Here is a 144,179-nt window from a genome sequence, read left to right on the forward strand (position 1 = left end):
GGCACCCGCTCAATCACAGCGCTTAACTGGACCTGCGACAACTTTTACTTTGAAGGCGAAGGATCTTAATAGTTTAAGTATATCTCAGCAAGTAGTTGGCAAGTGTTTGCAGACCAGTCAGCATTCTCTGTGCAAACTATGAACAAGTCTGGCAATCTGCTTGCAACCACAAGGAGGTTTTCATTGCAGCAGTGTATAAATCTTTGTGACCAAGCTCACCTTGTGACTGCCAGCAACCTTCAATTCAATTCAATTCAATTCAATTCAATTCAATTCAATTCAATTCAATTCAATTCAATTCAATTCAATTTTATTTATATAGCTCCAAATCACAACAACAGTCGCCACAAGGTGCTTTATATTGTACAGTAGATTCTATAATAATAGATACAGAGAAAAACCCAACAATCATATGACCCCCTATGAGCAAGCACTTTGGCGACAGTGGGAAGGAAAAACTCCCTTTTAACAGGAAGAAACCTCCAGCAGAACCAGGCTCAGGGAGGGGCGGGACCATCTGCTGTGACCAGTTGGGGTGATCGAAGGAAAACGGGATAAAGACATGCTGTGGACGAGAGCCAGAGATTAATAACAGATATGATTCGATGCAGAGAGGTCTGTTAACACATAGTGAGTGAGAAAGGTGACTGGAAAGGAAAAACTCAATGCATCATGGGAATCCCCCAGCCTACGTCTATTGTAGCATAACTAAGGGAGGATTCAGGGTCACCTGGTCCAGCCATAACTATATGCTTCAGTCACCAAAGACTCAGGGACTACGTATTTTTCCCCAGTAGTAGCCTAGGGGTTACTTTCCAGTCTCTCTGCATGTGTGACTGGGGCTTCAGCACCCAATTTCACTGAAAATGCCATCGATGTCTAGCAGTCACCCAGTCAGACAGGCTAGATGGTCCTCTAGCCTGTCTGACTGGGGCCTTAAGTAATCGGTTTAATCGCAGGTGATCCATCCATCCATCCATCCAGCCTTCCACTGTTCACATAATACTTCTTATTCAAAACCACACCACATGAACTGCTTGGTAATATGAAGTCAAAAGCCAAGGGTGAAAGTAAGTAGGCTTTATCTTCTGGATACTATGAATCTGTGTTTAAAATTTGATAGCAATTTCTCATCTTGCTGAGATCTTTAGTTATGGAACAAAGTGGTGGATCAGGTGACTGACCTACTGAGAATGTAAATGATGTGGACCTACCATGGCAAATGTGACCATCAAGCATGTATTAGAGATAGACATGAATGCCATAGAAGCCATAGAATACACACACACACACACACACACACACACACACACACACACACACATATATGTGTGTGTGTGTTTAGTTAGTACAGTACATGTGAGTTTTATGTCGAAGGACAATGTTTTTTGGACAATCAATTTTTTTTTACTTTATCACATTTGTTAAGCTTTATTGAGAAATGTTAATAAGAATTTATTTATTAAGAAATTCCAAGAGTCCTGAAACTGCCATTATAGGGATTAGCAACATGCTCAGTTCACCATAGAATGAAGCGAAACACCATAAAGATAAAGTTCCCATAAAGGGAATTTGATGCAAGAAAAAGCGGCCGAGCCACTGACTGGAGTCTTTGAACTTTACATTTTAAAGTGTATCATAACTATACAGACATCATGCAAAATACAGACAGAAGAGCGAGTAATGCAGTGTTGGTTTCTAATGAAGCAAACTGTTTTCAAAGTAAATTTATGAATATATAAATATGCATCACATGTTCATTTTGTAACGATAATTGCTACATCCCTGATTTTGTGATTCCCTAATAGATTCAAATGCTGGAATCAGAAATATTATATAAAGAGCCAGAGAAAGATCAAAGATAGCCGATAAAAAGCTATAACGTCTGATGCATGTACAGTATGCAGCTGGGAACTGGGAAAAACAAATTCAGACGTTTAACATCTCTCCAATGATCCCAAATTTTCAAAACATCTTCGCTGTTTAACATGTTTAGCATTCTAACTTCAAAAATCCCGTAGCGCCTCTCATATTGGCTGCGAGGCTTCAAGCAAAAACCGTATTGATCGCAAAGTGAGAGGACTTGCAGAAGATAAATAAAAGGGAAAAAGAAAGGAGATGAGAGAAGAGAATAAGGAGATATATATGGCAAGAGAAAGAGAGGAAAAAGAGAGACAGAGACAGGCCAAATAAACCAGGGGCAATATCTTCAGTATCTGGGGCTCTGTTCTGCAAGGAACACAAGCAGAGGGAGGGAGGGAAAAAAAGAGGAGAAAAGAGGAGGAGAGCAAAAACATCTTAGAGAGTGTGTACAAAGGGAATGAAAACACACGCACACCCGAAGGCTGGGGTCACAGTCAGAATGCTAGAGAGGTGCAGCAGACCCAGCGGCTACGCAGGAACACCTCGCTCTGCCTTTAATATACCCTGCCCACCGCGCAGATTTCAAAACAGATAGTCAAAAACAAAAATCAACGCCCCCAAACACACACACACACCTCTCAAACACAGCCTCCACCGTGTACATAAACTCTGCAGCCCCCATGCAGATGTTGTGTAGTCTTGTTAGGTCGAGCTCACAGGGTGGGAATGGGTAAATTCAACAACAATGCCAGCCACTGGGGAATTGCAGAGCAGACTCACACATACATACACTAAACTCTCTCTCTCTCTTTGCACATCACAGTCTCCCTATCTCGATCTCTCATGTGCACGCACGCAGAGTGAGAGAAGGGTGAAGAGAAATGAAAGGTAAGCTTTTCTTACCGTTTCATGCATAATTCTGCCTTACAGCGCCAAACACTGCGATGAGTTTTCGTAGCGCAGATATTTCTTTCTCCTTTTCGCCTCTGTTTTTGCCTGTTGTATGTGTGCGTTTGTGCACGTGTACTTTAAGGCCAAAAGTTGCCATCATGATAAAATAGTTAAGTTGGTTTGGGCAGCAGCTTGTTTTCAATCAGGGCATTTATGAGGGGTTGAATCATTTATGCGCCCAGCGTCCCGGGCGTATGACAGATCCCTTGGAAACACAAATTATCATGTTGACTTGCAACAAACACTGTGTAATTACATCATGGCCTGTCGAGAGGCATTAAGGAATCTTCACCCTATCTCCAAAGTAATGAGACACTAATGCAGCTACGTATGACACAGTCATTGGCAGTTAAAAGATTCACCCAAATATGCTGCCACTGAATAATTATAAAACATCACAGTTTTACAGGTTATCACATCAGAGTGTCTCTAGCATGTCGCTTCAATTTCAATAAAGGACTCAGTAATAGATTCACCATCAGGGACAAATGTCTCTGTGGCCCGCTGCTATATATCTGGCGTGCCCCTGTGTATCAGACCTGCCTCTGATTTCATTTATACATTTCTATTCTTGGGTGAGGAGTAAAAGTGTAGGTCCCATTTGAAATCCAGCAGCTCCTGCCATGTAAAAGAGCCAGAAATGGGACAGTTCTCCTGCATGTGTTAGCTCTCCACTTGATCCATCAGGCATCTATCTATTCACAGAGGCCTCTTTAGGAGCAGACCGCTCAGGGCTGTTTGCCTTCGCGATGTAAGTGTGAGAGAAATTGGGAGGGCCGTAGCCCTTAATGGTGTTGCCCCTCCCCACCCACCCCCAGCCTCCTATCCTTAAATCTGCAGGGAATAAAGAGTGCTGTTAAACCAAACTGGAAGACAAATGGTTTTGTTCAATGGGAAGCCGCCTCCATAAATCCCCACTTAATGCAGTGGAGGAAGGCTGAAGCAGAAACAGGTGAATTCGCCGCAGTGAGGGAAGCCATTCATTACCTCTCTGGAGAAGGGGAGAACAGGCAAAGAAAGGGCCAGGTAGATGGACAGACGGGTGGACAAGTGGAGAAAGATGAAACGAGGGGAGAGAAACGAGGGGAGAGAAACGAGGGGAGAGAAACTCAGCGCTTTTCTAATCTTTCCAGGCCTAGATTTAAACAAAACTGGGAAAAAAGGACAGTCGGTGGATCTTTTATGTGATTGATTTTAGTTGACTAAGGATATAATCAGTGTGATTTAACCCAGTCTACAGATTGGAAATGCTTTTCATCTGGAGAGAGTCAAACATTTCATCAGATTCCACTCAACACCCTAGCTTAGTGATGATAAATAGAATGATTATTGTAATATCAGTAAAGTACCTAATGTGCATCTTTTACATATCTTTTGAAAACACGTGGACGTTTACACTTTGATGTTAAATACTGTTAAGCAAAAGCCAGAAAAGTCATTAGCTACAATATGAAAGCACCTGTGCTTCCATGAGCGTTCAAAAATCTAAATAATGAGCCTTGACAGAAACACTTAGGCTGTATGATAACAGTGGTCTAGAACAGATTTTGAGTCACTGAATGTTGCCAAAGAGCTAAAAGTGATTTCTGTTCAATAATGTAATATCTGGGTGCACGGCCTTGAAAAGGAGATGTTCTGTGAGAGATGAGGTGAGGATAAGACAGGACGAGAGGCTCTGAAGGGCGAGATAAGTGAAGGGGAAAGGAAAGGTAGCATGGGTGGCAGGGCGTAGGAGAAACAGTGGCACGGGAAAGAGGACTGGAGTTTTGGAGTGAGCAGTAAGTGAGTTATATTTAAACCATTAGGCAGCTTATTCGCTCAGTACAAATGCAAATGAACCGGCATTATCATCACGGCCTCTTCCCTGGAAATCGACTCCCTCTGTAATACCTCAGCAGAAGTGGACCGGTCGTGAACCCTCCTCCTCTGCAGTGCCAGCTAGCCCTCAAATGGCCTACATAGACAGCTAGATGCACACACGCAGAGTCATGCGCGCGCACACACACATGTAGAGTACCCCTCCTCTCCCAGGCACCCACCCAAATCAGAGATCAAAGGCTGGATTTGTAAAGCTAATGGCTGCTGTGCTGCAGCCAGGGACAGGGAATGAGAGGAGAGAGAAAGAGAGGGAAAGAGGGCAAAACAGACAGCAACAGCGGAGGCAGAGTGACACAGACGCGCCGAGGAAGAAAATGTCTTTGTGTTTCGAGCATGTGAAATTACGAAGCACCATGTGGACAGCCACCGCAAATGCCACTATTTAAAAATAAGGCGACGCAGAATATAGTGGGAGGTATCTCCAAAAACACCTTAGACAAACGCCACAGTGAGGCATTCACACTTTAACTTTTCGCTGGGTACAGTTTTACTTTTAGGCAAAGGGATGAGAAACACATCCACAGATGGTGACTATCTCTCGCTCATCACTGTGTGGGATTGTGGAATTGATGGTGTTGAAACAGACCTTTCTCTTTGTCTCACACATGGCGCAAGTGCTGCTGCTATTCCCACAGTGCACTGAGGGGCCATTGAGATAAATGGCATGAATACAAGAAAAGGAGTGAAAAAAAAGAAGAAAGGAAAGGAGGAAAAATGCGTCTTCGCCTTACAGAAAGAGAAATCTCAAGCATTCAGTCTGCCAGTTTGCATTGTCCCAACATTTATAATGCTTTAAGCTTGTCAGTAGTGCTCTGTCACTCCCACTCGTTACATTGAAATCCTCGCTGTCACGAAAAAAACAAGAACGGGGGGGGGGGGGGAGGGAAAAAAAAGACCCAACAGAAAACAAAACCGTTTCATCACGTGCAATGATTTTGTGATGACAGAAACATATTGAGGAGCATATTTCACAGCTAAATTTAAAACTCCTCAGCATGTATACCGAATCTCATATTCTTGTATATTAACAGCTCAATTCTTGCCTGTTTCCAGTTCGCTCAATTAGGAGCCATTTTGGTGGCGAGCGGCTGGCTGACAGTGATGAGAGAAGAAAAGTAGCTCTTGCATACATTAGCAGTGGAACCAGGCCAAAATGCTAGATTTCTCCTGATGACACCAACACTGTGACTTCATTATCATGACAATAAACAAGCGAAATGAGCAAAAATAAAAGTGTCAGAGCAGCAAAATTGCGCTAGTGGCTGGTTAGAGCCTCCACTATGATGTCAATACCTTATTCAATGTGCTAATCAAGACAGCTGGTGATTCTCAATGGAGATGGTTTCGTTTCTATTTTTGACAGTGAACAAACAGTGAATTTCAAATCTTTTTGTTGTTGTTGTTGTTGTTTTTTAAACCACTTTTATGGCATAAGCAGTCCTCTAAGTTTCCCCTGCGATGAAGATAGCCTTTGAGATTTAGCGTCACCCCCACCTTCTTTCTCCTCACTCATCCTTGAGACTCCATCAGTCATCATGATGGGGTGCTGAGGCCCCTCCATATCCCCGTGAGAGAGAGGATGCGGAAGAGCATGATGTAGAGGGATGAGGGCCAAAGCCAGAGCTCTTTGTCAGGTGACAAAAGCTTTCCAACACAACAATAGCTATCAGTCACTCCCCGAGCCTGTCGGATTATTCGGATCACTATACACTGGTGTGTGTAGGTGTCTGTTTAAGGGTTGTGGGGGTTGGGGGGAATGGGGGTTTAGAGGTAACGGGAGGGGGTAGGTATTGTAAGAAAAGCTGGTCATGGTCGCGCTTCACCCCTCTAACATTAACTATCAGTAGCAGATCGCTAACGTTTTGCTTACATACCAGATGGTTTGTAAAGCAGCGGGGTACCGTAGGAGCTCAAGCCTGGAGGTTCGTGGTGTTACATGCTTACATATTTGAATTTATAGATATTTCTGGGGCTAGGATGCTCAATTGGACAGCTAACAATCAGTCAGTATGACATGCAACAAATTTACCAGAAATGAGACTAGGAAATTTTGGAAATAAATGTAGCACTGGAAAAAAATACACATATGGAAATAGAAAAAAATATGAAAAATGAAAATAATCTGTAATTGCTTCTACATTCATTAGATTCTTCAGAAATGTGGTAGTTTATTGTTATCATTGGTAAAAACAAGGAGGCTGGGTGAGAGTGAGGTATTGACAGTGACCTCCAGCTCCACTCTCTCTCAGGTCAAAGTTCAGGGTGAGGCTGATGCTAAAGGACCTGATGAGCAGGAGTCTGAGAGGAGGGCTGGGCACCCGATAAAAAAAAAAAAAAAATCAATGCATGGCTGGTGGTGGGTCTCCTTCTCAATCAGCCTCCGTGACAGCTACTCCAGATGGCCACTGGGCAGGTTGGCTGTCAGGCCATCAGTGTCATCATTACCCATAAGGCACAGCACGGTCAAAAGGTCAAGGGGTGGGATCTGTAGATTTGTCACCCTGCAACACCAGGGAGGCTCCAAATATTTGTACCATTGTCAATGTGTGTGATTTCTTTTTATTGTCAGTGATATAATCCACAATATCCAAAATAGTGGATCAGGCAGGAGTAATTAATAATGGCAAAAATTTAGATATAATTTTAATGTGGAACAATATAAATGCTAGAACGGATCCAGCCTTAGCAACATGTGTTTTTCTTTTGTTTTCATGCCATAGTTTATACAATGCATAGTACTGTGGAGACTAGAGTTGGATGCTCAGTCACTTCCAGGAATAACAATCTGAGGGTGTGCATGGCTGCTGGGGGGTCTCTGTGTGCCTTTGAACAGTAGATGAACTCTGTAAACTCAGCAGCACCACTGCCCTGGTCACAGGGTCATTGCAGGGTCAGGGGTCACAGAAAGGGCTTCCGTCTGAACTTTAGCACTGTGGCCCTCTGATAACCTTGTTGTAGTGTGAGGAAGCATGGCGTAACAGAAAGTAAAAGGATAGTATTAGCACCTTTAAATTAAAGTGATATTAGCTTTAGCCATCTTTGTTCCTGAGGCTAGCTCTTTTAGTCAAGTCCACTTATTTCCAGTGTTGTTGGCATCATGGAATATATTCCCTGACAACTACATTATAAGAGTCACACAACTTCTATGTTTTTCCTTTAAACTGATAACTAGGTTAGCTTAGCTTGCCTGATTCTCCCCAAAGGTAGCAAATGTGGCTACCAGCATGTCTGCGGCTCACTAGTCAACACAGATGCATAGGCCCTGTTTGTTTAGTGATCACACAAACTTAAGCTCCAAAAACATCTTGGTTGGAAATGTCTGGTTTTACAGGGAGGGAATTTTCTTTTCTTGTACTCTTTGGAAATCAGTGGCTACTAAAATCAGCCTTCTATTTAAGCTAATATTTACTCTCACAAAGCAAATTAAGTCCATACCCTGTCAGGTTTTTTCATTAGGCACGTTAGTCTCAAAAGAACCAGCTCTAAATCTGAGAAGGCTGTTTATTTTGTTTATTTTTGATAGGCAATATGTAACAATAACTGTATCTTCAGCAGGGCTGCAGTGCCACTTGAAAGCACTCTGTGTCCTAGTAGCACAAAGCCATATTCTTCTGAAGCGGTGAAATTATGCTTTTAGCACTGCGCGTGGAGTTAATATTCAGTAATATACATGTTATGATATTAAAAGGCACTATGAATGAAGGCAACGTTGAAGTACCACCTTTGACAGACAGCCATAATAATATATGTTCAGTTTCCTTTGCTGGCTTCCGCTGATTAAACACAATGAGAGATCAACAGCATGTTTTTATGATTGCTGTCTGTTTACTGCCTTGCCTGGTCAAAGCCTCAGAGTGTGTAGTATGTAAACATTATGTGCTGTCTTTCACGCACACACACCACATGCCTGTATGGGAAAACAGCAGTCGTGTAGGAGGGACTGCAGTTGCAGTATGTCTGATGAAGCCACAGTGTGACACGACCCTCTAAACAACAGATGCAGCCGCGCACACACACTCTGCCAAGTCCCATGCACGATGGAGCACACTTGTATCCACGCGGACTGCGAGAAGACAGAAACCATATCCGCATACATCCACATAAAAATACATGCACTAAACGTGACCTTGCCCTGACAGTGGCATCCACCTACGCTACAATCTGTGTGACAGCAGAAAGCAAAAAGAGATGAGATGCCCATTTTTCTTGAAGTGGCATTTCTTTTTTGGATTTCTTCCTGTTACTAGTATTCTGATGTGTCAGAAATACGATGTGTTGCACCTGGCAGAAATCTAGCTCTTGCTAACTATCAGCAAAGAAGCTGAAAACGAGGATACACATAAAGAAGAAGTAGATGTGTCGGGTGATAAAGCCGCTAACTCCAGGTGAAAGAAGTAACCCTTTATTCCAACCCTTTAGACCCCTCACCAACAACCTATGGAAATGTGAATGTTTTGATAGAAGTGTCCAAAGGTAAGTGCAAGAGTATGACGAACAGTGGAATTTATCCAAATATCAGTGTAGTTCTCTGCTATCCCGAACTCATATCCTGCATTTACAATCTTCAGGCCCCGAATCTTTATAGGCTTTCTGAGAACCTGTGGAGAAAAAAAAGGAAGAAGAAGAAGAAGAAGGGGAGGAGAGGGGGCCAACAAGAAAACCTAAAGGCTGTTGAACTACATTTGTCTCTCAGACAGCACCTACAGTCTGCTCTGCCAGCTAGGAAAACAAGGAAGGAGCAACCAGACGGAGGGGGGGCTGTTGTATTATCCTCCTCACAGAGGGGTGGGGGGGGTGGTAGGTGGAGGGGAGTTGCTCTGCCATGTTATTGAAATCTCCAAGTCCTGAAGCACTCTGCTGTACTTCTCATTAACCGGTGCAACGTTTGCCGGGGTGTCTCTTTCCTCTTTAATAATAAAACAACGCTCCCCTCTTTTCTGCCGACTTAAAGGATTTCCTAATTTAATCAACACGGGCAGGAACAATAACAACAAAAGCATCAACAATGGTAACATGGCCTCCAGTGTCTTGTTGTACTTTTGCATAGCAGGGAACACGCTTGGATGCGGGGGGAAAAGTCATGTGCGCGAACGCGAACGTTTGAGCTTCCTGCCTGGCGGAGGATGGAGGGAGAGCTGCAGAGGGGCTGACATTTAGTTCAGTTTCTTCTCGATGTGCTCATAACGCGGCTGCCAATCCGTTAGCAGGCTAATTGATTAACGCGAGGTGAAACGAATACTGTGTTTTGTCTGAGCGCACATTTACTCCACATGATGGTTTTGAACTGCGGAGACAGAGACACAACCCAGGTCTGCTGACCTCTTGATCACCCTCTCATAGTCCAGCTGGCCTCTCTTTCACCCCTGACCTCTAGATCACCCCAGATAGCAACCTGAGAGGCTGTGGTCATTTCCCTCTCCTTGGTTGAGAACAGTTTCATTCTGCAAGTCAGGACCTCTTATCAAACCGGAGTAGATCAGATATTTAAAGATAATGAAAAAAATTTGTGTTTGTATTGTTTATTTTTTTCAGAATTATTGTAACAATTTAATTTTAGCTATAGAAATACATAGATTCAGTGTAAAAATAATACATTTCAAAAACTAAAGATTTTATTTTTCAGGAAAAAGTGAAAAACTTTAAACTCATGTGAGTTGACTGCAACTAACTTGCACGGCAAGCTTAAGTTAAAATCTGACTCATATCCAGTTTACTTTACTGTGCCGGAATATTTAACCGGTACAATTGTTTACACCAGACTTACAATTCTCAGTGAAAATAACTTTTCTAAGTGCTACTTCAGTACTCTTCTGGTTCACATGTTGTACTCACTTAAATTAGCAGCATCCTGCTACAGATAGCACAGTCGCAGAGCGAGTTATTGTCTGAAGAGAGAGGCTGCATATTTCAGCAGTAGTTGAAAATCATCTGTTTTTGTCTCCCAGTCAGGTATAACATGTTACATGCAGGAATTCAGGGAAACAATGAGGAAAAGGTAGAATTTTGTGCACAATATGCAATTGCTCCATCATATTTGAAATGCAGACTGGCTCTTTTGGTGAGAGACTAGTGGGAGTTGGAGGTGCACTGCAATGGCTTCTGGGAGTAGAAAACAAACAGTGCTGTCAAAACAAATGCTTTAATGCCTGCGGAGGCTGTCCTGCACTCTGCAGTTAGCAAGACTGGTCCATACCAGCCGACTTAATAGGCTAATATGGATGAGAGATTTTTTTTTTTTTCTGTGGTGCTTTTGTAAGCTGAACTTTACATCAAAGACCCATGATTAATTACTGATAAGGGGTTAATAAAACATTAATGCTTTTTGTAATTAACTACGTCTCTGAGATACAGACAGCCCCTCTTGCCACCGCCACTTCTCTCCTCACTCACCCCCAGCTATGTCTTGTCTTCATCTTTTTATGTCACATTCTGCTGCATCGTGCCATCTCGCGTTTTTTTTTTTTTTCTGAGGTTGAAGTGAAATCATTAAAATAGAGTATAGGATGGGCCAGAAGGGAACAAACACAGCCCCAGATTTGTTTATCCTGCTCCAGAGGAGGATGGGGTGGCGGGTTTTTAATTAAGAGCTTTTGAATATTAATTTCGAAGGGTGATGGAGGCTCCAACAAGGTCAAGATAAAAAACAAGAGCTTCATGACGCTCACTTTCTCAAGAACTGAGCCTCCAGAAAACAAAAGACTCTCATTAGCTGTCTCGAACAGGCCAGGGAGCGGGTTCAGACAAAAAGTAACGTTGCGTCATCTGCAGGGAGATTCTCACTGTTTTCTTCCACCTGAGTCCAGCGGAAAAAAAACAAACTTAATTACTGGAACAAAAACTATTGAGTTATGAAGTGTTTTGCATATAGCATTGGATCTTGTTGACATAATGGGATGTCTTCTGAAACAAGCTTGTCAAAGATTGACAAAAAAAGGCAAAATATGATTGTAACAGTTTCTTTCTTTCTTTGTCTAAAGTAAATATTATCTTTGGGCATTTTTAGCTTTTAAAATTAACAGGAAATGAAGTAGAGATTAGGGTGTGGGTGTGGGAGGTGAATGGGACATATGAAATGGTCTTGGGTATGGTCAGGCCTCTGCAGGCTTTTGCCGTATAGGGCGAAACCCAGTTAGCTTAATAGGTTTGAAGTATTCAGTCTAAATTGTAATTTTGTGATGGCTATGTTGCATGTAGGCTTTGTTGTGGGTTTCTAGTGTGCTCTCTGGTGTTTGTGTGGTTAAAAACAGCGTAAGAGTTTTGCCAGTGATAGAAACACGGTGATTAATCACATCTACCTGGTATCCATTTTCAGTGTGCTTGTTAAAATCAAAAATACAGCAGCATTCCTGAAACCATGAGGTCCTGGGGATTTGAGAATTTCAGCACAGCTGATGCCTTCTCATAATCCAAGAAAGAAACAGTGCAGTGGGATACCTGGGTGAGGAAATTCAGATAAAGGAGGCATGAGGCATGGTGTTCTTATAGGTACAAAATGTTCAATTCACATTAATAAAGTGTTTAAGGAGACACTGAAAAAAACAGTATAAGGGCAGCAGAATATTTACAAGATTTGCACATTAAGAAGCTGATATAAAATACTGTAGGTACACGGCACCATAACTAACTGTGGTTACTTCAGTACTCTACTGTAATTTTACAGGTAGGCCACATTTGTTACAAGGTATTAAGCTTTGGATTTAAAATACTTCAATTTTTTAGTGCATGCCCGGGTGTAAAAGGGCCTCATTTTTTATTTCTAAGTTTGATTATGAAATCAGAAAATTATAGTTTCCTGTTTTGAATCCCTCAGCATGGATGTTTTCAAAGTTTAAATACAAAAAAAGTAACAGATCAAAATGTGTTATTGGAGTTATGCAGCTGAGTTCCTTTTTTTTGACATATATACTCATGTCAGAAGCCTCTTGAGATGACTGACTGATCAGGGTCTGTAATAATCTCAGTGATTGCCGAGCGGCACACATTTGATAATTTCAGGAATTTGTATGTTTTCCTATTTATGTGTTTGCCCGCTGTACTATCTCTCTTGTGCATTGAGAGAGTACATTGTCCTCAGGGGCCATCATACCATTCCGATTCTAATGAATTTGTTATTTACATTAAAAATTGGTATTTTTAATGAGACTAAGAATTTAAAAGGAGGAAAAGGACTCAAGATAGAAATGGTGTGAGGGCCTTCCTCACTACGCTAACCAATACACCCTGGCAGTTAAAATACACACACACACATGCACAAATATTTGATGCACATATACGTGCATGCACACATGGACACAAATAGAAAGGTTGCACACGTAGCTTTCTCTATCTCCCAAACACCCACACCTATACACAGTGGATGAGACAGCGGGAATGTGTGGTTAATATTTAACAAGCAGGAACAGAAATAGATGGGCTTGTGTGTTCAGAGCTGAATAGGTTTCTGCAGAGTGGCCTCTGTGGCACATGAAACATTTAATACACTCCAAACAGTAAATCATAGGAAATAGAAAAGTTTACATCATGATAGACTTGTAAAAGAGCCTCTGCTGGGCTGCATGTGACTTCCCTTTTTTCTTATATTTGATTAAAACAAAAAAAAAGAAAGTTGTTACTCAGATTTTATTCTAATAAAAAATGCACCGGGCCTCATTAAGAGCTGGCTGAAAGCATTTTCAAAATTACCAGCAGCTGATAATCATGCAAACGGTACCAATAATAAATGGTCGCTACTTTCGCTTTCATGCAAAGGAAAGGCGAATAATTAGTGCCTGTTATCGATTAGGCGGTCATCAGCAACAATTTGAACTTGTCATGTCACCGGGTCTGCTAAGTGTAAAGATCACGTTGCCTCAAAGTGAAACAAAAACATCTGGTCTATGAGTTTGTGAGCGCGTGTTGTTTTTGCTTTTCTCTGCCTTTTTGGAGCCTGCACATGTGCTACCTGTGTGAATGATAAATCTGTTCCCTCTCATAATCTATGTGATTCAAAATGTGATATATGTGAGCATGAACTTTGAATTATGACCCAAACCGTGGATCGTAAATCTCTCCTCCCAAACTCTCTCTGAGTATACACTCTTAGACTCTTTGGTTTGGTCCACTCATAAATCTCTCCAAACTGGAGCGGAGGTACACGCTCTTTCTTTCTTACTTTCCAGCGCTCTCCCTCACACAAGTTGGAGATTTCCGATTGGACAAAACAAACGTGGAGAGGTCGGCTGATTGTTGCAAAGACAAATATGGAGGATTCAGAACAGAATAAAGGAGATCATTTCGATAGCCTGCCATTAAGATCTTTTGATATATAAAAATATATATAAAAATGTAAAAGGCACTATACTTGTCTCACTGTATAGTCACAACATATTCATGCAATAGGGCAGAAACAGAATAGCAGGCACTTTGAACTTGGTGTAAGATAACAATGGTCTTAGCCAAAAACCTCCCACAGCTTCCAGGCTGACCACTGATTCGGAGACTGGAGCCTCGAGGGTGTTTTCCAGACGGTGTTTTCTCTCTCTGTCTCATTTGTGCCACAGCCAAAGTGGATTTCAGGAGAATCACAGCATCAGCAGTCGAAACCTGAGTGGTGAGAGGACAAAAGAGTCGTCTGCTATTGTTACCCCGGCTCTCAATAATTTGCAAGTTAGCATGAGGTACGATATCACAAAACAAACGCCCTCAAACAGAGGGGAAAAAAATATATTGCCATCTCGGCATTCCTTCTGTCACCTGTGAAGAGAAACACCTGTGATGCGCAAGAGTCAGTGCATGGTGGTGGGATTATTATGTAGTAAATATTCAGAGGCTGCTTCTTCTATTAGTTTATACCCATACTGTGCAGCCTGTGGGCGTTGGTGAAGAGCAACACTGTAAATCTATACACACACGGGTGGGGTTACCTTTCGGCTTCATTTTGAGACGTGACTGAGTCGTGTCCAGTCCATCCAGTTCCTTCAGAGCAGATTGATTTACATGTTTGAAACTCAATTCCTCAATTCCTTACACAAATATAAAGCTATCTTTATGCTATGCGCTCATCATTTACCTACATATGTTAATTGTATTATAGTCAAACATACTTAAATAACATGAAAATAATGTTTTTGATTTGGAGTCAGTTTGGTATCTATTCAAATGGACTGAATACAGATTTACACTGTAGGGTCAACATTTGGTTTTTTTTGGTTTTTTACTAATTAACAGATTAATTTTATATTTTGAGCCACCATGTTTCATAGGAAGTTTCTTCCTGGTGAAGCAGAAAACAAGCCAGCTCATTGGGCAAAACCATGTCCTGCTGTGTCATGGGGGAATCTGGTTTTAGCTGGTTTTGTTTGTGTAGGCTTTCTTCACTCCCTTGTGTGTCATTCCCACGTATGTACTTTAGTTAATTTGAGTATTACTATATTTTATAAGCACAGTCGTTAACTTCATCTTTCATCTTCTTTCCTTTGTATTTTTTAGGTAAAATACATTTTTAAAAATCTTGTTTCCTCAGAACCTAACTTCTTGCTCCATAAAACCTAGAGTATCTGCTATGCAGACAAATTACACCCATGAAAGCAATACTGTACACTGCATCACTGATTTAATGGGCATTAATCTGAAAGCAGCATATCTAAACTGGATGAGCTGACCTAATTTTAAACCAAGTCAAATGTAAAGGTTATTCTATATAATCTTTTCAATATATAGTTTGCAGCAAAAAAAAACAGAAGAACAAGAAGTCAAGTAAAGTTCAAGTACTTTAAAAACTGTTGTTAAGTGAAGTATTTTAGTAAATGTTTCTAGCTATGTTTCAGAATTCTAAATAAGGCCTATTAAAGAGGAGTGTTCGATCTAAAAGTGCAAATGTATGTATTTATTGACTGCGTGATAATAATATTTCACCAGTTCGTCCCCAGAAATGCAGGCCTGGTGATTTAAAAAAGAAATCAGACACAGCTTGCATTTAGTGAACTGATGCACCTGATATGGTTCATTATGATTGTCATTTCCACTTCTGCTCCTACTGGTGCCGCTGCAGTCGTTTTGCTGCCGGTAACGGCGCTATATGGAGTAATTAGCGCGAGTGTGTTGCGGTGGGTTTACGGGACGCAGCGTTGTCGCCTCCATTACGGCTGACATTCATCGCTCATCAGTCCACTCACAGATGATGATGATCAACATACGGCGCATCATCGCTGCTAATGAGATGCGCTTTGCTGATGAAAGCCATTCGTCGAATTTCAAGCGTAAAAAATAGAGGCAGAGAGGAAGAAGAAAGAGAGACAGGAGGAAAAAAACACATACACAGGAAGGCACATTCAGACAGCTCTCATCTTTCAATCTAATGGTGTTAACTAAGATTCATTAACCACCAGCCATCTTTGTCCTGCAGGAATCTTGGAAGTGTGTTTGTGTGTTTGTCTGTTCTCTGTTTCTCTTCCACATACACTCTGCCTTATGTGGCATGTGGTCATGTGTGTGTGTTTGCGTGTGTGTGTTTATGTGCGTGTGTGTTTATTTAAGTGGCCATGGGAATCTGTACAAAAATTTGTCTGTTTCAAAGAGAAGGTTCACTTCATGCCATTATCCATAGTAAAAATAAATTCACAAATGATTTGCTCCTGGAAATGTGGCCATGTGTGTGTGTGTGTGTGTGTGTATGTGTGTGTGTGTGCGTGTGTGTCGTAGTGGGTGTGTGTGGGTGTTGTCTGTGCAGAAGGGGTGCTCATCATCTCCTGGAAGGATTGATATGAACATTCTGTCACTCACGGGCAGCACAGATGGCTAATTTCCGGAAAAGAGCAGATTTGAGCCAGGTTTTAAAGAGAAAAAAAATAAAAATGGCACTTTTTCAAAGTGCATGTGTGCCTGTGTGCGAGTTTGGGAGAGGCAGAGTCAGTGTGTGTGAGTGCCTATAATGTAGCGGGGGTTCAGTCAGGCTTGACCACTGACAGATAAAAGCTTTGTGTTGTTGAGCTGCCAGCCCAACATGGCTGCCTGTCAGAGTGTGAGTGAGTGGTGTGTGTGTATGAATGTGTGTGTGTATCTGTATGTATGTATGCGTGTGCGTGTGTGTGTGTCTGTGCGCTCAGTGAAACCTCCAATGTGATCTAGGCGCCCACAGCTGTGGAGCTCTTCCAAAGTGCTAACATTTAGACAAACAATCCCTGCTCCACATCCATCGGAGAAAAAAAGAGAGAGAGAAAGAAATCCAGATAACGTCACTTCAATACCCATTTAACACTCGCTTCTCTCGCCACCAAACATTGGCTATGGTTTTGTGGAAGAATGAAGGAAAGGCTGTGACGGGATTACAGCGCTGTTTACTGTAAATAACCAATTTAATGACCGCTGGCAAGCGTCAGACAACAGGCCAGAGGCTCAAAGAGAGAGACAGAAATACAAATGTGAGTCATCTGGTTGACTCCCCATTAGACCAACGCAGCGAAGGTACTTTGGAGCCATGCTCACGTGATGCCATGAAATAAAATAGTCCAGCAAAACAAGCACATTTACATAAGAAGAGCTTCCTCCTTAGGCAAAGAGTGTTTGAGCTGGACTGAGTGACTGGCAATGCCATGACCTCAAGTGGGACAAGATTGGGAAACAATATACTGTCTATGTGTACACACCCCAGAGCACTGCTTAAAAAAATATATATAGGGACATGATTTGTGCATGTGCATCCACGTTTCAAAACGCATGTGTAACTGTCACTGTTTAGATCACATTTAAACAAAAGAAACTGGCATTTTTCAGTGTGTATATGCAGGTGGGCACATTTGTTCATTCAACCAAACACCGGCACCACCTTATTTTAAATAGATTGACGTGTTTAGGTTTTTTGTGTGCGTGAATGTGTGCGTGTGTGAGAAAGCAGTTTGTTTGACTGGGCATGCAGTGAATCTGTGTGTTTGTCTGCGCTAAGCGGATGAGGGACCCGGTGAGCAACGCTAAAACATCTAACTCCTTGTCCTTGCCCTTGTCAACATGGCGCCGTCCGTTATCCCTCACCTAGCAGACAAAGACACTTCTTAGAGGAGGGATCATCAGTTGCCTTTGCAACTCTGCAGATTCACTCCATAAATCCTAATTACCCTTCCCAAGCACCCCCCCCCCACCCACCCCATATCCTTTCCCCACTCCACAAATAAATGGTCAGAAAGTGTAAAACATCTGCTGTGTGGATCATCTCAGTGGCTGCAAAGGTAAATCATCCTCGTCTGTTTCTATTATAAAGGCAGCACAGTCAAGGGACTTCAGCTCAACTGAATGTGGAGCATCACTTCACTGACTCTGTTTCACTGTGTCAATTGACTTTTCATTCAGTTAAGCCATGAAGTGATGTCTGTTGCTATTTTCTATGTTGTTGACAATTTAAAGTAAAGCAGTGGTCATAAGGCAAAACTAAGGGTGTCAAATAATGACAATATTACTGGTCCAAAAACCAATATTTAACCTCCTAGGACCTGGCGTCCACATATGTGGACATCACGTTTTGGGTTAATTAGACCAAAATATTTAATCTTGCTGTACAAGGGCCTGATATCCACTTACAAGGACACTATACTGTTCTATCAAAATTTTAAATGAATATCCTCATATGTGGCTCTCATTTTTCTTAGAAACAAAAATTTGGTAAAAAAAAAAAAATCTGGTAATTCTTTGTTTTTACATTCATGAGGTCCCAGTCAGACCAAATATCAAAGAGAAATTAACAATGCATGCCATGGAAGAGTTCGGGTCTTAGGAGGTTAATACCATATCTGTGTAATATCATATCATTTAAATGTATAGCTATGAGATATATATTTAGATATAAACTTGCGAAATTATAGGCAAAGAGGCTATAGGCAGGAATTGCTTTAGTATGAGATGCCTCAGGTTTAAGGATTTCTTCATTATTACAAGTAAATCTTCACTAGTTGTCAATACATCACTCTATTTTTGCTTTTCCAAAGGAAAATACTTAATTGTGTACAGACAAGCACAAAACTACACTTGTTTTATAGTCCACATACTAAGTCATTGTATCCATGGAAACCTTACACTTTGTGTTCTTTGTAAAAGTTCTACGTCTGTTCACAGCGGCGACATTCAATGAAACATTCTAAAAAGACTTAAATTGAAATTTGAGCTAACAGTGGTTATTTTAAATCAAGTATAACTCCATTATGTCAAGTGTGGTGATGATCCACAACAGGCTTAAAAAACATATAATTATCACAGACTGTATCATGTAATTGCAAGATAGGGTCCTGTTTCTTTGTCTTTTGTTAAGGCAGCAGTCTTCCATTATTTAGAATGTAGACTATTATAAAGTTTAAATAGCATCAAATGCCATGAAACCAGTGATAGACGTTAATAGCATCGTCCCAATGCATGTCACAAGCAAAAAGGGACCACAATCCCTAAGAAGATGCCTTTCAGTAAAACAAATTGGTCTTATACTGCAAGTAACCCTTTATGAACAGGTTGTGTTTGCCTTAGTCACATGTCATGCTGAGGTGAAGCACCTCTCTTTTTCCATAATACAGCCATTGATAAAAACAGCATTACAGCCAGAACTTAAAATGTCCTTTTAGTCTTAGTACGTTGCTGTGACATTTCATAAATATAATTGCACTGATTGTTTACTAGGTGATAGGCACTTTTGAAATGAGGGCGTCAACCAAAGACTTTGACATCACTACTCATTTGTGAAACTTGATTAAGGCAATAAATCCATACAAACAGACTTCTTTTTGCGTAGGTTTAAAGGACCCTTTATACCCAGAGGCTACATCCATCTTTTTTATACAACACAACTATACATGACCAAATCTTAGAGGATATAATCCGCCAAATATGGGAGGTTATGTAAAGTGTTGCTTTCACTACTTGATCGTGGTAAACCATGTGTAAAATTCTTTGCTTGTGTTCCCTAAAGTGAAGGTCCCTCATTATTAGATTGAAAAGTACAGTAAGTCATGGATCGACTGTGCATAAGTGTTGAGTCAGCCCTCATTTTGTTAATATTTTGCAATTAAACTTGGAAATACGTGCAAAAATATGTACAGTATGTAAGGCAAACACAGAGCTTGAAAGTCAATATTTGGTATGACCGCTTCTTCTCCTTCTTCATCAACATAACCTGAACTCTTTAGGCATCTTTCTTAGAATTTATTTTAGTTTCAGGTCTCCAGGCTTCTTGAAGGACATTCATAGCTATTCTTTGGATGTTGGCTACCTTTTGTTGTGTTCTCTGTTAAGGTGATTTTAAGGTGTTTTTTTGCTGCCTGTTGACCAACAACCAGAGTTGACTTTGTTTTAAATGTTTTAAATATATACATAACTTGAGCTCTTTCCCTTGATGGTACGTTTTTGTGTTCATAACTCCATCAATTTTGAAAAGATCCCCACACCACTGGCTGAAATGCAGCCCCAAACCACGACAGAGCCTCCACTGTTTAAATAAAAATGTCACATTTGAATTCATCGCTGCGTAACATCTGCTTCCACTGATTTTCCGTCTAATTCTTGTGTAATCTGGAATACCTCAGCCTTTTCTCCGTGTTTTCCCTGTGAAAGAATGGCTTCTTGACAGCCACCCTTTCACTCAGACTGTTTCTGATGAGTATAGGACCAGATGCATCTCTTAGGCCCTGCATCAGATTTTTGTTGGATGTCTTTCATATTTCATAAGGATATGACTTTTAGATATTGCTTATCTGCTGTAGAGAGCTTTACAGGCCTCCTAATTCTTTTGTTGTCTTCCACTTGTTCAGTTTCCTCAAATTTCTGAGGACACACTGCACACCATGCTGAGATATACCTAATTTTGGCTAATATTTTTTTGTTGATGCAAAATTCTATTTAGGGTGTCAGACTGTGTTATCTTCGGCATTTTGTACAGTACTGTATGCAAGGTGTCAAAAGCTATAACAATAGGTAGATGACTTTACAAACTTTACAGTACAGGAGGCCTTACAGCACGAAACGGGAAGACCAGGCTGTTTGCTAGAGAGAAGAAATTGGCGACGTTTTAAGCGCTTGAACAATACCAGATTGTTGAGGAAATGGAAAGGTTAATGGCAAAAAAACCACAAAGGAGAAACTAAAAAATGCAGACTGAAAAAATAAATAACTAAAATAAACTTTGGCATTAGCAATACCACTGGCATGATACAGAGGCAATAGGATTCATCTCATTTACACTAATTATGGGACTTTTAGCTTTGACAACTGCGCCAGTTTATTTCTGTTTGGTATTAAACAAGTAGACTCGCCCAGGCCTGTTGGTATTGACATTGTATTGTTGTTTACTTGTGTAAAAAAAAAAAACAGATGGCCTTAACATATTTGATATTGGGGGAAGGGGCGTGGGTGGGCAGCAGGTTCATGCTAGTTTAGTTTTGTGTGTGTTTCTTGAGCAGGCGTGTGGTATTTTATTTGCCCTCGTCCTTTTCTGCCTGTCTCTTCTCCCCTTCTCCCTCCTTCTCGGCTCTCCTCAGCCTCCAGCCAGCCTTGCCACAGACAGGAGGTCAGGCCATGCCACTCCGCTCTGCCTGCTGTGAGCGCTGGGTCACTGAGCCAGATAACACCACCAACTGTTCAATATTTGAAGAAATCAAGCATTCTGTTTGTTTGAAATTTTGCTATTTGTTCATATTCTTTCCACCTCCCCCGATAAATCTTGCAGTTTATGCAAAACAGAAGAGAAGCTCAAGGGTGAAAAGTAGCAAATTAAAGCTTTGGGAAAGCTGTAAAGCAATAACTCTTATTGTAGCATGTGCATTTAACCTATAAGATAAATGTATAGTGTAATGCCTGTACTTTCTACATCTAATGTAGAATACCATTTCAGTTTTAAATCTTGTTAGAGTTGTGATGAATCATTTAAGTTATTTTCTAAACCCATTTGTTCATCTATCTAAAATAAATAAAAGTCAGCCATGTGCAAAGAGTTTGTTCAAAATATCCTCTAACTTCTACCTTACTCATTTTAAATGCACCTCTTGATTTTTACAGCAGTGTGAGGCATTCAGTTGAGCAACAATGTTTCCACTCGAGAGGGACATTTTGGCACTTCTTTTCAGTGTTTATCATGAATATTCAAAACTGTGATGCATTCCAAGACTGACACACCAGACATGCAGATTAGTGGAGAAATATGCTACTCCGCGGTCAGGGTGGTAAAAAATTGAAGCCGGATAATGTGAATGTTTATGTTTCCTCTTTGGTCACCTACAGCGAGTGAAAGCAACCAATTTCAAAATAGAATGCGACTGTAGTGAGGGTGTTGTGTAAAACGGTGCTGTTTAAAATTGGAGTGCTCTCATGTGCACCCGAGCCACGCAGTTTTCTCCACAATAAAAAGGTGATTTATTTAGTATTTGGAGGACTGTCAGGCCAAGCAAAAGATTTCACAGGGTCTAATTTAATCTTGAATTGCTTAGCTCCATACACCATTCAAAGTCAAGAAAGGGGCACCCGCTTTATTTTTCACAGCACAAGAATTGCAGACATGCCATTCCACATAACCGGGAAGTTGTGCATAAGCAAACCGATATGCACATTAACGAGTGCCAATATGCAAGGATGTGGCAACGCGCGCAGAGTAGCAATAGCTTATCTCCTACGCAGCCTGATTTTGTGTTAAAATAAAGAACAACGGTTTAAACACCAGAGGTCAACTGAGGTCACTGATTCAGATGGAACTGGAAATATTTTTTAACAACATTTGAAGAGAATAAGGAAATCGTCTGAAAAACCATCAGCTTTTAAAGTCACGTGTGTAACTTTACAACAGTTTTTCTTTCTATTGGTCACTATGTAGCAGTCTGTAGGCCACAGGAAGCGTTTTCTTAATGGGTTAACAGTCTTAATTGCTTCTTCAAGGTCTTATTTAATGCAGTGTGTGTGTGTGTGATGTGATGTGATGTGTGTAATGTGTAAATATATGTGTGTCACTATTTTCTACTATATGCTCCACTTGTACGCTCTACTCGCTGCTCGCTTCTTAGCTGTTAAAGGCTAGCAAGCAGTTGATCATAGTTTTCCTTTTATTTAGTGGGGAGCACACATACTGCTGGAAACAAAGATGGAAGAGGTAGAAATGAATCAAAACTATAAATATGTGGGCTGTGAAATTAATGTGCCAAAACACAATAAAAACTGTTAAATTCTACTGCCGTTCTAGCCGATCTGCGAGGCTGTACGCATGCACAGCAAAGCTTTGAGTGAAACGGTAATGCCACGCTCACAGTGAGCAAATTTCAAAGTAGCGAAATGCATGTCTTATTGAGCGTTGACTTTATTAGAGAGCGCACAGAAATAGTCTAACAACTGTTTGAGGGATAAGCGCCAATACTTCATGCACAAAATTTTAAAGTAATCTTAACAATCCAAAGCGAAAGCCCAGCCCTGGCGGGTTATTCTTCGTGATCAGTCAGTATGTTTCAGGTTAATGTGCAGGGTTTACTCCTCACTGTCAGACGATTTCAAGTCACCCTCGGCTTCATATGGCAGCTTCTCTCTCTGCAGGTTCTCTCTGCCTGTCTTACTTACTCTCTCTTTCCATAATGTCCTCTCCAGACACCAGTACACTTGAAGGGTTTAAGGTAATTGCACTCAGGGCTTCATCTTAGCGCTGCTCTCTCACATGTGGAATCATTATCCAGGCTAACAATTACAGCCTGCTCTAGTAATTGATCAGAAAACTGTCTCAGGGAGGTTAAAAGGTATTAAATATCACCACTTTCTTAATTTACTGCGCCTGTCAAATAAAAAAGGAGGAAAGAGGAGTGAAAATGAGAGTCTTCAGCCTTTTCCCTCTCTCAGCTTAAATAATGACCCCCAATTAGAGTTCTTCTCTGTTACTATGCACTGCTCTAATGCAGGTCTGTTGGCCCTGTGGCTAATCTTGTGTACACAGGGTCATGAAGATTTTAATTTATCGTCTTGGCATTGTGCATGTGTGTGCGTGCGTGTGTGTCTGCTTGCTTCTGTGTCTTTGTGTACGTGTGGATGTATTTGCATGTGCAGCATGTCTACGCGCATGCATTTTATTTGTGTGTTTTCTCTTATTTTTCAACTTTACTTTCACCAAATCACCAATTCTAATGAGTTGCCACTGGCAATTATTGCCCACTTTAGCTGTGACCCTACAAGATGAGGGGGTCAGAGTGTGCTACTTTGTGCTTTTGTATGCATCAAAATGGGGAGGGGAAATTATCAAAATGTGCAAAAATAAACACAAGATGTTCATTGTGTCCTAAGTGGTCCGTTATGTGCACAAATCTGCCTTTGTATGCTATTATCGCACCTCTTTGTACTTTCATTACGAAAAAAAAAAAGATTTCTTTGATGTTAAAGCAAGAGTATAAAACGCATCAGATGCTGTTTAGTGATTATTGCATTTATTATTCTACCTCCTTCCTTATTACATTACAACAAATTTCTGTTTTTGTGTCACACGTATAAACACTATACTGAATAAAATCCAGCCGTGTTCAAGGATTTGGTGACTTTTGCCCTTTGTAGACAGTTTGGTCAAGAAGAAGTAAGAAGTAGAGAAACGCACAGACTAATACATATTCAAACACACCCTTAAAAAACGACCACGGTGTTCTTGTGTGTGTCTGCTGATTCCTTGTTTTTTTATTAAACATCTATTAAACAATCAGCCCTAACCCATCTCCCTCTGTTCCTCTCTCTCCCCTGGTAAGGATAGCTGACAATGATAGGCAGACAGAGCGAGGTGGAGGAGGTGATGGGAGGAAGATGAGGGGAGGAATGGAGGGATAGAGGGTAACAGCAGGGGACAGCAGGGCTAGCAGGGTGAGCGACGCTCGGTGCCTCTCAAATCAGGTCCATTTTTTCATTAGCTCATATCCTTGCCAGGCTTTACAGCTGGCTGATCAGCAATCAGTGGCCGTTTGTTTCAATCAGGCAGCGACTCCACTGTTACAGACAGGGCCAGATTACCGAGAGAAAGAACAGGGGAGGAATGAAGAAGGGAGGAGAGGATGAGGAAGGTGAAGGCAGGGGGAAAAGGAAGCACTCGTCTTTACCTCGCCATCAGTGTGATGAAAGGGGTGAAGCAGGGGACATGCAAATACAAAACGCACAAAATGGAGAGCAAGGCAGTTGCAAATATAAGGTTTTAAACAATGGAGTCAGCTGTACTGAACATGCTCCCCATCAGTGCAAGGACAATAGAACGAGGCTAATTTTATTTCAGTGTTGCCACTTGTGTGCTGGAAAAGTTAAGGGAGAAAAAAGGAAAATCTGAATGATTGGTACACTGCAAAAGGTATCTCTTTTAACAAGTCATTTCAGGAAAGTCTTTTGTTTTGGGGTCTTTTTTGTAAAACAAGTGAAAAGAACCTGTCATCTAGCAAGATAGAGTTGGTTGTTTTGCTTTTTTTTTTTCTCCAAAGGAGTAAAGTAATCTGCATATTTTTCTCCTTCTTTCAAGATATTGTGGCGTGTTTATAGCAAAAAAACAACGACAAGTGAGACTGCTAGAGTAACAAAAGAAATCAGCTCACCCTGGCTGCCCAAATTACTTTCCTGTTGCCTTCCTGTTTGAAGAAGAAGAGAAATAAGACTTTAAGATCAGATATGAGATTAAAAGCCTTGATGAGAGTGAGTGCTTTTTTTTTTTTGCTGTGAGGGGAAGTATGAGGAAATAAAGAGAATTGAGAATAATATCTATCTCATTCCTCTTCCAGTCATCCAGCCAGCCTCTCAGCCTTTCAGTGCTGAAAGGACAGAGTGAAAAAAGATGAGAATGAGGGATGATTTAAGGAGGAAAGCCAGCACCGTGCCCAGGGAGGCCTTGTGCCTACTGAGCGTGCCCAATGAGTGGCGGAGACTGAGGCGTGTTGGATCTATAAGCAAAGTATTTATCCTGCCAGAGACCCTGAGAGATTAGCCTCCGCAATGGTGATTTATACTGACACACAGCCATCCTTTACCTTATACTACTCTCTCTCTTTCTCTCTCTCTCCCTCTCTCTCTCTCTCTCTCTCACTCTCTCTCTCTCTCTCTCTCTCTCTTTCCCTCGCTCTCTTCATTCCCTGTGGATTGTGTCTGTCAGTGGGCCCTGATGCCCAGTTAGCCTCCAGCTATGATATTTGATCATAGTAACTACTGACTCTGTCACCTCCATTTCTTTTCGGCTCAGATACATTATATATAAGGCTGCTGAGACATGGATGTATAGCGGAGAGGGCAGGAATCATATGGAGATGGATTAAAACAAGTTTGATGAATAGAGCATCTTCAGCATTAGACGGCTTGGATGCATGTTTATTTAGCTTCTTGACAACCTGGTTGTCTCTCTATATGAACAAGACAGGATGGAATACATCACAGTAATCAAATTTATTAGATTCTATTAAATTGTAGTTATATAAAACCAAGACTGGTCAATTATGGAATACAATGTTAGACGTAGAGGTATAGGTAAGATCTGCTTTGATTTATTTGTAGTCTTAAAGTCAGAGTCTGTGCTATTCTTTGGCCTGAAGCTGCCAAAACTGTTTTATGTATTTTGAGGCCTTGTCACACCACTTAACAGAATTTAGAAGCAGCAAAATCAGTTCATTTAAGTGGAGCTGCTGCAGTTGCTGGATTCTCTCATAACATGTAAACCTTAACATATTTTTCAGGACTAACCTGTCATGAAGTCTGACATAGAAATTGGCAACACTGAGTAATAGCATGCTAACTTGTCAATGCTGCCCTCTGAGGAGACTGAGAGCCAGAATGTAAGAAAAGCAGGCAACTTATAGCACATTAGCTACATTTTATAATCCCCCTTGTGGCTACTGAACTAATTTGGAATGTAAGTTATTCTTTATTTGCTTTTTTCTTCTGTAACTTTAATATAAATTATGAACAATTATAATGTAGGCAACACAGAACCAAGAAAATAAGCTGACTTGCATCAGCCAGGGCTTTAGCTAGCTGTCTACCATGAAAAAGACAAAGTGTTTCATAAAGTAGACAGCATGGTAAATGTACTGCAAGCCTCTATAATTATTTTTTATGTAGAGGCTCATTAAAGTTAGTGTGTGTAAAATTTTTTCGTTAGAGGTCAGTAGATTGCAGATTGAATTCTGTTTTCTTTCTCCTCCCAGTTTAAATGCATAATCCTAGGTGTAGGGGCCACTGTAGGACGAACATATTTTAGTCAGGCAGTAGAAATCAAAAACATTACATTTAGACTGTATCCAATAACAGCTGTGGCCAGCCAGCGTGTTTCTGCAACTGTTTCAGAGCCACCCTGAAGTTCTTACCTATCTGAGTAGGTCTACTGTCTCTGTGCACTGTGAATTTGTTAATAGGTGAGATGTATAGCACATGCTGTACTTTTCTATGGGTACAACTGCTGTTTTTGCTACTGTTAGCCTTAGGGTTGCCAACCGTCCCTTAAAAAACGGAATCGTCCCGTATTTAGAAACAAAAGTACACGTCCCGTATTGAGCTAATAAGGGACGCACTTTGTCCCGTAATACAGTGAGAATCAAAAGTAGTCTATAAATGTTAATGGAATTAACGCTTTGTTTGAAAGCATAATTCCCAGCCCCTCTCCTGCTTTGTGACCAATGAGCTGACAGCACACTTATGACAATTCAGATTACCGCTCATCTCATTGGTCGAGGAAAGGTCACTTGCGGAGAAAATACCGGAAGACAACAGATGACCACAACAAGAAGCATGGCCAACAGGGAAACAAACGCCGACACTGCGGTGCAAGTCTCGGACGACAGTACACCTAAAGCTGGGCAAACACTGTGCGATTTTTTCAGTCACGTTATTCAGCTCCTGCTCAAACTGCACGATTGACTCGCAGGGGTTAGAAGTTGGTAGGTCACGATGCAGGTCTCACACTATACCGCCCGATGCTCTGATGCGACCTGAGTGCTCACACTGTGCCTCCATAACATGAAGGTTATAACAGAAAATCTGTCGCTCTCCCTGTCTTTCACTCACACAGACACACCACCATCAACTTTGCTAAATTGCTAATGAAAAACATTGATCAGGCTGTGAATGAGCAGCGATGTAAATCCAACTATTTTCACGGTTGTTGTGGTCGTGATAATTTTGTGATGCCACATCGAAAAGGCTCGGATGAGCTTTCCAAAGTTCTACAAGTTGTGCCTCCATCGCTTGTGTCCAGATCACACGCTGCACAGCCGTGCTGCAACGTCTTTTTCACCGACGTTTACGTGTTTGCGCGTGAGCAGTGTGAGCGGCTCACGAGCGATTGATGATCGGGAGCTGCTCGAGGTGTTAATCGCTTCTCGTTACCCCACGTATACTACACGATGCACGATGAAGGCCAAAATTGGGCCGATCACCAAATCGGTCGCACGACTCAAAAATCGTCTCAAAATATGCCAAAAATCGCACAGTGTGAGCCCAGCATTAGAGCAGCAATGTTTGTTCGCTCAGAGAAAGGAAAAAAAAGGCTGCAAAAGCACAGGGAGGAATGGGAAAAGGGAAACACCTGGCTGGAAAAGGTCACCATAACACCTATAAAGCGCACTGCACTGTGTGCCGGCGCACTTTTTCCATAGGCATGCTTCTAATGGTGGGCACATGAAGAACATGAGGGGCGTGAAAGCTCGGGGAACCCTTAACCAATTTTTTGTCCACCAGGCCACGGCAGAAGCAGATATGGTATGTAAACACTGGTTTGTTTTTTAAACCCTCTGGTTAAGGTTAATATGGGCATGTGCAGTGAATATCAGCGCTATGTGGCCAGAAGTGTGATAATATAATTTATTTTGTGTAATAAACAACTGCAAGGATAGATGATTACAACAAATAGATGACTAATACATAAAAGTAATACATAGATGAATAATGATGATGAGTTAAGATGCGTAATCATGGGAACAAGCGGGTTTACAAACAGGAGCAGCTGATTAGCTTTAGAAAAGCTGAAATAATACCTCAACTGAAGCCAATTGTACTAAATGCACTAAATGTGCACAGTTACAAGAATATTTTTCGTTCTATTGCTTTCTATTAATTTATATAATTTTAAGTTAAGCAGGACAGAGTTCTTTTAAAGAAAGATTTACTTATATTCTCAAAAGTTAAGCATGACAGGCTTCTGTTTAAGAAAGAGACCTGTTTTACTGTGTTAATGTTGTCATTTTGAGCTAAAAATAAATGGCTAAATGATCATTTGTTTCCCATATGGTCATATCACAAAGAATATGCATCTGCTTAAATCAAATTCAAGTCAAATGGTTAAAAAATAATTTCACACACACAAAAAAGAGCTACCACACTGGGAAGGGTGAAGACAACTAGGTTGCCCGGCCCTGGCCATGAGGTGTCCCTTATTTATTTTTCAGGGAGTTGGCAACCCTAGTTAGCCTCCATTAGCTGCTGTTTGCTGATGATAGTGAAACCATCTTTGCTACTGTTAGCCTCTTTGGCTGCTGTTAGCTGCAGTTAGTGAGAGCATCTTTAAAGTGAATTTAACTTTATCAGGCTCTGACACTAAGTAAATAAACTCTGTGTGAGAATACAACCAAAATGTTTATCAGTGGTAAAGTGTGATTTTTTTGCAACACATGAGCCTAAAATTAGCTGCCTTAATGTTAGCTTGAAACCAGCTTGTATTGTTGTTTAGCTGGCTCTTGTGAGCTATCTGAAGATGGGAGATGAGGCGTCAGGTGAGGAGGAAGGGAGTGATATTAGGTGTTGGTGACATTGTCAGTGTTGCCAACTCCTCAGTAAGGAAAATCGTATTGGCTGTCCTAAAAGTTGCTAAATTACATCATCACATAATTTGCATAATTGATCATGCTTGCTGTAGGAGAGAGAAATAACATCATGGAAGAGATATAAACTGAGTAAAAACTGAGTATTTCTTTTAGCAATTATATATTTTTTAATGTCACAATTCAAACCCACCTCCTTTATCTGGGCTTGGGATCGGCAAAAGTGACCTGAAATAGGCACTCTGGCAAAGTCACTGTTTTTTTTGTGTGCGTGTCTTTATGTAGTTTTAAACCTTGTAATCCACAAAAAGCAACAGTCAATGAAGAACTGACTGAGTTACAGTCAGGGCGGGAGCAACGGCTTCGCTCATGCACAGTTCATTTGCAGTTTGGGCGTGTAGGGGTGAACATCTCCTGCTCTGACAGCAGCTGGGGGCGACTGCTGCGTGAGGACTAGCCGCCACCTGTGAGCTCTTTGGCACGGGCGAGGTGCCCACAGCAGCACCCACTGCTTGTTGAGAGCAACAGTGATACATGCTTTTACATCAAAAAGTCGTCATAAGTATCCAATAACACCAGCAAAAATTGCTAGATTTTTTTGCTAGTGGCTTTTAAGAAAAAAGTGGCTAAGGGGGTCTGAAAACTCACTAATCATAGCGACTAAGTCATTAAGTTAGCAACACTGGGCGCTCCTTTACCGATGATAACGCTTAGGGTTGATCGTTCATATCTTGAGTCTAAAGGTGGAGACACAAATCTAAATGTTTCTCTCCAGCATTTGCATGCCTACAACTTCCCTTATTCTCTGCCTTTGTTATTTTGTGTTACCAGTCATTAGCCTCATTCGTAAAATCCACTGCATTCAAATATTGTGGGGGAGCATTGCGCTTTCCCCAAACCGCAAACCCTAATAAACGTATTGATTATAAGGTTATGAAAACCCATCAGTTTGTCAACAGGGTTATTACGCTTGAATCTATGGATATTTGTGCATACAATATTCTTTTTTGCTCTTAAATAGCCTAAAAATTACTGAGTGCACCTTTTTGGAATTTAACTGTTCCAAAACTAATGTGGAATAATTATACGAAAACTTATGAAACAAAACCCTTCACCGGACAGTGATCTACAATTGGTAAAATGTTAGTTCATAATCAAATCAGCGAAGGTTTTAGCCACAATTACTAATAATATTTAATTATGTTGTAAATATATAATGAAAGGCAGCACATTAATCAGTTCATTTCTGGGTAGTACAGCCAATATAATAGATGTATGCAAAACCAGTATGAGTGATGGTATATGTCAGATTGTGCTGGACATCTGAAAGAGTCGCTACACTCAACAGTTTCCTTTCAGATTTACAGTCTGTTGTCAGGTTTTATATTATTAACAATGTGTTACACTTAAATCATGAATAACAGTCAGTGGGATGTGAAGATTGTGTGAGGCTCTATTTACACCCATTGTAGACCCCCAACCCTCGCGTTGCAGCTGCAGTTCAGCAAGCTCAGACAAATACAGTGTGACAGCTAAAATCAGTAGACAAGTTGGCACATTATGCTAATTATGAGATGTCATTACATCTTAAATGGGAATGGCTGGTGGGCTTAGAAAGAGGAACGAGGGCATCGTCAGTAGCCCCATCGACACAAACTCGATCCATTTTTCCCCACACCCCAACAATCAACCCTGTCCTCCAACTCATTCTCTCTCTAACATCTCACCCTTGGCACCAGCACCCTAAAGTCCCTAAATGTCTAATCTGACCCAGTGTGACAAACACAGCGAGGCTGTAATGTATCATTTCAGTGCGCGACTTCGACTGGTAACGATGGATGTTATTGAGAGAGAGCATGTCATTGGCAGATTCTTGGCTGGACGTAATTAGATAAATACGCTCATATTGAAAGCTGTGCACACATAGAAACTTATATACAGGGTGAGCCATTTATATGGATACACTGTAATAACATGCGAATGGTTGGTGATATTAAAGTCCTGTTTGTGGCACATTAGTATATGTGAGGGGGCAAACTCCTCAAGATGGGTCGTGACCATAGTGGCCATTTAGAAGTCGGCCATCTTGGATACAACTTTTATTTTTTCAATAGGAAGAGGGCCATGTGACACATCAAACGTATTGGTAATGTCACAAGAATAACAATGGTGTGCTTGGTTTCAACGTAACTTTATTCTTTCATGAGTTATTTACAAGTTTCTGACCACTTATAAAATGTGTTCAATGTGCTGCCCATTGTGTTGGATTGTCAATGCAACCCTCTTCTCCCCCTCTTCACACACTGATAGCAACACCGCAGGAGAAATGCCAGCACAGGCATCCAGTATCCGTAGTTTCAGGTGCTGCACATCTCGTATCTTCACACCATAGACAATTGCCTTCAGATGACCCCAAAGATAAAAGTCTAAGGGGGTCAGATCGGGAGACCTTGGGGCCATTCAACTGGCCCACGATGACCAATCCACTTTCCAGGAAACTGTTCATCTAGGAATGCTCGGACCTGGCACCTATAATGTGGTGGTGTACCATCTTACTGGAAAAATTTAGGGAACGTACCAGCTTCAGTGCATAAAGAGGGAAACACATCATCATGTAGCAATTTCAAATATCCAGTGGCCTTGAGGTTTCCATTGATGAAGAATGGACCCACTATCGTTGTACCCCATATACCACACCAAACCATCACTTTTGTTGGTCCAGCAGTCTTGGAGGGATCCATCCAATGTGGGTTAGTGTCAGACTGATAGCGGTGGTTTTCTTTGTTAACTTCACCATTCACATAAAAGTTTGCCTCATCACTGAACAAAATCTTCAGCATTCCAGTTTTAGCTTTGACCATTCTGCAAATTCTGTGCCCCGATCTGGGTCATCCTCGTTGAGATGCTGCAGTAGCTGGAGTTTGTAAGTGTGCCATTTGTGAGTAGCTAATATCCACCGAAAGGATGTTTGACTAATGCCACTCTCCAGTGACATGCGGCGAGTGCTACGCTGTGGGCTCTTGCTGAATGAAGCTAGGACAGCCACTGACGTTTCTTCATTAGTGACAGTTTTCTTGAGTCCACATTTTGGCAAATCCAACAGTGAACCAGTTTCACGAAAATTAGCAAGCAGTTTGCTGACTGTAGCATGGGAGATGGGTGGTCTCGTAGGGTGTCTTGCATTGAAATCTGCTGCAATGACCCGGTTACTGCGTTCACCAGATATCAACACAATTTCGATCCGCTCCTCACGTGTTAAACTCTTCGACATGTCAATGGCTGTGAACAAAGACAAACTTGTAAATAACTCATGAAAGAATAAAGTTACGTTGAAACCAAGCACACCATCGTTTTTCTTGTGACATTACCAATACGTTTGATGTGTCACATGGCCCTCTTCCTATTGAAAAAACAAAAGTTGTATCCAAGATGGCCAATTTCTAAATGGCCACCATGGTCACCACCCATCTTGAGGAGTTTGCCCCCTCACATATACTAATGTGCCACAAACAGGACTTTAATATTACCAACCATTCCCATTTTATTACGGTGTATCCATATAAATGGCCCACCCTGTAGATAAAGCAGATGCTGTAGATGCAGCATTACTTAACTGCTGACTGTGGAGGCTGTTTTAACATTGTGCGCAGGACTCCATGTTCTTCTCGCCATAAGATTAGATAAGATACTTTACTTAGCCTGACTGATTGCATCACATGATAAGGCATGTGGACCTAAACATTTAATAGACACAGATATCATGTGATCATATGAGTTTTCAATGGTCATTTTATCTCTTTGTGAAAGTAGGATTGTCTCTGAGGTCTCCGCAAATGACCTGTCACATTATCTATGTAACAAAACACACAGATATACACACAATTATTATGACTTAGATATATCTTCATGCCTAACTAATCATACTGTGAATTTAAGCATATTTCAATGGCCGTATTAGTGTATAAACTACTATGGGTGTTGATTGTATTATTTCTGTGTCACTGAGCCAATCGAGACAATATCTGATATTTTCTCTCAAAGTGCCAGCAGGTAAAATGGGTAATCAGTAAAAGCAAAAGCAGTCTCACAGACACATGCACACAGACTTGCATGTTCACATACAGGCAGAGCATTCATCTCTCAGTAATCTAACCACAGGGATCCCTCACAGTTATGGCCCCAAATAGCAGGAGCTGTCAATATGGACAAGGTTAGTGAACCCAGGGTCATAACAAGCCAGACCCCTACCCACCACACACCGACACACTTCATCCACATAATATGACACTGCCTGGGCTGCATATTACCTAACTTTGATTACATACATGAACATCATGAATTTAATTCGGAATATCAAAAAAAAGAGTGTGCACTGTACATGCCTTAATATATCTCAGCCTGGTACTAATTGAATTTTATTCATTATACTCCAGGCTCCACAAATGTTTGAGGCCCAACATGGCAAATAATTAAGCATTCATTTTTAGTGACATAATATTATATGGATGATATCACAAGGCCTCTGTCAGGGGGATTGTATTGATAAACTCAATAAGCTCATCTGGAGTAAAAATCGGAACGTATAGACAAAGTGCGCGCCTGTCAGTGTTTTTCTCTGCTCATAATTTAGATTAAATTAGAGTTAAATAAAAAAAAACGTCAAAAGAAGAGGAATCATCAAGCCGATAATAGGATTATTGTTTGTTGTTTGTTTGTTATGGATGGCGGATTAAAAAGAAAACCAGGGTTAAACGCAGGGAAGATTAGCACAGCCTGCGTAGTTATCGCCCTGCCGTTTCATAAAATTAGCAAACGCAACAGACTGAGAGCTCATTTGCATGAGGAGATAACGCTGGCATTGTTGTACGAGTGTTGCTGCTAATTAGAGGTTGTGCGAATACTGTTATGATGAATTAAACCCTTCATCATTAACACTGAGAAAACTCGCAAATGATTGGACAGAGGGGGGAATAGCTGAAAAGCGAGCTTGAAAGAGTATTTACAGGGTGTCAACTTGACTGACACCCCCTCCCCCCAAAAAGAGAGTCTAGGGAGGGGCAGCTTTCTCTTTCGAATGTTATCAAAGTCACTAAAGCCCCAGATTGAAATATTATGGGGTTTAATAATCTTGGGGTGGGAGGTTGGGGGGTGACCTGCTTCTGTGCAATGGCTTGTGCGTGTCTGGACTGCCTTCTGGATTTAGCTAGGACATGTCTGCGTGCGTGTGTGTGTTTGTGTGTGTGTGCGTGAGCTCATTTGTGAGTGTTTGTGATGTGTGTGTGCTTTCCTGTACCATACTGCATGTGTGTTTGCCTTATCTAAAGTGGTTAATTAAATAGCAGAGTGGAATTGTCATTTAGTTTTAATTATGTGCCATAAATGAGGAGAGCAGCCGACTCGCGCTCCTTCTCTCTATGAACTGGTCCTTCAAAAACATCAGTGAATAAAACCTAATATATGGTTCAGTTGGAAGTTATGCAATCTGACGAGAGTCGGCGAGAGGAGTGGAGAGTGGGGATGGTGGGTGGAAGTCGGGGGGGGGGGGGGGGGGGGGGGGAGTAAAAAGGGAGATGGTGCTAATTAAAGTCAGCTCTCTGTCAGTTCTGGTGGATAAACACTTCAAGAAGCTTTGCAGATAGACGAGAGATGCCTTTGTGTCAGGGAAATCTCTCTTACGTGGAAACGTACTCCGAAAAGGGTGACATTCCCCAGGGAGAAAGCGTCTGATAAGGACCTTGTATTAGTTTAATAAAAAATACAACCAAAAAACCCCAAAAAGGGCCAAAGTCATAAAGATATGCCCTTCGTCTAGTTTGTATAGCCAGCAACAATAAACCCCACAATACATTTCATTGATTACACTATTTGCATTGATTTGATCAGCTCCATGATATCTTAGCCACATATTGGTTCTTTTTTCTAAAAGTAATAATTTGCATGTAGTTTATATAAAACTACGTTTCCTAATCGTTTTCTGAACATGTGTTCTGAAGGCCTTTGTAGGCACTACAACTGATAATGACATGAACAATTTTAGCCTTTCTTGCTCACAGTTATTTTCTGTATTGACTGAACAAGCTTATCTTTTAAGAGACGGCCTTCATGCTTTGTACAGCATCTTGCCTGCTTTTCCAAAGGATTCACTGCACCGGTCCAAAATAGATTGATTATCTATTCATTGTTGTAATGCTTGGCAGTTGGTGTTTGACTCCACATTCTATTAGATTTCTTCTGTTTTGATTCTCCTTAGTTACAATGAATCAGAAAAGGAAAAATTACCTAGAGAATGCATGCTGAAAGGCAACAGCATTAGTCATGAGTGCACTACCATGAACGTTCATCTCTTATAGTTATGACCGCACTTAGATTTGGATGATCCAACCAGATGTTCATTGTTAGGCTCAATGTAAAGACTAGTCTTAACAAAGACAGACTTGAGATATATAAGTGTATACTCCTGTGTATTTGTCTGTCTAAACCAGTTGGTACAACCGGCCTCAGAAATCAGACTCAGCAGTTGAAATGGGCCTGATACCCTTTTCAACTGTTTCACTCACTGAAGACACACTTAAGCAGTCAGAGCTGTGTACATCGGATTTTGAATGGGAACATCATCTTATCTAAGGAACTACCCCACAACTATCGAAATGCAGTGAGAGGAATATTGATGTATCTCCTAACACTCATACAACTCTTGTACTGAATTACAGTGAGTAGTATGAAAATGTCACTTGCTAGGAATTGGTTTCGGCAAAACAAAGCAGAATAACCCGTCAGGTGTTAACAACACAGTAAGAGAACTAACACAGCTGAAATACTGCAGTGAAACTATATCAGGCTGTTGCTTGCTTAGAATAGGGAAGAAAAAAAACCTTGTTGACATGATTGTTGAATGTTACTATACAAATGAATTTGTTAATATTTTACAAGTGCAACAGATAGAGAGACTGGAACATTTGTTCTGCTGTGTTTTGGTCACTGGCAGCAATGTGCAGCAGTTGGGTCATAGCAACCAATCAAAGCTGCTCAACTCATTGCACCACCTCAAGTGTTACCAAATATTTTTTTTTTCAAATGTCAAAAATTTCCATTCACATACCATGTTAGGTTAATGGCACAGTAACCTCTTTCAGATTGCCAGATGTTGAGCCCGTTCTCATTTGTCTGCTTTGGTTTGCTCGTGTTATTGCATTACTTCCTGGTCAGCAGACGCAGCCGGGAACTCAGTTCTTGTAGATGTTGGTTGAGGGTTGAAATTCGAGGCGCCTGCTTCTCCAAAGGACCCCCAGTGCCTGCAGGCAAAGCTGACCCCATCACCGTTCTCCTCCAACTGTCTGTGGTGCCGATCCTCGCTTCAGGCTACAAACTTACAAGGGGGGAATGCATGTTTGGAGGAGAGAAGGGGGAGTACAAGGCTGCATAGGGCAAAGGCTTAATTTGCCTGTTTTGTCACTAAATTTAAATAGGAAGATGCTGGGAAGTGTAATATTTTACAATGTGATTAATCCCTCTCTGTCATGGCATACAAGGGGCTAATGGGAAATAATGGGGTGAGGGAGTCGGGGTGGATGAGTTGTGGGGGACCAGTTGACTGGTGATTTGCTTGGATATTTGCCTCTTCCATGCAGTCAAATCAGCCTCCATTTAGAACATGAAAAAGTGTGTTTAATTTGTGATTCAAACAAAGTACTTTGAACACATTGTTTTATAGAATCCATTGAAGATATCTGGATTTTTATGATTTTTAAAACAGGTACTTTAAGCATCAGTTTTATACTATTCCATGGTATCCATATTATTTAATTTAGATTACCTTAATAATTTCAGATAACTCAGGTACTGGGTGGTAAGGGGTGTGTGTGTGTGTGTGGGGGGGGGGGGGGGGGGGGTATTCATTAAAGCTACTTGCAAGCTACTTGCATACATTTTTTAATTACTACTATAAAATTAATATTCTTGCGGGCACTGTGAAAGGAAGTGATAGAAAACAAAGGAGTATTTGGAAAGAGTTTTTTTTTTTTTTTTTTTGCAAAACAACACCACATTTTTCTTTGAGTGACAGCCAGCAGTATTTTCAAGGCTTTCCTTCCTAGTGAAGCCCGGGCGACAAACTGCACATCACAAGCCGGCCAAGATGGCATCCATCGCACAGCCCTGCCACTGATCTCACCGCCATCGGCCGCCAATCAGACTCATCACATGGCTGCCTTCTGCTTGCTGACAGCAGCCAGGGCCAGAAAAGTTAACTCTTGCTCCACCAAACTGGACAAAAAATCTAGTGGAATGACTGGGCCTTTCTCTGTGTCTTTTTTCCTCTTTGTTTGTGGTCAGATTATATCTGCACAAACCAGGATTGAACCACAGCAAGCGATCACTCTCTCCAGGATCCACCTCAGCCTCCTCACTGTCACTGGGACAGCAGAGCAGCAATTTTTTTGCTTTTTTGTTTTTTTCTTCTTCTTCTTTCTGCTCTTTTTTTGCAGCTAGACCAGCCTTATCATCTCAGTTTGCATACACAACACTGTGGTAAATTATCGTGTGAATGTGCATAGTGAACATTTCTAACTTAATTGGGAATATTGAATAGCAGATAATTAGATATTTGATGTGACACGTGGCGTCTAATGGGCTTGATGCAGTGGTCTCATGTTGTTCCCATAGCGAGAGGGATTTTTGATGTGTTGTCAGGCTCCAGTGTAAAAATAACTGAAGTGACAGCAGTGACTTGGTTGTCAGTGTTGTCGAGGCTGGTGCGGATTTTCACAGCCATGGGTCCTGTGTATGTGTGTGTGTGAGTGTATACGCCTGTGTATATGCGTGTGTGCGTGCGTGTGTGTGTGCTTGCATGCACTTGTATACTTGTGTGTGTGTTTGTGCACTGCAATGTTGTGGGTGACAGTGCTGATCGCTGTGTGATGACAGCCTATCATTGTCGCTGTGCAAGAGTGAGAGTGGCAGGGGGGCCTTTTTGGCATGTGATTTCTCCACGCCTTCATCTCTGTCTATGGCACTCCGAGCTTGGCTTAACAAAGGAGAAGCAGGGTGGCGAGGTAGAGGGGGAGTACTCGGTGCTGGATGTCGGAGGCTGGGTGGGGCTAGCCGTTGAGACACTGTGATAGTAGCTGCAGTCACATGGTGTCACTTCCACCCACGGTTCAGGAACAGGAAGCAGAATTCACAGAATCTGTAGGGCAAAAAAGTCACCATGGCAACCAGCTCCTTTTAAACTTTGAAGCAGTGAAAACATGGCTAACTATCAGTCACATTTAACATGCTTGAGTAATTTCGATTGTTGCAGGTTTGTCAAGTTCACTTGCCATTTGCTAGCCATCTTGTTAAAGCCTCCAAGCAGTTACTTCGGTTTAGCAAGACCAAACCTTTTTTTCTAAATGAATTGTAAGAAAGCCATTGCTTTCATTTCTTTTATGACTGGGACATAAAAACTCATGTATAGAATTAGCAGCCAAATCTAATGAAAAATGTTAAATTCTTTGATTGCCTGCACCAAGGAGGTTATGTTTTTGGTAGCATTTGCGTACATGTGTGTCATTTTTCTGTCTGTAAACACAATAAGTCAAAAAGGTTTGACTGGAAAAATTTTGTTGGGGTGTAAAGTGGGGTCATGTTAATAATCCATTAAAATTTGGCCTTTATCCACCAAAGTTTTCAGGGCCAAATCAATGATTTATTATTTGAAAATTGAAGGGGAAAAAAACCTTAGAACTTAGAAACCATGATTGTGGTGTGCATTATCAGCATATAGAAAGTACCATACAAAGATTTAAAATGGCACGTCACATTTGACCTCTGACCCCTCCTTCAAGGTCAGTATATTGATTTAAAGGTCAAAGTGATAATAATAATACTCTACAGAGCTGTTTAAAACTATTTTTCTTACTGTCATTGTTTATTGTCTACATACAGATATATATAGGGAATAATATAAGTAAATTATACATTTACATCCAGATGTTATGTCACATCCGACCTGTGACCTTTTACTTTTCACAGCTGCCCTTCAAGTTGATCCCAAATGTGTTATGTCTTTAAAAAAAAAGTAATGTCAACAAAAAGAGAACAAGCTGCCTAGTTAGTTAGAAACACTGTAGTATAATATTATATAATGATATAATATATAGAATATAATCTATTATTATCTACTTCTACATAACATTTGTATACTCAAAGTAAACATCTGTCATGCTACCCTTATCTGATTTTTAACCTTTTAAAACCGGTCAGAGCGGGCACGCTCCGTTTTGCGAAACTACTTTTAAATCCCGGTAGTACTGCAACCAGGTGAGCTAGCGCAACAATTTTTTTTGCATATGAAACCGGAGGAGTTGTACTTACATCTTATGCCATCAGCTTGTCCTAGGTCACAGTTTCCTTCCACATATAGCTTTGCAAAAATTGCATAAAAAGCGCTTGCAGGAACAAAAACATAATATTCCAGAAACACGCTTTGCCGATCCGATCAGCTGTTTGGAACATTTCCTACGTTGGAATAGACGTCAGCGCGAACTATTGCATGTCCGCTATGACCTGCCCGAAACCGGAAGTGACGTCATTTTTGCGGAAATGTCGTTTTTTACCATCAGGGCCTCATGAGCCTATACTGGTGTTTTTAAAAGTTATGTTTGACTTTATGACTTTCTGTGTCGTTTCTGGGATGCTTAGGACTAATATTGCACTGCTGGAAATAGTTTATTTTGATGCATGTGCTGCTTTTTTGCAAATTTGCACTATAATATTTATTTTCGTTTTTCCTGCAGTGAATAAAAATTGGTGTATTTCAAAAATAAAACTATGAAGACAGTCAAAATAAATTCCCTGTGGTGGGAAACTAGTTTGTGTAACTTTTTTGTATTTACAGTTTTGAGGGATAAGCCTCTTAAATTTCTCTAACTAGAAATATATGTTAAAAAAACAAAAACGATTTTCAATTTTTTTGTAGTTTATTGCACTTTTTTGCAATTTATGTAATTACTATGCACTTAATACATACATATTATTAAAATTTAGGCTGTAATGGTTGTATTGATGTATAGCAACTTGAAATGCTCCCAAAAATGGCACCACAACATGTAAAAATATAATATAAGCTCTGGCGGACTTGGTTCTATGGTAGGTCTTAAAGGGTTAATGAACAGCAAACTTAAAAAGCTTTTAGAAATTACAAAGAAAATAAATTGAATACATGCAAACTACAATACTATTCCCTTAAAAGTAAATACTGCCCAGAGAGTGAATGGCCTTGGTGAAGGTTTGCAACCCTTGGAGTTTTTCTTGTGGTAAGGTGTGTTAGGTGTGTGTCGGAAAGTAAAGACCCTAATATATTAGAACGAAATCCCAACAATCACATGAGACCTATGAGCAAGGATTTTGTGACGGTAGGAAGGAAAAACTTCCTTTTTAACAGAAAAAAACATCCGTCAGAACCAGGCTCAGGGAGGGCTGTCCATCTGCCATGGCCAGTTGGATGTGAGGGGAGGTAGAATCGAGCAGAGAGAGGCAAAGACTACTACAGAAGCATAGTGTTTCGTAGCACAATCTCTGGCTCATCCCAACAAATACCGTGCTAGTTCATATACAGAAAGTCAGTAATTGAGTACTTACACTGCGAAAATGATCAGATATCAGTGTCAAATCTACAAGACTGGCTTGTATGTTTCCTGGTTCAGCTTTTGTAAGCAGATGATTGGCTATTACAACATCCATCTCACAAAACAACCCCACAGATTTCTATCTGGGATTCTTTGAGTACCATGTCCCTTATAACAGCTCTGGTTTTACTTTGTACTGGTTTTGTAAAAGGAAGCAGAAAAAAAAATTATCCAATCTGACAACATCAAAAAGTTTCCTGTGAAAGGAGTCATTTCATTTTCTGGTTAGATTTTTGATAAGGGGAAGGGCTTTTGTAATAACTTGCCTTAAGTCATCAGGGGCGAAATTTCAAGGAGACAGATCACATGATTGTTTCTGTCTAAGGCTGCTTTGGAAATGCTCCAAAAAGCCTCTTTCTTTCCTAGTTATTACCTTATTTATATATGAAAAGTTAAACCAAAGTAGGATTCATAATGGAAATATTTCCTCTTTAAGATCTAGGAACAAAAGCTCCCAGTGAGGTTGGCCTTGGCATACTTTGAAACTAGTCCAGTTCATTGCACATACAGTCCACGCACACACAATGGCTGAAGTAAATTATCTCGATGAAATGAAAATGAAATGACAGGCTGTCCATTAAGTCAACACCCAGGAATTCCAGCTTCCTATCTTAGTAGCACTAAGGTTATGTGTGACTATTAACTAGACTGTCTGCCCATCTCACCTGGAGACTTCTTCATGGGGAAAGAAGTGAGTAGTAGCTCACAAGGACTTAGTGTTTGCTGATTGTCTGTCCTGATCATTGTTTTCATATTAACAGTAAACTCAAAATATAAAAGTTATGTATTTATATATACATAAAGTGTATTCACCTGCTTCAGTGTCTGTGTATTTTCGGGTTGAATTTAGAGTCGCCTCCCTGAGTTATTTATGCCAGATTAACTGTGACAAAGATTGTCATTTATTCTTTTATCAGCAAAGAAGACAAACTTTTCAGATGCGTCAGAGACAAGCCACCGCATGTTGTACACTCTGAGGAGCATGAGAAACGTGCGCTTCGTAAGTGTGGAGGCAGTTAACCTTTAATAAACAGATGGACAACTCCAACTGGTGCTGTGAAATTAAAAGGCTTGAAATAACAACAGTACGATTACATGCAAGCTGCCTACAATGCCAGTCTGTTTCTTTTTCCCTTAATTTTACTTTTGTTCCTTCAAACTGATACCAAAGTGGTCAGGGCTCGTCTTATTTAGGGCTCCAGGCCACTAGAAACTCTTAGGTGGTCCTCCACAAAATTACCTAGTGCAGTCAAGGGGGTTCACATGACATAACCTCAGCAAATAGTGGTAATCATTAATAAAAAAAAACCCTGCACATTAACAGCAATTGATCAGTGCTTTACACGACAGTGTTGTGCTCGCTCGGATTGAAATTTTACTCATAAACTAGTACTCATTTATGGTTGACACATGGAATCAGATGGAACAACCACAGTATTTATGCCAAGCAAAAACTCACACACAGCAACAGATACGCCTCTCTTGTTTCTCCCTTCTTTCATCTTTGCAACCCCCCCCCCCCCAAAAAAAAAACAAAAACCCTGCTGGCAACCTCTGGCTACAAAAACTTGAACCAATAATGTTAATGGGGGATCACATGGGAGCAGCGATTGAGCTGGGTGTGGGGTTTGCAGGGGAAACTGCTTCCAAGCAAACACATTGTAGTCCTTTAAAGAAAGGGGAAGAATGTGCAACACATGCCCCTGAGCTTCAAATCCTCTGGGAAGTGATCAGTTTATACAAGTCTTGGAAACATGATTTAGTCTTTTACAGGACACAAAAAAATCTCCATTAAAAATCTATATAAAAAGTGTTCATTGCAGGGTTTCCAGACTGAAAAAAATCCCATGCCACACTGGAAATATTTCTGTGGTCACACTTTCTTTGAAGCAATATTAACAAAAACATATTGACAAGTTGTGGTCAGGGGAGAAACCACCATCAGGGCAGGAGAGGTTGGATCTTCTGTGTCCTGTCCTGTCTCAGTATATATATCTTGTCCTGTGCAATAAAGATCTTGCATTAAATGGATATCGAGCTGTCTTACTGTGTTTTTGTATTCAGCACAAGCAAACTTTTATTCCGTTGGCACCGCATTTATCTGCTCGAGGAACAACAGCAGCTTTGTACACATTGCCCAGTTTGTGGCCTATAAAAAGCCTACGGCTAATTTTCCAAATTCCATCCACTCCAATAGAACAACCTCCTGATTAACAGTATGGATATCTCTGCTTTTCCTTCACTGCTAGTCATATACATATTTGTGTGTGTGTGTGTGTGTGTGTGTGTGTGTGTGTGTGTGTGTGTGTGTGTGTGTGTGTGTGTGTGTGTGTGTGTGTGTGTGTGTGTGTGTATGTGCGTAATTATTCCATTTTAACTGTTTTTTGTGTGGGGGTTTAAGAAAAGAGTATTTTTTAGGACTGAAAGCCGATTTGTAATGCAAATGGTCATATAATGATCATGTATACTACAGTCAGACAGGGCCACATTTACAACTTCGATATTTTTCAAGCTCTTTGTCTTTGACCCCCAAATATTTAAATTTAGTGTGATTAGAAGAGTGTAAGTTTCTTTTGCATATGAGTTCACGTACATGGTGAAAGATTATTTTTTATTGTCCTGTGGAGGAAATGGCCTTCAACTTTATTACCAGATGAGGTCTTTATATTGGTCATTGGGATACATTTGACAAAGTCGTCTCTTTTTTAACACCCAATGAAAACTTTTTTTTTCTTTCTGTAGTATCTCTCCATGGCAACCACAGTGTGAGGAAGGTTTGGAAACGAGCTAGCTCGGCTTAAGCAGAGAGCACTGGTTAAAACTGTTGTGTGTTTTTTTTTAATAACCCACAGCTGACACACATGTATGCAAAGACACAAAAAGAAAATTTACGGCTTGCATTTTTAAATCTCAACCATCATTTGGTTACACTGACAAGTAAAGATTACCGAGATTGTTTCCTTACATGGTGAAGGAATTTAAACACTCCAATTCTCGTCTCCCGCTGGAAGATAGCCTGTGGGTTACATGGCAACTGTCTTAACCTAACTGAAGTGAATATATCCCATTGACCACCAGCTTCAGTCTGGTAATACCACTGGACAGGTGACCTGCAGGCCTATAACATGTCTCAACCCTCATTCATGCCTGCCTGGGATGAGGCCTGTCCAGAAAGAGGCCTCGAGGGCCTACTGTATCTCACGGTCATGTCTAATCTGGTTACCGCAGCAACAGCAGGGATTAGGAGTGTGATAAGGGAGGGGCTCCTCTAACGAGTCTGGTCATATGCATAATTCATGTAAACGAGCCAGGCTAGGAGGAAAGCATATATAGAACACACACACACACACACTTAGACATATACACATGTAATTAACCACTATCTCATGGATATCTCCTTGCAGTGTTGATGTACATGCAACACATTAAGTCTACATATTCGAGGTAAATCATAATGAAGCCGTATTTGCTGCAGAATTTGAAATGAGATTAATTAAACTTTTCTTTCATTGCACTGCTCGGCTTTAAAGGAAAATACAAACACACCTACATGTTCACCCTGAAATGCTTTATTGAGTCAGTGAAGCAAAAATTATGTGAGGCTGATGAGATGTGGTGTCATCCGTGCTTTAACAACACGCTGCAGCTGAAGCCCGGAAAACAATCACATCCAACGGTGTGACACGGGGTCATTTCAACAATATTAGTCATTTTCACTCACGAGCAGATGTCTTAAGGGACGAGATTATGGCTGTGATTTCACTGTGACTCAACATTCATATCACTAAAGTGCGAATGTGCTTGTGTGTGTTTGTGTGCGACAAAGAAAGAAAGAGATAGTCGGGGTGTCTGCATTAGTGAATTTGAATGCACTTGTTTATGTATATGTTGCTTCTCAGTGGACATGACAAATGTGTCGCCCCCTTCAGTGTGAGCTACAACGAGAGGCCGCCTTCCACCGCCCCTCACAAGCAAGCACACTAACACACAAACACACGCATACACTCTGCCACCTCTTCGCCCTCGCTCTTCTCCTCGTGCCCCACTCCCCCACACCCCACCTGCATAATAAACCCCCGCACCCTCACCCCCACACCCCCCTTCTGTCTTTCCTGCCAGAGCGCCCATGTCCAAACCAAACACAACAGATCAACAACTCGACATGCAGATCGTGTCACGGGATAAATTATGCGCAGCGTGTCAGCCTCATACGTGGGCTCTTGGCTGGCTGTCCGTGACATGTGTCAGGGTGCCCCTGCGTCTCTGCTGCACAACGCTAATGACGGGATGTCGGGTTAGCCTCCGATGCACCCCACCCCTCCGCCTGCCCCCAACCACCTTCTACCCCTTCAACCACTCCCCTACCACCAGCACCCACCCCCACCACCCACTCATCACCAGCGATGAGACAGTGTGTCACCTCTGTGAGGGTGGAAGTTAAAAAAAAAAATGTTTTGGTCCAGTGTTTTATCAATGTGGATTTTTGGTTAAAAAGCAGTGAAAGTAAGTGTTTAATGTGTTTGGATTCGTGTAGAGTCCACGGATATCGAGAAATATTATAAAATAGTCAACCATCATAAACTGACACAATAAACAATAATAAATAAACAATAAAAATCATAATCGACAGAGAGGCTTTTGTCCTTTGTTGTTATTAAGTGGTGTGCAGCACTAAACCAAATGCCAAGTGTTGGTATCAGTTCTGTACATCCTTTGATATACACAGCATGACATGCAAGACCTTTTTAAAACAATTTACCGGTCTCCCCTTCCTCCCCACCCCCGTCCTCATCCTCTCCCCTCCTCTCAAATCTCTACCTTCTCTTGGTGCATTTTTTATTTATGCCCTTTTTTTGTGGTCTTTGTATGCAAATCCTGTCTGACTTGTCTGAATTATGTGTGTCTGTCCGGGAGCTTCTGTGATTCGGAGTGACTGAGGATTGCACACACGGTGATTGCATCCACTGGGCCCACTCTGAGCCTTGCATAAGTAATTGAGATGTCAGTATGTGTTCTCATATTCCCACAACAAAACTGTAGGAAAACATGCACTGTTGAAGGTCATTTGAATAATTCCTTAATGGAAGGAAGGCCTTGTTTTTCAGGATGCATGAAAAAGCAAATGTCAATGATCAAAATCAAGCAGCATCATATCTCATGGAGGCAGCACTGATTCCTGGAGCACTTCACCCTCCATCTCCCTTTCTTTCCTCTCTGAAAAGATAGATAAGGGATAAGTGTCTTTGTGCATATCAAGCACAGCACAAGCCACTGTTTCTCAAGGGTCTTTTTGAAACACAAATTGGTTTTGAGACATTTTCTATGTTGACCTCTTTGATTTGAAATAGGAAACGACAGGAACATGGTAGTTCTCGTGCTAAAAAAAAGAAAAGAAAAACCCTGAGAGGTCAGTGATTAAATCATACATACACACAATGGATGAGGGGAAATATGTCATTAATCTTTCATATATAGATTATTATCACAGCTATAGACAAGTCCCCAGGTGAACAGCCAAACACGGATAGTTATTAGCTGCTACATGGAGAAGGTGTGCATAGAAAAACACGTACCGGGCACAGGGCATGTTTATATCCTAGGGATTAACAATTCAAATGCATATTTTATGGAAAGATACATGCCTTTTAACGTACACCTTAATGAAACTGAAAACGGCAGAGACTTACAACAAAACAGACCCGCTCCTGACCAAAAAAGGCAGGAAAAAATTGACACAGTGAGAACAGAATGGATAGGTATCGTATCTTGTTTTGTAAAACCACATCCTTCATCCACCAAGCTGGAGGAAACATTTCACCACCACCCCCGCCCATGCTTTGTGTTTTGTCCGGGCTTGTGATGGATGAAGGGCCTGGCGACACACACCTGCAGATCTCATCCACCACCAAATCATAACTAAAGGCTTGGCAGACTGAGATGATCTCCTACATCCGTTAGCCTGCTACTGTCAAACAACATCATTCTCTAAAGACAACTCTGTCACATCAACCCTCCCACCGCAAAATAAACCCACCTTGATGAAAGACTGCTGCATGTCCATCAAAGAAAAAAAAAATGTGTGCACAGATACACTGCTACTCAAACCAGCTGGGGTATTGCACATGAGCAGCAGTGTAGCATGTGAGCTTTAATGAATAAAATCAACACATTTTAATACATTTACAATCTTATTAGTGAGCTATGAACGATATGAGGAAGGTTACAGGTGAAAAGTTAAACAGTAATAATAATAATAGACATTTCAAAGTGTCTCAAAATACAAAGTGAAAGTTGCTCCAAGAGCTGACTGACAAAAATATGACTTAAGGTTCTTAAATCCGTGTAACAGTTGCCTCACATTTTACAATGAGAAGCCTAGCAACAAAAATGAATCAAGTCCACGAAGTGACTTAGATGAACATAAAAATAGACGGAGGCAGGTATCCTCAGCTAAACGTGAATACTGATAACTTCTTCCCGAATGCAATTTCCACAATGAAGCCTCTTATCAGGATCCGAACAGATTTCTCCGACTTTAGTTTCTGATCCCGTACAAAGGCTCTCAGTCGTTGTTGCTTTGTTTGCTGATTCTCTGTCAGACATTGTTTGTTTGGTTTGAGGTATTTTGGAAGGGTATTAAACCATACGTCAGAGTTGTGTGCAAAAAGTTAGAGGTTTTGCACACTGCAGACGTACGCCGGGATCCTCAGCGGGAGCTTTGTCTTTGTTTCGTGGTTGACGATGAACTCCGCGTCGCTATCACACACAAAACCTGGAACGACGACCAGGAACATGCGAAGCTGTTCAAAAGGACTTGTCAGGGAAAACCACAGGTGTTGTTTCCGCTGAGCATGCGCACATATTGAAGTAATAACACGCCTCGGAACTTTAGAGGTGAACCTCTGAGAAGAGATCAAACGGCACGAGCGCTTAGATCAACAAACCCTGTCTCATTCAGCTTCATTTCTCTGTGAGCCCTAACCCTAGTGTGACACCTCTCTATGACTGCCTTTAACAGATAACAGTGTGCTCTATGCAATGTACTGGATAAGAGTGTAAAGCTGAGTACACATTCCCATGCTATCCCATATATACATTCTGTATATATATATATATATATATATATATATATACACACACACACACACACACATACATATATATATATATATATATCTATATATATATATATATATATATATATATATATGTATGTATGTGTGTGTGTGTGTGTGTGTGTAGGTTAATACTCCCTCCCCATGTTCCCACCAGCCCAGGTAATTTTGTTATTCTGTTTGCGCCCTCTGTCTACACCCACCCCTGTCTGCTGTACATAATGGTCCAAGCCCTGGGAGGAAGCAGGCATTTACTTATACAAAACCTTGAGGAAATCCCTACCAATCCTCAGGGCTCACGTTCAGGAGCGCCCAAAACACAAAGGCTATGCAAATCTGCCCAGCCTGCGTTTATCTACCCTCGGTTTCCGTTTGCACCGCGGGAACCAGCATTGTGCTGTGCGTGGCGATTATCGCATGTAATTTACATAGAATACGCACAGGAAACAGTGCACTGATCTCTAACAAAGCAAGAAAGAGTCTCTATCGGCTCAGGAGCTATCTGACGGTGCAGCAAAATTACAGGTTTAGCTGTGGGGTATTAAACCTACAAGGTGTTTTTTATTTCTGGTGTGCAGGGAACACTATCTCCTCCAAATGTTGCTTGTTTATCTGCCTTGTTTGTTTTATAACCCAACTCTAGCAGTCCCCTCTCTGAGAAAGCTGCATCTTCAGCCAGGGCTAATCTGCCCTCTGCCTGTGTTTCCTTTGTCACTGAATCCATGTATCAACACAGCGAGGTGCAGTCAGATTTAGGAGGTGTGTAATTGCACAAAGACACTCGTGCTAATATAGCTGGGAGACTGAGTATGTGTGACTGACTCAGCTGACACAAGACATGTTGTGAGTGTGAGGAATGGAAGTCATAACACTGCAGCATGGCTTCATCCATACAAAGGCTGGTACTGTAAGTACTCTATCAGAAACCTGAGACATGAGGGCGAAATGAGAGATCGGATTCCTGATGCAGACGCTTCACCTGCGGGACTGCCCGGAGAAGAAAACCCCAAAGCTTGTTGATACCTTTGGCTGGGGGTCACACAGAGGTCGTGGCCCCTAATAAATCTCCTTTCAGCTTTCACACCGGCTGAATACTGAGGCAGTTCTATAAATTTAATAAAGCTGGATGTGAAACATAACAAAAGTCAACTGCACGCACACACACACATACAAAAACAAAACAAAACTAAAACACAAAACTGATGACACAGAAGCTGTGTGATTTGTCCAAAACAGTAATTACGAAATATCTGAAAATGATCAGTAAAGTGGAACGAGAAACTGCAACAACTTCCACTATATCTGACTAACAATTTAAAAAACACACACAAAAAAGCCTGTATCCAGTGATAAGTGACACTTCATCAAAAAAAAATACAGTTGGACAAATCAACCAAAAAATGTGTACATGTGCTAAAATAGTAGCATTTATTGCACACATGTATTCAATTTGGTTGTGATTAATGTGACACAGGCCGCAGATTCACCCATAGCGTCTCAAGAATCACATAAAATGTATTATTCAGTTTTGATTATAGGCTCCCTATTGCCCCCTTTTTTTTTTTAAACTTAAGCAGAACAGACAGCCATCTGATTTTGCTCCAAGAAGACACGCAAAAAATACACTGCCGTCATTAATACAACACTGATTCTTTCAGAACGTCCCTCCGAAGGCCAGTCACAAGCCTAGCATGGGTTTCTTACTGTACAATAGGCACCCTTACAGGCTTATCATCCCCGTCATCTTCATCATTATAATCATTGGTGGTATGATGCGGCTCAGTCATCAGTTGTAAGTATGACACCAGTGACTTTTATTTTGTCTAACAATTTGGGAAAAACATAAAAGCAGGCCTGTTACAGAACACAGAATATGTACCAGCAGCGAGACGTTTCGAATCTCACCTCCAGTTTGCTAAGAATAGCCCCTAGAGGAAATCCTGTTACACTGGGTTAGGATTTGACATGGGTGTACACACTTGACTTTGCTCGAGAGCAAATTCTACAAAGCCGAGTTTTTACATTTTGAGTTTGGTGCACCGCCATGACAAAAGAACACACAACCACAAAAATCTGACTGTTAACAACTGCTTTGGGGTTTATTTTACAATTCAGAGAGAGAGAGAGAGAGAGAGAGAGAGAGAGAGAGAGAGAAAAGAAAAATGAAACAAACTAATCGGTGCTAAAAAGTCGTGGTTTTTTTTCTTTCTTTACAATATTGTCGATAAAACATTGAAATGTATAGTCATTGTGCATCGCTTATTTATTTTCCACACCATTTCATGCATCAAGTTGGATGCAAGTAATAATTAAAATCATTTCTGTAAACCAAGCCAAAGAAGCTAAATTTGTATTTTTCTTTAAAAAAAAGGTCATTTCGTAGCTCTACAGCATATATCTATGTACACCATCTGTTTTTATTTTTTAGCTTTTTCTTTTTGTATATAAAAATGACAATATAAAAGTTCAAGAATGCACACACCTTAAGATACAAACAATTTTGAGCCGTTTTTCAAATGGTAAGATATGTCTCATGGAGTACTGACATTTCACTGGTAATCATTTACACGTGACGGACTGTTCTCTTTACAGCTGAATAAAGCGACACAGTTTAGAAAGAGAAAAGTTGTAACAAACCATACACCTGGAAAATTGCTATGAGGTGATACTTCACAACAAGGAAAAAGTTTCTGCAGCAAACTTGCATACCGATGGCCGTTCATTTCCACTGATTAACTCAGAACCAGAAGCAGCATTTCACTTTTTCCAAATGTTCATGTGATCTTTTTTTTCCCTCTTTTTTACACTGACAGATTTATGAGCAGGCCATTCATCATCAAAAACATTGCCGTGACAGAAACCCAAGAAGGAAAGAGGGGCGGGGTGGGGGTGGGGTGATAATCCTTGATCTTTTAAAATCTGATTTTGACAAATGCAAGATATTTCAAAACATGTTCTCTTTACAAATTCAACTGTCTAAGGTGCTACTTCAGTCTTTCGGGGTATTCTTTCATTCTTTTGGTGTATACATTGAATTTTCCACCTTCTTCATATCAAGTAATATACAGTTATCTTTTCCACCAATTCTGTCCACTCGCCACTTTTACCGTTGAAGCAGTAGTTGTATTTTTGCCATGAAAAGATTAAAATATCGTGTTTAACCTTGATTCACTAAAATACATGCACAGATCAGACAAATAGCATATAAATATATTACAAAATAAGTGTAAAAAAGCTTGGCAAAACAAAAACAAATTGACATGAAAAGACATGGTCCAGTCAGGCAGTTATCACAAAAAAAAAATTAATAATAATAAGACTTGATTTTTATTTTTATTTTTCTGGCGGCTCAGTTCGGCCCAGTGCAGTAACTGTGAACAACGTCATTTTTAGTGCAATGAAAATCGAGTCAGTTCCACAGCTGTCAGTCTTTACTCTCAGCTCGAGACATTGTTTAAACCTTCTCCATTTTGTCTAGCTTCTCCAGTTTCTCCAAAGCGGTGACAAACACCAGGTGGTCCTCTGGAGACTTGCCATGGGTCTTGCTGAGGTGCAGTTTGACTGCGTGTTTGCTGACGAATGTCCGATTGCAAAGTCTGCACTGGTACACGGAGCCTGTGTCGTCCTCTGGCGTGGTCAAGGCTGACAGGGGGCTGCCGAATATCATTTTGTCTGTGATCACCTTCGAGGCAGCCTGCTGCTCCCGTAGGTGCTCAGCTGACAGTTTGGACAGGTCCTTCAAGCTGAAGCCCAGGTGAGACTCCAGGTGGCTGATGTAGGAGGAGGGAGTCCTGAACTGAGAGGCACAGTCACCACAGAGGAACACGGGCTGGCACGAGTCCATGTTCTTGAGAAACTTGGTGCCCCCAGTTCGTCTCAGCTGGTACTTGACATTAGCCAGCCAGTGGGATATGGTAGTCATGGAGAGGCCCGTGAATTTACAGATGTGGACCCTTTCCTGAGGGCCCAGGTCGGTCATGGCGTAGCGGCCCTCTGGGGTCTCCCTCAGGCTAGACGCAAACTGTGCCTGCAGAATGAGGAGATGCTGGGGATTCCAGTTTGACTGTCTCCCTTTCCTCTTCTGCACTGGGGAGAGGTCCTCGAGGGCATCCTCAAACGCGCTGCCATCAGCGTCCGACTTCTCTGAGATGGAGGAGGGAGTTGAAGATTTGGGCGTAAGTCTCCCGGTGAGGTTCTTTACCATGTCTGAAATGTCCATCAGAGCGTTCTCTCTCAGGGGTGAGGAGACTGTGTCAGGGAGGGAAATAAGGGGTTTGTTACCATTTACGCTACTGTTGGTCAAAAGTGCACTGCTGCTTTTGTTGTTGTTGTTGTTGTTGCTATTAGTGGCGGACTTATTTTTACTCAGGTCTATGGGCTGGTCATTATTTTCATACAGCTGGTAGTGGTTGACGGGCTCAGCTGGCTTGCCCTGAGGAGTTGGGTTGAAAGCTGGCTTTTCCATCATGCTGTTGCTGATTTTGTAAAGCATAGACAGTGGATCTGCTGCGGGACTTACTGGTTTTGAGGCTTTCCCCAGGTGTGTGTTCATGATTGATTGGAGTGCGCTAAGAGGGTTGATGAAAGGACTTTCAGGTGAGTGATCGGTGATGATGGCAAGACTGTTTCCGTTAGTTACTGGGGATTGGCACGTCTCAGAACCATTCTTTGAATGGTTGCTGTGGCTATCTACTAGGCTCTCTTTGGGCTCCTTCTTGCAGATAAGCTCTGAATCTACACTGCCCGGGCTGCTACTTCTCATACCAGATGGTTTACCTACAGAAAAGTCATTTGGAGATGCCAAATGCTCTCGCTGTTCTCTCAGTGCAGGGGAAGGGGATTTTCCCAGCGATGGTTGTCGGCATCGTTCCAGGCTCACCATCTTCTCCTCCTTTTCTTTCTTCACAGTGGCAGCTTTTCCTGTCACTTTCTCCACGAGCTCCTCCATGGCGGTGACATTGCTCCTTAGGGGAGTAGGAGAGGAAGGGCTCCGAGGTGAGTGGATGACTGAGTTGGGGTCGCTCACAAGACTTCGTAGACCACTGTTAAACATTGGCTGCATCTGAACACTCTGAACAGTCGGGGGTAGAACAGTAGCTGAGCTTTTCACGGCACCCTGCAGCTGGTAGGCCGCATGAATGCTAGGGTAGCCACCCCAGGTGGGTGTGCCTGTCTGAGCCTTGCTGATAGCACTAGATACTGTGTTCTCAAGGGATTTGAGAATATCTAAACCCTCTTTAGGGGTCTCCTCCAGGTCTTCTTCTCTAAGGTATTTATACGAGGTGGTGTCAGTCTCAGATTTCTCACCTGAGTCGTCTTTCTCTTCCTTGATTTTTTTCTCCACTTGCTCGCCTCCTTCGACTTTTTCATCCTCACCCGCTTCCCTCTTTTCCTCTGAGCCAGAGGATAGTGCAGGAGACACTGGCTGGGACTTAACCATACTGGGAACAGGGAGTCTGGTGGTGGTTGGCGGTAATGGGATAGACTGAATCTTTTCTTCCACCACTGGATCAAAGACTAGCTGCTTGCCCTTTTTGGAAGCAGAATTTGTGACCTTCAAAAAGTGACCTGTAACCATCATGTGGGCAGTCAGCTGCTGCAATGTATCATGGGAGCTCCCGCACTCCATGCATTTTAGAATCTGTGCTTTGCGAGCTTCAAACTGCCATGTGTAGCTGGCACCATTCTGGTAGCCATAGCGGTTGTTTGGCGTAACATAGGGGTTAGCTGCAGCTTTTGTGTCTTTGCCAGCATCCCCAAGAGAGACACTGCCACCACCACTACCAGCATGGATAGAGTCTGGGGAGCATGGAGAGACTATAGCATCTTGGATAGCACGTTTTTTAGCTGAAGTGGGCACCAGTTTAGTGGCCAAGGCTGGCACTGGTTCTTTGAGAGGCACTTTCTGGTAATGCTTGGTCTTGATCATATGAACGCTGAGATCTTGTAGAGATTCAAATGAGTGGCCACAGTACATGCATTTCAGAACTTTCTGGGCGTCCTCTTTCCCCTCCATTTCCATCAAGGAACGCTTACGTGGTTTGGACCAGCGCTTTCCCTGATCTTCCTCTTTGTCTTTGTTGTCATCTCGATAGTGGCCCGTCTCATTCATGTGGACCGTCAAACCCACCAGTGTGTCATAGGCAGCACTGCAGTCTTTGCAGCGGAACTTGCTCGCACCAGTAAAAACAGAGCCATACAGCTTGTTGTTCTGTCGGTAGAGCTGCACTGTGCTGAAGAGGCTAGGCTCTGGTAAAAGGTGATAGGGGGTCTGCTGAAGTGTTTTGGCAAGTGCTGCCTGATGCCAGTCATAGGCTACACCACTACCATTACTGGCAGCAGCACTGCTGCTCCCACTGCTGCTGGTTGCACTGTGGCTGCTAACAGAGCTAGCTGCTGTGCCATTTGTACTGCCACTTGCGCTCCCTGTGTGGTTGACAGTGGTGCTGGAGGTCTTGCCGTTATGGTGACTGCTAGCCATGTTGACCCCACTGCTCTTATTTATGGTTGTAGTTGTGGCCACAGAGGCAGTAGAGGCAGGCTCTGGACTAGTGAGGGCACTGTTGACACTGCCAGCTGCAGCAGGCTTAGATTTCATGATGTCCATTGTGATGCTAGACCAAGAGGCATCTGAGATGAGGTTTGCATAGACGGCCTTCATCTGTGCCAGGCTGTCCTGGAAAGAGAGGCCGTTGTTGGGACGGAAGGGAAAAGCTGAGCCCTCCCTCTCCTGACCATCCCTGGAAGAGGTGCTCTTGAAGTCTGCAAGTCGGTCGCTAGCATCACTAAGCGGAGACCCGTATCCAGCGTCAGGGTTAGTGCCATTGCTGAGTGGGGAGTCTCTGTAGCTAGGTGGTCGGCCCCCATCCACGTCTTCTTCTTCCTCGTTGCAGAGGAACTCAGTGTCCTGGCCGTCTAATGAGAGGCCGTCATCTTGCAGGTGCTCTTCCTCATCGTGAGCAGCTGCCTTAAGCTCGTCCTCGGGCATGTACGCTGGAGTACAGAGAGACAGCAAGAGAGGGGAGATAAAAATGGAGGGGGGGGGGGGAGGGGGAGAAGAAAAGAGGTCAGCTCAGTGAAATTAAAGATTTACAGCACACTAACAGGACCACTGTCAAAATAACATGGAATGAATGCTCAATGGTGGGAAATGCAGGCTTTTATTCTCACCCAATGTGAGTGTGCGTATATGTCTGCATGCATGCATGACTTTGTGTGTACTTTGCACACATGTGTCTCTGAAAGCCAGTGGTGAAAAAAACCTCCAAGGGAAAAATAAATCACTGAGCTTCTGACAGTTGTCCTTTTCCTTCCCAACTATCTATTCCTCCACACATGCCTCATGTTCCCCAGGAAATGACTGGCTGTTTGGCCTTGTTAGCCAGCTGCATGCTTACATGTTCAGCTCCCTCCCTTCTCTTTCTTTCTCACTTTTCCAAGCCTGTACTGCATCTCACTCATCTAGTCCATGAAGCCTAGCTCCTCTCCCATTCAAGTTATTCGACTGGAGAGGGACAGAAGAAAAAAATTACCACTTTGGAGATATCACAGTTTTCCTAACCCACTCCAATTAGCTGACGGTCACTGTGCTACTATGCAGGAACTGGAAAAACAATGCTCTCTGGTTTGAGAGCGATACAAATGCAACCAGTTTATATATTTGCACTCCAGCTGTTCGATGATCCACAACAACACGGACAATGTCTTAAAAAGACAAATTAAAACAGGAAGGCAAACACTTGATTAAAGAAAAAAAGCCAAGCGGAAACAGAACTAAGATGTAACAGGTTTCAAGGAGAAAAAAAAACGTAAAAACAAACGAGATTGAAAGACAGACTACGTGCATTTGGAGGCGTGCATTTTTGTGAGTGTGTGTGTGCATGCAAAGAAAGGCACAGTAAGCATTAGCAAGCTGCGCAGACAGGAGATGGTTAGGGGGAGAATAAGTGAATGAGTAGAAGACGTGGGAGAGAAAGAAAAAGTGAGCAGGAGGCGGTGGGTTTGTTAGGTGGGGAGAGGCGGAATGAGAGGGGAAAAAAGGGAGAAAGAAGAGGGTGAGTGAGGCAGGGAGACAGGAGAGACGGCCCCCTAGCTTCTTCCTTTATCTCCTTCCTGCATGGTGAGATGTGTGTCCTACATGCCAGTATCAGTCTCTCCCGATGAAACAGATGTGCTGTCAACTTCAAACGGCACGCTAACCTGTCATATCATAATCTAAGTGGACATAATACCTGATATATATACACTGGCACCATTTACTGCTGCCTGAGAGGAGATGGGTGGAGGGTGGTGGGTGGCGGCGGGGAGGAGGTGAGCAGCTGCACCATCAACTGTGAGTATGTGATGATGTGCATGTGCGTACGTGTGAGTGCCTCCGTAAGTGCCTGTTTGCGATTGCGACTCCGCACGCATGCTCACCTTCCGTGCCCATGTGTGTACTTTATGCATTTTTCCCCCCCCACTCGTACACATTTGCTCTTACAGCGCGAACCTGAACCCACCGACCATAATATTGCCTATAAGTCTGAGTTCGCTGTGTGCTACTGATACACCCTTCTCCAAATGAGCAACATACTCCCCTAACGCCTGACAGGATTTCTGTGAAATGAGAGCACTACAGGAGAACCTGGCTGCGCTTCAATCCCACTGACAGACTGAGACCGAGACAGTTTCTAAAACTCCTGAAAATCCCTAACACAGCAGATTAGCATTATGTGCTGTACTCTCTACAACACATCTGCAGAGTGTCTTCTGCTACAGTGCCTTCCCTCTCACTAACCCGCTTCCAAAAGAGGAGGCTATCAATACATATCAGCCTTTTTAATATACAAAGCATCCTGCAGAACGGCTATCCATTCTTCTCAAGCACACAGGAACGGCGCAAGCATACAGTAGGAATTACCTATGTGAATCACTCACATCAGCTGCAGCCAAAAAAAACAGCTAGCTGGCATTGTTCAATAAGTAGACACGCAGATACACAGACAGCAGGAATGAGAAGCAGCAGATCAGAAATATCCCTGGGTGAGTGACAAAACACAGACTGCAGCAGGGAGGGGCTTCGAACGATGAGCAGGTCGCCAGGGAACCCTTTGACGATCCCTGTCAATCAATTCCTGTCCTGCCATGTTGTCATGGAAACAACAAAGAGGGAGATATCAAAAGCCCACAGACAAAAGACTGGCAGAGACAGACATCTGTAAAAATCACAGGCAGCAAGTGGACGGCTTCGCAAGCCATAAACGTACAACGTTCGTGATGAAACTTGAGTCTGAAATAAATGATCTCTCCATCTGTTTTGAGATGCTGCATGAATTCTGACAGGATGCTAAAACCCAACAAATATTAGAAGCTACGCATCAACTCAATCACCCGCAACTTGAAGAAGTGCGATTGTGACTGGCGGCCAGATTAAGCCCCTTCTCTTCTCCTGGATGCACATATGCAGAGCAACACCAGCAGCAAGGGGCGGGCCCGGGAAGGGCTGGCGTGCCGTCCCTGGCGGTTTGGTTTGCCGAGTGGGTGATGGCTGTGAGCAGGGCCATCTGCACGGGCGCCAAAGCGCCTGTCACTTTTGCTCGGGGACGTGCCGCCATCAAGGAGACAGGCGGCAGTGCGGCCAGGATAGGACTGCAGACTCACTGTCACAAGCAGCAGCAATCAAGCCCGCCACCAGCCACGCCAGATCACCAGCAACAACAACAACAGCAACAACACGGGGAAAGGAAGCAAGACTTATCCACCCAGTGTCTCTGATCTCCTGGTACCTGCTCAGAGGGTTAATGTAGCGCTAACAAAAAGGCTTATAAAATTTGTAAAGTAGCAAAATGGGTTTGTAGAAGCCCCTTTAAGTGTTGTAAAGAGCTCTTTGAAAAATGCATAATGCACAAATAGATTGACATACACACTTAATAGAGCTGTAATGCATGCATTATCAAAGGTTTTCATGTCTCTGGTTACCAAATACACTTTGGAACACAGACCCTTATTTGATTAGAGATAAGAGCTTTAAAAGAGCTCAAGTATGTGTTTTGTTCCCATCTGCCTCATTTATTATTATTCATATTTAAATGAGATAGTTCCTGAAGGACTACCCAACTAATGCACCCATGAAGCACCCTTGATTCTAACTTCTGCCTAATATGTAAAGATTGCAGAGCGCCGTGCGCCATTACAGATGTTTGCTATCGCAATCCGTGATCAAGTTTGTGCGTTTAACGCGAGCACTCAGGGACCACACCAGAAACGAGTCTGTGCAGTGCCCTGTTATGTTTGATATCATGTTTTCTGATGAAAAGTCTGCGGTGAACGCCCTGCCTGCTGCCTCAACACAACACTGGGCCTCACAGCGAGACAGAGCGATGGACCTATGTACAGATCATCTCTTAAACATTTTCTCCGTCTACACGCAGCGTAACTTTTTGTGTGTGTGTGTGTGTGTGTGTGTGTGTGCATGACTTTTGTAAATGATAGCAAATGAAATACAACCAGCGGGATACGTCAGCTTTTTTGGCGAGGAGCAGAGCAGAAACATATCACTCCTTTTCAAAACTTTGCATCTTTCTCCGCCCTACCCATTTTTTCCTTTTTTTTGCTTTCTCCTTTTTCTTTGCTGCGAGTCTGCTGGTTGTTAAATCAATAAAACTCTCTGTCAGGCTCGCAGAGCTTCACCATTTGGCCGCTGTCAAAGCCAAACAAACCAGATAAGAAAGGCAGAAAGGCGATGAAACGAGCGAGAGAGAGGCAGAGGGGGGGGCAAGAAGGGGATGAAACCAGTCAGCCTCCCCTCGCCACCACCTCCGTTTCACCAGCAATCCCTCCTTCTATTTATTTACACACATTTCTTTATTTATTTGATGTGAGTTTGGGAAGAGGGGGCAATCACGGCAGTCATTTGCGGCACTAATGTCCAATCATGGGGCCCTTCACTCATGTGATTTAGGCAGTGCAGGAGTGGGGTTCGCGGCGCAGAATGGTGCGAGGAGGGTGTAGAAGGCGGCGGTGAGGTGGGGGGCAGAGGCCGTTTAGGCCGGCCCCTAATAGGAAACTGGCAGTCTTATTCCTTCCCCAGATTCTGTTTGTCACCCCGCTCTCCATTACGTGCCTCCCAAGCCTGATGGCTTTGGACAGGAGCTGATCAAAAAGCCATCGCTTGACCTACACGCCGTGGCAGAACGAGACTCACGTCCTGCGCAGGGAGAGGAGAAGATGAGACAGAAGAGGAGAAGGAGGGGTGTATGTCAGTGCGTGGTGCAGAGCTGGAGAAAGAGGGAGGGTGATAGCTCTCGGACCGGGACAAGAGGGCTGTAAATAAAATGACATTATTATTTCCTCTGTCCCTTCATGTAGAAAAGCCAATTATGGTAATGCTGCTGCCAGCGTGTCAGAGGGAATGCTGGGATGTGCTTCCTGTGAAGCGGCTAACATGAGAGCAATGCCCTGATCAGGAACACAGGCCTCAGTTTGACAAGATACTGAACAGATAGGAAGAACAAGAAATAGCAAGGGACAAGGGAGAGAGAAAGCGAGAGGGGTAAGGCCTTGTTTGCTTAATAGATAAATATTAATACACCTGGATGGATTGAGGACCTATAGTCATCTATTCACTTTCAAATAGTTCACTTTCAACGAGGTGTAGAAAGTAACAAAATAAACACCAGTGAGGAGGTGTGTCATACAGAATCTTATTAAGTTCAGCTTGGTGATGTGAAAATGATAGAGATGCCTGAGAGAAGTTATCGACCCCAAAAGTTCATGAATTATATTCTGTCACACCTCAAAATTTGACGAGATGAATTATGCAAAGGCGACGGTGAAAGAGCCGGATATTGAGGGTGAAGGCGATCATTTACTTTAGAAGCTAATTCGTTCTCATCTCATCTCAGGCTTCTCCACGGTATCCCGTTCTTAAAAATTCCTCCCGCGCTTGATAGGGGTTCTCTCCTTAAAATAATTCCTCAGCTACCTTTCTCCTTTAACTCTCATCCATTAGCCCTTCTTTCTCTTTTTCTCCCACCCTCCTCCTCTTCCTCCTCCCCTCTCCGGCTTTGCTCACACGCCCACATGGGCCCCTCCCAAGCGGAATAATGGGAGCATATGGCCTAGGCAGCACCTACAGGGCCTTAAATAACTGCTGCAGCATTCCAGCTCGCTGTACCAATTTATCTCTCTCCCCCCCCCTCCCCCCCCTTCCTCTTTGCACCCCATTTCAAAACACTTCTAGCTTGAGTTGAGCTCAGCAGACAGCAGCGGATGGGACATGTTGTTCTTCAGACACATAGCAACATAATGGACTGACACAGAAAGTGGTGTAAAAGTGATTAAGCGTCGTGCGCACGGTACTGGTGTTGAAATCCAGTTTTATTGGCAGATATTCACTGGCCTTCTTAGCGATCATTTTGCACCGGCAAATACCTCAAGTCGTGTTGCGTTACGGTGAGCTAGTAGCATTATTTAAACTCACTGCAGTGATGCTTTAGATGGTGTTGTGTGTTGAGTGAGCTGAGTGTATTCATATCAATGCTGGACCTTTATTTGCCAGTCTGTCCGTTTAAGTTCTTGGCCGACAGCTACTGAAAGCAAAGCATATGCTAGCTGGAAGTTGTAAGAGTTTCCTTTTGGTCTTTGAGAGAAAGGAGCTCAGGTTCAGTGTGTTTTGAAAGAATAAAAATGCATACAAAGCGTCCACTTAGTTGCCTAAATTCTGTTCACCTGATGAGATTACTGTCCTATAAATGTGGGGCTGAAGAGGCGCTAACCTGCTACAAGTCACACTCTCGTGTAAATATGTCCCGCAGAGTTCCTTCTATACGACCTTAAAAAGAATGATATATGGATTAATGGGCAGCTCGTGTTGGAGTGTTTATGCACACGAGTGCCATGTAAGTGCCTGGGCAGGTGTAATGTCTAAGTAGAGGGGCTGAATGTGTGCGCAAATGAGAGAGAGTGAGTGCGAAAGGTGCTGCTGTTTTATTTATAGAGCCAGCGCTATTTATACCCAACTCAAAGATCAGTTCAGAGAAGCTTGCTTGTGGGCCACAGCCAAGATCACTCTCCATTACGGTGCATGCTTAACACCAAAACACACACACGCACGTACACTCTCGCCTATATGCGAGGTGGGGCTGCGGTTGCCATCATATCTGCTTTGTACGTATACACACAGTAACAAAACAATGTGATTTAGTGCGCATACGGTACAGCCATGCATTCGTTCACAAAGGGGTGGATGAGGAAGGGGAGAGGGTGGGGGTGCACGGGGGTGAGCCCACACTGACTGACTGAGTGTTCTTCATGGAGTACAGCAGGCTTTAACATGCTCAGGGATCAATACAGTGAACCAGCGCCAATCGATTGCAATTCATCTGGCTATTTTTTTTTTTTTTTACATTTCATTCTCACCCACTCACACTGCACGCTGAGCAGCAACCCTGCGAGGCAATACATAAATAAACATACACACATTTGCATACAGAAGAACACACACACACACACACCTGAGCCGCTGGAATGATGCCCCCCCCCCCCCCCCCCACGGCCCCTTGCAAAAGCGTGTTCAATAAACCCGTATGGAATTTATTTATTTTTATTGAGCATATCAGCCCATCCTGGTCCTCTCTGCATAACAAGGCCTGTATAATTAAACCATAAATTTCAGTGCGCTCCTTTAATTACCACAGACAATGTCAGGAGGCAGCAGGGTAAACAAATGGCTTTGAAGTGAGCGAGGGAAAAAAAAAAAAAGGTTCGACACAGCAATGGAGAAGCTGTTCATTTTGGTGAGAATGTTGTTGCACTTGAAAAGGATGAAATGTTAAAAAGAGTGTACGTGCTCGGGGAGTACAGTATGTATTTTTTTTCCTCCCTCCTGCCTTTTCTAAGAATACTTTTGAGGGATGCAGTTTTGTCTCAGAGTGAAGGAAGAAACAATCAGCGCATTGCTGCAAGCATGACGACGTGCAAATATGTATGTCTGGATGAGCACAGTACACTTGCGACTACTAATAAACTGAGTAATGGAGTGGGTGTTTTGGGTGTGTGTGTGTGTGTTTGCATTTGTGCCTTTTTTAAGCCTCTTTTTCCCATGAACACACAGAAGATGCAGATGGTACGCTCGTGTTTATATATAGTTTACGGGGAAGCCAAGTTTCTTGAGTATGACTGGAGACACCTTTACGGTCTTCAACAGCATACATCATATACAAATGTGTGTGTTTGTGTGTGTATTGTGCACACGTGTGTAAGCTTTAGGTCAATGTCAACACACAGACCTGTTTCTCAGCAGCTTAGCTAATTACACAAGAGCCCTGAAGGCCACTTAGAACAGGTTAGCTAATTAACAAACAGGCTGATTGCAGATTAATTGAGAGGTGTTCCTAATCTTCACCCCTAAATGCAATGACAAATGCTAACTGGCACTAATTAGGCTGGTATGGAGAGCTGAGAGTGGAGGCTGTATTTACAGTTACCGTGGCTCATATGGATGTGTGGCTTGTATCCAGCTGCCTCTTTCAGACCTGCCAACAGGTTAAAGCAAATGAAACTTTAGTGAAAGTACGAGGAGGCTAAGAGGTAGTGAAGACAGCTTCATCAGCAGCCTTTTTAGGCTGCAGTGCGATGTGGCCTCAGTATGCATGATACATTTATGGTATTTTCTGTGCGCAAGAGTAACTAATACATATTTGAATAGCTCACTTATATTAGAATGTGAATATTTACTTATTTGCAGAAAGAGAGGAAAATTGTTCAATACAACACTGTGCAAAATTGGTGGGACACAACGGATAACTATAGGCCACTGGCGCCTCTAAATGTGGAACACTGCATCCTGAATTATTATTACAACTGGCAGTAAATTTTTTTAAGTGCTGCTTTTTTTGCAGTCTCTGTGAAAGAGAAACATGTCCCACTTTACCTGTGGGGATAGTACTTTTGAAAACTCCCTCTCATATGTCTATTGAAAGCCTACTGTTAAGACTACACTATTTGCAGTTTGACCTTTCCCTGCGTGTGAGGATTGGTTCCCTCAGCTTCAGCATGAATGGCGCGCACAGAACATGAAACCTGAAACGGTGTCAACACAATGGGTTAAGGTGGATTACAAGGACAAAATAAAGAGAAATAGGACCCTCGGTGGGGATCTGAACCGGCACCCATCTGTGGATGATCACCTGCCAATAGAAAATGTACTTTATTCACAAGCCACACACACACAATCTTGCAATTTTCACAGCCACTAAAACTACTCCCCAAGGCCCGACTTCTTCTAACTTCCATCTGCCTAGAAAAATTTATCATTCAGTTCCCCTGTCTATCACACACACACACACACATACACACCTGTGCCTTTTAAGCTGCCCACCCTCCCCAAACATGCACACGCACTAAGTTTCCACCTGGACTCTTTCAACCTCTGACCCCACCCTCACTCCTTCTTATAATCCTTCTCTCCATCCATTGACTTCATTGCTTCCGTCTTTCTTTTGCAACACCTGCGCTTTTAAATCCCTACATCAGGATGGCCCATTTTACCTGAACAAACACACACACTGCCAGTAAACACACACAGAAGTACCTACACGTCCTTACCCAGATCCCAGGAAACACACACAAACGCAAGTATGTACAAACACACACACACGCACGCACACACACATGCACTGTCCCTGACAAGACAACAGCCAGCAGCAGCTGCTTCCATCTCCTAGCAACAGCCAGCCTGATAGATGACCCAACGATGGATAATTACCGTAAATCACCACAGCTCACACACTAAAGGAGAGAGAGGGGCAAGGGAGCTTAAGAAAGACTGAAAATGTAAGAGAGAGGGAAAGAGCGGGGATTGAGAGGGATCAGAACTCGAGGGCTTGGGGCTGGTCATGTGTGCACTAATGCACATTGATGAGCTCAAATTCATCTGCTTTTTAAAGCACACACACACAAACACACACACACACACGTATACATTTAATTCAGACAACATGCTCTCCTACACACATGCAAAGGTGCTCACCGTATACATAAACGTGTGTGTGTGCAGCACACAAACACAGTCACACAGTGTCAGCGCTGTGGCTGTAATCTGAAACCACAGGCCCCACCTTCCTATAGAGGAGCTTGTCTGTCACAGGTTCCCATCTTTTTGCACAAAGGTGCCTATCAAAGGCCAGAGGGTGCTGTACAGTGAGTCTGCGCAGTGCTCTAGAGCACAGTTAGGAATGGAAACAGCAGGCTGCTGCTTAGAAACTCTGACAACATGATTGCCTTTGATTTGTTTGAGAAGTGTTTGATTTAAGATATTGACCAGATGGATGCCAAAAAGTTCTCCAAACATGCTCTTTTTTTCTTTTATTTGGAAGCGAATGTCTGATTTGAGAATCATTCCTATTTTTTTTAAAACCCTCTACCGACAATGATAAAGCAGATTTGCATAATGTCACATCCAACTACTGACATGCAGTCTGTATTCCATGAATTCTAAATATAGCAACATGACAAACTACCTCCAGAAGAACAAAGTTTACTCCAAATTATCAACAGATCTTCGATATGCACACGCAGCTGCTCCATTTACTTCCCCATCATTTTCAGCTCTCCCAGACATGCAATCTGTCCTTCTCTCTCTCCCTTCTTTCTTTCCTTGCTATTCTCCCCTCCTTCCCTCATTCCCCGACTCCCTCCCTGTGCGAGTCCTGGCTGCTGCAGACATTTGATCTGGCTGCCTTGTGATAGATTGACAGGTAATGAGGAGGTTGAAGGGGCGTTGGAGACAGGAGCAGGTGTTCAGCACAGTCTTTTTGGCCAGCACTAAGCTGCCATGTCCTTCACTGCTGCACCGCACCACTCCGTTTCCTCCTTCTCTCACTCCTTCTTTCCCTCCCTTCTTTCCAACATTCCCCCCCCCCCCCCCCTTCTCTTCCTTAGAGAAGAGGACTATGCAATCCATCACACGTTGACACGGTCGGACATAGACTGTCTTTATATGGGAAAAATGCATGGGCCGTGGAAATAAATAAAGAATAGAACATCGTGTCCCATGCTGGCAGCAGCAAACTAGGCCTCGGACTGATCACTCAAACTGTGCCGTGAGGATGAGACTGATTTGGAACATCCGCCTGTAGAGGAGACCAATAATGGCTTCTTATAGCAAAGCTGGCGCTGACATGACTTTTAATGCAAAAAAAAGTTTCCTTTGCAAAATAAAAATGCTTTTGTTTTTAGAAACACCAACATTTTCACATGATTCTAAAGTACATTTCAGAGGCAGACTGTTCAGAAACTCACAGGAGTAAATTTTAGGTATGTTAGTCACGTTATATTAAAAGAGGACTCCCTTACAAGCTTTACAGTACATAATGGTCTAACTCGACACCAATCGGAGGCAGATTTTGACCTGTTTCAGTCCTGCTGACACAGCAGAGCACCACTCTGCATCACACCACACAAGCTAAACAGGAGGATAGAGAAGAGAGAAATCTGATGAGTTGGGAGACGGAGCAGAAATCTGAGGACGAGGATGTGAATGATTGCAGTAGAGACAGCTTTTTTTGGGTCCAACTGTTGAATTGCTACTTTGCTGCATTTATGTGTTGCACTGATTGAATTTAAAATGAGTTATTCTCAATGATCAAGAGCAACAAGAACATTTTGTGTTTAAGTTTAACCCCAAAATGACCTCAGCTTGCTGTAATTGTTCAGAATCAGGTAATATTTGACAGAAAGTCATTTGTGAAGCTTCTCTTGTGTCGGGCAATTTCCTGACATACGCAGACGCAGGATTTAAGGTAGAAATCAACGGTTGCACCTTTGAAACCACCTTAAATGCAGTAACAGAAACTTGAATTGTCGTCATGGGAGCCAACAGGCAGAGACAGCCAGAGGAAAAACAAGGCTTCAGGCTATAAATCCAACCCTCCAGTTTACTGCCCAACATTAAAGGACATGTCACCCTCCTAAATCAGATCACCAAGAGGAGACAGACGGGCTAAAATGGGGAGCATTTGCATGTTCAGTAAAACATTCCTAAGAGCTCAACAAAGTGCTTGACCACTTTCTTTTTGTTATATCCTGCAGTTAAAGATTGTTCATACAATTTGAGATACGTACAACGTGAAGGAGTCAACTAGCTTTCTGTCACGACACACCATTCTGAATGAAAGTAAAGATAGAAATATTTATCGAGCTTCTGTTTTTAATCAGCCTCCCTAAAGGTGGATTTAAACACTGAAACTAGCACTTGGTCTGGTGTCTGACCCACGTTTCTTCCTTTAAATCTACAAAAACAGCAGCTTCACCTGGACAATCTAACAGACAGTTTAATTATTTAATATAATGCCAGATAAGAGTGTGTGTAGAATTAAAGAGGAAGCCACCAGGCTTAAAATTAGCCTATCCCAATTGTCACCCTACTCAAAGAGAACCTGTTTTCTGAAAAAAAAGAAGTCATTGACGTGCAATCACATTCAAACACACTCGCCTGTCAGTTTATAACTCTCCTACTCTCACGCACTCACACACTCACACACACACATACAGACCAAACATCGGCCAACACACAAATAGACACCCACACATACACACTTTTTAAGCCCTTGCCTGGCATCAGCTGTCACACAACCTGTCTCAGAGAACTAAGCAGAGACAGACGCTGTCAACTTAGAGTGCCTCAAATGCCCACATCCACCCAGGCAGAGGAGAAATCAAGCCTGTCTCCCAGTATAATTTGCGCTAATCCTTCATGGGAGATAGTAAAGTCTATGGCATATCTGCCTAATAGCATCAGTCACCGGCAGGTTCTAATCTCATATTTAGACCCATTTCCATCACGGACTGACGACAAAAGCACCAGCACAAAGTGTGATTACCTTCTTATTTTTTTTACATTTCTGCATGACTTGACTCCTGATAATAGTTCGGTAGGGAGGTGGGGAGGGGTGAAAACACGAGAAGTAGAAACTTTGAGGTTCTTTTCTTCATGGAGGAAGAAGAAAGTCATTTCTACAGAAGACAGGTGGGCAGAAAAAATGGAGTAAAAGTAAGTGGCAAACTGTATCAGGAGAGAAAAAGTGGAGGTAAAGAGAGTGAAAACCTTTCAGTCAAGAGCCTGCCCAGACTCACACACGCTCACATTCACGTTAACACATCCTCATGCACGCACACACCCTTACAGACTCGAAGACACACACACACACACGCACACACACACACTTCTTTTCAATGCGTTTACAACCTGTGGTGTTTGTCCTGCTCTACTGGCTGCTTTACCGCGTGCATTTGAATGCCGACTGGAGTGCATCCCTCTCTTTCAGACAGCGCCATAAAAGACGACACACACAATGAGGGCTCTTTTCAGCAGAGTGGGGCTGCCTGGGGGTAGGGAAGCACCTCCAAAACCGCCACAGCACTTCAACTCTCAAGGCACAATGAGGTGCTAAGCCTTGATGAATAATGAGAGATTATTCATAAAGATGACAAACAGAACAGAAACCAACTATACAAAGTGTTGCGATGAAAAGTCCTTTAGCTGCAGCTTTCCCTCCACAGAGTGTGTGTTGACTGTGGCCGAGTGTATTTGTGTGTGTCTCTAAGAGTGACCTGGCGAAAGGAGGGAGACAAAAAGAAGGGGAGGTAGCGCAAGGATCCTAATGAAGCCGTAAATCAGAGTCTGATGAGAACAGACTCTGAAGGAGGATCACATCAGTGGAGATCAATGCAGACAGCTACACACACACACGCACGCACACTGACGAGAATAGAGATGAGAAAAAGCCAGACGCAAACACATGCCAGCGTTCCCAAGTGTGGCAGACTTATGAAGGTAAAAGCAAGTACATGAGAATAAACACACCCATTCATTTCCAAACACACAAAATGACACACACACACACACACATACTCATCTAAAATCTATTAAACTCCCTCTAAGTTTAAAGCCCATCTTCCCCCAAGAACTCACCCGTGGGCTCAAGAGTCCCACCTCCTTGTTCAATCCTGCTCGTCTGAATAATATCTGCTGTGATGAATGGCGCCATAACTCTGATATCCACAATCAATCTCTGCTTTAAAGACACATTCATCTTGTGCAATGCTGAATGGATTTAGGGGTGGGGGTGGGGTGGGGGATGCAGATGAGAGGGTGGGGGGGGGGGGGGTTGTAGGAGGTGGTTGGGTGCTTGCCTGACCTCCCAGAAGGAGGGTGGGTGGGGCTCGAGGGTGCTGATGGAAGGAAGAAGGGGAGTCAGGTTGGGAGGGCTGCACTGAGTGATGTGTGTCAGTTCACATCTGGCTACAAAAATAAATGAGGCTTATGAAGACAAATGAAAAGGGGCTGTCTCCCCAGTTCCCCCCCACCCACCCCACCGCCCTGACGCACACTCAAACTCAGACAGACAAGAAATGCACAGAGAGGGATGAAAAAAAAGGGGCGAAAAGACAAAGAGGAAGAAGCAAAACAGAAGAGCTGAGAAGAGACCGAGTGTATTCACCGATGTAATGACCTCACAAGGATAGTGATGAAGTTCTGGTGTCGATGAATGCATATGCTGCTTTAGTATGAGCTGAGTCATCCATGGGTGCCAAAAAAGCTATGGTGGTGTAGCGTATGCTGCCTGAAATGATTGTTTTATCATACAGTAGCTAAACTTGACTGCGCTCTTTGCACTAAAAAAAAAAAAAAGGGAAAACAAAGAAATTAAAACGGCCACTGTGTGAGTGCAAATTCTCAGCCCTGAACTCACACCTATGGCTGAGGATACAGAGGCGGGGGGAGGGGAAGTATTTAGCGGGCTGGGGGGCTTTTAAGAGTGAACTATCCATGACCTGTTAGAAGGGTCATCTGTCGGTGACACTGCCACTCAATATTCTTCTTAATGATGTACCACGTCTTTTAACCCCAGCAGACAAAGTAAGGAAACATTACACCGTCAGGAGGGCTCCCCCACGTCTTCTTCCTCCCTCCCCGCCCCATCTTTTTCCCCTCTCATTCACTCTCGCCGCTTTGCTCACCAAGTTGTAAGACCCAGAGTTGGATTTTTAATTATTAAACAGAGAATTCCAGCCAGAGAGTTGTTCAGCTCTTTTTCAGGCTATATGATCTGCCAGGACCTGGCTGGAGTCTGCACAGTGAGCGCCATATACCCTGTTTAGTCTGGTTGTTGGAAAGCGAAAGTAAGCGCACAGGCACGGCTTTCAAAGTAGACACGTGCTGACAAGATACATCAAAACTGTATTTATCCGGACACCTTAGCATGCCTTAAAAATATCCTGTCACTTACTAACCAAAGAAAAAAAACTTTTACTTATTCGATGATTTAATGTTGATTTTACCATATTTCTTCTCTTCAAAGAAAAAGTTTAATATACCACATAAAAACACACGAAAACAAGGCCTGCTCTAAGGCATCTAAACAGATGATGATGATAATCAGGCTCTGGCCTCTCTAAATACATAATATAACCTGATTGGAGGAAGGGAAGGGCACCCAGGTAAGATAGTTCATTGATTCGGGAAGTGGCTGCAATGGAGTTAACCCTAGCTGAGGTTATGATGGGGGTGGATGAAGGTTTGGGATGAAAGGTGAGATGATGATTGATGAGAGGAAGCAAGAAAAAGGAGTGCATGCAGTGAGGTAAGACATTAACGGAAGAAAGTAGTAGTAGAAAGGCATGCCACAACTGGACCGACACTGTTTGCTGTAGTAACCGACACATCAGCTACAACGGGCTTTCCTATGTACGAGCTGTTCTGCAGAGTAATGTGCCCTTAAACAGGCCCAGTGCGTTCAGTGCCGTGACCCCCGCGGACCTCCGACTGGGTCCCGAACAGCCAGAAAAGCTGTAATCTCTCTGTCAAACAACTCTTCAGTAGCAAGTATGGAGTGTGTTTGTGCATATAAATGTTTCCAGACTGCATCGACAATTTAAAAACGACAGCAAAAGAATGACACGGGGGAACCAGCTATTCCGTACGGAGGGTGCAATAATGACATTCAGAAAGATAAGGCGGGTTTTAAACACGTCAGAAAAACAAAGGTAAATATTAATAGCATCATTTAGTGAGAAATTTGTGAATGAATGTATAAAAATATCGGTAGATGTTGTCAAACCGCTTGTAAGTGTTTCTGAATACCCTCCCAACTTATTGAATATTTTAATTATTCTTTCAGATTTTTTTTTTCAAAAGTTGGCTTTGAAGATATAGCCAGCGCCTGCACTCAATGGGTCAGCCCTGCATACACAAACACACAATTGTATACACACACAAACACACACACACACGCACACGCACACAAACACAAACACACAAAGCGGCTGTGTGAGAGTAGAGGGAAGACAGAAACATTACAGGGCCCGTTTTTTTGGAACCAGGCAAAGTGAGTAAGGAGGGTGGAGGTGGTCGGGAGGGGAGGCAGGGAGAAGAGAAAACGAGGAGGAGAGTGAACAGCGGGGGCGGGCTGAAGGAGTAGAGATGAGGGAGGAAGGGAGGGAGGGAGGAAGGGAAGGAGGGTGGGTTGAGCGTTGGAATGAACTCTCTCAGGCTTTGTGGTGCACGTTTCCCAAGGCCCCCGCCTGGCCCCTTTGATAAATGACACATGTCATTCTGTCAGCTTGTGACACTGCAGCTGGGAGGCCCTGTGATGTATGGCTCTGCTGAAAAAGGAAATCAACTTTTTTCCCCTTCTCTCTCCCTCGCTCTCTCTCTCTCTTTCCTTCTGTCTCCCTCCCTCCTTTCCTCAGCCCAGCCTGAGTGCATGGCCCTTTTATATGAGGATTTAGGTTTCCTCTGGTCCAGTAAGTCCCCACCGCCACCCCCCAACACACACACATAGGCAGCGACAGACAGGCATGCATGCAGCCAGGTTGCGGCTGGTTTGTTCTCACGCAGACACACACACACACACACACACACACACAGATACACACAAGCGGTGACGCAGCTATTATGATCGTGTTCAAAGCCGTAACCTGAGGAAAAGAGGGCAACGCCACATTGGAGGTAGATCCAGGATTTATGGCTAAAAGCCGAGGAAGTAAACAAAGTGCGCACTTTTTAATAGGCAAGGGGGGGGGGGGGGGGGGGGTAGCAAGATTCCGGTTGGGCAGGATGGCTGGTGTCTCCCACTGGGTCATCTGTCATCCATGTGTCTGACTGGGAGTACGAGCACACACAGCTCTGGAAATGTTGCGCATGCACGCACACTCCCACAGGAACTGGGATGAACTGAGAGAGGTCTGCCACACACACACACACACACGCAGCGTTATACAGATGCATACAGTTTATATGCAAACAGATAAATATTCACACACGCCAAAAGACTTTTCAGAGCAAATGCTCGCACTATCAATCTTGAAATGTTGGAGAGAAAAAAAAGAAAAAGAAAACAAAGACATGATGAGATTTTATTTCACAGGGCAAATGAGTCTAGCCAATGAGCTGCTCCCGTGAGGCCTGCCCTAGCCCTCCCTTCCTGGCAGATTAGCCTATCACGGCATCCTATTGACCTCTCTACTCCATGCACCGCCCACGCAATGGGTGAGCCAGCATAAAGACCAATCTCTCTTTCGCTTTTTCCCCCCTCTTGCATACACACTCCCTTACTCACACGCTCTCTAATCATATCCCAGTCTTCCTCTTCCTCACTCTCCCCCCTTCCAGTTTCTCTCTCTTTACACTCCTCCTCCCTTTCATTTCTCTCTCAACGGCTGACCTGTTATCAGTACACTGGAGATTTAACGGCCAAAAAAAAGAAAACAGCCGAGCACGAGTCAGGCGTGGCGGAGGGACATTTCCCAGTGTCGCTTCTCAATCTTCATGTGCTTTCTCTCTTTCTCACACACACACCCGACCACCCACTACTGACTTGAAATCATCCAAATGTCTTCACTAGCATTTACTCCTTGCAGTCAGGTACAAAAAAGAAAATACAAATCACGATGAGGTGATGGTTGTGTTAGTACGAAATCACAGGAATGAGGAGCAGGATCCAGGCCATTCATTGGGCTGCAACACACACTAATGAGTAAGAGTTCACTATGTGTTGCTATGGGGACTAGGGCTACTTTGACTAAAGGAGAGCAAAAGAGCCTGAAACACCGAAAGACAGGGAGAGGAGAAAGAGAAAGAAAACAGCATGAAAAGGAAGACGTTCGTGAGGATCCAATAGACAAAGGAGGGGAATAAAGAGTAGAGTCAGACATATTTAATAGATTTCCTTGCCACATATTAGAGGATGACCCATAAGGCAGGTCTAACACTGTGTACCAATTTCATCATCATGTGCTTATTGGAGAAATCAAACACAATGGTGTCATGAAAGGTAGCCGGATTTAACTTAATGTAGCGTTCTGATTGGATTACACAACAGGGCAACAATATTTTTAGCGTTCTTATTATTATCGTTGCTATTAATATTGGCTTATTGGCTTAGAGCATTTTAATAATGTGTAATTCTGGTTGAACCACAAAATTATTTACATTTTTTTTTCGGTGGCATGAAAATCGTCAAATTAATACCATGCAGCATTTTAAATACCAGCTATCTGTACCTCCCGGCAGCGAAACACTGATATCCTGCATAAAAAGGTTCATATCTCTTTGAATTTAAATAGAATATGAAGCCAGCCGAAAAGAGAGAAAAGAGAGCAAATAAGAACCTGCTTCGTTCGGACCGTGGCCACCTGGGGGTCACGACCTGCCTGCGACCCGGTCGGATGTGCACTCTGGCTGGGGTGGGAGTGTGTGCAGCAGAAGTGTTTGGAGAGGAGTTGGGGGGGCCGCTAAGCTGGAGCACGGACACACATTTATAAATGCCAGAAGGCCTTCATGATGCTGTCAACAGCACCAGTGCAGGAGGGGTGGGATGAAGGTCCACTGGTATAACCCCCCCCCCCTCCACGTTAACAGGCCGCCTCTGTGACCCCCACAGGATATTGCTATACACATGCAGACAACAAACACATGAAAACACCGCGCTGTTGCCCCTGGAAGAAAATCCCTACCCCTGGAATAGTGCAGCCACTGTAAGCCATTTTGTTTTTGTTTAGTCTCCTCTTTGGACAAAGTTCGGCCTGAGTGGTTTGATTTTGTGTTTTAATCACAGCTGGAGGACAGGAAGAAAGAGGCACGAGGAAATGAAGTAAGGGATATGACAAGAGGGGCAGTGTGTGGAGGCACGAATCCGGGAGAGCGTGTTGTTGCAAGCGCATATAAAAAGCTAGCAACTTTGGACTCTGAGGTCAGTTGATAAACACGACATTGACAAGTCAGGAGCAAGGACGGGGGGGGGGGGGGGGCAAAAATAAAAAAACCCTCCAGTTTCCCTGATCTTTCTAATCTGAGCCAAGCATTCACCTCAATTAATCACTGGAATTGTTACACCATGGTAATACTGAAAACAATCTCCATGATCACACGCACAAACAAAATTTCAAATTGCTATCATCCATCTCACCTGCCCCTGTTAAAAGCACACAGCAAGGGGGGGGGGGGGGTTGGACTGTGTATGTGTGTGTGTGTGTGTGTGTCGGGGGGGGGGGGGGGGGGGGGGTATAGATGGCTGAACCATTTGTTGGCTTCCTCCCCACCCCCGTTCCCATTCTAAAGGCCCGGCCAGCAAGATGATGGTGAAAAATTAACGGCAGGCAGCCAAACAAGTAAAAGCACCAGGGCGAAGGGATCAATGTGCGGCATCCATGGCGGGAGCAGCTATGTAAAACACTTGCCTTAAGTCAGCCGCATCCGGTTAATATTTAATCCCTCCATCCATCTCCACAAAGAGCGTTTCCCTTTTAGCTTTAGCTGCCGTTTACTTTGATTACACACAGCTGTTTGGGGGTGGCTGGGGCCGGGGCGGGGAGGAGGTAGCGGGGGCAAAGCAGGAACGATAAGAGAGAGCATGGTGGGGTGATTTGCATGGGGATGGAAAAATATTCTCAGGTTTGATAATCGCTCAGAGCAGTCTAGTGCCAGTGTGAGACAGCAGAGAGGAGGTAGGCCTGAAAGAAAGAGTGAAATAAACAGAGAAAGAAGAGAGAGAGAGGGAGAGGTGTTAGATCTGTGAGGATGAGGGGAGGAAATAGAGGTGATGCTGAATGAAGCTTAGGAAAAACAAAACAAAAAAAAACAAACCGAGTTTCACTCCGAGGGGGTTGCCTTATTTAAAACAAGAGATATGCAAATACAGCTAGGAGTAGCAAAATAACACTGATATTATCTTCCTCGGTTATTTTCTGTGGCAAATTATTTCTAGGGAGGAAATCCAAAACTGTAACTCCCAAGTGAACATGCAAATCCATCTGCGTATTCCTGGGGAGCCTTCGCCACTCGCTCTCATGTTGCTTCTTGCGCGTTGCTGTTTTTGCTTCCCTCCTTTAACCGACTGAAGTTTCCCATGTTTATTCTGCACCGGTGCTGAAAACTGCACATTACAGAAGCCGAGCAGTAAACTACGCAGTGTCAACAGTGTTACGCATAGGCGTATAATAACTTCATATATATGCATGTAACGGTAAATTAGGTGATATGTAATTAGAAATAATGGCAAATGTAAAACTGAACTTTGCGTTTCCTGCTCTGCTACTTACTGTGCGCAGTCACCACTTGGCTGCCTGAAGCCTGTGCACATAATGCTTTCGATTAAACTTTACCAATTACCGAGGGAAATGACCTACATGCCGCTGCACTGATTTAAACCCTTAAAAATTGAGAAAATATGTCAAATGTGGAACACACGCCACTTAAATTTGAGGGGGTTTTTTTTGGGGGGGGGGGTTGTTTGTTTTTTTTCCACCTTAATGCTAGAAGCCTGTCGACTCAAATGTGTTTGTCAGCCAGCGGGTTTACTGGAAGGAAGCCCTCAAGATGGGCAATGGCAACTGTTCATTTTCTCACTCGCTGACCTCAGCTCCCCACTTTACAATGTGGAATAAAAAATGGGCCCGTGTTAGCCAAGAGCGCGAGGAACACAGAGGGAAGAAGAACCAGCGGTTAGGTTAGTCTGCAGCTGCTGCTGTTTTGCAGAAGGTGAACTTAACATACACTGTGTATGTATGGCGCACACCAGGGATGAAACGAAGATGCTTTTTTTTAAACCTGTGGAACAAACTGCATAGCGAGCTTGATCTAGAGTTTTGCTTTCGCCTACCGTCTTTGCATCGTTCTGGTATTATTCAACTACCAGAGTGCGAACCGGCCTACAGATCGAGGTTAAAATGGGGAAAATACCGGACCTTCCACCCATCCGCCCAACACTCGCTTCACCGTGATTGCTAATACAGCGAGCTATTGATCAATGAGTGCCTGCCGCTGGCTGCTGTTTCAAAGGGGGAGAGAACAGGGGCTGCAGGGCCTGTGACAACCCTGACAAGGGTAAAGTGTTATTTCTCTCACACACCGACAGCTGGACAAGGGGTGGGGAGCGGAGGAGAGCGTTGGAGGGGAATGTTGTAGGGATGGAGGGACATGTGCGTGAGTCGGGAGGGGCAATTCGGCCGGCCAGGCAGTAATTCTTAATTGACACCTGTCAGGATAATGGCGGCAGTCACAGCTGTTGTGGGAGAATTTGTCCATCGTCCCGTTCATCTGTGAGCTTTAATGCCCATCCTAAAAGCTACACCCCACCCACCACCCACCACTCCACCCCATGCAGCAAATACACAAACACACACGCACAGATTTCATCTCCCTTCCCTATCCTAAATATCCACCTCTCTTGAGCTTCACCCACACGGCCAATCTTCTTTGGTGCTGCTGCTTGGCTAAACATCGGTGCCCACCGCTGTCATCACACCATCACACATCCACCCCCCCCCCCCCCCCCCCCACACTCCATAACAGAGGGGGGGAAAAAACCTCACACTTAATCATTACATTGCTGTATGGATTTAAGCCATGCTGAGATAATTTAGTATTTGTTAAAAGACAAAAAAAAAACGCGCTTTTCAACTCTTTCACTCCCCCAGCTGCCTCCTTTTAAGCGTGTCATTCGACCCTGACAATCTCCACCTAAGTTTGTCCGCCGAGGTACAACCAACGGGAAAAATGAGGAGTTAAAAAAAAAGAAAAATATATATTTTTTCAGCCAGCTTCCTTTTTGTTTTTTTGGTTTTGTTTAGCCCCAACACCAGAATCCTTTTTTCTCTTTGCTTTTGATTGGCAGAAGAAGAAGAAGAAGAAGAAGAAGAAGAAGAAGAAGAAGAAGAAGAAGAAGAAGAGTATTTATCCAGAAGGGAAAGGGGTGGGTGGGACGGGGTTGAGATGAGAAACATGCTGGAGAGGGTAAAAGAGCAAGAAATAAAGGGAGACGGAGTGCTGCAAAATGAGAGGGGAGATATGTGAAAGAGTCAAAGAGAGAGAGCGAGAGAGGTAGAGGGAGATAGAGAAGAAGAGAGGGAGGAGAGGGAGGAGTGTACAGGGGTTGGGTGTCCCTGGATGGGGCTCTTGCTCTTCTGTAGTGGGCCCATCTCGTTTGTCTTGTTTGTTTGTTGGCATCAAAGAGCTGCCTCTCACTCCCCCTGCTAACTGATGTAATGAGTGGGTAAGCTACATGTTTTTTTTTGTTTGTTTTTTTCCTGCGCCGAGGAATTCAAATACTTATTAAACAAAATATTCTGTAATTGCTCATCTTTTATTGATAGTAGTAACATGTTAAATTTGGCTCTAGCAGACTTTCCCATAGCCTCTCGAGGAGGCACAGCACTGATCAAGAGAGCAAATTTACCCTCGGCAAATGTAATACTTTACTTAAGAAAATTTAAGATGTCAATTTTTGTGCTGTAAATGTTGCATGACTACTTCTCTTGAACGTTTCCCCTCTTATCCTCCTCATGTCTCAAATTATGTGCCAGAGGAAAGCAAAAAATAAATAAATAAAAAACACACACACAAAATATCAACAGTTTTTTTTTTTTCATTAATGAGCTCGGAGGTCTTACATCCCTACTGTGGACCCTTAACAAACTGTAATTACTCAGCACAACACAAATATTACATAGTAATTAAGCACACTTAACAGAGTGCTGATAACGGCGACAGCAAGTCATTTATCAGAGCTTTGAGTCCTTTCTGAAATTTCATGAAAGTTAAGAAAACGAGTTTGTTATGCTGCTGCAACATTGAAAAATGAGAACAAAAATTCTTTATTTTGTGGGGAAATTGTTTTTCTATGGCAGTCAGGAATAAGACTGCTTGTCAGCCCAGTCCCAGAGGGCTGCTTTCTATCTGTTTCAGACTTGATTTTCTCAGACTAGCGTTTTTTTTTTCCTCCTTCTTTTTTGGATCCCATGACTTGCTGCTGTTTTTATGTGCTGCAAGGCAGGCAACAAAGCACATCTGGCTTCTTTAATGATATGATTTCCCATCATGCTAAGCCACCTCCATTATGACCTCCCACAGAGACATGCTGGCTGCACTTAAGCATTAGGTGTAGGTGTGTACGTGCGTTTTTGTGTGTGTACGTGCGCGCGTCTGCCTGACTGTCTGTGTTTATGGTTGACGGTGTGCATGTGTGTGTTTAAAGTGCAGCGAGGGCAACACACTGCTAGTGATGGTAGCGGCGTGCCCCGAGGGCAGGTTTTTGCTGCGAATGCCCCGAAAAGAATCAAAAAGAGGAAAAAGACAACGAGGGGCATTAGCAGTATGGCGTGAAATCTATCTTTTATCCATATGAACCACAAAAGCTACATGGTTACAAGTTTGCTAATATCATCTATCTTGTAATTAGTTATTCCTGATAATCCATATTTTTTTTTAAAAAAACATTCAACAAACCTGTTGATCTTGAAACCGTTTTGGTTATGTTTACACAACTAATATTTGCACATTCATGCAAAAGAATTACAAGGATGATAAATGAAACTAAACCATGTAAGAAACTAATACCACACACAGACACACACACAAACACCAGGGGCACTCGTGGTGACTCGAGGCATTAGAAGAGCGAGCTGAGCAAGTTTGACCTCTGACTGGCTCAAATCCCAGATGTAAATTTAACTGCTAGTTTGGGAGGGTGGCGCAGGAGCAAAAGTGGCTATTGACGAAGTCGATCGATGCCACCTGCTAATGACGCCACCGCTCCAATTAGTGTAACCTCTAGCTGAGTCCGCACACACCGGGCTAAATAGAATGGCCAGAAAACATACAGTACATGCGAGGTGTGTGTGTGTGTGTGTGTGTGTTGGGGCTGAGATGAAACAAGGCTGCGGTGGATCGATAAGTGTTCCCGCTCTGTCTGATATCCCTCCTTTTTGACTGGGAATAGTGCAGAGATATAACAGTTGAGATATGAGAAACATGGCGCTGCTCTTGGAGCTTGTTTTCCTGCTCTTGCAGTGATGTGGGGGGTTGGGGGGGGGGGGGGGGCAGAGGGGCAGGCCACGCTAAAAAGGATGACTAACATGGCGTGGTTACCGTTACACTCGTTGGAGTTATTCATTCCAGGAAAACTAACACCGGTCAGTGCTAAGCTACAAGCTCACACACACACACACACACACTCTCACCTCATCTCTCTCCCTTTCCTCCTCTTACACACTCACTCAAACATGCACACACTTCTTTTTTTTTCCCTCCTTTTTTCATCCAAATCTAACATAAACTTCTCATTTCTCAGAAGCTGTGCAGCCTTTGAGCCATCGGAAGTTAAGCCTTCCAACTTTCAAGCGAGACACTAGTTCCTTTCTTGAAAAAAATCAACTTTTCATCAAAACAAGACTGTTCTAATTCTCGGAGGGGGGGGGGGTATTCAAATCTGGCAACACTGAGTTTTTTCAATAAAATGCACACACACACACACACACACACACACACACACACACCTAGAGCCTATGCAGTGCAGTATTCCTCAGGACACCGGTGCAGACAGAAGGGTGAGTTGATGTCTGTGTGTGTGTGTGTGTGTGTGTGTGTGTGTGTGTGTGTGTGTGTGTGTGTGTGTGTGTGTGTGTGTGTGTGTGGAGGGGGGTGCCACATAATTCTCAGCGTGCTGATTATTTCGAGGGGAGAATATCACATAACAGCATCGTCAAGTAAGAGCACAAAGGTCGCTGTGTAATCTTAGCTACCCCGGGCATGCAAAATCATTAATCCCCGGGCACTGTGATTCTCCAGCTCGGAATAAACTGGAGGCCTTCAGTGAGGCGGGCGGCTACAACACCGAGCTGGGAGAACGTTCAGCCAAAGTACGAGGAGGCCGTTCTATGAAGTGGCAGTGATTTACTGGCAAGGGTGGGGGTGGTGGAGCTGGTGGGGCCGCAACACACGCAAAAGTGTGAAAACTTCAACAGAACGTCGAGATTTTTAAAAATGGTTCCCGGGATTACTCTGGAGCGCTGATGCATCAGGCGGTTAGAACAGGCCTCAGCCGTGTCATTAATACAAAAATAAATAAAGCTCTCGCAAGAGTTGAGAAATTTCCACTGAGAAAATTACAGCAGAAAATAAGAGGAAACTTCACGAAAAATGCACTGCATTAATGATAGTAATAGTAATTTTTTTAAAAACAACCCGAAAACGATTTTCGGCGTAACCGAAAGAATTCTAATGAAAATAAAAACAATGGGACAAGCAGAAAATTAGCAGAGAACAGAGGGATAGGCTGCAATGTGGTGTGGCTGGTCTGGCTCGCTTATTGCAAGGTTATAGGAGGTGTTGAGGATGGGGGCGTATGTGTGTGTGTGTGTGTGTATGGGTGGGGGGGGGGGGGGGGCCTTACTGAGGTCATTAACTGGCATTGTCTCCTGATGTGATTAGTCAGGTAGCAAAGTCCATTTGTCACCTGCACAGGCAAATTGAGTTGGTGCTGCACTAGGGGCTATGGGGACTGTATAATATCAACTTGATTACATCAAGGCAGCTGTGGACTTGACACCTTACTGAATTTGTCAGCATTAATCGTTAGGGCCTGTCACAAATCCATCAGCTCCACAGATAATTAGGGCTCTCTCTAATGAAGCCAACGGGATGCAACCTTACCCCACCACCACCACCACCCCTTCCCCACTCTATACACACACACACCGTTTCTCTTATAATTAACCATCATGCAACGGAACAAGAGCGACTATCTCGTCGTAAGACTATGCAAGCCTGCCTACCATGAAAGGCGGCGTCACTGCTTTCTGTCCTTTACTTTTTTTGGTTTTTCCTCCTGGCCTCTTTACCTTTAAATCAAGGCATCGACTGTACGAGGTGCACGTAGTAATGCACAACATCCATCTTTGCACAAACAAGAACACCAGGGTGTGTGTGTATATATATATTTTCACAAACTTGCTGATTCAGGTTTGCAAAGTTTCTTCACATCTTGGTTTCCATGTTCTGGAATTCCTGCGTGTGAATTTCCTGATGAAAATTATAAAGCAACAGGAAGCGTGACAACGAGTGCTGCGTTTTCATTCCATCGGTGGAATATGTCATTAATGGGGTTTTTTGTCATCTAAACAGCAGTGTCACACACACACACACACACACACACACACACACACACACACACACACACATGCAGATACTTCAAAATGATCCTAAGAAATCCTGTGATAATTTTCTTAAAAGCAAAACAAAACACAAAATTTATTGTTTAAAAAAAAATTGCGGAAATTGTAAAATTTACTGCAAAATAAAGCAATCGATTAACAACCTGATCAAAGAAAAGTTTTAACATGAGAAGCTCAAGCAACCCGAAAATTCTTTGCCAAGAAGCTGCCTAAGAAGTGCACTGTGTATGAAAATTAACAGGGAAATGTGCACATCTGATTATGTAACTCAAAGAAACGAAACTGTTAAGAAAATCTTTTGCTGTTTCTGATTTGCAAAATATAACTTTGCATGGTGCGGCCTCGAAACATAACGCACCTAATAAAAGTCTCCACAAGCTTTACAAAGTGAGAATGAAAAAAATAGGCCGTCCACACAAGTCTGCTATTGTTGTTTTAATTGTCTGACTCCTGATTTCCATGCCTAGTCCCACTATGAGCTATTTCCTCTTTGAGCAGTAGCACACAGAGGAAGCCACAGGTCAGTACGAGCTCCCAGTGGAGCATCGGGCTAGCCTGGTGTGTAAGTCGGTGTGTGCATGCGTATCAGCGTGATTGCGTGTTAGTCAGTCGCTTCTGGAAGCGTGGAGTGGAGGGCGTTATCTCTGACCGGCCATCGTGTTCGTGAAAGAATGGAAAACATCCCGTTTGCCAAGCTGTGATTGACCATTACAACCCATGATGTGCATGGCACTCAGTGGACGTTGTAATGGATCAATGGTTTGTGTGTATGTGTGTGTGGTGTGTGTGTGGCAGGAGAAAGGAGGGGAAGGGAGGGGTCACAGAGATGTCATGTTTTTCATGCCTCCATCTACATGCAGAAACCTAACGGGAGTCCCTCTGCTCCCATCATGGCCAACCTTTTCCAGGGGGATATTTTGCCAAAGCAACAGCGGTGACTGTTCTCTCCGTCTCACACACACAAATGCAGAAAGGTACAGCGAGACTCGGTATATAAAACTCGATTCTTGCTTCGCGGTGTGGGCCAGAAAACATATTACAGGTTGCCACAAAGGCAAACGAGAAAAGGCGAAGTTAACAGCGAGCACCGGTTGAATGTTCATCCGTCCTACACTCCTTCTCATCCTCCTCCTCATCCTCATCATCACCACCACCATCATCTTCATCATCGCAAGCTCTCTGTTTAAAATGATAAAACCTGCTGAGTTCAAAGTCTTCGTCGGCTGGCCCTCCTGTTCGACCCGCTTTGCACCTCATATTTCAAAATCTCTTTAAAATTCTGTAACTGTCTTTTGTTCACTCCAGTTGTTAATGCCTAACTTCAAAGGCTCGGCCTCATTAGCACAGAGGTAGAAACCCCTGTCACTCATTTACATTTGTTTAAAGGCTGCAGGGAGACAAGAGGAAAAAGGGGGAGTCCACATCCAAACCACTAGAAGTCAACCTTGTCGGTCCTCTGCCAACACCTGGTTTTATCAGTTGGTCACATTATAAAAATCATATCCAGCAGTGGACCTCAGCTGTGGGCTGATTCTTGCAGTGAATAAGGGAGGAATATTTCGGACGAGGACAGCCAGAACCTTCCATATTTTCATCTAAGAATATATAGGAAGAGGAGGAGAATTCAAATACCTGTTCTTTTTAAAGAGTGTTGGGGAATTTCTTGCAATTGAACATACACACAGTGCTTTCATCTGCTTTCTGTGCATACACATTTGAAGAAATAAGGTGATTTTTTTCAACCACAATTCCCAACTTTCTTCTTTATCCTTTTTTCTTTTTCTTCCTTTTTGTCTTTGCTTTTCAGTTCCTGGTTAAAAGCAGGGTTGTGCATTTGAGTGGCTACCAGAAGCATGCTTGTCTTCATGGAGGGATTTATTGATGTTTATCAGGGATGAATAGATCAAAGACTGCCACATGACAGACGATCAATCACGCATCAAATCAAGGGTGGCAATCCTCTAATAAAATAAAAAAGAAAGGAAAAACCAGCTCTCGCCCGTTTTTCTCCCCCCTTTCTTTCCCAGTCAATTATTCATCATTACTCACTCTTGAACCTCAAAAACTCCCTTTTATCCCCATAACATGCCATTTAGTTTATCTCACCATTCTTAATAGAACTTTCCTGGCACCGGAGGATTTAAAAAAAAAAATCTCAAAGTGGCATTGCGCAGATACGTGCGTCATTTGCGCAATTAGATACATTTTAAACACAACAGTGTGTCCAGGGTGAGTTGTGCGCTGTGTTATTAACACAAATAAATTGATTTAAACCATAAGTTGTAAAATAATAATAATAATAGTAATAAATCGCAGCATGCAGTCCTGCTAAAGAAAAAAAAGGTGGAAGGAGAGACTTCCAATTGGCACTTGGAAATAAAAACTAGTTGGTTACTGGGATGGGAAATGGTCGTAATGGAGGGGCGGGTTATACCTGCTGATCGCCGCGGCTCTTGCTGCTTTCTCCTCGGCATAGTGACCGTCGCGTTCCACGGTGCTTCTCATGCAGGAATTACAAACAAATGGAGTCTTATCAGTTTTGAAAAATCATCCCGTTTTTCGGGGGAGGGGTGTTGTTGATCTCTGAGCTGAGAATGTCTCTTCAAACCGGCTGCTCTTTTTTGGATGTGATAGCTGGGTCGGCTTCAGCGAGACTGAGCTCAAAAATTACGAAGGGATTCGGCCAGCTCCTGACACCTTCACTTCCATTAAAAATCATCTTCCTTCATCTCTCTCGTGGCAGAGTACGAAAAGAAGCAAAAAAAAAAAAACAGCACCTTAAAACCCAAGTTTTCGGTTCACTCCCTTTGGGGGAAAAACAAAAAAAATCCCCCTAATCTCCAGTGCTGTTTGGAGGGGGACGATAGTTTGCTGCGCCTTTTACGCACACCAAAACTAAAAAGAAAAAAGAAAAGAAAGAGATTTCTGGCGGTAACCAAACAAATAAGTCCCGAGTGCACACCTCTGATAAGTAATGTATCCTTGTGTTTCCTTCCGTTCTTTTGCCACAGACCTGAAAGAGAGAGAATGGGAAAGGAGAAGAGAGATAGACAGGCATTAGATGGGTTAATGTCAATCCCGTCACCACCACGCCACCTCAGCCCGGATCCAGCCTCACCAGTCCGGCGGAGACTTTTTTCCTCCCTCCCCTTCTGCCCTCTTTCTCTCCCACAGAAGGGGGAAAATAATTAAATAAAATAAATGGAGACGAGTAGGCTTTCTCTTGTACTTACGTTTTAAGAGTCGTGGAAATGATTTTCACCGCTCATCTGATCGCATGTTGGACAGAGTCGGGGTTTTTTTTGGTTTTTTTTTTTTTTGGAGGGTTGGTTGATGCGGTGGAGAGGATATCACTTGAGAGAGAGGGGAAACAAGACGCAGGCGCATCCAAGCTTCGCCAACAACAGATCAGATCGACATGGACTAAAATATTTGTCTCTTGAAAAAGCCAAAAAAAAAAAACAAGACGGGGGGCAAAAACTCCAGGGACTGATCCGCGGTCTCTCAAAAAAAAGAAAAAAATGGGAACGCGGCGGATCCAGAAGCTGTTTCAGACAGTCTCAACTGATAGACAGACGCATCGAGTGGCTTTTCCTGCTACATTTTTACTCCTCCCCTCTCCACAAGCGTCACCCCTGACAGAGGAGCCTACCTGTCAATCTTTTTAATTGTCTTGTTTTCCCCCTCTCTCTCTCTCTCTCTCTCTCTCCTTCTCCCTTTGCTTAAAAAAGAAGCCAAACCTCCGACAAAAGGATATGATCCTCTCAAAACTTACTGCGAGATCAGCTAACAAAACCAAACTTATCCCAATGCCTCTTGCAAACTATCAAAAACAACAAGGCTCACTACTTAAGTCTGAGCTTTTTGCAACCCAGGTGACATCTTAAGATCGCCTGGTAGTGACACGGCACGAGTTAGGGCACGACTCTTGCTCCCGCTGACGCTTTAATGTCCCCCAGTGCGCTCCGGCAGCTCTGTTAAGAATAGATCCTTCCAGAAAAATGACAGTCAGATGACAACAGACGATAACACAGCTGCATGGAAGGAGCAGGCAAAATAAATAAAGAAACAAATAATGGAATGAGATGAAAACAAGACACTTTCACAAATCGCCTGTGGGAGCTTTTTGGTTACAGGTGTAGTGTGGGCAGAAACATCTCCCTATGACGCTCAAAACATTTAGTATTAGGAAGAAAAGGGGGGAAAGGCGCCAGTCAAACGGGAGCGCAGTCGTAGTGCACGCTCGGACCGTGATTTTTGTTGTTATTTGTAGGTGTTGGGAAAAGATCCGATGGGTTGGCGTTCTTTTCGTGGGAGTGAAACGGCTGAGGATAGCCTGTGTGGGGAGACGAGGATTGATTTGTTTCACCTTAGTAGGAAGTGAGTGTTGTGTCCGGGAAGGGGAGGGACTCCCGACGACAAGTCTGAGGCGCTGCTGTGCTCCACGCTGGGGCTGCACCAGTGCAATGTTTTAATCCTAAACTCGGTCCCCCGCTTGTTTGCTTTGCGTAAGAGTCACGCTACGACGCATCGCGCTTTTTTTCTCCCCCCCCTGTTTTTTTATTTTTGGTCTAAAAGCTCGTTTGGCTCGGCTCAGCCTGGCCCGGGCCTGGCCTGCACGCCGTGCGTGTGCAGAGGGGAGGCTTGTGGTGCAGGCTAATGGCACCTGATCGACCTAATCACAGGCACGAGCACGCGTCAAGTTTAGTCGTGAACTTTGTCACATTTCGGAATCATGTCCAGGGCGCTGTTGGCGAGAAACGGCAGGAGAGCACTACCGCTAATCTACGGGGGGCGCAGAGGCACCGACACACTTTCAGGAGTTCATCTGGCTGCGAGGCGGTTCATCGTAGATATGTCCTACTCGGCGCACTTCATGGATTTTAAAGGATCCTCCATAGCGAGCAGTATGAAAAAGCTGGTAGTCACCAAGCTCAGCCCGAATTTCAGAGAGGCCGTTTCTACGCAAACCGTGGCCGTTCCGACACCCGGAGACGCGGACTTGCTGGTCAGAAATCGGTAAGTTAATTTTGGTGACGGTGGGAACACACGGACTCTGTTTTTCTGTCGGTCGGGAAAGCGTTAGGTGACCCGAAGCGTCTTCTTTCTTTTCTTTCTTTTTCTTTTTTTAAAATGCCGATCTGTCAGGAGATTGTTGAGAAGTTATTAAACGGCTCCGCTTACCTCGAATCACCCATGTCCAGCACCTGCGATCACCCTCATCATTATCATCATCATCATCATCATCGCCACAAGATGGAAAAATACGTGAGGAATAAGCGCTGTACTGTAATTCCAAGTTCCGCCCTCTCTGCATTTGTCTATCAATCCATCTCGGCATCTCTCTCTCTCTTCTATCGCTCTCTCTCCCCTGCTCTCTCTCTCTCCCTCCCTCTCTCTCTCTCTCTCTCTCTCTCTCTCTCTCTCTGTCCTGTCTCTCTACGTCACCAACCTGCAAACAGAAAGTCATGGGGGGGCTCAGGCTGGCATCAAGAGATGGAGATGATGGAGAAGGCGATGGGAGTGCTACACGGCGCTGGAATTGCAGCATCATTTCTTTCATTCACAGCAGCAGAAGGCAGAGTGGATCCAGGAGTCTGTTGTACGGGCTCTGTTGTGCGTGAACAGAGTCGACATTATTACAGTAACAGATAAATGAAATTAAAGCCAAAAAACATACATTAATGCTTTTTTTTTTTAATAGTTGAATTTCTGCATAAATTTCTGATTCCACCTCACTCTGCTTTCAGGTTCCTACAACATTGCTGGCTGTGTGCGCCTTATGTAGTTTTTAATGTTAAGTCAGCTTTACATCAGTCCACCTCGGGGTTTACTGTTGTATTTACTGCCAATAAAATACAGTCCTCCCCGAGACTGAGTGTAAAACGTACAACATTAGGATCTTATTAGCTTGTAAGACAGTCGCTTGGTGCACCGAGACCCTTGACCGTCTGGGTCGTCTGTGTCGTCTGTGTCAGTGATGCATCACAGTCATGGGAAAATGTTTTAACTGACAGGGGAAAGTAAACCAGAGAACACTTTGTCCCGTTTTGCACGGTGTAAGAGAAATTTTAAAGGAATATAAAATGCAGAAGATTGTGAGCGGTTTTTATTTAAAAAAAAAAAATCATAGCTGCAGTGAAAAGAAGAGACTGAGGTTTATATATATATATATATATATATATATATATATAGTAAATTTTAAAAATAAAATAAATGCGTGCAGACATTTTTTTTACATGTACTAAAACCCTTCACTTCCAAGAGTCCAGGTGTCCCTCAGCATCTTATCTGAGCCACATGTGCACAAAAATTTGGTCACGCACATGCAAAAGATAAAAGTCGTATAAAATTGCAAGATGTGAGTTTTTGTAGTTTTCTGGACTTTCATTAATTCTTGACAGACATAAGAGATTTATTTTTTTATCCCCAAGTATAGCGTTTATCAATACACTGTATCTTATTTTGTAATTTCAGTGGAACCAGTGTCAAATTATTAGGCTTGCTATCATTTAACAGAGCATTTTGGCCAAACCTGTGTTACCTGTTTGAAAAGTTTTTCCAGGGCTTAGGCTTGCACAGACTGAGACTTTATTGTTACAGATCCCCTGCTAATTTGGAGTGTTATTTAAACTCAGACGCCTTGCTAGTTTATGCACATGCAAACAGTTTGTACCTTTTTTGATAATAAAATAATACGTCGCTGCGAGGAAACTGATTCCATAGATGTGAAGAAGTCAAACCAAGGCGTTTTGTTATATCGTCGCCACCCATCTATAAACCACAGAAGCATTATCTGGGAGCTCAAAGTACACGTGTGACATGCACGGTAATGAGGCACAGCGTGCGTGCCGCTCTAAAAGACAGTAAATGATTTATTTATACGTTCCTTTCTCACATATTTGTTTCCAGCATGTTACAAAAGTAAGATGAAAACAACCGTCTTCATGTTGAGGCAAGAAGCAGCTATCTGAATTTTTTTTTTTTTTTAAAGTGCAGTTTGTTGTGGGTGTCTCTGAAGACAATGAATCATGACATCATGCAATGCGTTTTGTGATACAAACCTTTCCCTGTCAGTGCAGGACTTTTCTTTCCGAGCAAAGAGAAGGAAAAGAGAAAAAATAACTCATTGCCAAAACAAACCAAAGTGTTTTGGCCCTGTGCGCGCCCGTCTGCACAACAAGGAAGTTGACCTTCATACAGGATTTCAGGAAATATGTGCTTACGCTAATAACCGCATAAAACCCCGTTAACTGAAATGCAATGTTAATGTATCCATTTTGCTCAGCACATGCTGATGTAGCAGGTTTATTTCCCTAACTTTTAATCCTCAATTATTTTTCTCTTGTGTTTCAGTTTTGTGGGAATCAACGCCTCAGACATTAATTACTCAGCGGGCCGTTACGACCCTTCGGTGAAGCCTCCCTTTGATGCAGGTTTTGAGGGCATTGGGGAGGTTGTCGGCCTTGGCCTTAGCGCGAGCTCCCGCTACACCGTCGGGGATACTGTGGCCTACTTCGGCAGTGGCGCGTTTGCCGAGTACACGGTGGTCCCAGCCAAGGAAGCTGTGCCTGTTCCTGCGGTGAAGCCAGAGTTCCTCACCCTTTTGGTCAGCGGCGCCACGGCTTATATAGCCTTAAAACGTCTGGGCGACCTGGCTAAAGGTGAGACTGTCCTGGTCACGGCGGCCGCAGGAGGAACGGGACAGTTCGCTGTGCAGTTTGCCAAGCAGGCTGGTTGCCATGTCATTGGGACCTGCTCGACCAACGAGAAAGCCGGTTTCCTCAAATCCATCGGCTGCGACAGGCCGATCAACTACACCGCTGAAGACTTGGCTAAGACCCTGAGGAAAGAGTATCCACAAGGCATAGACGTGGTCTATGAGTCAGTCGGAGGGAGCGTCTTAGAGCTCGCAGTAAACAGTCTGGCCAATAAAGGCCGGCTGATAGTGATTGGCTTCATCTCAGGGTACCAGAGCGCTTCAGGGATCCCACCTTTCAAAGGAGGAACGCTACCAGTCAAGCTACTCCAGAAGTCGGCCAGCATTCGGGGTTTCTTCTTGCCCCACTTCTTAGGTGACTACAGGGAGGCTCTGAGTAGCATGATTCAGATGTTTGCCAAAGGGAAGCTAGTGTGTGAGGTGGATTGCGGTGATTTGGCAGAGGAGGGGAAATTTGTAGGCTTGGATGCGGTTTTCCGGGCAGTGGACTACATGTATGCAGGGAGAAACCTGGGCAAAGTCGTGGTGGAAGTGGCACCACCGTCTGTTAGTAATAGCAAGCTGTGATTTAACTGATTGTAGATGCACTTAAGAAATCATACTTAAAATTACAATGATTCAATCAGTAATATATATATATATGTATAGTTTAATGAAGGATTTTTAACCACGGAAAAGCTCTTTATTTTTGTAAAATGACTGATGATACAGCCCAGTAACTAAAAATAATGTCATGAATAAACATACAGCAACTTTGGAAAGTGCTTTGGGGTTGTTTTTGCTTTTTTATGTGCACATGCACTCAGTCATGAATATATTCAGCACAGAATTTAATATAAAATATTTAAAGTTTTAAATAAGTGTGTGCTAATCAAAAGTCACCACATATTGAAACTCGGAAACAAAAGCTAAGGTTTTTTTCACCTCCCCCACACCTTCCGTCCACCTCCGAAATCATGTTAGACCTGCTGCCATAATGCGCTTGCTTTTGGCGCTCTCGAGCACTTTATCTACCATAAATGTTTTATGATAGACTTCATTGTTTTTCTAATAGGGCCTTACATTGGTATGTGCTTGTCAAAAGTGAGTGCTGCTCCAGGTGTGCTTGGCATTTCATTGCCTGTTTGTGGCTGACAGAAACGGCATTCACACAATCAATCTTTTCATTCACATGCCCCGAAGCTGCACATAATAAAAAAAAATTAGTCCAGCTAACCAGGAGTTGGGCTAGAAAATGTCATTATTTTCTTCCACTGTGAGTAAAAAAAAAAAAAAAAAAATCACTCATAGTGAATGCTCTGCGATATGCCCTTTGACACATTTTTTTTTTTCCATTTCCATTTTTTTGAATTTAATTTGGCTTTTTGAAACAACAAAGTCTTAAAAAATACCATTTAAAGTTTAATCACATTGCACTCATTTTTATAAAACCCAAAGATAAAACTTTAGTGTTTCTTTCAACTTTGAAAGCCTTATTGAGCTTAAAAAAAGTTTTCAGAGTCCCAACTTCAGCAGTGTACTGTTAAACCACTCCAAAAGCAGGAAATGGACAAGAGATGCTTATAACAGTCCGTGTTGGATTACTGCACTGTGTGTCATTTTAAACAAACACCTGTTCCTACCTGGCAGGGATGGCTGTAGTCTTCATGCACCGTGAACACGTTATTTCCTCATCCAGGTGGCTACTCAAAATATAACCCAGTGTGAAATACGTTACAGGTGTGACCCCAGCATGCAAAGCTGCTACCTTCACCAGACGGTGCAGGAAATCAGAAACACACCAGGCCAAGGCGGTTCTGAATCCGTAGTGGAGCAAGTCAGAACACCTCTCAAAGTCACTCACACGTACGCCACAGCCTGTGTCAGCAAGAGACACCGTAGGTATGTTTGTTGCTTTGAGTCAGGCCCGTAATGTCTTACGTGCACGGTTATTTTCAATTTTCCGAGTAGCTGTTAGGTTTTTTTAAAAAAAACAAAAACAACTATTTTTAGCTGCTTAAAAATATGTGTGCATGTTAATCATTGTTTCTGTTACAGTTGGAGTTGGATGACTCGCGCTAGTCGATGCTTGCCATGTTTTTGTGTAGCTTGCTCTTACAAATTTAGGTTAAAAATTATTTACTTAAATCACGGATGTGACGTTTTTGCACTCATTTATTCAGTATTTAAAGCACCACATCTGTGATCTAAAGCCTCTCGGGTCAGAATAAAAACATTTTTTACCCATGAAAGTTCAACTTTGATTGCACAGTTTAAAAAAAATGTTTTTAAAGATTTTTTATGGATATAATTAAAGCAGAAATGGAAGTACTGGGAATTGCATAGGCGTAAGTGACCAAGAGAGCAAACACACTTTAAATGACTGCCAGTCACCTCTTAACACCACTGCTTGCTCAGGAGTTAAAATGAAAAAAGAAAAGCAAGCTCTTACATGCCGGCCACACAAAAGGTGAGAGGAGTGATGATGCACGTGGGTGCGTAGACGAATTTAGCATGCGTCAGTACTCCTGTGCATCCATGTTGGACTATGAGGAGAAGGAGGAGGCCGGGTGTAGCATCTCTTCAATTAACAGGAGAGGCCCTGTCTCGCCGTCCTCCGGGGCCTACCTGTACCTCCACTGATTAGTGAGCAGTCACAGCCCCAATTAGAGAACACAGGAACCTGGAGAGACAACACTCTTTATTTAATTGGATTGTGTTGCAGTCCTAGGCTGCTAACTGGCATCGTATTGAAGCAACCTGGAACTGCAGAGTGTAAACAAGACATTAAAGATGGTGAAGGTCTTCTAGAAAAGTATTCACCGGCTGCTGTGAGGTGGTGAAAGAAAGGAGAAAAAAATCAAGAAATTAGAAATCATGCTAAGTGTCTCTCTCATTTTAGTTTTGTTGCTGCTCCTCAGAAGGGACAAACACTAACACACAAACTTAAATAGGTGATGTACATGGAAGGAATGAAGGGTAAACTTCATTTTCCCTTTAATGTGAATGCGGATGACATTGTAATGCATGCAATGCAAATGTAATATACTGATTATCGCAAGTATTATCAAACTGATTGCATAGGAATTTATAACATTGGAAAAAGTTGAATGTGTTGCCTCCATTGGATCGCCATCTATTCCCAGGAATTTACCTTGTGTACTAGCTACTGTGTAGCATTTCAGATGGCATAAGATTGTAGTTTTATTTTACATTTACTACAACAGCTACTATGTAACATTTAAGGAGAAAACATTCAGAAATAACAAGCTGAATCCATGAAAATTAAGCACACTGAGGGCTATTTTTGCTACTACAGTCATATTTACTCTGGTGTGACTTTTAAAAGTTGACTTCTTTAAGCTAATGGCAGAGAACCAAATATAGTCTTTAGTGTATAACACTGTGCACTCAGTCTGCTTATGTTATATTTCCTCGCTATTTGTGCTTTACTTTGATGCAGCAATTATGGAGTAATTGTCACTTGTGACCATGGTGGCCACGAGCTCAATAAAGTTAAATGTACTCTACGTTTGAAATAAAAATGTTCAGTCGTTGCTTCTTTTTTCCACCTTTACATTAATTAGCGGTGATCACAACTTTTTTTTGTAGCTCTCAAGTCCACTTTAATTTGCCATCCAAGACAACAGCGCGGTGCCGGATTTTATTGTTGTACGCTGACATTCAGGGTAGGAAAATTCTCAAAGGTCTCCCTCTTGTTCCTTTTTTTCCCTGCTAAATCCTCTTTTTTTTCACAGTTTCTTCTTGCTGGAATATGTGGCACATAACAAAGACATCACCCTCTTTAGTGTGGGATGGTAGTCTACCTCCAGGCACCTAAGGGACACTGGCTGGCTGCTCGGTGCTGCCAGGATCTAGACAGTCCAGTTTCTTTCTTTGCAAGTCAGTCAGGCCCTCTCAACTCCCCAACTCCCTGAGCCCCCATCACTCCTACCTCCGCCTAATTACCAAACCTAAAACCCCACTCAACTAATTAGCCACAGCAGACCCAGGAACTGTGAGTAAAGGTAAAGAGATGGCTTCATTCAAGTGTGTGTGTGTGTCGGTGTGTGTGGTGGGGGGGTATGTGTTAAAGAGAGGGAGAGTGAAAAGAAAAGACAAGAGGAAAGGGAAATGGAATATTCAAGTCTCCTTTAGCGAGCACGTCTCTACAGCCAATTAAAGTCATTTATTTTAACTCTTTGCAAAACCTGTGAGTTGTGCATGACAGCATGACAGGGGGGATGTGTTTGTGGCTGTGCGCATGTGTCTCAGGATATGTAGCCATGCACGCATCCGCGCCTAGCCTCGCACACAGACCCACAAGCGTCCACACGCGTCTCAGTATGGCTGGCAGTCTGTCGGCTTCTCTGTCTATCAGCGGAGGGAGAGCTCAGTGGGACATAAATTACAATATGCAGCAGAACCACTTGTGTAAGTCTCAATGAAGGGGAGGAATAACTTTCTTAATCAAGTTCCCGTGATTAATTGTAATAAAGGTGTCATCCGTAAATGTGTCCTCCTGATTGAGTAATTCGGGGCCGGAGACAGTAAGCACATCCCTGGTGATTGGGGGGGCTGGACAAAGTGTGGAGGAGGGAGAGGGGGAAGGTTTGTGGAGGACATAGTGAGACACAAATAGCTCCTGGGCACACTGGCAGCCTTCGCACAACTGACAGTTATGAAATACAATTATCAGTGTGATCTGCTTAAGAATTCATCAGCAGCTTCACCGGCCAATAAAGACGTTCAGAGAGAGAGAGAGAGAGCAAGGGAGGAGCAGTGACACAAGAGGAGAGAAGGCCCCACTGATTAAATGAGGTTTTTATTTTGTCCAACAGATTGTTCACATTATGTTACACTATTGTGAAAGGATTATCTGCAGCCTTCTTCCCGCTCTAAGAATTCCCCATTTTGTACCATATTATCCATTTAACCTCTGTTCCAAACAACTGCATTTAATAAGGATAATCTTTTTTGTGTATGGTCACTATGATTCAGTGGTTTCCATGCCAAACCCTCCCTGAAAAAATAAATAAAAAAATAAGCTTATGGGTTTTAGATGATAAATGAGGTGACATTTTAACTGTGGCTTGTTAATACGGAACAATGTCTTCTAATGACCAAAAGTTACACTTGGCATATATCAGCCGAAGAGTTCCTGTTCATTTGAATATTTCTGAAATCTTTGAAAAGTGACTTTTTTAAATATCCTAGAATGAAATGAACAAACAAAAGTCTGCCGAGAAAAAAAAAACTACGAATTCTTTCTTTTTTGTACTAGAAGTTTTTCAACAATCACTGAGTTTCTGATCTTTGATTTGGGAACTGCTGGTTTATGTTTCAATAGCTATAAACATATAACTTTATGTCAAAGATACTGTATAATACCATACAAAAATAAGTGCACCTGAGAGGTTTAGATTCTTATAAATCACCCAATATTATATATTCCACAGCTCTCACAAGAATCACCTTGAAGTCTCTTTAGTGATGAGAATAAAGCTTTTGCTACAGTCCAGGTAGCACAAGAGAGAAAGGAAACCCTCTTTAAAGGTTTTAAGAATCCGACATAATAAAAATAATCTTAGCAGGTCTTAAAATGAGGTAAATACAAACTTTGATTAACTACAAAAAAATTATATTGCAGAATTCTTTATTTAACACAAAGTAAGCCAAAAGGCAGAAGCAGTGTGTTAAAAAAAAAAAGTGCAAACTTAAGTAGCAGCCTGGTGGTGATAATCAAATACTTGATACTTGATTAACTGATTGTTAGAAAGTGTGAGTACCTGCATAAGAGTAGAGGTTTTGGTAGTTTGCTGCAGCATTCAGGTGTGTTAACGTAGTACCGAGGAAGAAATACATCAGCAATGATGTTAGAGAACTAATTGTTGCAGCCCAGCAGTTCATGAAGGGTTATAAGGGAATTTTTAAACATTTTGAAGTTCATCATTCTTCAGTAAAAAACATTTTTCACAAGAGCAAAACATTCGAGACACTTGCCAATCTTCCCAGCAAATTCACCCCTAGGTCAGACTGTACAATGAGAAAGTGCAAAAAACCCAAGAGCAACACCTCTGACTGAAGACCTCGGTCAGCAAATGCAAAAGTTCATGTTAGAGGAATTAGAAAAAGACTGAAAAAATGCAGCTTGTTTGGAAAGGTTGAGGAAAGAGAAAGCTTTTGTATCCCTAAAAAAAGGAAGATGGTAGCACAGCTTAGTTATGAATAACCCACAAGATATGTTAGACAACGTCCTTTGGACAAATGAGACAAAAGAAGAGATGTTTGGCCATAATTTACAACCAAACGCAACATATCAGCACAAACACCTCATAGCAGCTGTCCAGCACGGTGGTGGCGGAGTGATGATTTGAAGTGTTACAGCATGCAGCAAAAGGGGCAAAGAGTTAACACCCACCAACACAGGAGGAAACTGGTAGAAATGGAGAGACACAAAGACGGGGCACAAAGAGTGAAAAAACGACAGGACTATAAATACACAAAAACAAAATGAAAACAAGATCCAGACCCATAATGAAAACCCCAAACCATGACAGCCTCCTGCAAAACATGGCACAAACTCCACACACTGAGCCCTTATCTCAAAATCGTCTGTGTGTAGTTACATGAAGAGACTTTGAGACATCCTAAATCCACATAAGAGCTGTTGCAAGTTCTCCCAGAGGATTCCAGCAACGTACCTGCCAAAAGCCTCGAAACACCAGGTAGAATCATTTAAAAGGCAGAAACACTGAACTGATTTAGATGATTTCCATTTACTGCGCTTTGTGAGGTTCAATTCACATAATTCACGCTAAAATGTTTATATCATAAACTAGACGTGCACAAATATTTTACACAAAGCTTTGCCTGAACTGAACATTTTTGCCTAAATAAAGAGCACCGAGTTGGACAACCAAAAGCTTTTAGATCAAGCATGGTAACCAAGGTAACTTTTGACAAATGATAATTGTGTGCTAGTGGTCAAGTTCAAGAGCAACTCAAAAAAAAGCACACATTTTTAACAATGATGATTTAATACTAAAAAAAAACATTGGAACAGTTTTAATTTATAACCATCATAACAGTGTAATAAAACATTATTCTAACACACTGTGCCACCTTTAAACATAGTGCATAAAAGATCAATGTTTCTATTTGACAGATAAAATCACACTCGGTAACATTCATCATGTATTTCTGCCTACATTGACCCTTCGGGGCATCTTTTGTGGCCTCAGGAGGGGAGTGAGGGTCCCTCGCTGGGTCTGTTCAGATGTAGATATACATTCAGGTGAAAGGCAAGGGCGCTATTCACCACCGCAGGATTAATGGCAACATCGTCACCAGGCTGACCAACCCCACATTTCTATTGGCTGGATAAAGAGGAAAAGAAAAGATGGCGGTGGGAACAAGGGGAAATATGAACACCCTGTCGGTGTGATGACGGACAGGTCCTCAGCTCAGCTCCCCCAGGTCCCTCCCCGTCCTCATTCTTTACTGGCCCGAGTTGGCTAGTGAGGCAGCATCTCTGCGGCCAAGGACACAAGGGTGTCAGCGATGCGTCTGGGTAACATCGTTCATCAGGGCGCATCGGTAATGGGTAGCTCTCTGTGACAGTGGTCATCAGGACACAAAAGCAAAAGGGCCTATAAACATCACATGACAGATGGCTGGGAGGACAGCTTTGGACAGGGAGGGAGGGATGGAGAGCGAGAGATAAAGTGAGCTAGAGGTAGAAGGACAGAGCTGGAAGAGAGATCTCAGGCTGGATTGTTAAGTCTTAGGAAAAGTCTCAAGTGCTGGATGGTTTATGAATGCCCATGTTCAATGTCAGCTGTGAAGGGAAAAACTAGAACCCACCGGGGAAATGCTTCGCAGCTGACGTCCGACAAAAAGCCATCAAATGAGCAAAGTCGGTGCAAAATAGCCCAGTGAAATAGTTGATCTGCAGAAATGAATGCAAATGATTTTGTCTCATTGCAGTGAAAACACCAGTTTTTAACATTTGTAATACATCTGAAATGCTGTTCTGCTGTTTTTTATGCAAAGTTTAATTTTAAGAGTTTGTATTTTCCTTTCTTTTCTTTTTTTAGTCTCCTGGTTAGTTTAACTCTATTTCAGTCATGACTTTGGCCAATTAGTGCAATGAAATACCTTCAGCATGGTGGGTGCGGTCTAAGAAAACAGATAAACAGCAAGTCCGATATGAAAGATGTGCAAGCTTAAAAGCCTAACAGTGAAAGAATTGTTTTGTTTTTTTTTAAACTGTGCTTGGAAAGTAAGAATGAGACTTTCAGGGCGATGCAAAAGGACTTCACCAAAAGGACGTTTAGCACAATTTTCACTTTGAAAAGTTTGATAGATAAGTGCCCCCCACTGGAAGAGATGCTGAAGGAGGAAGATGTTTTTCAAGAAATTACAGTCTTAAGCAGTCTGAGGCGGAGTGAAAGTTAAGGAATAATTATGGAGGTGATAGCAATGACAGAAAGCGAGAAACAGGTTGTGTGAAAATGAGGTGAGGCGAAGGTGTCGAGGGCTGTCACAGAACTGACTGCAGAACCTGTTGTAGGTCCCTGTAGAGGGAAGGCAATTGTTGTGTTAGCAACACCTTTGTCACCTCGGGATGTATACTTTGTCTCTGCGTGTTTACAGGGACATCAAATCCCAAATGTGAAGTATCGTCTTCAAAACAGAGGGAAGTGCAGCTCTCTGTCCTCCATAGCGACGCCGCGGGCCATGCTACGTCTTTTTCTTTGTATTGTGGAAACAGCCTTGCCCGTCCATTAATCGTCATCCATCCATCCTGCGCACCTGTATATAAAAGGGAAATTAGAATATCCATCACTTGAGCGAAACGTCACCGTGATTGATGGGTTAGTCACAGGATCCCCTCCGTTTCCTCCTCAAGTCTGTGTTTCAGCAGTGAGAAGTGAACATTATCTAGCGCCATGATCAGATTTAGTCCACACATTTCCATCTAGGAGAGCATTTTTGAGCGGATGATACACAATCCACGCGAGGAGGCAGCCAGCAGAAGGTTTATGGAAATCTAATATCATAAGGCTTTTTGGTTTGTTAGACTTGTTATTCGTGGAGTGGGCTGGTGACACTTTTGATGTAACAGTATAAGACAATGTAACGAGGCAGAATCTCATTTTGTTGAAGTGTTTCTGTCAAACTATGGTCTGAAGGATGATGGGGAAAATCTGTGCAAACAGGTTTTGAGTGGGGTGTGCTAAGACTAAAATACCAACTGTTCTCAGAGAGAAGCCTTTGGTAAATAACAGGAAACATCCTCTGAGAAGGCGATATGAATGCCAGGGAGTGTGGAATCCATATTTGCCTTTTTTTTAACGTAAAGTAAAAAGCAAATGGTTAAAAAAAAGCATAAATAGATGGGGCAAACAGATGATGGGAATGTAACTTGGAACTGAGATGGAAACTGCTTCTTGTCATAATCATCTGCTGTCAATCCAGAAACATCGTTTAAAAATCCATCCCGGTCAAGTTTATGTCTCCTTCTTTGTCTGATTCCCCCCTGTTTGTGTGTGTGCGCGTGTGTGTGCTTTGACGAGGTGGAGACAGGAGCCCTAACGCTGCAGGATGGAGAAAGGTGAACAGGAAACAGAAGGTGCCCATGGAGGAGGTATATGACATCTGTCAGGATCCAGGGTGGGCGGGGGATTCAGCGCCCCCCTTCTGCCGGCCGAGGGTCACCCATCGCACTGCAGTCGCTGAAGTTGTCACGACACCGTGACACTTCCTTGGCAATGGTGGCTGAGAGCCGGACAGCCCTCGGACGTTCAAGACACACACATATTTTTGAGTAAATTTGTCTGAGGGGAGTGGGGGGCATTTTGTATGAGCTGTTTGTTTCTTCTCTGTACAGAAATGTCAGCGTCTTGCTTATTGTTTCCTCTTTCTTTTTTTTCCCCCTTCCCCTCTCTCTTCAGGGTCCTGGACAGAGGAAGGTCAGCTGACATGGCAAGGTCGACAAACAAACAAACAGAAGGAATTAAAATGGAGAAAAACAGGGCAGATGAAATGTGGCGGTGTTTTTTTTTTTGTTTGTGTTTTTTTTTATCTGTGTGAGGGCTGATGGCTTGTAGCAGCCATTACTCTCTGTTGTGTCCTCTGCCCCCCATTGGTTGCAACAACACCGCCTGGCACTGCTGCCAGTGTCACGTCATCTCATACTTCTGCTTAACTACACGGACAACAAGGGCCACTTCACACCAGGATCAGTTTACTATTTCTCAGGCAGCCGTGTTTGCTCAAGGTGGCAAAGGTCATTCACAGTGGATTTGATAAAAATAATTTTCCTCAGCCAGCATGAGTTCAAATTAGATTTTATCCCTTTTTTTTCTCCTCGCCCTCTCTCTATATGAAGGGGAAAACAAAGGAAGTATACCCGCAAAAGTCCACTCAAACGCTTCGCAGAAGCCTGGACCCAGACCTCTAGCTCGCTGCCAAATATCTGATTTCTTCATGAAATGGCAATTCAGTCTGATTATCTCATCAGGCTAATTGGAGCATCTTAATGTTCTGTCTACACTGATGATGTCTGGCTACCCTCGCTTTTACAGCATTTATCACACAAACCAAATGACAATACGTTGACCTCATGATTAGCTCGGCTGGTCCACAAACGGACAGTTTATAAAGAGAGATTTGTTTGTTTGGTTGAAAATCCTTTTAGAGTGAAAGATGAGAAATATGGATAAATTATAACTCTGAACTGAGCTTTAAGTCCTAAATTCATTCACATTTAATCTATATAGTGCAGGAAACTGTGCTGTAGGTACATGTTAAGCCAGTTTTAAACCATAAACAATTTTGTAGCCCTCTTGAGTGGCAGTCTTGTGAAAAGATGAAAGGATGTTGTTATAGATCATGATTTGAAAGTAAAGCCTTGCCTAGAATTGTTCTTTGCCAGCTATTGTGCAGAGTGCAAAGCACGAAGTCGAGTGAGTTCAGACTCAAGTGCAAGCATCAAAGTTTTTCTGGTGCTAAATTAATTTCCAGCTCGCGCCTACAGATGACAAAGAATGATGCCGTCATTTAGGCTTCACCGCGTGGAGCCGGTAGGATCCTCATGACGTTCGGCTCGGGCTGCTGCAGGTGAAGCCTGGGCCTCACCCTCGCAGATCTGTATGCAGAGTGTGCCTTTAAAAAAAACATGTTTCTTTTGTTTATTCTTTGCGTTGTCTTTTCCTTTCTGTGTGGAGTTTTGACATCGGAGATGACAGGTGTCTGTGGAGTGGAGGAGGAGGAGGAGGAGGAGGAGGAGATGCTGGTAAGAAAACAATCTTTGACTGCCTGTGGGTGAAGGCAGACTCCTCTAGGCAAAGCGGCCTTCAGCGTTTAGCTGGGGGCGCAGTATCAAAATCACAGCCACTGCTGTACCCCTAAGGCGCTAATCTCAGCCAGTTACCGTCAAGTGCTGCTTCTTCTTTATATAATCCTTCATTCCCCCCCTTCCCTCGGCTCTCTCCATCTCCGCCATTCCTCCGTTTTCCCAGACCCAATCCGCAGAGATGTGAGGATAAATGACAGTTTGAGAAGGTGCAGGGGAAGCCAGGCATCTTGAATCCAACAATGTTTCTTTGCTTACCAGTGTTAAATCCAAACTGCGCCGCTTTCAGAAAAACGGTTTGCTGGAATTGTAATATCATAATTAGCACGGCTTCTGTGCTTATCTCCACTAAACTAGGCGTCTCACCAGATGCCGAGGAGACCTCAGCCGTCATTCAGCCGCCTAGATGGAAAAGGGTTGTTGTTTGATCACTGGATGACTGCTAATTTAATAAGTGTTAACTATGGTGCGGCCAAGCGAGCGGGAGGGAAAAAAAGAGAGAAAAAAGGGAGGGAAAATGTTGAAGTAAAAAGCATTAAGATTAAATGATGACATGTTCAACTGTGCGCATAATATGAGGCTTAGTTAAGTACGCGCATGCTGTTTGTCAATTATTTAAAACCCCAGGAAATTAAGTCCAGGTAATCTCATAAGGTGTAAATAACATTCTTTTCCATGGCAGCTTAATTGAATTCATTTGACACTGTTTAGAAATAACAGAATTAGATTTGCTTTCACATGAAACTAAAGACTGTCACAGGGAGCTCTTTGTAAAGTTGAATAGAATTGGAATTAAAGTTTAGTATTTCAAACACATCTGGAGGGATCAGATATGAGAATAATTGAAATAACGGAGGATTACTCGTGCTGCCTGCCTTTTGCAAAAGAAACCAGTGTGGACTACGGTAATGTTTGCAGCACGTCAGAGGTCAGAACTGACCTGTTATCTGTGCGAGAGCATCACATAAATGCCCCCAAATGCAAAACATTTGGCATTAAAAAGGATCTCGACCCTCTGCTGACTTCTAAATGTGGAATAAATTCAATTTCTACTCTCACTTCAAAACATTTTCTGTAATTATTTTAATCTTCAGTGTTTCACGTGGAAAGTAAGTTTAGTTCTCGTACATTTATTTGTTTGCCACCGCCGGTTATTCCACTGCAGGCCCCCACTATATTAAAGCATAAGCTGAAGACCTAAAAAAGATAAGTAAATGTGTTGCTGGTGAGGAATGAAGCAAAGATGTTTGACAGCGGGTTGTAAAGACCAGGCAAGCCATGCAGACACAGAGACAGTGGCCTCAGGCATTTCTGATTTGGCCTTACTAGTGGGATGGCATGGCTTGACGCTATTTAAACACACACACATACAAACATGCACGCACACACGCGCGCGGACAAACACACCCACGAAGAGTTTTGATGCAGACTGTAGGTGAAGGCCAGTGTATGTCTGTCTTGTCTTGTGAGTGAGCGGGGCCGGAGATGGAAGCTGGGTAGACAGATTGGAGGGACGCAGGAGAAGAGGGGAAATGGAGGGATTAGATGAAACCTTTCAGTGCGTGTCATCATCCCTGACATTCTGTAGGGCTTGACCTTAACAGAGCAACATTGTGTCAGAGACAGGGTCTCATCACAGCCCACACACACACAGAAAACTCTTCAGAGATCCCGATAGCCTGGACATCAACACCCAACATATTTTCAACCTGGGGAATAAAAACAGATAAGTCAGGTGATCCTAAAAGTCAAGTATCAACAACTGAGGAACTATTATGTATCTCTGTTTTGATGTTTATTATGCGCTGTGATGACCTATTTACTGATTAGTGAGTGATTACACTTGTTTTGTGCAATTTAAGAAAATGTGATGAAAGAGTTTTGTGGATGTGTTGCTTTCCCAAATTTGCACACTGTTGGTAGCGAGCTTTCCTTTCAAACTTGATCATTCATTGCCTGGTATTTCCGGTTGGTGTTCACATCAGCTTTTGAAATCAACAGTAAGAAGAAGAAAAGCAGACATAAAGACTGACAGGTGACTCGTTTTTTTGACGACTATCCCTCATCATCGTTGCCGCATCCCACGGGGAAATCAAGTTCCTTTGATAGGCACCAGGAAGTGCAGCTCTGCTACTGATCCTTACATGTACAGCAGATTTACATTGTCTGGCATCACAAGGTTGAAAGAAAAATATTACACGCGCCGTTAGTTATGATCACAACCTTGTTATAAATGACAAACACAGAGAAACAGGACAAAACGAAGCTCCGGGGTTTCGTTTTACACTTCCATGGCAGAGGAGAGATAAGAGAAAATCAAAGAGATATGACTTTTAGTCATTTCACATCAAGCTTTAAAACTGTAAGACTGATTTCAGTAGTGCAGCTTCATATGACAAATGGGCAGTTTTGGGTGGTATTATCAAGGGTAAAGTGGGCTCATGAGAGGATGGTATCCCAATAAAATTAATTACATTAAAATTTCAATATATTAAAAACAAATTATTATTTCTTAAATACAGGAATACTTCCAGTCCCTCAGCCTAACTTTGGCATAGCATAACATCTATTAATTCTGCTGAGAGGATATAGGAGTTACCAACACTACCACCAACCTGCAGCTTTGGTGTTGTTTGTTTTTCAACTATATTTTCACTGTAACAGGATCCTCTATGCTTCCAGCACTGCAAAAATTATTTGTTTGGCTTTTTCATGGAATGGTATTCTGTGTAATTCTCTCTCTTTCTCACCCACCCCCACCTCATGCATGTGTGTGTCGCAGGGAATATTGTCGAGGCTTGTTGCCAACTTTAAATAAAACCTATTATTCTCGTTATTTGAGCCGTCCCTTTATTTATGTTTTTTTTTCTTTTTTTCATTTGAGGGCAAAAATGGAAAGCAGTTTTTACGTTTCACTGCACGATGTGCACACAGAGATTTGTATCCTTAGCCGTTCACGTGCGGTTAAGAGACTAACGTTTGCTACTGCTTTCACACTCACAACAGAAATTTAATTTAAAGCCAGCCTATAAAACACAGAGGGAACCACAAGTCTTATATTGTGTTAGCAGTGTTGGGGTCGTTACTCGCGAAAAGTAACGTATTACACATTACTTGTTACTTTACTTAAAAGTAATGCGGTACATTACTTTATTAGTCTCTGGAGAAAGTAATTTGTTTCATTACTTTCTTAGTCTTCCGTAAAATGACATGAAATGCACTAAACAAAATAAATCTTATGCTACAGTCCCACACACCAATACGAATCCCTATCTAATGACGATCTTTTAGTGTTTAAGGTCGACAACACAAAGTTGAAACCATCACAAAGAGAATACCTGGTGAAGCTCAGGGTCTTACTGCTCAGCTGGGATCAGCATACACACGGCTTTATCATTACTCTGGGTTGGCTAGCTTAGCGTTAGCATGCTGTCTGTGCAGATGCTTGCAAAGATGTTTTGTTTTTTCCCATCTTAGAGTTTTAGCTAAATCCAAAAACTTGGTTGCAGTAGTAGTTCGTTTAGCATCGTATCATCAAAACAGGTATTAATAAGTCGCCCATATGTACATATACATATATGTGCAGGTAAGGGATTAACGTTTGCTATTGCTTTCACACTTACAGCAGAAATTTACTTAAAGGTAGCCTATAAAACACAGAGGGAATCGCAAGTCCCATATTTCTACCCTGCCCACCTGTAAAGAGCGCGTCGTAACAATGCCTCGCACACGTACCGGATTTTATCTCCTGCACCTTCTCATTGGATGGCTTCCATTTTCCCAGGGACAGATTTAGAGTTGGCCATAGGGCTGCTATTATAAAAATATGGTTGACCTTTGAGGACCAGGGATGGTTTAGAGCCAGATTGTTCCTCCCCAATGCTGTTTGGGCAGCCTGCTCTTCTCAGTCTTATTAACATATGCCAGTCTCTCTAAATGTTCTCAGTCACTTTATTAAAAAATTTAAGTACAACAGTATAATTTTTATGAGGCCTATAAAGGCAGAGGTAGCCCATATTCCTTTTTTCATGAACAGTGAACTTTCGGAAAGAACCTCAATGGGTTACATAATTAATTTGTGCTTTCTGCGAGTCCATTGCCATCCATTCTAAAGTCCTGCTCTTTTGGTTTTTGCTTGAACCTTGTTTATCTAGCCATCACAACAATGCTGCCATTATTCAACAGGAGTTCTCTCATAGAAGGTGTTTGATTGGGACATTATATTTTTCTATTTTGAAACATCATAATTCAACAAACAGCTAGATGGAAATACTTTCTGGTGTCTGGTGTGTTTGTCAATAAGAGTGGTGCTAGGAGTCTGCAGAAGCAGTGCAGCAGTAACTGTGTTTCTGACCCCATCATGCTATCTGTTCTAATGATGCTCAGGCCTCCATCAAAGTAGGGACCCCCTGTGGCTCCTGGGGGCCCCTGGGCTCAGGCACAGTCGCTCTAGTTCGGGGTTTTTTTTCCCCCTCACTGCTTGAGGCTCGGCACAGTAATGAGAAACAGAATTTAAAGAAAAGCAAAACAAAACAACAAAAACCCCTCAATCTTAGACTGACATGCAGTCTGTGTTCAGTCAGCTTGCTCTGTTTCTCCTTGTCTGTATCAAAAACAAAGATTGTTTTAATGGAGCAGTTCAAACACACTGGGCAGCTTTTGTTCAATGCAACATTTTTTTTCTCTTCCTCACACGCACACATGCAACTCACACAAACAGAGGGGTGGGGGGTGGGATTAGTGCAGAGCGTGTGCACATATGGATTGATATGTTACAGTTTACTGGACCGAGGCAAGACAGAGGGGGAAAAAGTATTGATTTTTTGCCAATATGGCTGCGTGTTGATCCTGGGGCCACATTCATTTTCATCACTCAGATGTGGTGGTGGTGGTGGTGGTGGTGGGGTGTCACACTTGTTTTGCCAGTTTCCATGGCAACGAGGATCATCCAAGTCAGAGGAGGTCAGGCCGCTGGTGAGAGGCGAATCTGGGTTCACTGAAATCAACATTACATGAAATGCCCTCCACAACTCTCTGTCTGTCGGTCTCTCTGTGTGTCCATCACCTCTTCTGTCTCTCTTTAAGCTGCGCTTTCTGCTCTCCCGTGAGCACAATCACTTATCCTCACCGTTCAAACTATTTTCTGGTGTTCCCGCATCAGCTAGGAAAAATCTCTGACGGTATGAATAAGAGCACGGGTGCCCCAGGGGTTCTTATGGAACTAGCCAGCAGCCGCCACTAAAACACAGAGGACCTTCCCTGCATTTATGAAGTTTAAACAGATCACTTGTCTCTCTCTCTCTCGTGCTCCTCCACTCTCATTTTAATGTACTGACAAGGCAGCATCCTTCATCCCTCAGTCTTCTTCTTATATTAGAGTTTATTACTGCCATCCCAGATTTGTTGTCACTTTGTATTTGGGTGAAAATTTGTTTTATGGCTCCTCATCCAATTTGCTTGGGGCTGACGGGCGGCTGATTTCAGGAGAAGTGTGAGAAGAGGAAAGGATAGCTGCCAACTGACTGAGGCCAACTGACTCTCCTCAGGTGATAATTGGCTGCTGATCCAACATCCAGGCCCTCGTAATTAATCTTTGTTGTTGTTGTGTGTGTGTGTGAACATCAGAAATGTGATTATTTTACATTATGTAATCTGTGTTAAAATAGCTCTCTGGTTTGGAGGTTATCCCTTGAATGCAAGTGCATAGAGTTGGATTTCTTTTTTTTTTTTACTTTATATCGTGATGTATTTTCTTAGGTGTAAATATTATATTGCTGACATGCTTTATCTGGCCAGTATTTGATTACTGTAAAAATCTGAGTTTATTAGACACAGTGAGTCTGAAGAAAGTTCCCACAGTTTGCGAGTTTATGTAATAATCCACTTTGCTTGGTTTTGGTGTTGAATAATAATGATAAGTCAGAAAGGGAAGAAACTCTTTGAGGACTCACTTTTAAATACCATCCCATCGGTTCACATGTGAAAAAAATGAAGAAGCAAGGATTCACCAACATTATAATCAAAACCACCATTGTGCAAAACACAAGACTGGATAGGGATGTGGCCATTTTAGCCAGCAGAACCACCATTCCCTTTGCTTAAAAAGCACTTTAGTTGCCATAACAATAACCATAGCAAATATTTTTTTCTGTTATCAGTCCACCTTACCATCCAGTTCACTTGTTTTATCTGATATTGTGACATGAAAAGAGATAGGGGTCTATCTGCAGCTTCGCTACACGACACACACCACCGCCGCCGCTTAAACAAACTCCTTGAAGTAATGCTAGCTAAGTCTGTGAAGGAGGAGGAATAATACCAGTAACAGCTGTCATTGTTTGTTTTTACTTCACTTTAGCAAAACCAGTATGTTGGGATGACTACACATCAGCTCCAGCTTAAAACAGCAGTGGATTCAGAAAGATACAATGAGCTCTAGTGTTGGTTAGGGAAAACTGAATCCTCTCCCCAATCAACATCAGTTTGTGAAAAGGTTTGCCACACCAAAGAAAAAATCTGTTATAAACAACCCACCAACTGGAACGGTTAAAATAATTGCCAAGTCTATAAATCTAAGTTTCAGAATTATAAAAAATAAGAGAGCAGCGTTCACAACTTTGAAATGTTGGCGTCATGTCCACTGAGGGGACTAATTCACAGCTCTTAGATCAGCTCAGGTAGACTGTCCCAAGTAGACAAATGAAGCAGAAAATAATTTTGTCACGTCGGCGCTCCTTTTATGTGCGGTCAGTTTGGAAAGCTAAATTTAAAACTATCCAACAAGGTGGCTGGAAGATGTGGATGTTGATGGGATTGCAACTTATTGTCTGGCGCTCTGTGTTGACCCTGTGATGGACGCTATGGTACGGTGAAGTGGAGTGTCACTGTTGCTAATATTAACATAAAATCTTCATCTGTAACTTTTGTCAAAGCTGAACTGTTGCACCTAAGAAACACTCACCAAGAAATCAACTAACCATAAGAATGAGATAATAATCCACATTCACCAGTTCAAATCCTGCTCATAGAATTAACATCTTTACCTGGTCAGGTGACCCACTCCTCTCACAAATCAGTCCAAAGCAAGACCTTTTGAAGTACGGCTGTAGCTCAGGACATAGAGCAGGTCATCTATTAACTGGCTGGTGGTTCGATCCTTGGATGCTTCAGTCTGCATGGCAGAGTATCCTTGGGCAAGATACTGAACCCCAGATTGCTCTCTGACGCACTCATAAGAGTGTGAATGTGAGATAGAAAGCACTTAGGCATAGAAAAAAGTGCTTGCATGAATGAGGCATGTTGTATAAAACACTTTGAGTGCTCAAATAGAAAAGTGCAATACAAGAAACAGTCCATTTACCAGTATGAAATGCCAACTGTGACCATGTGCACATTCTAAAAAGTTCCACTATTTTAAAAAGTGAATACACTTACCTACTTAGCCATTCACCCCTAACTGCATCCTTGCTGCCTGTTAAACTTATCTGCTTATTAATAAATCAGTTAAACTGGTGACAGTTGTCTTGGTCTGCTTCTAGGTGTTCTGCTCACGATTAAAGTTTTTGCTGTTTGAGGGTCTGGTGCATTAAAGTAAGTATTAACAAACTGCCAAAATCTTTTCAGGAATCTCCTAGCAAAGAACTATATCAATGACAAAAAGCCTCAGTCAGCATGTCAAATGTTAAAGTTCAGGATAGTATAATTAGTTTATGGTTTATTTTGAAAGGTTGCCAGCAGAAAGCATCTTCTCTCTAAAACAAAGCTGCACCTTAACAAACCACAAGCCTTCTGCAACTGTGCTTAGAAAGACGAGATCAAAGTGACAATACAATGCACAGCAGATCAGCACAAACTCATTTAGGAACTGTCAAGCATGGTGGTGGAGGAGTGATGATTTGGGCCTGTTCTGAAGCCACAGGACCTGGGCATGTTGCAGTTACTGAGTCACTCATGAACTCTTCTTTTCTCACAAATTGGGTCACGCAAAAGGACAATGACACGAAGCACAGCAGCAAATCTACAACACAATGGATGAAAAACACAGGGATCAAGGTGTTGCAATGGCCTAGTCAAAGCGCAGACCTCAACCTGGCTGAAATACTGTGGTGCCACCTTAAAAGAGTTGTGCATAGATCAATACCACAAACCTAAAAGAACTGAAGCAATGTTAGAACAAAAAACAATGTTAAGACTACAAGTTTTTGCTGCTAAAGGTGGTTCTACCAACTACTGAATCATGAAATGTACTTAGTTTTTTATAGAACTACACAGAGACCTGTGAAAAGCATCTTTTTCACATGACTGCATAATCTTTTAGAAAAACAAATATTTGAATTTTCTTCAGACTTTAAACTGGAGGCGACGTCAGACTGAAGACAAAAAGAAGTGTAACAAACTGACAACTCTCTCTGATATCAAACAATATGTTTTTGCCAAAACCAAACCCTTAACCAGTACAAATAAGTGCCAAGTGCAGATAGAAAATGAAGAAAATATTGACAAAAAATGATAGTGGACGTAATATACTTCATAATCAGCACTTTTTTGTTTGGCATTAGGGTAGAATTACACACGGTTATGTTATTTTTATGCATTATTGTATTTCAAAGACCAAGTTTTAATGAACAGTTAGTGTCAAATGCTGTTTATTATTTTTACCCAACCAGTGATTACAACAACACTGTTTTGCATTTCATTTCCAAATCATGCTCATGGTGATATTTGAAATACAGTATATTGCTTATTCTTCTAGAATCCACTGGCAAACACTTGAGTATCAGCTTATGGGATAATTTTATGTAAAATTTGCAAAGAATAGTGTATTATTCTACAAAGTTAATTAGAATACATTTTTTTTGAAAACAATATTACAGTATAACTTTTCACATAATACAGATCCGGCAGTTCAAGTCATTACATTGCAGTTGGTGATAAGCCATGAAAATTACCTGACAGAGTACAAGGTAGAGATAAGAGGCAGATAGAACGAGCATCTATCTTACTGTGTTAATTAAAGATAATCAGTCCTTAAAGACATCCAACTCTTCAAATTAACACAAAATGGTGAGCCCAGCACCCACCTCAGAGGGAAATAGACTGAAAACAGAGATATAAACACAAATAGAGATAGAAACTGTTTCCAGGCAACTGTCAAAAAGACTTATAAAATGTCACCAAAACGTAAAATGTTAATTACATGTGTTTGAGCTGAGATGGTGTCATTATACACTTCTTAAACATAGAACAGATATATAACAAAAATACATGCAGGAGATGGCTAAAGCTGATGAGAACATTATTTATTCATAACTGATGTAGTCGCGCGTCATGTTGTCTGAGAATGAGCACAAAGAAATATGTATGATAATCTACTAATTAAGTGTTCCTTAATTTCAAATCCTGTGTCACTCTAACACCAGTGGAGTTATTATAGCCCTGAAGTCAGTAGTTGCTTGTGTCTTGAGGCTTTGTTTCTCATTTTTTTCCTATAAGATTCATAATTTTGTAAGGGCAAAACTTCAGGGTTTGAAGGAAGACAGTCATAATCATTAAGCCGTGTTAACAGGCAGAAGCAGTTATCTACCATTTTCAACAGCCTATAGGAAAGAAATAACACAAGAGCCTATTGCAAACAGTGTTGGGGTCATTACTCAAGAATAAGTAATGTATTTACTTTTAACTTTAAAAAAGCAACATATAACATAATTACTTCCTGGAGAAAGTAATTTATTACTTTGCTCATTGCATTACGTATTTTTTATTTTGCAGCATGGCCTGAGATCCATTGTCACATAATTACCAGTTAACAATATAAACCTTAGGCTACATGCCCACACACTGACACAAATCCCTATCCTAATGCGGCGAACAAACAAAAGATCTTTCTTTTAGCATTAACACAAAGCTGACAGAAAAGTTGGTGGAAAATCAGCCCGAAGAGCACTTCACAGACAAAAGCTGTGGCCACTGTGGAAACAGGTATGGATAGGTTTGCTACAAGCCTGACTGCGAATCGCTATTTTGATGAAAATCCAGCTTTGGCTTCCCGCTGGAGTCTGCTTACACTCAACTTTAACATCATGCTGGGTCCTGGGTTCATTGCAACTAGCTTTGTTGTCTTTGCAGATGTTTGCAGAGTCTGTGTCATGTTAACAGCAGTGCATTTTAGTTTTTAGTACGGGCACTACTGGTACTTTTCTGTTATGTTTCACACAGTAAAAAGGAAACTAACCTTTATATGCCCATTTCTCATAAGATGTAGATTGAGGTGCTATTTTTTTTTCTCTCACCAGACAAACTGACGTCAGCTGAGGAAGAGTGCAGAAATATTTGATCATTTTTATCCACTAAAAAAGGAGGCAACTGAAAAACACGATTTCTTGATTAGTAACTGTATTGTGATTACTTTAGTACAGTAATGGGTAACATTACTGCATCATAGAAAAAATATAGTGAACTTGGAATTGAAGATTTTGGAATGTGTTACTAACCAAACCTATGTCTGATTATAGACTCACTGCACTTTGTATTTTCCTTCCTATTGTTTGTCTTATTCTGGCCAAGCTTACAAATTATTACTATTGTTCAAATTATAATGCAAAAATGGGCTGAAAATTCAGGGTTCAGTTCAGTCCAATTCAATTTTATTAATATAGCACCAAAATCACAACATCACCCCAACAATTAGAATTTTCTGGCAATTATTTCAAGGTTCAGGCTTTAAGGGTTAATACGGGCAGTAAAGGATCCAGGATGACTCCAGGGTTCCTCACAGTGGTACTGGAGGCCAAGTAACAGTGATGCCGTCCACGATAAATATCTGGTTAGATGCCATGTTTCTAAGGTTTTTAGGCCTAACAGGAAATCGAGGTCATCCTGGTATTTTTGTCTTTAAGTCATTCCTGCAGTTTAACTAATTGGTTTGTCTTTATCAATAGATAAAGCTGGTTATCATCTGCACAGCAATGAAAATGTACGCTATGCCTTCTAATGCTACTGGCTAAGGGAAGCATGTACTTTGATTCAAGTATGTTCAGCCTCAATACAGTGAACAGTATTTTTACTGTATGTCATCGATTTTTAAGTATTTAAACCGTTTAATTTGCACAGTATCAGTTAACTCGGTTGCAAAATTAAAATTTTGAAGCAAGGAAACAAAATAAAAGCTGTTAGTAAGTTGCTTCTGGAATCTTAGATTTAATAAAAGTTTGTAAAGCAAATAAAATTTTTGTTCCAAAAAAGTAGCTAAATTTGTAAAATGGTTCTGAGGCTAATATTTCCAATTATTTCCATAATAGTTGGGTTGCGGTCACGTGGTTCTGATGACGTGCGGAGGCAGCGCGATTTTTGAGTGGAGGGCGGAAGTAAACATGGAGGACACTGTGGCGAGTCAGGAGAGCAGCTATTGTGCAACTTTAGACCCCGTTTCTCGGGAGAGATATAAACAGATAGTTAAAAAAATATATCGGACGTGATCCGTATTCTTTGAAAATGTCCGAATACACCACAGAAGTAAAGGATTTGCCTACTATCGAGGCTGTGGATATCACCAACTACTTGGTCCTCCAGACTTCTTACTACACTAGGCAGCAAATGAAAGCTTTCAAGAGTCTGGAGGCGTACAATTTTTTTGTCAGCGGGTGGGTCCACAACCTTGGAACAAAACGTCTCCGTGATGGATACAGTTTGGTGTTTGCAAGGGTGAGTGTTTGTTCTTATATTGCTTCATCTTAAACACGCTAACAGTTAGCGGTAGCGGCTTTAACGTCAACAAACATGCCACATCCTTAGGACTTCGTTAGAGTGACAGTTGTTTGTTTCAAGGTAAACCATTCTCAGAGGTCTAACGAGACACCTCTGAAGACTTGGGTAATTGCAAAGGAGGATGGAGAAGTGATTGCAGCTCATTGCAATTGTATGGCAGGGTTAGTAGCCTAATTAAGTAGGCTCAAATCCGGGCTCTCAGCCGTCTGTTGCATATCCAAAATCGCCTCTGCACATCGATGCTGTTCTGCCTTAAGCTTCATTCTTTTCTCTCGTTTGAGAACTGATTCCGATCTGGGTTTTCGTTCGTAGCCGAGATTGACCGTCGGAGCCCAGTCCTCCGACTCTTCGTCATCCAAAGCACTTGGGCAGCCTATAGTCCCAATCAAGTCAATATTAGACTACTAACTTAAAAGCACTAAGTAAACGAGAATTTAACGACAACCTAATGCTAATAAGTTCGTTTGCAAACATAACATTACCTCTGACGAAGTGGTCGCTGCAGACACGGGCATTGGCAGACTCTGCTCCTCCCGACTGTAAACGTAAATTTAAAATCCATTTTTTCCTACGTTTTTCGGTTAGAATTTTCCATTTTTCTCCTCTTCGTTGGGCTATTTTTGGTACCCTAAAATACCGTTTATCAGTTTCTCGGGTCGACCTACTGGAGCATCCGTAAACACAACAGGACATAGGCATTTTGCGTACTGTCTGTCTGTGATTTTGCGCTTATCTTTTTCACTTCCGACCGCCAGTCAAATTTCGCGCTTTACGTCGACGTCACGTCTACGTCAAATGAAACCTAGCTATTGCCAGAATTATTGTCTTCAGCTCATCTACACAGGTTCTTTCAGCATTACGTTTTGACTGCAGACACTTTTTCTTTTTGTGTTAAGGTCACATGTAGCCAGGAAACATAGACTGTCAGTAAATGGATACACTTGGCACAAATCCTATCATGATTTGTATAAAAAACTTGGCTACTGTCGTTAACGAGTATAATTTCTGTATTTACCGAATGACAATCCACAAAATAACAGATCATTTTCTAATATTGCATGATTTCCAGAGGTAGCTTTTAAAAGACAAATGAAATTAATGTCTTTTTATAAAATTGTGCCAGTTCATCACCTATGTCTTAGGCAAACCACACAAGCAAAGGCCTGTCTGGGTGTCTGCTGCTTTTTTTCCAGTGATCCAGTGGCTGGCAACAGTAGGAAGCCGGGCTTCCTCACCAGGCTTTGTTCTCTGTGACTCCCCAACGGTAGCTTTCATTTGACTCCCAGTGTGAGTTCCGTGTTAATTAGGTAAATGAATACATGTGTACAGACGGGGCTGCCCCGCACTAATAGCGACACCAGCACAATTGCAACAAAAGGGCCCCACCAGCTAAGGCTAAGTTTGTGATTAAAGAAAAGGCCTCTACGGTGAGGTGTAACAAAATGGTATACAGCAGGCTTTGAAGCTTATTTATGGCGCTTTATCTAATCCCTACCACCCGTGGCTATGGAGGAGATATGGATGTATTATTCATGATAATGTATGGTGGTGACTCTTATGCAGATTCACAACAAAGGCAAACTTTCTTTTTGTGCCTCCAAACGGCCAATTAATTTTTTTGCTCTTTTAGACTGATGTTGGAAGGATCAGATGATGAAAAAACCCTGTGTTTTTGACGTTTGGTGGACCGATTTACTGTATGTTCTTGTCTGTCTTGTGTGTGTCTCTGAGCCCTCCAGCTATGGGCTTCCTTGGCAGAACTTCTGACTACAAATCACAGTTTTATTCTTCTCACCTAGGGGATGCCAGAGATCCTCTATAGTCCTAGTAGTAAAATTTGAACTCAGTCCAAAACCACATTATGAACACACAGGTTGCAAAATGTAGAGTGTTCCTTAAAAACACAAGTCTACACAAAAATATTTAAAATGATGAGTATTGTAATGATACTCATCATACTTTGCATTTCTTTGTTTTTTGGTAATGTTTATTTTCCCTTCCTCATGTCATCTGTGGATTTGTGACATTGAAAACATGTTGTGGATTGCTGATTATTTGATTTACATATGGAATTTTTCCAGGAATGATTTGTCACAGAGAGCTGGGAGTGAGCACGGAGTATAGTAGAATATTTTTCTTTAACCAAAAATAACCACATTAAGAAAGACTCAATTTAATGAGGGCCTGTTAAATGGTCACCCAGTGCAAATGAGAATGTCATAAGTTAATCTGTGTCCTAATGAACTAAGTACACAAACAAACAAAAGTCTGTTAAATGAGAAAGTTGGGGTATTAGTGCCATTCATTGGAGAACTTTACAGAAGATTGGGGGGAGTGAGTCCCATAACAATGATGGCACCATCAGAGAACGCAAAAAGCCCTGGAGTTATCTTCTCTGGATTAAAAAAGAAAGTTGATAATGACAATGACCATTTTCAAAGAGATTATTAAGGCTTAACTATTGTCAAGCTAGTTTTTGCAAAAACACACCTTTGGATAATGTCTGTATTTATTGGGGGTGAATTGCTGTCAGAGTTTACTTTAGCTTTAAAACACCTGAACCCTCACACACATGTATCCACTCCATTTTGCATGTCGGCCACAGGTGGATGGCTGCTTTTTCACTCATTTTCAGTCCAGATGTTGTACCTGTCAATATTCAGAAGAAATTGTCTTTATTAAGCCACTTAACAATCACCACCTGTGGATCATTCAAGCTTAACAAAAGCACTTAACACTAGAGATGAAATAATTTTGTCTCTACGCATAAAAGTCAGCTTAGCAAAGAACCAATTTTAAATTGTATATTTAGGCACTTGCTAGCTGCCTGTCGCAAAAACATATCATTTGTTCCCATTTCTTAAGTTGAAACTATAAAAAAATGCCAAAGATAACACAGTTTGACAGGAGTAGAATAGTATTTTTCCACCAACAAGTTGATTAGCTGAAAACTTGGCATATCTCAGCATGGTGTGCAATGTGTCCTTAAAACTGGACAAGCTGTGGACAAAAGAAGAAGTGGCAGGGCTAAAAATAATATGTACGGAAGATGAACATTGTCTAAGATAAATATCCTTAAGAAATTCAGCAAAGGCCTGACACACGACCTGAAAGATGCATCTGGCTCTTCAGTTGATTAAGCTACTGTTCACTGAAGCCTCATCAGAAATGGTCTCAGTGGAAGCGTGGCTATCCAGAAACCATACTTAAGGAAGGTAAACAGGGAGGAAAGGCTTAAGTAAGCCAAATTACACAAGACCTGGACAGAAAATCAGAGGCGACAGGTCTTCTGGAGTGATAATTTGAAAATTTTGATAAAGATCATTGTCAGTTTGTACATCAGAGGTCAGAAGAGAGGTGAGTGTCTGCAGTCATCTGTATAACATGGTGGAGGCTCTGTCATAGTTCGGGGCTGCATTTCAGCCAGTGGTGTTGGTGGAGTAATGAATGCAAAAGATTTTGATCCACTGTTAAATACTATCTGGAAAGCAGAAAGTTTGACAGCATCTTGACAATCATCCCAAACACACAGCCAATGCAAAAGCATACCTGGATAGAAAAACACACAGTGCAACAGTATCACTTTGTAGTCCATTTGAAAGTTATTTTGCTTATTTTTAAATACTTAAATAGTCCTGCCCCACCTTACCGCTCTGACCTGCTGACCCCTACACTTCTCTCTGAGCCAACTGCTCCAGTGTACACAAAAATCGAAGCAGAAGTCCAGACCTCAGAGGGGACAGTGTCTGAAAAAAATGTCCTAGAGCAGCGGTCCCCAATCTTTTTTGCGCCACGGACCGGTTTAATGTCAGACAATATTTTCATGGACCGGCCTTTAAGGTGTCGCGGATGAATACAACAAAATATATAATAATATAATAATAAACACTAATTCGCTGTGTAATTGTGTAACTTTATTATCAGGGTCCTCCTGAAATGTGCCAACAACATTCAGAGTAACAGCCTCCTCTCTGCCCCTTAATGCTCTCTGGTTGCTATGGTAACGTGTAAATACTTCTTTCAAAATAAGACGCACAACTACAACATGGGAAAAGACCCAGGGAAACCGAGTTAACGATAAAAACCCTGAAAACCTGGACAGGTATCAGTCCGTGGCCCAGGGGTTTGCTGACCGCTGTCTTAGAGCATTTTCTATCGCTGCCCCTATGAAATAAATCGCCTTGGCACTAAAGACAGTCACATACATTGTCCATTTTTAAGTCTCATTTTAAAACACATTTATACTCTCTGTCTTAATAAACTCAGCATCTTATTTGTTTTTATTGTTTTATTATCGCTGCATTTATTGGTGTCTTTTAATCTTTTTTAGTATATTTTTTCATTTTTGTGTACAGCAATTTGTAGTTGCTGTTGCTGTTGTTAAAGTGCTTTATAAATAAAGTTGTTATGGTATGGTATGGTATGGTATGGTATGGTATGGTCTCCCTGGAGCCCAAACCTCAACATTGAAGCAGTGTGGGATCATCCCGAGAGAAAGCAGAACTATAAGCAGTCAGCATCCAAAGAAGAGCTTTGAATGCCCTTTAAGAAAACTGGAGAACTATTCCTGAAGACTGCTTGAGAAAATGAAAAAAGACTTCAGCCTGTGTTGAAGAATAAAGGTGGTCACAGCAAATATTGACTTTGAAGTTTGCTAGAATTGTATAAACTCAATTTCATGTGTGTTTGCACATCTTTCAGTAAATGCTGCACCTACTTCCCATGTTCCTAGCAAAACATAAAGAAATGAGGGATGGCTCATTTGCACAGTGCTATATCTCCAAGTTGGTGATTAAAAAAAAGAATATGGGTTTCTTGTTTTTAATTAATTACATGTTAGCTCATTAGTCTATTTATTGGCATATTATGACCAATGTGACTGATTAGTGATATAATGTGATGCCACAGATACGGCTGTATATTGCATGACCCATGGGCTTGTTCATGCATGTATGCATATACTCCTATGTATGCTTAAAATAGACAAAATGGGAATTTATTCCTTAAAAACCTAGCGCTGTAGCATTTCCAGAGGTCAAAAGCTCCACGTGGAACCATAGTGTTGGATATTTCCAATACCGAGTTTGTTTGAAGAGACATCAGCAAAGCAAGCAAGAGCACTAAGTCACTCACATATTTTGGGGGGCTTTAAGCTTTTAAAGCTAGGAAATGCAGGCTGAAGTTAAAAGTAAAAAGTTTCCAACAGTAGAGATTATCCAGCTGTAAGAGAATGCCTCAATTTTCAACTCATTCTAATTACAGGCAAGAGCAGAATTGCTGCTGGATGGATAAGTCAACGGCAAACAATCCCACTTGTGCAAAATAAAAGACTGTCATTAATTCAAAAGCAGTTAATAATGGATGAGGGAAGACATCACTGAAAGCTATTTACAGTTTGAGGAGGCAGACATATGAATAGATGACCCTTCCCTCTCTCGCAGTGACAGTCGAGGGTTACTTTACAAAACTGTTGGCAGCAGAAGATCTTCCTGTAGCAGACAGACAGAGCTGCTGTCACTCAACACAGAGCTGTCACCTTCTGCAGAGATACCACGAGTGCATATGTGTGTGTGCGTGTGCGTGTGTGTGTGTCGATATGACAGGGCTGAATTAATGAGAGGTATGTGTCAAGGGGAGGGAGAGACGTTGAGAAGTAAAGAGGGCAAAGATGGTGAATGAGTAGTGGCGACTACAGCATGTGTGTGTAGCAGTGGCACTTAAAAGAATAATTCAAATGTTTCCTGCCTGGTTATTTAAGGTGAAGTCAGAATCAGTCATCGTGAATCTTTAAAGTTACAATCCCGCTTTCCCAGTTTCATCATAAACCATGTCCTAATACTCAATAATCCTGGTGTAAATACACCAGCAACCAGTACGTAGACTAAGATTTTTTATATTTGTTCTTGGAAAAGTAAGCGTATGTTTTGTTGGTCTGTAGTCACAGGGGATGATATCATTTATATTTCAGCTTGGAATACAAAGATAAACTCCTGCAATAATGTGCTGAACCTCAAAGAGACAGACAAGAAGAGTCTACAACAGTGCTACACTAGCAGATCTGTGAGGCTGTATTTTGACAAATAATTCTAAAATGTTACGTTTTGATAGATACATGCTCACAGAGTTAATGATTACATGTTGATGCACACTTGATGCAGGGGTAGATGCTGGAATATCAATAGCTTTACGGGTATTCTGGCCATAGAGATAGTATTCGGAAAACAAAAAATCTGACATGATGGTGGGAAATCTTAAATGTTTGTGCCAGATTTAAAGACAAGCCACAGAACATTTTTCAAGAAATTTGCTTAAAAGGCTCCTTAAAAGCTCCCACCACAGTATTTCAATCAGCCTGAGGTCTGGACTTTGACTTGGCCATTGCAACACCTTTATTCTTTTTTTGTTTTTCAGCCGCTTCTATAGATTTCCTGCTGTGCATCACCGTCCAGTTTTGGCCAAGCATTAGCTGACGGACAGATGGCTTCACATTTGACTCCAGAATACTTGGTATACAGAAGAGCTCATGGCCAGCTCAATGACTGCAAGTTACCCTGATCCCATGACTGTAAAACAAACCCAAGTCAGCATCCCTTCTCGGCCATGCCTGACAGTTGGTATGAGTTGTTTGTGCAGACGTAGTGGTGTTTGATTTCCTCCAAACATGTTGCCTTGCATTATCTCCACTTTGGTCTCATCTGTTCAGTGGGCATTGTTCAGATGCTACTTTGCAATCTTAAGCAGTGCTGCCATGTTCTTTTTAGAGAGAAGAGGCTTTCTCCTGGCAAAACTTGCAAAAAAGTCAGACTTGTTCAGTCTTTTTCTAACAGTTCTGCCATTAACTTTAGCATCTAATGCTTTAACTGGGGCCTTTAGAGTCTGAGTTGTAGCTCTTGGGATTTTTGCAATTTGTCTGAGCGTTGCAAAATCTGACCTTGTGGGCAAATTTTCTGGGATATCCACTCCTGGGAAGAGTGTGACATTCTGTGAACACACACCAGAAAACTGCCAAAATTCCTGCTTTTACAGAGATGCTCACACTCCCTGACGATCAGTTAATGAAAAGCATTTGATTAGCAGCACATGGCTGCTACTTACCCTTTTAACTCCTGCAGAAGTAGTGAAGGTGCACATAGTTTCTCACCACCGTGACATGTCTTATGAATTATACCTTACAAATTCTTACGCTTTGTGTTCGATTTTTAACATAGAAAAGCATTTAAAAAAAACCCAACTCCACCAGAACCATTTTAAGTATTAAAATATTAATACACAGCTAACTTACTGCCTTCGTATTTATGCGCCTTTCTTTCCTAACCAGCATGTCAAATATGATACCTTGCCTTTGAAAGGATGTGATGCTCCACATAAAGAACAAGATACACGCAGGTGACTCAGATGGGTAAAACTCAGTGTGTGTGTGCGTGCCAGTTTCCCCTCCTGACTGAAGGAGAAAAACAGCCAGGGAGAGTCTATCAGCGTGGCACCCTGCTCCAGAACATTCTTGATGAAGCAAAGGTTGTCTTCATTAGGTGCATTAATATTCATGACGAATGGTAATTTTGACACAGAAAAGGTCTCAGTAACCTTTTCTCGTGCATTTTTTCACTTCTCAAGGAAATTACAGTCCGGCAATGACTTAATTAATGCTTGGTTTCCTCGCCAAGTCGTTTGAGGGCCTGTCACTTTGAGGTTGGGGTATCTGTCTCACACCGACAGCGATTGAGAGAGAGAGATAGAAGTAGAGGGGGAGAGACAGAGGGAGAGGGAGAGAGAGAGAGGAATTTCAGAGAGATAGGCAGGGACAGGATCAGTTGCTTCTGCACAGGCTTATTTACTCTTAAATCCTCCACTGTTTTTCTTCCATATGCTCTATCCCTCTCCTCCCTCTCCTTCTCTCCTCTCCATAACCCCCTTCTTCATTCACTGCATTGTGGTGCGTTGGTATATGGAGGATGTCACCCTCAAGGCCCTGCAAGCCTCACATTTCAGCCAGGAGATGATGAGATGTGACAGGATGTGACTTTTCACTTTCCTCTCTTTATCATCTCAGGGATCGTTCTGCAACATGGCTTCAATGCCACTGAACAGAGAGACACTGTGGTCTTTGATGCGTTTGTAGTCCAGGGGCTATTGCAGAGACGGGGGAAGAAAAAAAACCTCATTTCAAATAATACTGTAAACGAACTGGGTGTGCACATAAATGCTTTAGGTGTCTTAATTCGCAGTTTTAACGCGCAATTTGAGCTGTTGAGCTGTTTATTTTTGTGTAAATGTGGAATTGCATTGGCTAGAAAGTACACGTCCAAATGTTATGATACCCCCTTTTTTAAAAGTTGAGCCTAAGTCATAAAAGAGAGTAAAAAATTTCAGAATATTTCTAACTTTTTGCCTAGTTCTGTAAACACAATTAGTATTTAAAAAATAAAAAATAAAAAAATATCAGTGTTTCTATACGATCATAAAGACGTAGGCCCATCTTTTGGCAGGGTATTACATTTTAAAAGCTTTATTGCATTTTAACCCTGTAGGAACACACTTTTATGAGCTTCAGCCAATGGTTGCATTATCCATCAGGCGTAACTGCGCTGGCTGCCACACGCAAACACAAAGATCAAAACCGCACGGCAATCTGCAACGCTCAATCCTTCCCATTTCCTCCAAGACAGTTACGTATCTGAGCATAAGGCAGCATTTCCTTTATCATGTCCCATAAAAATAGTAATTTGCTGGAGCCCCTTGTAGCACAATATGGTAGGCAGTGTGTTTTCCTGATAATGTAGAGATGACAGATAGGTCCATACTGGGAGGTTTCACTTCACTCTGGATACCAGTGTAATAAATTGCAGAGAGGAGGAAGGAGAAGGAAAGATGGAGTGGGAAGAGGGAAAGATAGAGCAACAGATAGAGACTCCTCCAACATCTCTCTTCTCTGGCCAGTAGAAGGCTGCACTGTGGGCAGTGATTATATGCTATGAAAATGTAGGATTAATTAGGCCGGCAAGGGAAGGCAACCCTGTCTCATTACTGGCACACTATCCCCCCTCAAAGATATCACGGCTAACACGGCCATCGCGCTAATGCCAGCAGACAAAGTCCTCTCTTTTCTGCCCATCGCCCTTATTATCTTATTTAAGGCCACTTAAGGAGGGCCCAAAGGTGGGTGACACTGTGGGTTCTCTTCACTATACGCCGCCTTAATCAGAGCCTCTCCTTTGCTCTCACCTAGAGTTTTAAATATATATATATATATATATATGTGTGTATGTATGACTTTCAGAGAAGAACGAGTTTCTTTTTCATTTCAGCGCTACATGTGTGATTGGGTGGAGCGAGGACAATGGTGGCACAGTTTCCACTTTGTCACAGGAATAATTAGTCTATGGAGACTTTGCCCTCACTGTGTTGATCCTCTGTTCTTCTTGCTTTATCCATTTTCATAGATAAAGTGTCACACGGCCAGAGCCTTCCCCTCCCATAACATCTGTGATTCTCCATCATACACTGTTCATCTTCCAGGTCTTTATCTTTCTTATTCATCAGATAGATCACATGACGGAAAGGCAATTCTCCACAGAGTCGCACAGATGATGTGTGACTTAACAGGGATCATTTAATTGGTTTGTCTGGCTTGTTTTTTGTTTTATTACATTTTCTTGTATTACTAGTATTGTTAAGTTGATTATTAAACACAATTAAATTGTTTCGTTGTCACCTCACAAAAAAAGAAGTTCTGGGCTTGAATCTGTTGGTCAGCTGTGCGGAGAATTACCTTCATGTGCCTTTGCGGGTTTTCTCCAGGTCTGTTTTTGTCTCACAGTCCCATACCAACTACATTCGTGTTAGGTTAATTGGTGATTCCTAATTGGTTGTAGGCGTGGGTGTGAGCGTGAAGGGTTTTCTGGCTCTCCCTGTTAACAGTGCAATAGAAGGTCAACTATGATTAGCTCCAGATCCCCCATAAAAGGTTAAGCAATTGAATGGAAAGGCACATTCATTTTTTTGTCATTTAAAGTAAAAAAAAAAAGTTTGATTTCAGCTTCTTATGATTTCATTTCATGTCCTCTACATTTTTTGTGAGATAATGAATTGAATACATTTTTTTTGCCTGAAATGATTTCCACTAATTTAAGATGTTTTGTGCACAATTTAGAAGGCCAATAATTTTTTTCAACTCAAAAAACACAGAATTCTCATTTGTAGCTCATCAAATAGTTACAATAAGAGCTGCTACCAACTGTCTTTAGAACGAGCTGGTGTTCCTCACCAAAACCAAAAGAAACTTTTATGCTGAAAGATATTCTTCCTTTAATCACAGCAACAGCGTTATTCAAGTGTGAGCCAACATTAAGACAGCGTTTCTTTGTCTGTGTGAGGCTGAGAGGCCAGAGAGAAGCCTTCCTTTGGGGGTTTCTTTCCTTTTAGATTTCTTTCAGTTTCCAGCCGCTGTTTGGTTACGTTTAGGCGACAAAACTCTTTCTTGGTTGAGATTAAGGAGAAAGTTTGAGTTACAATGCAATCCTTTCAACAGTGCTCTCAGAAAGCCTGTCTGTCAGAGAACTTCTCCTCTGTGAGGTCGATGGAGGTCGCTTGTGTGTGACGCTTAAAGAATATGTTACCCCGTGTGCCATATGGGCCTCGCTGCCAATTGTAACGCGTTGTGGTGCCTACATAACGAAACCTAATTAGATTGTTGAGTCAATCAGCATCCCACAGGTACGTAACATGGCTGTAGAGAACAACAAACCTGTCTAATTACCCTGAACATGATTACACCTCTCACCAGGACTGAGTGCTTCAAACACGGCTGTTTTTGTTTTTGATTGCAAAGTCGTTACATGTGCTAATTGTAGCATGCGAACCTGTGTGAGCAAGTGTCAGCCTTCAGATGGAAGTTTAAATTGCTGAACGTTCAGCGTAATAAATTGCATTCTTCCCCGCTACATATGCAGCGAGCTCTTCGCTCTGGAAGTAAAACAGCTTCTTTTGCACGCACGTTCCTCTAACTCCGCTGTTTATAACCACGCCGAGAGCCTCACCTCCTCCGAGCCAGACTTAGCCAAACATAATTACCCAGGGCGCTCTGCGATAACGCCTACTGTCACTCCTCATTTACAGGGCCTGCTGGAACTCCACTCAATTAAGTAATAAAACATGTTCTCTGCTCTCACATGCACGTTTCAATAGTGCACATCCATAACTGATGCGAGCTCCTCTCCCTTTAAATTGGCAAGTGAGCAGTCTGAGAAAGAGAGGAGCATCATTTAGTCGAAGCGCTTATGCGTCAGCTCATCCCATCCTCACAATCACCCACATGTAAGAAACAATACTCAAAAATTCAATGCAAATAAATGTCTGATTTTTCTGCTGGAAGCTTGCGCCTTTGATTTTCTACACACTTGGCATTTTAATTCTAAGGAATTATCTGATAAAAACTGACAATAAAAAACAAATAGAGACAAACAATAACTCCCAGGTTAAGAATCTGTCTTTTTTTCTTTTCTTGCATAAAATTTTAACATATTACATTTAACGGCAGACACAGAATATAATGAATGACTACATTAAAAAGCAGATAAAAGTAAGTGAGTAATATGGAACAACTGGTGCTATCGCCACCCTACTGCAATAATGTAAAACAACTGTCACATGTGCTTTTGTTTACAGGGGACAGAAAACAGGGATCTTTGGGAATTAGGGATTTGTGGACTGATGCAAATATTGCTGAGTCCCCAAATGTCCACTGGCAACCGCTGTAGCCAAGTGCGACCTAACTGCTGAAGTAGAGATGAAGCCTGACGCAAACTTTGAGTCGTCCTGCAGTCATAGCTGTAAGTTGACCCTGAGGCAGTTAGCTAGCTCTCACACTGCCACGTACAGTACTGTGGAGTTACTGTAGTTGCACTGTAGCTCTGCTGTAGGTGCTGCGCTCACTGTTTTTCCACTAGGTGCTCTCCAGGGCCCCTACTGCTCCACCCCCGTTCACCTACAGTGATGTCTGAGGCCACCACTACAGGCAGCTGCCACACCTCTGCTGAGGCAAGAGGCTCCTTCTATGAACTTGGGTAATATTTCAAATGTGTTGCCATTAAATGCCCAAGGGACCCGGCGCGCACACAGTTTGGAGGAAGGAAGTCGGCACAGGCCTTCGCAGCTAATCATGTAAAGGGAAATATGTTTTAACGCTCATGATCACATGTAAACGTTTCTGAGCGTCATTAATTATAACAAGCTCAATCATAATCTCGTCACCGACGTACAGTAGTGTGCTAAGGTTTTAAGCACTTAAGATCTTTACATTTTTATCCATCATGCAACACCATCAAGGAGACATCTGATCGATCCTAAAGTCATTCTCCTGCATGGCAAACATACAGTCATCAAGTCATAAAGAGATACTGTGTCTTTAGCAATGAGACGGACAAGGAGCCTCGATGTCAGCATCATCAAGTCAGCCTGTAATTACATAAAGACAGAGAAGCAACTGAGACAGAAAGAAAATGCACAGAACTCAGTCTAACCCTCCATGTGCTTAAAACAACTGACCTGCCAAGTACCTCGAGAAAATGTGAATAAGAGTGCTTTATTTTTTTCTGCACCTTATATGAAGTTAAACGCTAAATACAAATCTTTTCAGAAAGCATCCTCACTGTCTTTAAACTGCATAAAACTGAAGAGCACTGTACATTATGACATCACAGGTTTTTCTCTTTAGTCACATGGCTTCAACCTGGAATTCAATACAGTACATTGGGTGTACACTTGTGCTTTTGTCTGCTTTCTTTTTTAGGACAAATTCCTTTGATCATGCCATGCAAAATGGGATTAAGTGTCAGAGATGAGGCATAGCCTCTTGTTTTCTATTCTAACTTGGAGCACTGTATTGCATCCTCGGAATACAATGAATACTTTTGTGCACGCTGAGTAGGTGTTCTTATTTTAGTCATTCTTTGGGGATAAATGCAGCACAGCTCGGGTGAGGTAACCCTCATATCAACTGTATTGCTGCGAGCCACATGTCATCATGCAAGTGTTGCATAAAAAGGGCATATGATCAGCACTGAGAGGAGATGGGAGACGGATACGTTGATTTTCAAAGATGCAGTGTTAAATCATCAATCAGCGATCTGAGGTCAGTCTTTCTGCTAATAACATCGGGATTAAAACACAAGCTTCAGCTCAGCACACAGTCTTCACTTGACCTTTAAGACTGTTATGTAGGGATGGTGGAAGGAGGGAGTATGGAAAATGCTTCACTTTGTAGTTTGTTATTCGTGTGTGTGGTTCAATGTACTGAATTTAAAGACAGGGTTTTTTCTTATTGTTTATGCGCATGTAAATGTAAACCATGCTTCATCCTTGCAAATAATATGGAACCTTGTGCAGTATAGCTTTACCTTATTTTTGATGTTGAGCTCTTGTTTTTTTTAATTTTCAGCTAATTTTAATGTCAAAGTTCACCAGTGTTTTTCACCTGTGTGACCAGATCTGCTAATTGCAGCAGTTCCACTCAGATGAAATTATTTCAGGCTGAGGCGTCCTGGTTTTTTTTTTTTTTTTTAACTGAATGAATGGGTGACAGTTCATTCATCTGTGCACGTGAGTGTGCATTTTTTAGTATTTCTGTGTTACGGGATTTACCTGCTGATTACTGTGGCCGAGTCCCAGCCTTTGGGAGGTGGTTAGGCACTGGCTAAGCTCTTTGTGATGTCAGTGATGTTTAACGTAAGGGGAAAAGTCTCTGCAGAGTCGCTCACTGAGCTGGACTCTGACTGCTGCGTGTTTGTGTTGGACGTCACTGTGTGCCGTTTGATGCTGAACAGACCCCGGACCAAGGCCAACACAGTAAAAAAGGGGAACGGGCGGAAGAACCTGGGGCATGCTGGGAAACGAGATCCAATGAGACCGGGGACTGGATCATAGCAACCTGCCATGCTTTATGGTTGTGAAGTCAGAGTTCAGGGTCACCATTCCTTTGCCTCTACACTTACTTTTTTAATATAAGTCTGATGCAATTTTTTTTTTGAAGCTGTTAAAAAAGAGACTGGAGAGAGAGGAAAGAGTAGGTGACAAGCAGCACAGACTAGATCTAAATGTCACAGCTGAATAAAACGTACTATTTTGAAACCATAAACTATAAAAGATCAGATGTTTTGTGTAGAAGCTTCTATTAAATAAATTGCTTTGTCTCTGGTACACTCAGCCGTGTCTGTTGACTTACCAAATTCAGGATAAAATACTGCATTTAGTCTATAATAACCAAATGAGGGGAGATCAAGAGGTTTCCCAACTGTGAACATGTAAAACTTAGACGACAGCAAACAACACAAACTCTGGCTTATGTCATTCATAGTCACAAAGCACAAAAAGACACTTTGTTCGACCTACCACCACAAACTTCACTCATCACTAATCCTACTCTCCAGATTTTGCCTTCTGCAAAACTTTGTTCTCTTCCTCAACACAAAAATCAAACTCAGAAGTCGCTGTTCTAAAAACGGCAGCAGAGCTGAAGAGGTGCAGTGCCGCCCGGGGCTAAAGAGGACACATTTAAATCTGGTATAGTTTTTACTTTTTATGGGTGGGGGTCACTGAACATTTAAGTTCTTAAATATGTGAATTCTATATCTTTGTATTTTTAACCAAAGTTTCTCCTTTTCATACCAATACAGGTTGAAATGTCCCGCTGATTGCGGTCTCTTCTTAGTACTTTTTTCTTTTGGTTGAGCTGCTGTTGGTGAATTGAGTCACGCCCTCCACACGTGTTTCACATTCATATTAAAAGCTTCCTTAACAGCTCCGACAGAAGTCTAGAAGTCTTTACTTGTGAAACCTCTCCCAGAGGTGTTGTGGTTCATTGAAAGTGAGACAGTCAAGCACTGACTTAATAATAATAATAATTAAAAAAAAAAAAAACAGAAGGAAAACAGAGGAGAAGGTTGACTTTTGTCCTAAACACTAGCCTTTACTGTTGGCTTTATTATCTTGTAATTGAAAATTCAAACAGCTCTTGAGCCACTCCCCAGTTCTTTATTATTATTATTATTATTTTGCTTCTAAAGCACAAATTTGAATTTTTAAAGTAGTTTTGTGCAGTAGTTCTCCAGGCTTTCTGATGGACTTTCAAAGTATTTCTTTGGACATTGACTGCTTTTTCACTTACTTCACATCCCCCCTACCTGACTTTTTACAGAGGTTTTTTTTTCTTTCTTTTCTTAAGCCACTTAATACTGATCTATGAACCACTTAAGTCTCAAAAACGCCTGACTCAAAGAATGAATCAGTGTTGTGTCTGTATGTCGTAGACAACTTAGCAAAGAACCAAATTCAAATGGTAACTTTAAGCACTTACTAGCAACTTGTGGCAAAATTTTTGGTTCAAATCATCCTCAGCGTGTACAGAGGAGGTCAGGAGAGAGGTACATTAGTGAGCGTCTGCAGGAATCGGTAAAACAAGGTGGAGGCTCTGTCATGGTAGGGGTTACATTTCAGCCAGTGATGCTGGAGGTCTTATTGAAAACATTGCCAGTGCTGTAAGAGCATACCTGGATAGAAAATCACAATGAAACACTATCAGTCATGGATTGGCCTCCCCTGAGTCCTGACCTCAACATTAGTGAAGCAGTGTGGGATCTGACTACAGGTCTATCACAAGCTGGTAATCCTTCATCATCTATTTTCTTCCACTTGTGCAATGCAGGGTTGGGATAGAGCGTATCCCAGTTATCACAGGATGAGACGCTATTGTGGGACTAACACACAGACACAGACAACCATTCACACTTCTGGCAAATTTGGAGTTACCAATTAGCCTAACATGTATGTCTTTGGACTGTAGGAGGAAACCAGAGTGTCTGGAAAGAACCGACGCAGACATGGGGAGCATATGCAAACGGCACACGGAAAAGCCCCCAGTTGCCCAGTGAATTCAATCCCAGTCCCTTATTGCAAACTGGAAATCAGTACACCATTATTCACCTCCACCCCAGAATACAAAGATAATGAAATGGATTGTGGCTCCCGTGACAAAGATGTTAAGGTGGCGGCATGGAGAAGAAGTGGGAAGGGAAAATGAAGATGTGGAGCATTAAAAGGAATCACCATAGCACGACAAGGCTCCCATTACATCATGTGTCAGCTCACAAACTAATGGAAGCGTTAGCATAGCTTATAGTATGACTGCAAGACACCCAAGAAGGTGCTTAATTTAGAGAATGTGGGACTAAGCCCTTAAAATGGTGATTCCAGTTTACACCGCTCTTGTTGACGAGACTCCTCAGCAGGTGTAGGAATGCACTGTTACTCATTTGTGCGTGCATTTGTCAGCTTTATCCCACTCACACACAGACACACACTGACACACACATGCAAACACGTACACACACTTGCATCAGGGGGCTAATTACTGTAGCTCATGCGTTACTGATACCATCTCTTATTTTTTCTCCCCTTCCATGTCTAATGGTTGTGACAGTAAATGAAGAATGCCTGGGGTGGGGAGGGGCATTTTCATTGTGACACATTTAAGAACGCCATCAAAAACACGTGACTCGTGTGTGTGCAGCTTTGCGTGCCTCTTTTTAATTCTTCAAAACACTGTCACAAAACACACACACAGATAAGATTTGCTCCAAAACTCCATCAAACAATCACCATTAATTGTCATCTGTCACAGCTGAAGCGGCGTGAGGGCGGCGTGGTTGCATTTTTGATCAAGACGAGCGCAGAAAAGTGGCTGATAGGCTGTGACGGCTCCGGGGTGCGCCTGGCGTCTCCGGGGCATCTCTCTGCCCGGAATCAAGCCTTCATTGTGGGGGAAGGAGCTCTCAGGGCCTCCTTCTAATCTGACACCCATTCTCCTCTCTGTCTCACCTGCAGGTGGGAGCTCACACTGCTAAAGGCCTCCTCACAATCAGCGCGCTGTTTCTCTCCCCCTCCTCTCTCCTTTCTCCCTCCCACTTCTTCGTTTTAATCCCCCATCCATCCATCTATCGCTCTCCTCGCAGGTGCCTTCCTCCACACTTGTTCACAATTAGTCGCTTTCATTTTCTTTTCCTTTTTTTAGGGGAAATTAAGCTCTGCTGTTCTTTTTAGTAAACTCGCTTTAATATCGTTTTTCTCTTTGAATTTGTCTCACTTTTCTTTTTGTTTCCATCCTTCTTTCTTTTTATTTTTTCATTGCCCTCCTTCCTTTCCCTCTCCTCCCTCCCCTTCTGCTATACCTATCTATCTATAGTCCGGCAGATGCTGTCCCATTTGTACTCTCCCCCATGACATTCCTACGGGGGATTGCTTAAGGATTCAGGAGCCTCTGTGCTCATGGATCACACTGACACTTGGTCAGCATCAGCAGATTATGAACTATAGGCGCCTGACACCCCGCCATTGTTCCTCCATCTAAATATGAACAATAAGGACCATCCGACGCCCACGCTGACAGCTTATTCGCTCTTATCACTCCTGTGGAGTCGCCCGGCATGATCTGGGCGCCTCCTCCTTCCTCCTCTCCACATGTACACGCCTCCCCTTGCCTCCCCACGACCCTCCAACTCCCTACATTGTATCCCCTATCTCAGCCCAGGCACGGGACAAGGGCGGAAGAAGAGAAGCAACGAAGGGAAGACAAGGAAGGAAGTGGGCAGATAGAAAAGCTGATAGGAAGATGGTTGGAAGGTCACCAGGGCCTCATTTGGAGGATTCTCTTATCTAGAGTGGCACTTTGGCGCGGGGGTGATGGGAGAATCCTAAAATTTTACATGATTCTGTTATGGACCAGTCACATTAAATCAGCTTGGACAAGCAGCTGGGGGCATCTTTGAGGCTCACTTGGCTAATATACTTATAATTACTACACACTGAATCTGATACTGGCCCAAGACCTTTCCTTTAATTACTTATCACGCTGTTAACTGTCACGTCACACAAGAGAAAAAGAAAGTTTGATAGGGAAGTTCTTGCTTTCTAGTGTTTTGTGGATAACAAACGAAATGTTGGTGATGAGAAAACTTGTTTTGAAAAATTGAACTAAAACAAAAAAGTGATCGGTGCTAATTCCCATCAATTTCGTCAGTCTCTACCTCTGCATGTGCACAAGCACAAACTGCAGAATCATCTAATATCGATGGTATTCATAGAGAACACTGGACTAATTCCACATCACATTTCAACCATACATCAGCAGGGTTTGTCTAATGGACTGCTTCTCCATCCACTACCCTGCCACTGATCTTCACATCTCTGTCACTGTCGCAACTTCACAACCTCCACCGGCTCTTTAATGAGACTGGCCAAGTTCCCTGTTGACAGCACACCTTCTACAAAAAGAACAGAAAGAGAGAGCGAGAGCATGATAGGTGGATGAAGAGGAGGAGAGGAGAAGTATAAAAAGAAGGGGCAGGAGAGCACTGGAGAGTGGCGAGGCTTTCTGAGCAGAGCAGGAATTAACAGGACCCCAGGGATGGCCAGATCAGAGCCGGGGTCCCCAGAGAGCACTTACCACAGGGGCCCCCCCATGCTTGTTACAGCAAGGCAGGGGCCACTAGGGGACTCCCAGGGCTACACTTCACAAATGCGGGGCTCGATTCACCATGCTAGATGGTTAAAAGGCAGACGGTCAGGGTGGCTGGGAAGAAAGCGCAACGCAATTATGCCTTCCTTTGAAAATCTCCTCTACGAGAGAGCCAGAGAAATTATAACAAGCTCAGATACGTTTAAGATCAATTTGGGAATAAATCCCCACAAATGACATATTCCACTTTTCTGAAAATATTATACTCAAAACTCCTATGCAGGATTTTTTTTAGGGAGCTGAATTGCCAACTAGATCACTAGGGATGAGGGAATTAGCCAATAAAATGAGCCCTGTTGAATGACACAGACACCACCCATTGGCAGCACCATAAATTCGTGACTGCACTTCTTTCATTGCACAGTCAGAAGTAGTATCACATCAAATCCAATATCTGTGACACTAAAACTCAATCCAGCAAATGAGATCACCCTGAGAGTTGAGGCCTCACTTCCTTGTAGTACATTAGGGGAAAGATACAGAAAAAGGAGCATAACAGACAGTAACAGATGACTAAGAAGAAAGCCTAATGCCAAAGAAATTTTTGCTCATGCACATGCACACATGGGCCTATTTTCACATTTTATATGCTGGTGATAATTGAACCAGACTGTACTGTTAGTGTAATAAATAAAAAACCATTGTTTTGGAGGGCAGTCTATTTGTCCGTATGGAATCTGACACATCTATACTAAAACTGCTCAAGTACTTTCCTGATACTGTCAGTTTGACGATTGGGCATGCAGTGAGTAAGTAGGTCAAAGTTCTCAGGGAAGCTGACATGGACAGTGATTACCTGTATTCACAGGACGGGACTGACCTCACAGTGTTACATTTAATAACAGCTTTGTTGCCACTCAACTGACAAGCACATTTTTTAGCCAGCTTTTGAAATGCCATAGGAATTTCGTTGTGATCAGTCAGCTTTGTGAACGTCAAAAACAGGCAGATCCACGAGAAAAATGGGACTAGTCTCAATACGGGCTAAGATATTCACACTATAAACAACAAGCCCTTCCCATCACGTTTCTCATGTTTCAACCATAGTTGTAGTTGAAGTTGTGTACATGAGAAAAAATATATAGTAAACTTACTGGAAGGCATCCCTAAGCCACAATGAGAGCCTCACCTACTGCTTTGCTGCTCTCCTCTGTTCTGTGTTTCACGGTGAAACACAGAACAGAGGAGAGCAGCAATACACCTCAATAGACTCTCAAAGTACTGAATCGACTGCACACAAATGACATAAATAAAAGCAACGAAAGACTTTTCTTTCAAATTCTTTTGTTTTTATATGCCCTGCAGTGCACTCTACCATGCCACCGTTTTTAGTTTCACTCACTTGTCTCCATGCCAACATTTTAAAAGGAATGGATTTTCTTGCTATCTTTACACAATTTCTGCTTTATTAGTGTATGAAATTTGTAGAACGATGGAACAATTTCAGTCAGGTTTTTTTTTTCAAATGTTGAGCATATGACCAATTATTAAAGTGTAAAAAGTCAGAGGAAAAAATGGTAAAGAACATCATGTCAACAAATTAAAGTCAGTAGCTGTGCTGCTAACACAGCTGCTAGCATAGCTGTATAATATAAGTCTTGTTACTTTCTTTCTTTCAATAAACTCTATTACTATTGTATTTGCATTGTAAACTAAGCTATTCTGTAGTGAAGAAGCAAATGTTAAACTTTACAATCACAGTTTCACTTCTGATCTCTTCAGTTCATTTTGTGCATTATTTACAGATATTTCCAGTGTTGGTACAGGTTGTTATTTTCCCTTTGCCGCATCCTGTAAGTATTTACTGCTGAAGTGACCCAATTTTTTGGCAAATAAAACATTAAAGTTTCACTTTATCGTGACATATTTTCAGAATCAAGAAAAATCAAATCATTTTTCCCTTCCCTTCATCTGTCACGCTGTTTGTTTTGCTAAAATGAATATACCAACAGAATTAACCCCTATATGGCAGTGCTGACATGAAGCAGATGGCTGCAGCAGCTATGTAGAAAGGTGTTATCGCAGGCTGACAGTGAAGATCTGCTATTTAAACAGAGTGGTGTGTTGGCGCAGGGTAGCGTGCCGACTTCCCTGAGTCTATACACGTGAATCAGACTCTGTGAGCGCCTCTGATATAAAATTGACGATGTCAAATCCTGTAATTCAAGAGTGCAGATTTAACGCCTAACATTTTCTTACCCTCTAGAGGTGTATCTAATTTTAAATATTGTAAATCTAAATGGAGATGAAGCTAAACTAAAAAGGAGAGTAGTAAAAAAAAGTGTTTTGAGAACATTTCCTAGATGCGCATAATGTTGAAAAAGTGATGTTCTTGTTAGGGCAGAGGGAATAGGCTTCCCACTGATCCTCTCTTTGCTTCGTCATTTGCTCTCCCTTCTGCTGGAGACACTCTGTCTTTCACTCTCTCTTTTTTATGTTTTGAAGTGCTATTCCTCAGTGTTGTGTGCCTAATTAAAAAGCACTTACGGTTGTTTCTGGTTCAAGGTTGAAACATTGCTATCTCATCATAGTGAGCTAATCAGATCCCTTTTCAATCACTGCTATTGCTTAATGAAGTGCTGCAGACTGTCAATTCCTGCCTGCCTGCCTGCGTAGTGTTTTTATTTCATTCTTTATTTGGGTTTGGGGTAAGCTGCTCAATGGTGGAATGAAGAATGCATGCCATTTTGGAGGGGGTGTGTGGGATAGAGTGGGCTGTCAATTTCTGTCAGGCACTGAGGTGTGTGTGGCAGTGAGTCTATGGCAGGGAGACTGGGGGGGGTGGGCGCTAGGCAGGGATTAACATGATCAAAGACACAAATGCAGAGCCACATAGGAAAAGTAAGAGAAAGGGAGAAGAGCCACGCAGGGCTCCCCACATACCCTCCCCTCCCTCCCCGCCTTCTCTCCGTTTTCCCATAACAACTCCCATGGAAGAGATGAACCATAACTGAACTGTGGCTTCCACTGCCTCAAACAGCTATCGATTTACAGCTACAAAAATGATGAAAAAAAAAAACAACAACAACAAAACAAATAAACACTGGATTCTGACTGTGCGTTCATCTATACGTGTGCGGCCTGTCGTTAACATGAATGTACGTACAGACCTGGATCCGGAGTCCTAGCAAGCAGGGGACATGTAGAGGGAGGCAGACAGGAAATAAACAAGTCTGGTTTAATAGAATTGTACCTGGAGCCCCGAGGACACGCACACACACACAAACAGAGCATATCAGCCGGCATGTTAATACAGCCAAAGGGAAGCCAAAACTAATAGTGGAGACATTAAGGAAATGATCCTCAGGCTGATATGTTTTCTATAGATGGCAACTAAACAGAATTGCCATATTTATCATACTCAGAGAAACAGAGAGAGCGAAAAAGAGAAACCTCCATCCACGCTGCTGTCCCTCTCCGCTGTGCCCAGGAGAGTGATGAGAGTTGCCCCAAGGAGACCGTGCAAGTGCTTGTGTGTATGAATGTGTGTGTGTGCATTACCCATCATACTATGTTACACGTTCGCACTGAGCCAGTGGTTGAAGGCTTTAGAAGTATTTTAAGCATCAATGTAAAAAATAAATAAATAAAGCGTTGCAAGTATATGTCGTTATATGAGAGTGTAAAGGCATTACCCTAACAAGACTGAATTATAGCCTTGGATGTCAACAACTTCAGTCTGTCTCGAAAATAAACCGGCAATTCAGAGCACACCACTGGAACCTGACAAGTAAATCGTGTCTTCAGTTGTAGGTTAGCAACACATGCTCAAATTGGCTATGAAGTATTGGTGAACTTAACAACAGACATTTAATAAGTTAACAAACATCGTGTTCACACAGCCAGATAATTAGCATTAGCATGGAACCTGAATTCCATTCTCTCTTAATGATCCAGTTTTGGTCTCCACCACCTATAGGCACATCAGAGGCTTCAGCCACCACATGTGCCACTGTTTTTCACTACTTACTTGCTAACTGTGTCTGTCTGCTGTTAGCTCAGTTTTGCTTAAAATTTGTGGCTCCATAATAAGTGACCCAGATTTAAAGCTGCAGTCCAAAACAATGGACAAAGGACAATGCAAACCTGAAGAGAGCTGCAGAATGTGGTACATTATATATGGACAATATGATGTGCTACTCAGATGCATATACATTTAACATAAAAATAATGACTATTCAGTTCAACATATTTATAGGAAACGATTAATGGAGAATTTTACACAGTATGCTGCTAGATTTGGATTATGCCTTAACATTTTAATGTAAACCTTGAGCTGATTTCTGGTTAGTCTAATTTACAGTGCGCAGCATTTTGGGAGGTAAAATTGCTTTGGCTATCTCTTTCAGCACCTGATTAATAACAATGACAGGAGTAATTATTATAGTATGTTAAAACTACACTTTTGTCCACTGCTCTTCATCTATTATGCCCACAAAGCCTACTGCTGATACAGAAGTTGAATTACTGCTTGTGAAACTCAGTTAAGAGTTAGACCCTTAACATTACCGTTATGACTTTACCCTGATCTCTCCATTTTTGCCCCTCCCTTCCTCTCCCACTGGCCTTTTCCGGCTCTCCAATTAAGCTTCAGCGGCAGGTTTCCATCAGCCGTCTGGTCGTCTGCAGCAGGACTCTTCGGAGCAGAGGCCTGTCAGGAAATGAACTCATCACTGGATGACAGCTGCTAATTTCTCCCTCTTCCATGTCACTCGAGTGGCCTGCTGCAGTTAATAATGAGCCATCCAGCCCTGATTAGAGAGATACACGGAGAGGGTGGGGATGCACACAATACAGTACACAATCACTCAGATGGACATGTAGAATAATCTGCATTCCTATTCAGAGGGGGGAAAAAACACAAAAGAACATTGAACTTGCGACCTTATTGAGGGCAATAGGATTAGCCAAGGTCATGCACTGCAGAATGAAGTTTTAGAACGCCCAAATGTTTCAATTTTCTTATTGAAAATGATGCAGTTTAATGTCTCTCTGCACTCTGAAATGAAAGCATAGTACAAATAAGCAACCATGGAATCAATTTATAGACCAAAATGCTTTTTAAATTTCTGACTCATCAAAGCCACCTTTGGCAGATATAACAGCTGAACACACCCGTGGCACTCTTTGTACAATAGAAATCAAATATCCTTCGGAAAGTTCTTCCCATATCTGTTCCCATAAATGTGTGGCACTTGTAGGTTTCTTTGCATTCACTCTTCTGTCCAGTTCATCCCAAACCATCTCGATGGGGTTTAAGTCTGGAGACTGTGCTGACCACTCCATGTTTTCAAGCTTACCATCTTGTTCTTTTTTCCTGAGATAGTTCTGACATAGCTTGAACTTATGTTTCGGGTCATTTTCTTGCTGTAGGATGAACCCCTGACCAACTGGCGCATCCCAGAGGGTATTGCATGGTGCTGCAGAATGGTGTGGTAGCTGTTTTGGTTCAGGGTGCCTCTCACTCTGTCACCCTGGATCCAGCAAAACAGCCCCAGACCATCACACTTCCTCCTCCATGTTTGACAGTTGATGCCACACACTGTGGAACCATCCTTTCACCTACTCGACGGTGTAAAAAGATCTTGTGTGATGAACCAAATATTTCAAATTTTGATTAATCAGCCCATAATACCTGCCTCCAGTCTTCAGTAATCCAGTGGCGATGTTATAGCCCATCTAGAGATGGCCAGGTCACCACATTAGGGTGATCCATCCTCGTCAGACCTCAAGCAGCCATATCGCACAATTGGTACAGTTTGATAATGATTTTTTTACAATATGTTAATTCGTAAGGGATGGACTTAGTGCCAAAACAACAAACAAAAGGAGACAAAAGGAGCCTATCTTGTGGATTTACAAAATTTACATAATCAAAAGAATCAAACCAAATGACAACAACTTACCTCCCTAACTAAGAAAAACAGAAGAAAACTAATCAAATAAAAAGCCAGTCCACCCCTACAAACTCCTGTATATAACCAACAACACTGGGCACGTTTGCAAAACTCTGCTGGTTGGGATGAGCCGAAGATGAATGAATGGGAATCCATGGCAGTATCGTCACATAATGTCATCATATCATATCCAGCTAGTTAGCCAATCCATATGGGCTGTCCTCCGGATCCACCAATCAGATAGAGGTGGATGCACTGAGATTTGCATATTAGACAATCCTACGACAGCAGTCTTAACAGTGGTGTTTCATGGTCCAGGCAAGCCTCTTCGTCTTATTTTCATGCCTTAGTAATGGCTTTCTTGCTGAAACTCATCCTGTCAAACCTGCAGCTCGAAGTCTTCTCGAGTCACAGCTGAAACTGAGACTTGCTTACTATGAACACTATTCAGCTGTGCTTGAAGATGTTGTACTGTGAGTTGTGAGTGGTTAACTCTCAGAAACTTGTCCTCTGATTCAGTTGCAGCTTTGGGTCTGACAGACCTCTTCCTGTTGGTTTGCCCTGGTCTCTGAGTGCCTTTTGATGGTGAAGGAAACTGTACTGACTGACACCTTGACTTTCTTTGTAATTTCTTTGAAGGAAATACCTACATTTTTGACAACAGTGTCATGATGGTCTGTCGCTCTTCCATTAATTGCCTTTTTCTCACCATTTTTGCAGCAACACTCTACTTTCTGCAGTACAATAATGTTCAACTGATGCTCATGAGGGTACGGTACCACAGTTTGTTCCAGCACTGCTTTTATGCAGACAGAGGGGGCTGTAAGTAATCCAGAAAAGTTGGAACATCTGTAGGAATTAGCAACACCAGCTTTCAAGGCTTGATCAACTTCCATTGCTGCAGAAGAGCTTTAATTTGTTAACTCATTTAAAAAAAGGCCTGAAAAAGGCCTTTTTGTATAATTCTGAAATGTACATTATTTTTCAGTTTTGGGTAACCTTTTAATTTAAACCTCTGGCAGCAGTAGTGTATGTAGATATCTCTATATATAGTTTACAGTGTACCATATTACATTACTTTCTAATATTATTCAAACATGTGCATATCCGTTATGAGATTAGCCAATTTAAATCAAAATATTATAATTAATGAGTACATACGCACCAAAATAAATATTATTCCTCAGTGCAGTGCATCTATTTGACTGAACAGCACTTCTCTTCAAAATTCATTATTTAAAGCAGCGCTGCTCAACCTTGGCATCAGGAGCCCACTGAGAGGTCACAAAAGAAGTCGCACATACTGCTGTTGTTGTGACATGACTCTTGAATAACACATATTTGGAAGCATTATAAAAACAAACTGTAAGTTCTATAAATGTGAGGCATCTAAATGCTATCGGTGCATTCTCACCACTCAGTGGGTGTTGACAAACCTTGGCTCTCACAGGCACGTATGGTTGCTCACACAGAGAACGTGACCTCCGTTAAATGCGCCCATCTCCGCTGAATAGAAGGAAGAAGAGCATGAAAAGACTGTGCGAGCTTATAAATGCAACATGAGGCTGGGAGCAGGAGACAAAGACAGGCTGAAAGGCAGACAGGTGTTATGTGAAATTACAGGCTCCCTTCTCTCTGTGTGGCTGTGGATTTCACCGCTCTTTCACTTCTCCCTGGCCTCACCTCTCTCAACATCCATCTGTAATGCTCTCATTTTTCCTGCCCACTCCTCCACCACTTTCTCCCTCTCAGCCCACCTTCTTGCTCTGCTCGCGCAGCGCGTGTGTGTTAAAGGGATGATCTTTTGATGCCCTCAGTGTGTACGAGTGCTTTCTCTCTACTTTCAGTGGTTGGCCATTGTGCTTGCAACCGTCACACCGCTCTCCCACTCACTCCATCAGAAACCAGGCTTGTGTAGGGGCCTAAATGAATATTGATTCTCCCTCCAGTGCTGAATAGTGCTGGGGGGGGGGGGGGGGGGGGGAAGAGAAAAAAATGCAATGAACAGAATGGGCCTGATGGGGGGACGAGATGAGAGGATGGCGATTAGGATGATGGTGATCATGATGACGATAATGATAATGGTGATGATAATGACGGTGTTAGTGATCAGAAAGCTTGATGGGAACCATCAGTTGATGCATGTATGTGCATGTCGCCTGTACGATGCTGCTGCACTGTATGCACGATAGCATCGTGCTGCTGACATAACTATCAACAGCGCTAACTGCCAAGAAAACAAATGTGGGCACACTTGTTAAAAATTAGGCTCAATCTTTATTGTCAAAAATGAAACTGCACTCATGTTTTGTTTTTTTAAACAGGCCTTCCACACAATGAAGGACTGTCAAAAATCTAAAACATATAATTGTCATTGCTTTACTTTTCGCTACACAGAAAATATGTATAAGGTCTATTTGGGAAATCATTCATCGTATTACTGATTTGGAACTAATAGTACACACACACACAAAGGATTTGAAGAAAAAGAAAAGATTGCTCACACAAATTAAATCACTGCGTTATCAAAAGAAAAAAAAAACATCTATTTTGCTACAGAAAAACTTTAGGTTGCAACATAAATGTACCACAAAGAAATCAAAAAGCAAGAAAAAAAACCTGTTAGCTCTGTTATAAATGAAAAGATAGACTTTCTTTATAATAACTTGTTTAACTCTTAGCACATTAGAAGCATTGTAAAAATATTTCATGACAATGTATACTCATTCATTTCCTTAAGTTGCATTAATTAATTAAAGCAGTGTTGGCGGCTGTGTGGATTGCAGGTTAGCTCACTTAGCACCAAAACCTTTTTTCCTTTACTGTCGCTTTGAATAAACGATGTTTAACCTGAGTTCAGTGTAGCCCAAGAGAAGATGGTAGAAGTGATGTACGAAGTGAATGAAGCAGGGTGAAATTAAACAGAGACAATGCAGAACACAACATCTGGGCTAACGTGAGCTTTAACCTAGCTAAACAGGGGAAGTGAAATAAAATGCCCAATGTGAATCTTTCAGGGATGTCTCTCTCCTCTACCCTTCCAGGACAATACTGCGAGCAGCTCAATCCAGGTACACCACTATCTCTTCTCCTGTCTGCTGCTCCGCCTGGTGCACCTCCCCGTCACCTGTCCCGGCCTCTCCATACACTTCTCCCTCCACCTGTAAGGTGCAGTTGTCCAGCTCAGTCACAATGTAGTGCGTGCCCTCATCATTGACGATGACCTGGGTCAGGCCTTCCTTCATCATCTGGGACGCGGCGAGTTGCAGCACTTCCTGCATGTCCTCCTGGCCGGTCCCCTGGATGACCTGCACCTGCTCCTCCCCCTCCTGCTTCCCCTCCCCCTGCACTTCACTCTGCACAGCCTCAGCTATCTCTGGGGTCAAGACCTCATGAACGATGGCTGCCTCTCCTTGTATTTCCTCCTGATGGCCCATTTCGCTGACTGCGCTGAGCAGAGCATCGAGAGCTGTGGAGGACTCTGAGACAATGTGACTTTGTCCACCAGCAGCTGCGACTGCTACCCCTCCTCTGGCCACAGCCTGAAACTCCTTTCTGGCCTCCCCTGACTCCAAGACCACGTACTGGGTGCTGCCTCCAGCCAGGTGGGCTCCTGCGGATGCCACTTCCCTGCCCGAGGCTATGACTTGTCCGTCTTCAGTGATGTGGAGCACCTCGGCCACCTGGCCGGCCATGGCCAGCGTCTGCAGGGTGGCAGCGGCTGACTCCTCGAGGGTCTGGTCGATAGCTACCTCTCCGTCACCATAGCCCTGGATGATGATGACCTGTTGGATCTCGTCATGGCCCGATAACTCAGAAGAGTCTTTCCTGTGCAAAGGGGAGCCCATATCCTCTGCTTCCACAAATGTAGCCCCCTGGCCTTTCAGACGACACTCAAAGGACTTGGAAACGATACCTGGGAAACACAGTGATGCATTTCTTATTAGTTAATATGTTTGTTATAAGCAGCCAATAATGACATAAAGAAGCTCCATCTACCAGACTGCTAGAAATTAAAGAAGGAAAAAGGTGTCTGAGAGTGACTGCAACCTTCCTGTCATTCTAGCAGCCAGTATGACACAAAGGATCTTTTTGAGGCCCAATCACAGCATAAAAACATGAAAGTCATTTAGTGGCTAAATGGACAGGATCTCATTTAAAAGTGGCAAATGAGGAGTGCCAATTACTGTCTGTACCACACATGGCAATGCATATATTATTCTTTCTTTCCTATGTGTGTGTGCATCCATCACTGTGTAAAAAAAAGAGAGAGAGGAAAACTACATGGAAAGTTGACATAAAAGGTGATGTAACACTTCACGTATTTGTGTCACTTAATGCATGAAAGGAGACAGAATATGGAGATATTCTTCTGGCGGGAGAGTGCGGTGAGATACGGCTGGTGCTAATTGAGCCACACTGTGCCCTCTCAGATCACAGGTTGCCATGGCGTTTCCAAGGTGATAGGAACAGTGTTAGAAATGCCATTGTTTAAACAGCGCCTGGCTTAGACACTTGTAGACTAATCTATGCAGAAAAATAGGAATTTGAGAGAGTGAAAAAGGGACTCTCACACCTAGGTTGCTGAGTGCAGATGAACTTACTGTAAAATAACTGTAAAAAAACAAACAAACATACATTGTCATTTCAAATGTACATTGGTTTTACAAACACCATAGGAAAGACTTTCCTAACTTCTTAGGAAATAAAACTGTACTTTTTTTTCTTCTCCTTCCTTTCTTTCTAAAGTTTCTAAAATGCTAACATTGGAGGTACAAGGTTTACACCCAAGGGCAACACACAAGATCATACAGATCTCACAGTACATAAAGGAAAAAACTCATCAATCATTGATATTCCTATCTACAGCTAACATTTAATGTCCTCCACTCACAGGGTGGACAATGTGATCAGAAAGTCAGAGTTATGCCACAAACAGCTTCTGACCCAATGGTGCCACGTCCTCCTCAAACACGACCAGAAACACATTCGTTTTAACTCCCACACTTACTAGCCAAATAGAAAATGACCATTCATTCTTTGGTGACAGCAAAACAGATAATACTGCAAAGGTGCTTTTGGAATAAACAACATTTTACACAGCTGTAGGTGAATGAAAGGAAACAGAAAACCCTTTATGTATTACAACTGCTTCTGACAAAAGAGTGAACTATTAAGGCTTAGATGGATAGAGCAGAAAATTCTACTTGGAGGCGACAAAGTTAAAGATTTTTAATACAGTCTGGCCTTTTCTAGCAACTAAGTAGCAACCTCAAGGGCAAAAGAAATTTACTCATTCTAAAAAAGCCACTTCAGAATGGCCCCAGGATTGTCTGAAGCAAGGCTTACGTGGCCAGTCGAGGAACTGCAGCATGCTTTGGTTTCAGTTTTTAGTCCTGAAGGTTGCTGCTTGGTTGCCAAAAATGTATCCAGATATTGTTAAAACTCCCAACTTCATAGAAGAAATTGTTTAGAGCCTGGTCTCTGCAGCTGTAGCTACTAGCTTTCTGTAAGACCTTGCCACAAGTCACTTAAACAAAACCTCTCAAGTGTATTTAGAGTCTTGCTGCCTTTTTGAGTATTTTTAATTGTTCAACAAGTAACACAGCTTTCTGTGTCACTCAGCGCACCACCGACAAATCTGAGCTCCAATTAGAAATTGTGAAATTCTAATAAACAAGTTTTTTGTTTCTTAGCGTTAATTATCAAGTGTCTCTTTTTTGGACACACATAGACAGGTTTGCTAGCGTTAGCGGATAACTTAGTGCTTCACCCCTTTTTTAAGGGTCAACTATATGGTCACGCCTGGCTCTGGTGGCAACCAAAAATACCAAAATCAAGGCTTTAAAACAGACAATAAACCATGGCTAAGTGGATCTTTTATATATAGTCTATGCTGGCAACACAGCTTTGATTAATTCCGTTGTTTTCATTCTAATTCTATTGTTTGTTTTAAACTTCCATTGTTTTCATTCAAATTCTGTTGTTTTCATTCAAATTCTTTTCTTTTCATTCTAATTCCATTGTTTTGATTCAAATTCTGGTCTGTTCATTCTAATTCTGTTGTTTTCATTCAAATTCTTTTCTTTTCATTCTAATTCCATTGTTTTGATTCAAATTCTGGTCTGTTCATTCTAATTCTGTTGTTTTCATTCAAATTCTATTCATTTCATTCTAATTCCGTTCATTTCATTGAAATTCCGTTGTTTTCATTCAAATGCTGTTGTTTTCATTCTAATTCCGTCGTTTTCATTCAAATTCCGTTGTTTTCATTCAAATGCTGTTGTTTTCATTCTAATTCAGTCGTTTTCATTCAAATTCCATCGTTTTCATTCAAATGCTGTTGTTTTCATTCTAATTCAGTCGTTTTCATTCAAATTCCATCGTTTTCATTCAAATTCCATTGTTTGTTCTCAAATTCTGTTGTTTTCATTCAAATTCCGTCGTTTTCATTCAAATTCCATTGTTTGTTCTCAAATTCTGTTGTTTTCATTCAAATTCCATTTTTTGTTCTCAAATTCTGTTGTTTTCATTCAAATTCCGTCGTTTTCATTCAAATTCCATTGTTTGTTCTCAAATTCTGTTGTTTTCATTCAAATTCCATTGTTTGTTCTCAAATTCTGTTGTTTTCATTCAAATTCCATTGTTTGTTCTCAAATTCTGTTGTTTTCATTCAAATTCTGTCGTTTTCATTCAAATTCCATTGTTTTCATTCAAATTCCATTGTTTGTTCTCAAATTCTGTTGTTTTCATTCAAATTCCATTGTTTGTTCTCAAATTCTGTTGTTTTCATTCAAATTCTGTCGTTTTCATTTTAATTCCGTTGTTTTCATTCAAATTCCGTTGTTTTCATTGTAATTCTGTTGTTTTCATTCAAATTCCGTTGTTTTCATTGTAATTCTGTTGTTTTCATTTTAATTCTGTCGTTTTCATTTTAATTCTACTCTTTTTATGTAAATTCTATTGTTTCTTTTAGAATTCTGTTGCTTTCATTCTAACTCTGTTCTGTACATTCTAACTCCGTTGTTTTCATTCAAATTCCGTTGTTTGTTCTCAAATTCTGTTGTTTTCATTCAAATTCCGTCGTTTTCATTCAAATTCCGTTGTTTGTTTTCAAATTCCGTTGTTTTCGTTCAAATTCTGTTGTTTTCATTCAAATTCGGTCGTTTTCATTTTAATTCCGTTGTTTTCATTCAAATTCTTTTCTTTTTATTCTAATTCCATTGTTTTCATTCAAATTCCGTTGTTTTCATTCAAATTCTGTTCTTTTCATTCTAATTCCGTTGTTTTGATTCAAATTCTGGTCTGTTTATTCTAATTCCGTTGTTTTCATTCAAATTCTATTCATTTCATTCAAATTCCGTTCATTTCATTGAAATTCCGTTGTTTTCATTCAAATGCTGTTGTTTTCATTCTAATTCCGTCGTTTTCATTCAAATTCCGTTGTTTTCATTCAAATGCTGTTGTTTTCATTCTAATTCAGTCGTTTTCATTCAAATTCCATTGTTTTCATTCAAATTCCATTGTTTGTTCTCAAATTCTGTTGTTTTCATTCAAATTCCATTGTTTGTTCTCAAATTCTGTCGTTTTCATTTTAATTCTGTCGTTTTCATTTTAATTCCGTTGTTTTCATTGTAATTCTGTTGTTTTCATTCAAATTCCGTTGTTTTCATTGTAATTCTGTTGTTTTCATTCAAATTCCGTTGTTTTCATTGTAATTCTGTTGTTTTCATTCAAATTCCGTTGTTTTCATTGTAATTCTGTTGTTTTCATTTTAATTCTGTCGTTTTCATTTTAATTCTACTCTTTTTATGTAAATTCTATTGTTTCTTTTAGAATTCTGTTGCTTTCATTCTAACTCTGTTCTGTACATTCTAACTCCGTTGTTTTCATTCAAATTCCGTTGTTTGTTTTCAAATTCCGTTGTTTTCGTTCAAATTCTGTTGTTTTCATTCAAATTCTTTGGTTTTTGATCAAATTCTGTTGTTTTCATTTAAATTCGGTCGTTTTCATTTTAATTCCGTTGTTTTCATTCTAATTCCGTTGTTTTCATTCAAATTCTTTTCTTTTTATTCTAATTCCATTGTTTTCATTCAAATTCCGTTGTTTTCATTCAAATTCTGTTCTTTTCATTCTAATTCCATTGTTTTGATTCAAATTCTGGTCTGTTTATTCTAATTCCGTTGTTTTCATTCAAAT

At 42.1% G+C, this 144,179-nt stretch overlaps 3 protein-coding genes across 4 annotated transcripts in view; 1 reads left to right on the forward strand and 2 right to left on the reverse strand.

Moving 5' to 3' along the window:
- Positions 1-50,275: 50,275 nt before the first annotated feature.
- Positions 50,276-86,061, reverse strand: LOC147318604 (teashirt homolog 1-like). 2 transcript variants are annotated; one of them, XM_086310644.1, is made up of 3 exons: positions 85,879-86,061; positions 83,129-83,707; positions 50,276-55,194 (listed from the first exon to the last, which is right to left on the reverse strand). In XM_086310644.1, the coding sequence occupies exons 2-3, from the start codon at positions 83,166-83,168 to the stop codon at positions 51,656-51,658; spliced, it is 3,579 nt and encodes a 1,192-aa protein (XP_086166770.1). In that variant the 5' UTR covers positions 83,169-83,707; positions 85,879-86,061; the 3' UTR covers positions 50,276-51,655. The 2 variants fall into 2 exon arrangements, with proteins under 2 accessions (XP_086166770.1, XP_086166768.1); XM_086310642.1 differs by having other exon boundaries at positions 83,928-86,061.
- Positions 84,992-92,417, forward strand: LOC147318605 (prostaglandin reductase-3-like). The gene is made up of 2 exons (XM_086310645.1): positions 84,992-85,713; positions 88,051-92,417. Exons 1-2 carry the CDS (start codon positions 85,430-85,432, stop codon positions 88,979-88,981), a joined length of 1,215 nt encoding a protein of 404 aa, XP_086166771.1. The 5' UTR covers positions 84,992-85,429; the 3' UTR covers positions 88,982-92,417.
- Positions 92,418-138,240: 45,823 nt separating this feature from the next.
- Positions 138,241-144,179, reverse strand: part of znf407 (zinc finger protein 407) — a 158,499-nt gene continuing 152,560 nt past the window's right edge. Inside the window, exon 10 of the mRNA XM_086310641.1 lies at positions 138,241-139,896. Coding sequence (XP_086166767.1) covers positions 139,043-139,896 — 854 coding nt within the window. The 3' untranslated portion in view covers positions 138,241-139,042. The remainder of the gene's footprint in view (positions 139,897-144,179) is intronic.

This window comes from Aulonocara sp. 'chitande type north' Nkhata Bay, linkage group LG11 (assembly GCF_057382095.1).
Source record: "Aulonocara sp. 'chitande type north' Nkhata Bay isolate Kocher_YH1m ecotype deep benthic linkage group LG11, A_spYH_male_GT1.1, whole genome shotgun sequence".
In the NCBI taxonomy this organism is placed as follows: Eukaryota; Metazoa; Chordata; class Actinopteri; order Cichliformes; family Cichlidae; genus Aulonocara; species Aulonocara sp. 'chitande type north' Nkhata Bay.

Coding starts and splice junctions, on each gene's coding strand:
- LOC147318604 (XM_086310644.1), bottom strand. CDS start 83,168: ATGCCGAGGAGAAAGCAGCAAGAGCCGCGGCGATCAGCAG. Junction 55,195..83,128: donor AGAGCCGCGGCGATCAGCAG/GTATAACCCGCC, acceptor TCTGTACTCCAG/CGTACATGCCCGAGGACGAG.
- LOC147318605 (XM_086310645.1), top strand. CDS start 85,430: ATGTCCAGGGCGCTGTTGGCGAGAAACGGCAGGAGAGCACTACCGCTA. Junction 85,714..88,050: donor GACTTGCTGGTCAGAAATCG/GTAAGTTAATTT, acceptor CTTGTGTTTCAG/TTTTGTGGGAATCAACGCCT.